Consider the following 140,661-nt stretch of genomic DNA (forward strand, 5'->3'; position numbering starts at 1 on the left):
GGTTATTAATTTCTCCCTGAGAGCTTGACTTTTTGGACTGAAATTTACAAGTAGCCTCACTCGACACACAATTCTCGAGACAACAGATAAAGAGCAGATCCCCCTCCCCACCCGCCCGCCCGCTCCGCCCACCCGCCCACCCCAACCAGGGATAAATACGTCTTGGCACCGTCGCTCTCCTCGTCGAGAATCTCTCGCGTGGGTCCGGGACCCCGCGTTCCGCCTCCCGCCGGCCGAGGGCGCCGCTCGGCCCTCGGACGAGAGAAGGGGAAATAGCAAAGTTCACGACGTCCGTCCCTCCCGCCGGCTCTCGGGCAGGGCTCGAAGACGGGGTGTCGAGATCTCCGGGTATCGCTCTAGCGAGGAGCCCCCTCGACCCTCGCCGCCGGTAGAGAAATAAAATCGTTCCCCGAAACCATTCGTAGGAATTAGAGAGAGCACAGTGGAATGGACACCGGGGCACAGAAGTTCAAGTTCTGAATGGAAACTGAGAGGGAGAGAAAAGGGTGTGGGGGCAGGGAGAGAAGAAGCGGGGGACAGAGTTAGAGACTGAGAGAAAAAGAGAGAGGGACAGATGCTTCCACTTAACTCTCTCTCAGTTCAGACTGTGTGCCCGGTATTCCCGCCGGGCCCTCCCGGTCAGTAATCCCACACACCCCGGGCACACCCCGCCGAGAACCACGTCAAACGTCCGTTTCCAACTCCGGTGACCCGGCTGTACACGACGTCCACGGCTAACCCGGTATCCGGGTACTAGAACCCGCTTCTCAGTGTGCCTGCTGCTGTGGTTGGTGAACTCTCAGGGAACGGGTCCCTGACATCTATCCCTCCTCGACAGTGTTGTGCTTGCAAACGCTGCCCTTCGGGGAAAGAACACACGTACACACACACACACGCACACAAAAAAGCCACGCTCCAGGTGAACGTACACATGTGTTTCTGGGGCACATACAAGGTACTTCTACAGTCACACACGTTCGCACTCACGCACCTGTCTTCGGGGTCTCGGAACGACTGGACTTCTATGTACAACTTATCTATACGCACGACACACACACACACACACACACACGCCCTCGCAACGCCCGGGGGGCGGCCCCGCGGAGGGTGGGGGCGGGGGGCCGCCACAGTGTGGGGTACAAGGCAGTTGACAGACGGGTCCAGCCACTCGGAAAGACCGCCGATCGGACTCTCTACGCAAACCACCCGGGGAGGGGAGGCCAGAGGACGTTAGAAATTGAGCTTCGTGACCGGCCTCTCCCGGCCGCCGTCCGTCATCGGGCTGGCGACCCTCTTGCGGTTCCGTTTCAGTTTCAAAAGGTCCTTGTCGAAGACTTCCCCCGAGCGCAGGGCCGAGACGAGGTCGTCGAACTCCCCTCCTTCGTCTCCGTTCTCCTTGGCCTTTCGGGCTTTGCGCTCCCGTTCCCGCTGCTCTTTCAGCTAGAAATGAAGAAAGAATCACTGCGGTCTTTACTAAGGAACGCCTCTGGGCCGAGCGCCGTGCTGAGCACGGTCCAGTCGCATCGGGTGCGGTCCCTGTCCCACACGGGGCTTACGGTCTGAGAGCCAGTACTTTCCCAAGCGCTTAATACAGTGCTCTGCACGTGGTGAGCGTTTAATAAATACGGCTGAATGAATGAATTTGACAGATGAGGAAACCGTGACGCGGAAAGAATTGGGAGAGCCGTCTGAGGTCGCACGCCAGGCAAGTGGAGGATCTAGGATTCGAACCCGGGTCTTCCAGCTCCCAGACCTCCCGCTCCCTCCACCGGGCCACACAGCTCCTCGTCCGTTCTGGATCTCGGCCGCCGTTCGGGCCTCTCCGGAGGAGAGAGCCCGCTCGACGTTTGCGCGCCGGAGAGGGATGGGGAGTGAAGGACGGGGAGGGCCGAGAGCCTCGAGGTCCAATGTGAGGAAGGCAAACCCTCGAGCGGGAGCTCAATGTGTGAGTTTTGAGGGGGTGTTGGCGGGGGACGGGGGAGCCGCCTGGGGCTCAGAGTCCGCTGGAAAAACACAGATTCGCCCCCGGCCCCACCCCCTAGGACCGCCGCCTGGCATCAGGACCGCCCCCTCCTCCCCTCCGCCGCTCCCCACTGACCTGCGCCTCCATGCGGGCCCGACGCTCCTCCTCCTCCTTCCTCTTCCTCATGTTCTCGTTCTCCTGCCGGGCCTCGGCCACCGCCTGCAGGAACTGGTCGAAGATGCCGAAGAACTCGTCCGGCTGCATCTTGCCCGCGTCCTCCCCGAAGTGCGACACGGCCTTCCTGAACTGTAAAGGGCACGGGGGCACCGACTCACCCCGCTGCCCGCCAACGATGGCCGGTCCCCGCCCGGCCGGCCGACTCCCCAGACCGGTCCAGGACGACCCCGCCCTCGGCTGGGAGCCAGGCGCCTCGTCTGGCGGGACGGGCGCGGGGCTGGGATGACGACGACGATGCTATCTGTTGAGCGCTTACTGTGCGTCGGGCACTGTTCTAAGCGCCGGGGTGATACCAGGTCACGAGGTTGGACACTGTCCACGTCTCACGGGAGGGTTAACGGCTTTAATCCCCATTTCGCAGATTGAGGCACAGAGAAGTAAAGTGTCTCGCCCGGGGTCACGCAGCTGACGAGTGGCTAAGGCAGGAGTAGAACCCGGGTCCTTTCTGACTCCCGGGCCTGTGCTCTATCCACGAGGTCATGCCGCCGGGAGCCCCGTGTTCTAGTCCAGTTCTACTGTTATAGCGTCCTCTCCCGAATGCTTAGTTCAGTGTTCTGCACACACTTAGGGCTCAATAAACACGACTGAACGAATGGTCCCTGCTCCGCCACTGGCCTGCTGGGTGACCCCTCTGGGAGGCCAACACCCACTCTGTAAGGCAGGGATGATAACCCCGGCCACTCCCTGCCTCCCGGGGCTGGCTGAAACACAGAGGTGACTGATCGGGAAGTGTTTCCGTGACTCAAGGAGCTCAACAAATCCCAGGACTGAAGTACAAACTCCTGTAAGGATGTGCTTCTCTCCCCTCTCCTTCCCACCCGGAATGGATTTCAGCCTCTGTTTCCCCTCCTTCGCCGCAAGTTCCCCGAGGACAAGATCCGAGTCTGCTAACTCTACTGGTCTCTCCCAGGCGCTTAGTAAAGTGCTCTGCAGCCAGTAGGCACTCGATCGATCCTAGCGATCGGCCGACTGTAATCCAAGGAGGCCCAATCTTTGATTCGGACCCCGAACTGGGTGCATTTACTGGCCGTCCCGACCCTCCCAAAGGTCTGTGTCCTAGAAGCGTCGCTTCACGCGAGGCTCCGTGTGCTGCCTGGGTGAATTTTGGGGTTGGAGGGCTGTTGGGGGGTGTCTGGGCAGGAACCAAGCAACAGGGAAACCAGAGAAGAAAAACACTGCGGGGCTGAACTCTCACAGATGGAAAAGCGCCTCCTGGGCCCGTGCCCGGCATCCCGGAGCCAGCGCCTTCAGGGCTCGTGCCCAGTGACCAGAACCTCCAGGGCCCTGGGCCCAGCACCCCAGGATCAGCATCTCCGGGGCCCGTGCCCCCCGACCAGCACCATCAGGGCCCGTGCCCAGCGCTCCGGGGAACACCTCGAGGGTCCCGGCGGAGAGAACGCTGGGCTGCTAAAGGCGCCCGCTGGCGCGGGACGGGTGGAAGGGTGGGAGGGTGAACGCCACAGCGGTGGGAGCTGCGGCTATTGCCTCCCAACCCCCCCCAGACCTCCGTCCGGCGATTCTCTGGGGGAGTGAGAAGGGAGATGAGGAGGGACGGGGGCAGGGGGTGTGCAGAGAGGGAGCCTTCGAGGGGGGTCTGGGCGGCAGGGCCAGGCAGGAGAGTTTACCAGTTCTTTAGCCTCGGCGAGCAGGTCCTCGATGTCGGAGAAGCTGAAGCTGGCCACCGTGATGAACTGACTGACCACGGACACGAACTTATCCCCGGGCTGGGCCAGCAGGGATTTCTGGTACTCCAGCTCCTAGCGGGGAGGGAAAACGGAGCTCATCAGCCGACAGCACGGGGACCACTCCCGTCGAGCACTCCTCCTGCAACTCCTTCCCCCTCTCTCCTCACGCCCACAAGATCTCACCCCTTCCACCACGTCCAGCCCCGAGCCTCACCACCTCTTCAGCCCCCTCCAGTCCAAAACCCTACGGCGCTCCCGTGCAAATGTCTGCCCGATCGGTCGATTCGGCCCCTCTAGCTGTACATATGTTTCTGTCTCCCCGCTTTCGACCGGAAGCTCCTCTGGGGCAGGGACAAATAACTTGGTTATTCCGTTCTGAGCATCTAGTACCGTGAAGCAGAACGAGTGGGCCTTCGATCAATCCTTCTCCTCCGTTAAAACGAACAACGCTCCGGGTCCCGAGAGCCCTCCGCAAGCGCCTCCCCAGAGGTCTCCCCGAGCACAGGCCCTCCCCGCGGCCCCGGAAACGGGCGTCGGCGGGTGGGGAACGCTACGGGGATGGGGATGGTTCTGACCCCCGGGCCTCCGGGACATAGGGTCTCTGACCCCCAGGAGGTCGTGCCTAGACGGGAAGCCCCCGGAGAACAGGGAGAGCGGTCGGTAAGCTCGTCGTGGGCCGGGAATACGTCTATTTACTGTTACACTGCACTCTCCCAGTGCTTAGTGAGGTGCTCTGCACACAGTAGGTGTTCAATAAATACTATAGAGTGAATGAAGGGCAGTAGGCACTCAGTCAATTTTGCTCCCGGATCGGGGGCGGGGCGGGGGTTGCCCAGGAAGGAGCCGGGCGCCAGAAGGTATCTGGCCTCGGCATCCCTCCCTACCACCTCTAACCAGTGCTCGAGAGCTGGCAGCTGCCCAGAACCTCCGCTCAGTGAGGGCAGGGAACGTAGCTGTTTAGCGTCACCCTCCCACGTGCTTAGTATAGTTAGTGCTCCATACCCAGTACGCGCTCAATAAACAAGACTGAATGAAAACACGGAAAGCCTCAGAGGCGAGGGCCTACGTTGTCTGTCCACCCGTCTGTCCCTCCCTCCGTCCCAGCTCTCAGGTCAGTCTTCAGAGAGCTCCGCGTAGTGTCTACGCTCCCAAACGCTCGGTACGAGTGCTTGGCACCCAGTGCTCTGCCCGCGATAAATACCGCTGGCTGACTGAGTGCAGTGGGGCCGAAACCCAGACCGGTGGAGAAGGCCGGCGGTGGGAAGGGAGGATACTCACAGCTTCCACCGCCTTCAAGCCGCTTCTCAAGGTGTTCATCTCTTTGTCCAACTCAGTCATGCTGGGGGGAAAAAAAGCACCACGTTAGTGAGAGATCCCGTCCCCCCGACTGCCCTGGTCTGAAACCCCGAACTTTAACCCGACGGTCAGATTTCCCGCCGAACCGCTGGCAACCGCCCATTTTCAAAACTCCGATGGAAAACCGTGATAACTCCATCACGTCTACTCGCTTTAAGAGGGTTGGACCCTAAGAGTTTAGAGTACAGTGCTATGCGCACAGTTGGCATCCAGTAAATAATAATAATAATGATGATAATGTTGGTATTTGTTAAGCGCTTCCTAGGTGCAGAACACTGTTCTAAGCGCTGGGGGAGATACAGGTTGTCCCACGTGGGGCTCACAGTCTTAATCCCCATTTTACAGATGAGGGAAATGAGGCCCAGAAAAGTGAAGTGACTTGCCCACAGTCACACAGCTGACAAGTGGCAGAACCGGGATTCGAACCCATGACCTCGGACTCCCAAGCCCGGGCTCTTTCTGGTTGATTAGCTAGAAAGTAATCTCCTTGAGGGCGGGGATCCTGCCTACTATCCCTAGAGTAGGCACCCAGAAATAAGCTTGGTTTATTAACTGGATCGAACCCTCCTTTAGGGCGGGAATCCCGTCTACCGACTCTGCAGTACTTTCCCAAGCGTTCAGTTCGGTGCCGTGTAACCAGTAGGTGCTCAGTGGATACTGGGCCTGTTTAATTTCCTTAGAAACATTTTTTTACCTCAATTTTACCAGATTAGCATTTGCACTTCTCGCGCAATTCCAATTTAAATTCGTGGCTGAACGAAATCTCTCTCACTGGATCAGTTTCCCCAGACCCAATCAACCGAGAAGCCGGGTGGCCTCGAGGATAGAGCACGGGCCTGGGAGTCGGAGGATCTGCATTCTAAGCCCAGCTCCGCCACCTGTCTGCTGTGTAACCTTGGGCAAGTCACTTCCCTTCTCTGGGCCTCGGTTACCTCATCTGCAAAATGGGGATTCGGGCCGTGAGTCCCACGGGGGACTTGGGATCGTGACCCACCTGATTGGCGTGAATCTACCCCGGAACTTAGTACGGTGCCTAGCACATAGTAAGCGATTAACAAATATTATAAAAACTGGTTCCTTCCTACCACTTCCTCACTCTTCTCCTCCCCTCATACCTGATCACTGAAACTTTTGTTAATCCATCAAACAATGGTATTTACTGAGCATTTACTGTGTCGAGAGAGCTCTATTAAGTGCTGGGAGAATACAAAATCGCAGAATTGGTAGAAACGTTCCCTGCCCGCAAGGAGCTTCCAGTTCAGAGGGCAAGACAGATACCAATATAAATAAATGATAATCTCGTCGACGATGTTGCAAGGACGCTCCCAACTCCTGCTAAGAACTGGTTTTCAAGCGGGGCAAGTTCTATCGCTTGGGACCGGCTGAACTTGTAAGCCCCCGCCCGGGGGTGACCGACCAGACGGAGAGCTGAGACAGGGGAGAAATCGGCCCTGGGAGGTCCCGCCCACCGCCTCGTTTCAGAACTCACTTGACTTTGGCAGCCTGAGCGATGTCCCGCAGTTCCTCATTGAGTTCGAGGACTCGGGGGTACTTCTTTTCCACGATGGTGATGAGATAGTGCAAGAGGGTGATGTTCCTGGGGTCACGGGGACAGAGAGGGCATGGAATCAACTGCCTTGACAGTACAATCTGGCCCCCCGCTGGAAACCCAGTTGTCCACTCATCGCCGCGGTCCAATTCGGTCTGCCGGCGTCCCCACGTTTGGCAGCTTCCTGCCTCCCGGGACTGGGACCGTGTGGCGGAGACCACGTGAGACCCTGGATCCAAGTGGGAACGGTGCCACCCGGCCCCTCCCCGCTCCCCGGGGGGGGTGGCACCCAGGGAGCCGCTGCCCGCCGGCTGACCCTGCTCCCCGCATGCAGCTCCCAGTCTCAGGGATACGGCCCCGCCCCCCTGAAATCCCGCTGCCCCGAGGGGGCCTTCCCAGATTGATTCCTCCCACTCAAAGTCCCCCTCCGAGTCCAGCTGCCTCTCTCAGCGCAAACCTCTAGCATCCCAGCACCTAAGCCCATTTGCCTATTCAACTGCACATCTGTTTGGTCTTCCCTGGATTTCTGTTGCTCTGGCCCTGGCCTCCCTCTGGTCCCCCCCTCTGTGCCGTGCCACTTGTCCTTCTGGTTCCGACCAACCGAACGAGGGGCGAAATCGGTACGGAAGTAGACCGGGGCGAGGCCAAGGGCACGCGACCCACTGACTGGCCCGGTGATCAGCTGCACGGTTTGACCGACGCAGAAAATGGCTCCTTCGGTTCCCAGGGCCGACCAGCCCCTCCCGCCACCTCCGCTTTCATGGAGAAAGTCAGCCCACGGGGTCGGGGGGGGGCGGCTGGGGTCCTGGCGATCAGCCGGCCGCCTCCACGGGAGGCCGGATAGAGGCCGGAGAGAGGCCCAGGGCTCACTTGTCGATACTGGACTTCGTGTCGGCGATCTTGTTCAGGCTGGAGATTTTGAAGCCGAACGCGTTACCCCTCTGGCCCTTGTTCATGTAGTTGCCGATGGCCAGCACCACCTCCAGCAGCTGCCGCAGGGCACGGCTCTTGAACACCTCGGCGGAGCCGGTGCGGATCGCTGCAGGGGGCACAAGGCGGGCGTGAGGGGTGGGCGGATGGGCAAACTGGCAGGCAGGGCAGGCAGGCCGGGCGCCGTCCCCCCAGGTCCTCAGACAGGGGAGGAGGGAGGTGAAGAGGCGGGTTCAAGTTGTGGCGCCGCCCCTGGGCCGCGGTGGGGTGATGGCGGGGCAGCCAACTCACTTCACCTCTCCGGGCCTCAGTTTGCTCATCCGTCAAATGGGGACAATAATTCTCGCCTCTCCAATCTCCCCACCTCATATTCCCCAGCAGCCACTTGGGCCCTCCCGGGCCACTCAGCACCTGGGTACTCACACCTGCCGGACCACTCATTTCCACTGCTTTTTACTCCGTTCCTTCCCTTCCATCTGAAGCCCATCGCAGAGTCTGCCTCCTCTACTCAACTACAAGCTCTTCGGGTAGGGGTCGGGTCCCGCACGCTCAGTACAGCGCTCAGCACACAGCAGACTGCAAGCTCCTCGAGGGCAGGGATCACGGCTGTCACCTCTGTCGCCCTCTCCTATGCGCTTAGCGCCGTGGTCCGCCGAGAGTAGACCGTAAGCTCTTTTAGGGCGAGGTCTGTGCTTGCTGACTCTATCCAGCCTTCTCCCAAGTGCTCAGTACAGTGCTCTGCGCACGGCAGGCTCTCAGTCCACGCTAGTGAATGGGGCCCCCAGGGCTGCCTCGGCACCAAACTGAGACAAGGAGTGTGAAAGCGATCGGGGACATCGAAACGCCCGACAAATTTCAGGTCTTTACCTTCCACTTTAGGTTTCACCTCGGCCACGCGCTCCGCAAACTTCTTTTTGAAGTACAGTGACTGCAGCCTCTGCTGATAGTGATTGATTCTGCAGGGCAACGGGCACAACGTGTGAGCATTCAGGAAACATCGGTGCTTGGTTGACTGCATCCCCGCTTACTTTACCACCCTTTCCAGGTCTAAAATGTCACCACATCCTTACCTCACACTCCCAGTGAGCGGACAGGGCTCAGGCGGGGGACACCGCGGGGGGGGGCAGCGGGGCGGCTGGAGGTGGGAGGGTGGGGTGGAGGCTGGGGAGGCAGTGGTTCTAGTACCAGCACCGTTCCCGGCCTGCTGTGTGCCCTCGGGCAAGTCACTTAACCTCTCCGGGCCTCCGTAAATAGGGCTCAGATCCCTGCTCTACTTCCCGTAGAGCGCGCGTGAGTCCCGGGTGGGACTGGGGACGATCGGCACGGGGCTCGGCACATAGTGAGTGCTCATTCGATATGGCAAAAATGATCATCACGATCACGAAATGTCCGAGTCCAGAAAGCTGGAAGGAGTCGGAGGGGCATTTTCCTCACAGTCGCCCACCAGATGATAGGCGGGTAGAGGAGTTAAAGGGCAAGGGAGCGGACCGTACAAGTGGGTAAGTGACACCGGTGGCCCTCTCAAGATCTTCCTTCCCCCGACCTGAACCGACCCATCTCGAAGAGGAACCGTTCAGCCCCGTCCCTTGCCCTTCCGATCTCGCACGGGAAGAGGGGCCCCTCCGGCCCCCAGGTCCCAGCCCACCTCGAACGGGAAGCGTCCGTCCCCAGTCCCCCGGACCGTACCGGCTCATCTCGAACAGGAAGCGGTCTGCCCTGGCCATCCGGTCGAGCTCGTGCTTGTGCTCCTCCAGCAGGTCGATGTCGCTCTTTTCCGGGACGAATTTCAGGAGCTGCCGGAAACACGAACATTCCCGTTGACGGTTTCCAACAAGCCAGAACCTGGGAGGCAGCGTGCTCTACGGTGAGAGCCTGGGGCCGGGAGTTCTGATCCCAGCTCTACCCCAGGCCCGCTGTGATACGACCTCAGGTAAGTCACGTCAACACTCTGGGCCTCCATCTCCTCCTCTGTCAAACGGGGATCAGATCCTGTTCTCCCTCTCTCTCAGACCGTGAGCCCCGTACGGGACGGGGCCTCTGTCCGACCTGACGATCTTGTATCCGCCCCATCGTTTAGTCCAGCGCTCGGTGTTTGGTAGGTGACTGACACGTGTCGCAATGTTTTACAGCTGTCATTCGGACACGGCAAAAGCCAGTACCCGCCGGAGCCCGGGCGATGGCCTTCCATCTCCGGGTCCCTAACGGTTGAGCTGATCGTGCTGGGAAGCCCCAACCCCACGGACTCGACCACCTAGGGTGGATCCTGCTTCCTTCCCGTCCACAAGTCCCCCCGGCACCTGGACCCCCATCATAGGGCCCGGACTGCCAATGTAGGTTTCCTAACTTCCTCCTTTCCCCTTCCCTGGCCGGTCTGAAACTCCGCCCCGCTGCTCACCTGTTCTGGGCCTCAGTTACCTCATCTGTAAAAATGGGGATCAAAAAATGTGAGCCGCACGTGGGACAATCTGATGACCCTGTATCTACCCCAGCGCTTACAAGAGTGCTCTGCACATAGTAAGCGCTTAACAAATACCAACATTATTATTATTATTATCATTACCTGCTCCAGCATATCTTTCGGAAGGTCTTCCTGCTCGTCCATTGTTAAGATGGCGCGCTTGATTTCGTCGTTGGAGAGCTTCAGCCTGGAAAGAGAGGACGGGGCCGATGAGGAAACCGATCTGAAACCTATCCGGAGGATGAATGCGGTCAGGCTCCTACCGGCTCTGCTGCTTCCCCTGCCTGACCCTCTTCCCCTAGAAACTCCTTCCCACAGCCCACATCCGCCCAGAATTCCTTCCCCCCCGCACTCCATCATAACCTCTCTGGGCTCCCTCTCCCAGTTCGATATACGTGCCGATAAAACTGCTTTGTCTACCGCCAGCAGAATGCTTTAATGCCCTTGCCACTCTCTGCTATTTTACCATATGAAATATTGAAAAGTTGCAAAATCCCCCAGAGACCCAAAATCCAGTATGGTCCAGTTGAGCTAGTTGGAGGCCAAGGTCTACGCGTCAGTCGCATTGTGCCAGAACGGACTCATGCTGCAGGAGGACCGCCCCTGACTTCTTCCACTGCATATCCTATCTTGGCCGTAGAACGGGAACGCACGCTTAAGCAGAACTAATGGAATGCACGGAGTTCCAAGCGGCCTGCAAGGTGGAGAGGGAGCTTCTTCCAGAGATAGATGTTTCCGCTCCAAGTTGTTCATCCAAGGCCCTCCCCCACGAGCCGGCCGGTAGTCGGGCCCTCCCCTCGGCCGGGCACAAATCCGGGTCGGTCGACTGCTTTCCCTCCGGCCTCTCTCATTCCATGCCTGGGCAGAACGCCAAGTCACCCACGGGAAATGGACAAAAGCCTTATCCCTCCCGGCCAACCCTAAAGGATATTTATTACCCCAGGGCAGCTGGTAACAGACCAGTGGGGCGCTAAGGGAAGCACCTCCCCCAGCTTGCCCCTCTTCCTTGACTTGACTGTCCAGAAAACACCGCCTTGTCAGCCCGAGCGCCACGACGCAGCCGAAACCCCTCCTCCCCTTATCTCCCAAAACCAAAGTACTGCCCTCTGGCCAAGTCAGCATGAGTGAAACATTACCGGAGGGGAAAAAAAAAGCACTTTGATCAAAACAGACTCAAGGCTTTGCCACTTCTCTCTGCCCAGGTACCGCAGCGATGCTATGAGCACTAAAGGCCCTGAGGCAAAGCCCAACCGTAAACAACACGACCGCGGCTAACAGCTCAGAATCCCGCCCCGGCAGACATGTGACCCGGAGAAATGCAACTGTACTCCGGAAGGAGGGAGAGACCACCTGGAAACTGGGTCATTTGGGGGCCAGGTCTAACCTACTCGTGAGAGGATCCACTGCATGAGGAAGCATCTAGAAGAGTAGAAAGCCTAGCCTTAGAAGACCAAATGGAATAGTTCTGTGCCCTTATTATATTGTGTTGGCTGCGAAACTGTGTAACTCTGGGGCTACAGAGAGTAATTCTGTTTGCCTTTAAAAGGTAAGAAGAAGAAGAAAAAATCAGGGAGGGAGAACATTTCCTCAAGTATCGTATTTGGATTTCATGAGTTCCCCACATGGGATACAAAACTTCTTCTGTTTGTTTAGAGAGACACACACAGTGTGAGGGTTTCAGAGAAGCACGCGTGGACCAAACCAGAGATTTGGTTCTTGGATGGCAAGTTCAGTTTCTACAGAGATACCTCGGGTTAAGTTTGAACCATGAACGGCTCTTTGAGAAAAATGACTTGTTCCCCGTCTCCCACTCTCCACGCCCTTCATCCCCCCCCCCGCACCTCTGCCCCCATCCCTCCCGTACCGCCCTCCACCAGCCAGTGGGTTGGTGAGCAGAGGCCAGGCCCACGGGAGAGGAAAATGAACCACATGACCGAGCACCGCCCGCCACAGCAGTCCTCTAGAACCGCCCGGGACCAAGAACCGCCTGCCCGACCAGTTCGCCAGAACCGACGAGGATCAAGTACAGCCTGCTGGACCCGTCTGCCCGAACCGCCCAGGACGGAGCACCGCCCGGGGTCTGCTCTCTCTGCAGAGAGGCGGAATCTGGAGAAGCGAGCAGCAGCATGCAACCACAGAGCCTTCCCATTTTTTCCCTATCAAAAACTCCTTGAGGTTACTTAGGACTCCGTAAAAAGTTCTCGCTTTCTGGCGGGGGCGAGGACGATGAACGGAGCAACTGCTCTCGGGCCGACCGTCCAACTCGGGAGGAAATGGCATCAACCCCAGGACCTCGTCTGCCTGACCACCGTGGCGACCAACAGGCAGGTTCCCTCTGGTGCTCGGAGTCACCGGCACTGCTGCTCGCACTCTCCTGTCGCTGAAGGCATTCATTCACTAAGCACTGGGGTAAGCACTTGGAAGAGTCCCATCTCTTAGAACATAGTGAGTGTTTAGTAAACACCCAGAAATGCTCAGTGGAATGTAGCTTCACATCCATCTGCAAACCGGGGCAGGAAACAAAATTAGCCTGAGGGGTCACTTGGCAACTATAAAACCTCTCTGCGTCTCCTAGACGGCTTTCCTCCTGGCTGCACCAAGCCTCCCCTCCGCCTGGGAAGAGTCCCAGGAGGGTTCTGCGTCCAACTCCCCCAACCTCAGGGAGACCGGACCCCCAGCACAATTCCAATTCCCCCTACGCCGGTGGCCGCACGAATGAACCACTAAAGATGGCTTCGGCCTCGGTATTCCAAAAGCCCAGCCGACAGAGAGAATGAGAAGACAAGAGAAGGCAGGGGGCACGCGAAGCCAGCAAGAGCAGCAGCATCCCAGTGACCTTCCCGAGGACGCCAGCCCTCTCATAACCCGCGCAGCTCGGCCTCCTGCGGCACCATCACCCGTCACGGGCGGTGGGTCAGAAGCCGCCCACACACACGAAACTCGGCCGCCGCCCCACCCGTCCCCGTCTGTGTTTCTGGCGCTGGAACATCGGTGCTATCGCCTAGGGCGTTGGTGACGGCAAGCAACACCCGGGCAGCACCGCTTTATCGCAAAGGGGAATTCGGCCCAAAACGCTCCCGAAGGAGACGGGTTTTCCGGCGACGGAACCACTGGGCGCTTCTCACTCTGACCCCACAGTTCCAGGCTCGGCCACACCCCCGGTACCTGCTGTCATCCTCATCTTTACCTGGACAGAAGAATATTGCAGTTCTGGGCTCTCCGGCCGTCGATCACGGATAGCTCTCTGACCTTGTGTCTGCCGCTCAGGGTGTCGTCAATGGCATCTGCTTCTTTCTGCAGGAGGGAAAGAAGGACGTCACCGGACACAGCCACACGCCTTTTGGTTGACGCGCGTGGGTCCTAAGGGGCTTCGGTAGGAGTCCCGAGAAGCTGACTGAAAAACCAAACGTTAGGGATGAGTTCACACCAGGATATCACCGCTCAGGAGTGTGCACGTCGGCCACTGCAGGTGGACGGGGGTGAGCTCGCGGTGGGCGGGGGCCGAGTTGCCCACCTCCCCCGGGCTCGGCGCAACGCTCGGTTCGGCGCGCCGCACACGGCGGGGCGCCCAGTCAGTAGCCCACTCAGTCTTAGCCCGAGGACGGGGAGAGCGGCTCACCTCCGTCGGGGCCCGTCGGGTTCGGACCTCGCCTCGTCTGGCCCGAGAGCCGCAAGCTGGGCCTAGTCACAGCCGGGCGGTCTTTACCTACCACGCTCACGAAGTCTAACAACGGGCCTTCCCGAGTCACCTCCCGTGCCAGCTGAGGCCACTTCTGGCCGGGACACGGTGGGACGGTCAGAGCACTGGGCGTACGTACTGACTGCTCACGTGACGCAGGGCGCTGTACTAAGCACTCGAAGCGCGAAACCGGCAATTGCCGAGTGCCCAAGGGATGCGGTGCGCTGTACTGAACACTTGAGAAATTCAACGGCCTTTCCAGAGAAGTCACCAAGCGCATGCTGCTTCCCACTAGGCTACGCTGATGGGCATCCAGCGGTGTTCAGCCAACACCACCGATTGATTTCCAGATGTCGTGGGGGCACCGGGAGATGGCCGGGGGGCAGAGACTTCCAGGCTTCCAGAGAATGGGAAGAATCTTGTTCCAGCTAAAAAGCCCAGTGCGGGAACTCTCCGGTCCCGGGCGCACCGAGGACTCGAAGTGCGAGCCCTCGGTCCCAAGTGGCACCGGGGACCTGAGGTGGGAAGTCTGCCCAGCCCAGGGTGGTGGCCAGGTCACGAGGAAAGAGCCGGACGGCACCGCTGGCTCGCTTACCTGCTTGGAGCCACTGTTCCCAAAGAACTCCTACAGCCAGAGCAGAAGCATGGAAAGGCAAGAAGAAACATGCAGCTCAGTCGCGGCGGCCGCCGAGGCGACCCAAGGTCCGAGCCGCCGGGGGGGATCGGGTTGCGGTCGGACCCGGAGGGCGGCCCGGGGCCACGGACAGGGCCGACGGGCGGGCCGGAGCCCTGAGGCAGATGTGCCACGTGCGAGAGTGCAGGGCACGGACGGACAGACAGACCGACAGGCAGGCAGGCAGGCAGGCAGGGCAGAAGGGAGCACGGGCAGTTCCCGGCAGTCCCTCCTGTGGACGCAGGCAAGGAGGGGGGTGGGCACGAGGAGGGGAGAAACATGCTCTTTGTCACCCTCACCCCTCTGATACCCCCTCTTGGGGAGGGACAGGACGTCACGGACGCCCCTGCCCGCCCCCGGCTGCTTCCTGTTCATCCGGTCGGAGCGAGAGCTCGGAATCCAATCGGCGGTGGAAAGCGCTCTACCCGACCTTTGCCTCCTCATCGGCCTCTAGTTCCCAAGGCCCCGGAGGATCGCCCCCCACACACATCATCCCGGTCCCAGAAAAAGCCACCACTCTCCTTGCCCCACGAGAAGGGAACCGGGCGGATGGAAGGAAAGGAGACAAGGGATCGGGTTTGGACTACAGAAATCACTGGCGAGGGGGAGGAGAGGGAGAGAGCGGAGGAGGAAGAGGGCGAGCGCAGGATTGGCAACTACTGAAAAGGCTACAGTTTTCGCTGCACTTATTGGGGACAATGGAAGGGATTATTATTAGTAGTAGTAGTAGTAATATCTGTTAGGCGCTTATGATGTGGCCAGCACAGTACTAAGCTCTAGGGTGGATACAAAACAATCAGGTCAGACACGGTCCCTGTCCCACACGAGGCTCAGAGTTTAAGGGGGAAAGAGAGAACAGATGAAGAAACTGAGGCCCAACGAAATTATGTGACTTGCCCCGGGTCACAGAGCAGGCAAGTTGCAGAGCCGCGATTAGGAATCAGGTCCTCTTCCTCCTATTCCTGTGCTCCTTCCTCCAGGCCAAAATGCCTTAGGGGATGGAGCTTCAGTGGTCAAAATGCCCCACTGCTCTCGGGCCCGTGACTTGCACGGCACAGTTGATGCCTTCAAGGTGTCACTGGATGGGGGGGGGGGGGTCCTGCCAGGAAAGGCGGTGTAGCCTAGTGGAAAGAGCATGGCCCCGGCAATCTCTTGCCGGGCCTCTGGCCCGCTACGTGCGACCTTGGGCAACACACTCTACCTCTCTGGGCCTCAGTGACCTCTTCCGTAAAGGGGAATCAGAGCCCGGCTCTCCCTCCCTCTCAGACCGCGAGCCCCACGCGTGGGTCGGGGCCGTGTCCGACACGACACATATTTGCCCGAGTGGCCGGCACAGCGTAAGTGCTCAACAAATCCCAGAAGAGCGATATGGAGTCCCAAATCCCAATGGGCAGCGCCTCGCACCTGTGGCCACCGCCCCCTCCACCTCCTCCGTGTGGAGAGGCAAAGCGAGAAGGCGTCGGGAATCTTCCAACTCCGGTCCACCCACGGCCCGCTGGCCGGGCCGCGACCGCTGCGTCCAACCGTGATGGCACCTCCAGGCTAGCCCCCAGTGGAGGCTCTCCCCCTGCCCTTCGTCGGCCCCCATACGAGGCCGTTGGCCCAGCAGCAGGCCGTCCTCCGCCGGTACCAGCCCACTCCCTGTTAGGCCGGGCCACTCCCCCTCACACCGGACCATCCTTCCCGGAACCAGGCCACACCGTGTTGGCCCCCACAACGGGCTGCCTCTTGGCTGGCTCTACAGCCCCGCGTCTCGGTCGCCCAGATTCTCGGCACCCAGGCTGGGCGCTCCCTTCCCGAGGCCGCTCTCCACCCCACCTCTCTCAAATCCCGTTTTCCGGCTGCCTCGAGAGGCTCGGCCGGCTCCACGCCACGGTCCAATCGTTGCTGAAAGCCCAGCCTGGTCTGGCCATTTACGGAAATGGTGGGAAGTGGCCAGGAGCCCCCAGTGGGGCAGCTGGGCCGTTTTACCGTGCGGGTGGCCGGCAAATTCTCCCCACTCCTGCACCATCAACTCCGGCGCGCATCCCACCGGCAGGGGACGGGGGAGTCTTTCCCCTCGTCTCCCCCCGAGCCCAGAAGCTCTTGCTGGGCGGGTGGCCCGCAACTCGGCAGCACCTCGGCGCCCCAGAAGTGCTCATCTGGGGTAAGGGGCCGGAAGGGACCCCTGATTGCATCTCCAGAGACCCCCCCAGTGCGAGAGCGTGCCAAGGATTCTCCCTCACCCAGCGGCACACCATTTCACTGCCCCGCCGGCCGGAGGCGTCTGCGAACTGAGACACAACTCTGCTCTGACATTCCAAGCGCTTAGTACGGCGCTCTGCACATAGTAAGCGCTCAATAAATACGACTGGATGGATGGATGGATGGTCTTCGTCGACTCTCGGCTAGGCGTACTGTTACCGAAAGCGGGGCAGCGCCCGCGCTCACCCTCGGCTGGGGTGGAATGAAAGCGTTCTCCTTGGAAATCACCGTTACGGCCGGCCCCGACCCCTGAGCGGGGGCCCCGCGGCCCGCCGCCCACCGGCCGAGGACGGTTACCTGCTGCTTTTGGTAGGCCGAGAAGGTCCTCTCCAGGTCCTCCAGATCTAGAATGGTAAAGACCCTGGCGTCGTCGATGTCGGCCCACACGGTCCCTTCCAGCTTGTTCTGCGAACGGTGAAGAGGCCCGACGGCCCGTGTGGAGTGTCGCCGGGGAGACCCAGCTGCCGGTGGCGTCTGTGGGGCGGCGCCCGCCGGTGCCACCTCCACGGGCGCCTTCCGGTCCCCCTCCCCCCAGCGCCGTCATAGCGGGACCCCAGGGGGCCGGGCCCGGGCAGGCGCTCACCTCAGCCAGCTTACACCAGTTGAAGGACTTGAGGGCGTTGGTGGGCTGCGGGATGTTTTTCTTCTTGAGGGCAGGGCCCAGGGGGGCACCCGGCGGCGGGGTGATCCCCAGAGGGGGCGGGCCCGGGGGTGGGGGTGGGCCTCCGGGGGGCAGGGGAGGTGGCGGCGGGGGAGGAAGGAAGTCCCCGGGGGCAGGCGGCGGCAGAGGCGGCGGCGGAGGCAGCAGGGATCCCGGGGCCTGGCAGGGAAGGGGGCTTCCCGGCGCTCCCGGTGGGGGCGGCGGGGGCCCTCCCGGCACGGGCGCACACACCGCCCTCTGAAACGACAGCGACGGGACCAACTGGTCAGGGGTGCTCGGGGAAGGTCCGTGGCGGGCAGAGTGAGGGGCCCGCTGCCCGGGGAGCGCTGAGCGACTCATACTAATGATTGGGGTACCTGTTAAGCGCTCACTATGTGCCAGGCACTCTACTAAGCGCTGGGGTGGGCACGGGTATAGCGGGCTGGACGCGGTCCCTGTCGCACCTGGGGCTGAAAGTGTCAATTCCCATTTTACGGATGAGGTAACTGAGGCCCAGAGAAGCGAAGCGACTTGCCCAAGGTCACACAGCAGACAAGCGACGGAGCCGGGATTAGAAGCCACCACCTTGCGACTCCCAGGCCTATACTCTATCCACTACGCCATGAAGCAGGGTGGCTCAGCGGCAAGAGCCCGGGCTTGGGAGTCAGAGGTCAAGGCTTCCAATCCCGGCTCCGCCGCTCGTCAGCTGTGTGACCTCGGGCAAGTCACTTCACTTCTCTGGGCCTCAGTTACTTCACCTGGAAAATGGGGATGAAGACCGTGAGCCCTACGTGGGGACAGCCTGATGACCCTGTACCCACCCCAGCGCTTAGAACAGTGCTCGGCACCTAGTAAGCGCTGGACGGACACCAACATTATTATTACCACACTGAGAAAGTGGAAAAGCCCCACCGAGAACAGATAAACGAAAAGCTCAGAACACTTACTTAACCCCTTTCCTGTCGAAATCTCAATTCTACATCCCATCCTGTTCTCTAACCACAGCCAAAAGTTGAGGGAGACAAAATGGATGCACGGTAGCTATATCTCGTATCTCCACAGGCCCGATCTCATGATAGCCACATCCCAGGGCCCGTGGCGCCGGCCTGGGGGGACCCGAACCTCGTGGCCCCAGGATGAGGTGGCCCGGACGGACCGAGCTGAAGACGTGCCAGCGTTTGACGCTTACGAGCCTGCCGGCGGCCCCCACCCGCTGACCCTCGGCTCCGTCGCCCGTCCAGGGAGCGCTCCTCCGGCCCCCGCGGCCCACCGGAGCCAGGTGTGGGGGCCCACCCGCCGCCCAGGCCGTGGAGATGGGGCAGTAACCGGGGTCGGGCCGGGCGACGGCGGCCCCGCTCCCGTCCTCACCTGGTTCAGCTGGTGGATCTGAGCGGTCAGGTCGGCCACCTGCTGCTTCACCTGCTTGTGCTCGCTCGACTCCTTCTCCAGCTTCTCCTTCATCTTGTTCAGCGTCTGCATCATCTCCTCCTTCTCCTGTGCCTTGGCGTCACACTCGCGCTCCTTCTTCTCCAGCTTCTGCTGTAGTTCGTTGTGCTCTGCGGGGACACAGCCCACCCTTGGTGCTCTACGGGCAACTCGGTTGGGAGCCGATCGCCTGCCCCAGACAGGCAGGACCGGCCCGCCGGCCAACTGCCGCGCTGGGACTCGGTCTCCCTCGGTCCCGCCTCCTGCCCCTGCCCTTACTATGGGCGGGGGAGGGAGTTAGTTTTTTAAAAAATGGTATTTGTTAAGCACTCGCTGTGTGCCAAACACTGTTCTAAGCACTCGGGTGGACACAGTCCATGTCCCACATGGGGCTCACAGTCTCAACTCTCCACTTCACAGACGAGGTAACTGAAGCCCAGGGAAGTCAAGTGACTTGCCCAAGGTCACGCAGCAGACAAGCGGCAGAACCGGGATTAGAATCCAGGTCCTTCTGACCACGCTCTATCCAACTGGCTACGCTGCTTATCCGGAGTCAGAGGAGCTTAGGGGCATTTCCCAAGAGAACTCAGAGAACCCACAGCCTGTGCCAAGCATCGTGCTCAGAACCGGCGTGGATTCTAGACCGTCGGGTCGGACGTGGGCCCCCTCTCACCCGGGGCTGAGGAGGAGGGAGAGCAGGGAACTGACCTCCATTTGACAGACGGAGAAACTGAGGCTCAGAGAGGTTACAGAGCGGGCCAAGGCCAGAGCCGGGACCAGAACCTGGGTGCCCTGACCCCCGGACCCACGCCCTCCCCACTGGGCTGGCCTCTCCTGCCCAAACGCACCCAAGGCCGAGTTTCTTCTACGGAAACTAGAGCTTGGCTTTTCGTGATTGCACTGCTGTAGTCATTTACCTTTTCTCATCTTCTCCGCCTGCTCCTTCCACTGCTTGACCTCATTTTCATTGACCAGCCTGCACAACAGAACGGGGGATACGGACACTAGCCGCCGGCAGTTATCACCGAGGCGGCCTGGGCCCGTGTCCCCCGCGGGGAGGAGAGCGAGGGGCTGCGACGGTTAGAATTCCCACAGAGAGATCTTTAAGCCATTCCCTGGGCGCGATTCAGCCGTGCTCCCGGCCCGGGCAACGGAGGGGGACTCGGCCATGCTCCTGGAGTGGGGGGACTGGGGAGGAGGAGGAAGAGGGCGATGAGGAGGAGGAGAGAAATCGGCTCCGCTGACCGGGCCGGCAGAAGGAAGGGGCCCTTACATTCGGACGACGTTTTTAATGTTAAAGTTCTCCAGGGGCGTGGAGTCGGGGTCCTGCCCTTTGTCGTTCTGGATCACGATCTGCTGGATGATTCGATCCAGCAGAAGCCAGTACTGGACTGTGTTCCCGCTCCGCTTGTCTGGAGAGGAAAAGGATGAAGAAAAGGAATGTTACCAGAATAAAAGGAATGATGAGTAACGAGAAAGAAAAGAACGACAAAAGTAAATGAACGAAAGGACGGTGACACTGTAGGCCTCCCGTCCTAGCCAGTTCCCCATTTATCTCCCTTCCTTGGGATACTCGGGACGTCGGAAGTCAGGGATTACCACCAACCAGTTGGGCAAGAGAAAGACAGAGAGAGAGATCCGGGAGCGGGAGAGGGATGGAGTGGCAGGGAGAAAGGGGCAGGGGGGAAGGGCGAGCTCTCTTCCCCACTGCCAGCCGTCCCGCTGGCGGCGTTTGGGGCGGGCAGCGGTGGGGCACTCACAAGGCATCTGGAGACAGTGGTGCAGGATGGACATGAAATGTGGGTACGCTTCGCTGTGCGTCAGCCGCTTCCTGGTCAGTTCAAACATCTGTGTTGCACTTTTGGTGTCTATGTGCACCTATTTGGTACAAAATGCCTCCAAATCACTCTCCCACCCCCAACACTCCCACCCTACCCAGCCTTGAATGTTTGTTAATGAGGTGTACATCCCCATGATTCTATTTATCGGGATTACGTTGTCTTGTTTTTGTCCTTCCGTCTCCCCCCCACTAGACTGTGAGCCCGTCACTGGGCAGGGACTGTCTCTATCTGTAGCCGAACTGTCCATTCCAAGCGCTTCGTACAGTGCTTGCTCTGCACATAGTAAGCGCTCAATAAATACTATTGAATGAATGAATGAGTGTGTCGGGCTCTTTCATTTCTGCCAAGCACTTTCCCATCAGGCAACTCAGAGCGCATCCTCCCTCCACCCCTGCACAGTTATTATTGTTCCCATTAGACAGACGAGGAAATTGAGGCCCAGGGCGGTTAAGTGGCTTGGCCAACTCACACAGCACGCCGGGTGCAGGATTGACACCAGACTTGGGGTCTCTGACTTCCCAGCCCCGTTCCTCATTGCAAACCCTCCCCGATGTCTTCACTGCCCTCGTCGAGCAAGGTGAATCTTTTCAGGCCGGACTGGGCCACGGCCACGTCCGCTCTCTCCCTCCCCGACCCGGGCCCGGCCCCACAAAACACCCCCGCGGTACCGCTGCCTACTAGGGACTAGAAAAGTGCCAGGCGGCACGTGTGACCCACCAGTTCAAATCGTTTGGCAAATTCCAGTTCATCTTCATTTCTGAGCATTTCAAAAAAGTCTAAGTGCCTGAAAAATAATGAACCATTTGGAACGGTTACTAATAACCATCATTTATTCTTGGGGCATCTATTAAGCGCTTACTGGAGGCCAAGCACCGTTCTAAGCGCTGAGATCATCAGTTTGGACACCACCCCTGTCCCACACGGGGCTCACGGTCTAAGGGGGAGGGAGAACAGTTATTGAATCTCCATTTTACGGAGGAGGAGACGCGTCATATCCCACCTCGGTTTCGGCATCGGCCTCCTGGCTGACTTCCCCGCCTCCAGCCGCCCCCCCGGCCATACTTCCCTCTGTTGCCCGGATCATTTTACAACAGAATTGTTTCGTGTACTTCTCCCCACTCCTCAAAAAACCTCTAACGGTTCCCCATCCATCTCCCCGTCAAGCGGACGTTCTTCACCGCTAGACTGCAGGTAGCCAAACGGCTCTCTCCCCACAACCTACCTTCGCTCCTCTCCCACAACAACGCGATCTGCACACTTGGCTCCTCTAACCAAACCCACTCGCTGTCCCCTAGTTCCCGTCAGACCCGCGTCGTCCCCTTGCGTTCACGTCCTCCCTCCTGCCTGGAACTCATCCCCCTTCATATCTGACAACCACCCTCGCTATCTGAAAGCCCTGCTGAAATTACACGTCCTCCGGGAAGTCTTCCATTCATTCAGTGGCATTTACTGAGTGCTTACTATGTGCAGAGCACTGTACTAAGCGCTTGGAATGGACAAATCGGCACTGCCCTCTGACGGGAACCTTGCACCGCCACCTCCCCGCCCCGTTTTCCCTTCCTCTGCCTCATCGATGTATTTACCCTCTATCACTCAACCCACAGTACTTGTGTACATATCCTTATATCAATCAATGGTATTTATTAATTAACGGTATTTATGCCCAGACCACTGTACAGAGCGCTTGGGAGAGTTCAATACAGCTAAATGCGCAGACGCGTTCCTTGCCCGTAATGAGCTTCTACTCGGTCGTCTGCCTTACCTGTAATTTACCTTAATGTCTGCCTCCCCCGGCTAGATCGTAAACTCCCCGGGAGCAGTGATTTGTGCCTACTTACTCTATCGTACTCTCCCAAGCACTCAGTACCGCGCTCCGCGCAGAGTGAGCGCTCAATAAATATCGCCCAATTGGGTGAATCTCACTGCATCCCCACAACACACCCCAGGGAGGTGGGAGAGGCTGGTCCTGTCCTCCCGACTTGACAGAGGAGGCCCAGAGAGGCTGAGTAACTTGCTAGAGGTCACCCAGCAGGCTAGCGGCAGAGCTGGGATTAGAACCCAAGTCTCCCGACTCCGAGACCAGGCCCCGAGCGCTGCGCTCCCCCAGGCCGAGCCAATCCCGGAGGCTGCGGGGGGCAGCCGTGACCCGACCCGGGCGGGGAGTGGGGGCGCGCGCGCAGTCGGTGGAGGGCAAGACGGACGGAGGGAGAACAGAAACTGTTCGGGCGGGCAGTTTCCCACCTACCGGTCCAACGTCGAATTCTCGTGCTCCCTCAGTTTGTCGATGACCGGCTGAATCCCAAGCATCAGAAATTCGTACCGGAGATGGAGTCTGAAGTCCAAGCTCTCCTGAAAAAGAAGCGTGTGTGGGTATAGGGTGTTTTGGGGAAAGCGAGTCACAAGTCACAGACCCTGCATCCTGGCCGTGGACTGACTGCCCTGGACCGGCCCTGGCCAGTCTGGGAAGTGCGGACAGGCAGAAAGGGCAGGAAGGAGGGGCAGAAGGGCATTGCTGGGGGGCTGGGGAGGCGGGAGGAGGAGGGATGGAAGGAAGGTGTCAGAGCCCACAACACACTCGGCTCCGTTTTCAGAGAAGGGGATCCTCAACCGCGTTTCCACAGATCTAGAGCTGTGCAGAGCACTGAACTGAGCGCCTCCCGGGCACAGGGCACTGGGCTGAGCGCCTACCGGGTACAACCTACTGGGTACACGGGGAACGTGACTGATGACTCCTGTCGGGAATGTCGGGTGAGCGTGGGCCCTCCGGGAACCAGAGCGGGGGGGAGCCGAAGATAGTTCTGGGGGTTTGTGTGGAGCCCCTCACCCCTGCCCATCACGTTCCCACCGAGGCACGGAGTAAAATGAGTAGATGGAGGGGCAGAGGTGAGCAGGTGCAATCCTCGCCCGCATATATAAAAGGAGTAAACGATAGAGTCTTTGCCCTAGAGTAGCTTACATGTTAAAACAAGAAGAGAAAGGACAGACGGGGGATGGAAGGTTCAAATAAGAGGCGGGAGACAGAAGCAAAGGGGGAACAGAGGCAGGGGAGGACAGAAAGAGAGAGAATGGGGACGGAGAAGCAGAAATGAGGGAAGGGGCTGGGTGGGAACAAGTGGAGTGGGAAGTGGGAAGCGCCCCGAGTCCAGGGGCAGAGGAGAGGGGACAATTAAATGGAGAGGGAGAAGGACAGAAAGCCCCCCAGAAGAGGCGAGGGCCATGGGAAAGAGAGGAGGAGGAGGTGGAGGAGCAGGTGCCCTTCCTCAAACATGGTAGGAGACTGGAGAGTCCACACGCAATAATAATAGTGGTATTCGTTAAGTGCTTACTATGTGCCAGGAACTGTACTGAGCGCTGGGGTGGATACAGAGAAATCGGCTGGACCCAGACCCTGTCCCATTTGGACTCACAATCTCAATCCCTCATCTTATAGACGAGGGAACTGAGGCACAGAGAAGTAAAGTGACTTCCCCACGGCCACACAGCCGGCAGGCCCGCGCTCTATCCACTAAGCCATGCTGCCTCTCAAAAAGGAAGGAAGGGAACATGATCATTTTTAAGCAGTGGATGTTCTTGGGCTCCTAGGGGACAGGGAAGTTGTCACTTCTTGGTTTTGTACTTTCCCAAGCACTGTCCTTTCCTTTTTTTTTTTTTTTTTTTTTAAGTGGCATTTATGAGTACTTACTATATGTCGGGCACCGTATTAAACACTTGGGTAGTCACAAGATAATCGGGTCGGTTCCCTATCCCACATGGAACTTAAAGAGTCTTAATCCCCATTTTACAGATGAGGGAACTGAGGCACAGAGAAGTGAAGCGACTCGCCTAAGGTCACAGCAGATAAATGGCAGAGCTGGGATTAGAACCCACGACCTTCTGACTCCCAGGTGAGGGCTTTATCCACTAGGTTAAGTGCTTACTATGCGCTAAGCGGTGTTCTAAGTGCCGGGATAGTTAATCGGGTGGGACGCAGTCTCCGTTCCACGTGGGGCTCACGGTCCAAGAAGGAGGGAGTAGAATTGAATCCCCGTTTCGCAGATGGGGTAACCGAGAAGCGAAGTGACTTGCCGGAGTCACACCGCAGACGTGGAAGAGTTGGGATTGGAATCCAGGTCCTCCGGCTCCCACGCTCGTGCTCTTCCCGCTAGGCCACGGCGCTTCCCGAACAAGGAGCCGCTGGGAGCCCCGGGTTCCCGGGATGGGAGGGGGTCCCGGCCCTCGGGGCGCACACGCCGAAACACTCACCACGCCCGCCCCCTGACTCAGCACAGCGTTGATGAAGGACATGATGGCGGTCTTCAAGTTCACCTCGTCGCGGTAGCGGCCAGTGCTCTTATCCAGGTCGTTGATCAGCGTCTGCCACGCACGACACAGAGGGCAACGTATGAGGCTGCGCCCGCGAGATCTTGCTGCGACTCCTCACCGCCACGACCCCTTGCTACGGCCGTGCGGGAAAGGCTCTCAGGCGGTGACTCCATCTGCCCTCCTATGGGAACGTTTCCCGCCTCCCCCAGTCGCACGGGCCGAGGCCCGCGCTTCAGCCGCGGTGAGAAGAGACGGCGGGCGCGCTGGGGCCCCGATTCCTTGGATCGCGGCGTCGCACACCCACCTGGGCTGGGAGCTCCCCTCACGGGCCCGGTGTGTGCTCTCCCGCACAGAGGGAGCCCCCGGCCTGTGCCCGGACTTGCCGTCTCCCCTCTGAGCCGCCGGCGGGCCAGCCTGGCACCTTCCCGGGTTTCGGAGGCTGGCGCCTGGCCCGCTCCCACCACCGCTCCTGCCCAAACTCATCTTTCGGGGCCCAGAGAGCCAAGGAAAACACGGCTGGGATAACAGCGCTGTATTTCTTTAAGGCTTACCATCGTCTATCGCACTGCCGTCCCCTCGCCCGTGTCCTCCCTCCGGCCCGGAACTCCCTCCCGCTTCGTGACCCGACAGTCCGCCACTCTCCCCACTTTCAATACCTTCCTAAAATCACATCTCTTCCAAGAGGCCTTCCCCGATTAAGCTCTCATTTCCTCTCCCCGCCCTGCCCTCTGCGTCATCTGTCGATACATGCGGTATTTATGTACACTACATAATACGATACGGTACAATGTTTATGCCCGTATTTTTATACTCTCCTATTTCCCCTCTCTGACACTTCTTTTAACGCCAGTCTCCCCCTGTAAACTATAAGCTCCTCGAGGGCAGGGATCAGGCCGACCTGCTCTATCGTACTGCGCTTTCAAATGCTCAGTACAGTTCGCTGCCCACACTGAGCTCGTCGGGGGTAGGGAATGTGTCTGTCTGTTGTTACCCTGCAATCTCCCAAGCACTCAGTACGGTGCTTCGTACACGGTTAGCGCTCAGTAAATACGACTGAACGAACTAAGCGTTTAATAAACACCGCTGCGCGACTGCCCAACCTCTGGGACTCGCGATCTCCGAGAGAGGGACGGCAGACGGGCAGAGACCTTGACCGAGGGGGAGACTGAGGCCCAGAGAGGTGAGGTGTCCTCCCCGCCCACCCACCTGGAAGCGGGTCCTCTCGCTGGCGAACTTTTGGTAGTGCTGCATGGCCTGCAGGACTTTCTTGTGGCCACCAGGCACGAGGCAGACGGCGCCCAGGATCTCCAGCACGGCCACCTTGGTTTTGATGTTCTCGGTGCCCAGGCTCTGGGCGATGACGTTGATGCTCTGGGAGTGGGCCAGCACGTGGGCCCGGCCCAGGGAGTTGTTCATCAGGGCCTTGATGCAGCCGATGAGCGAGGTGTGTATGCGCGACTCTGACGTCTCGTAGTCCATGGTCTTCAGGAAGTTCAGGATGCACGACAGACCGTCCAGGTCGATGAATCGTGTCACGAACCTGCCGGGCGCCGGAGGGGGAGCGGGGGTCAGGCCCCGTGCCCGTCCGCCGACTCGCGGCCCGTGCGGCGCTCAGTCGGCCGACACAGTCGACCCGTCTGTGCCGCTCCCACCCTCCCTCCTGCGTCGCGGGCTTCCTCCTGCTCCTGGGGGAACTCCCCCTTCCCTCCGTAACACTGAATCCACTTGGCGGGGGGGGGGGGGACGGGGACGGACGACGCCTAGGACCTAGCTTTGCTATCACTCTCCCAAGCGCTCAGCACATAGCTCTTCTCTCGGTACACACCGCTGAAGAACAGTCCCACTCCGCGTGCTCTCAACTCCCCTAGGGCCCGAGAGTGGACCCCGGAAGACCCCGGCATTCTCGAACTCATCGTGTCCGGGCTCGCCTGGCCGGAGAGAGGATCCCCTCCTGAACCGTGCTCCGGCCCCAAGGTGGAACGGAGACTCCCATCCCGGGAGGACCAGCAGAGTACTCCGGGGCTCAGGTCGAGCCACTGGCAGATGGTACCGGTGGCTCTCCGGCGCCTCAGGCTGCCCACGCTCCGAAGCCCATCAGTAACCCGAGGCCTCTCGATATCCGTCTCCCACCTCAGAGCAGAAGCTCCTTGCGGAAAGGGCACGTGTCATGGCTTCCCAAGCACCCAGTACAGCGCACTGTGCCCAGTGGTGTTCAAGAAATACCCCTGCTATTACAGAGCGACGTCAAGGTGAACAGCACTGAAGTACGGGAGGGCAGGTGGGGAAGCAACCGGTAGCGTTTTCAAACCGCGAGGTCAGGGCAAAGGGCCGGGGTTTGAGGACTCGGTCCCCAGTAACGGGTCTCTGTGGATGTCCGCTGGGCACTGCAGAGCGATCCTGCCCTGAAACGAGGATTCTACAGACTACAAGCAGGCAGCGGTCCCGGGGCTCGGCTGTTGGAAAGCTCTCCCCGGTGGGCGAGGCGGGCACGCCCCTCAGCGTTTGCCAACCACGGCACCCGCCGCCGTCTGCGCTTCTCCTCTGGGCTGCGAGTGCCCGGATGAGCCACGATCCACCCCTCGGCTCCCAGGTCAGGTACCCCTTTGGGGTCAGAAGGACGGTTCCGAACCCCTCCGGGGCACTTCTAAAGGCCCTGGGCCACCCACTCGCACCGGACTGGGGTCTGGTTCCCTAGCGTCAGTTGCCACAGGCTCCCGGATTTTTCTACGGGTAGGGGAAGGGAAGCGGTCGGAGGCGCCAACGGTTTGGGCCGAGCCACCCACTGCCCTCAGCCCAGAGATCCTAACGTGTAGGAAGTGCCCAATTTCCTGCGCCGAAGCTCTCGCCGAGGCCCTAGACAAGCAGAGACTGGGCAAATCCTGGCCACGATGCCTCGCCCAAGCTGATGATCAAGTGGCTGCTGATTCTCCAACCGGTCCAGATTCATCCAATCACAGCTGCATCCCCCGAGGGGCTGGGGTACCCAGAGTGCCCACCTCTTGAGCCGCCCTCCCCATACTCCCCGCTGAAGCAGTCCAAACTGGAGTCCGGCAGGACCGGCAGTGGAAGAGGGCCAGCGGCCGGCCCCCCGTGGCCGGCGGACCCGAACCGGGTCCCAGGAGTCGTCGGCCCAGGCTCCTCCCCCACTAGCTGGGATAAACGAACCCCGAGAGCTCCCTAGAAGAAAGACTCACCTCATCGGCTTGGTCCTCAGTGCCGTCTTCAAGCTTTCTATGGTTTTACTTCTCTCTTCTTCGTCTTCCTTCTCCAGAGCCAGCAGGGATTTTCTCTGTGGGCAGACCGGGAAAGATTTGGCCCGCGCCTGAGTCTCTCCCGTCCCTCCCGCGCCGCCCACCCGGGAGATCACGGCAAGGGTTCGGGTGGGCAGTGGACACCGCCCGCGACGCTCCCCGACGGGTCCCGGTAAACGCCTGGCCCAAGAGGGCCTGGTCTTCTGGGACTTCCCACCCGCCACGCAGAGTCCTCTGGGAGGGCTCAATCAAGCCCCCCGAGCATCGCTTGGAAGAGGGAAGAGCCAGTTCGGCCGGCCAAAAGCTTCCCAGGACCGACCCCTCTCTAAATCCTCCAGGATCCGACCCAACCCCAATCATGGGAGTAGGAGGAAGAAGAAGAGTAGCACGAGGTAACCCCCGAGAGCCATAAGGATGGTTTCATGGCCGCTCGTGCAACGAGAGAGAGGGAGGGTAGGAGCAGCTGAAATTCACAGGGATGGAAAACGTTTCCTTTCAGCGGCCCGTCTCCGCCGCTAGACTGAAAGCTCTCTGAGGTCTACTAATGCTGCTGTATCTTCCCGAGCGCTCGGTCCAGAGCTCTGCACAGAGCAGCCGCTCGGTCCATGCTACTGACTCGGCCGTTCGTTTCAACCCCTTACACCCAACCTGTCTCTCATCTGACCGGAAATCCCCTGGGGGCAGGGACTACATGTCTTCCTCCTCCTGTGCTCTCCTGGTCCGGTGATGGCCCCCCAGAAGGGCTCAACAAATACCACCGCTCCACTGGTCGGAAGGCTTAGCTGTTGATCAGCTCCATTCTCTCCGTGGGTTTTGACACTCAGGCCATCACTGTGAATTTGATGCCCAGCGCTGAAACTTGCCCGATACTCACGCTCGGTTTCTAAGACTGGGCACACTGGGGATGGGTACTCGGTCACTCCTGGTCAGGCAGAGCTCCCAGGAAAGGCTGGCACAGATGAATGAAGTTTGTGGGGGGCTGGGGGGTTGTTCCCACCCCCCCCAGGGAGGTCCCATTCCCTTCTCAGGGGAGGCCACGGCTCCGCTCCCTTCATGTCCCCCTAACGCTTCTTCCCTCCTGTTCTCCCCTTCGGGGGGCGAGGGGGGTCCACAGCCCCTTCGCTTGTTTCTCGAAAGGCAACTGGGAGGATCGGAAGGTCCTTACGGCTGCCATCGAATTGAGCTGGTCAATGTAGAACTCCGGCCAGCTGGTCGCTCCCTTGTTCTCTTCTTGGTCCTGAAAGAGAGGATAAAAGCCGTCACCTACAGTCCGGTGCCTCCCGAGTGGCAGAACCAGAACCACCCCCTGGAACCAGAGTGTCAGAACTGAAACACTGGAACGTCGGAACCGCTCTCCGGAAGAGAGGCGTCACTACAACCGGGGCCCTGGCCGCCACCACCAGACGAGCCACCGGCGGAGGGGGGAGTCTGCGGTAAGGCAAGGGGGGAACGTGACGCAGGTACACACGGGGAGGGGAACACGCAGACCCTCGCGTGAGGCCACACAGACAACACACGTGGGGCCAGAGAGGGGGCTCGAATCCAGACCCGGGGACAAAAAAACACAAGAATTCACTTTGGGAGCCTCAAGATCAAGTTCAAACTTGGGTGGAGATGCAGTATCCAAACCAATGCAACCCGCAGCGTGGGAGCCTCAAGATCAAGTTCAAACCTGGGTGGGGATAATAATAAAAATAATAACGTTGGTATTTGTTAAGCGCTTACTACGTGCAGAGCACTGTTCTAAGCGTTGGGGGTATACAGGGTAATCAGGTTGTCCCACATGAGGCTCACAATCTTCATCCCCACTTTACAGAGGAGGTAACTGAGGCACAGAGAAGTTAAGTGACTTGCCCACAGCCACACGGCTGACAGGTGGCGGAGCTGAGATTCGAACCCATGACCCCTGGCTCCCAAGCCCATGCTCTTTCCACTGAGCCACGCTGCTTCTCTATGCAGCATCCAAACCAAAGCAACCTGCGGTGTCAGCACTTCAGCGAAAACCGGGCTTCTCAACTGGCCAGGAAAACAGCCACCTTTCACCTCTGCCTCCCTTCCTCCCCTTCCCCCATTCCTCCACCCTTCTCTCCCCGCCTCCTTCTCTCGCTCCCTCTCTCTCGGGTGCTTACTATGTGTCAGGGATTGTACTAACCGCCGGGCTGGCGATAAGTTAACCAAGTTGGACAAGGTCCCCCCCGTCCTTCATAGGGCTCCCGGTCTTAATCCTCATTTTATAGATGAGGGAACTGAGGCACAGAGAAGTGAAGTGACTTGCCCAAGGTCACAGAACGGACAAGTGGCGGATCTGGGATTAGGACCCAGATCCTTCTGACCCCCAGGCCTGCGCTCTATTCACCGGACACGCTTGCCTGTGTCTCTGTCGATGTCAACGGATCCCTCCTAGCCAATTTAGAAACATCTCTGCTGCTCGCTTGCGAGGGGGCTTCTCATTGTTCGTCTCAGGGAGCCTCATTTCCCAAACCCCTGTGACATTCAAGTCCCTGGTCTGGGAGCGAGGAGGCAGACGGTGACTCCCCATTGGCGGCCGGCTGGCAGAGATCGACTTGGCTGGGCAAGTCGGGCCTGGCGGCGGCTCCAGCCTCCCCTTGCCTGCTTCCCTCCTCACAGAGTGGCTTCTGCGCCCAATCTCTCGCTCCCACCCGGGAATGCTCTTTTGCCTCGGAAGACTTCCGTTCACTCTAGCTACGCTTGTTTGCTCCGTATGAGAAACCTCCGCGTCCCTCCAATTTCTCTTGATTTCCTAACATTTTCAGATTTGGGAACGGCCCGGGAGCGCCGACAGGTCGCGAGATTCTTGCGCGGGCTTGAGCGGGGAGGGTCGGCGGGCGGTCCTCTCGGTCCTCCGGGCCGCCGGCCACGAGGGGTCTTTGGGGCCAAGGAAGTCCTGGCCCATCTTAGAACGTCAGATGCTCATTTACGCTCGGCATTTTCTCTTCCTCTCTGGCCACCTTGGATGCTTGAACGTCTTTTACAGGTAACTAAGCGTCCCAATTCCTCTATCAATCAACACAGCCATCGATCCCTCCCCTATAGACTGGAAGCTCGTCGTAGGCAGGGAATAAGTTATAGCGCTCGGGGGAGCCGGAGATTGGCGGCAGCGGGAGCGGCCGCTGTCCGAGGTCGGACCCGGCCCTGGAGAGTGCTCTGTCCACTCCGTCCAGAGCTGGCCGGAATTAACCAGTAGGAGATAAACCAGGGTGGATCTGCCGGTCACGGCGCCTGGGTTCTAATCCCACTAAACCACTAGCCTCCTGGGTAATCTCGGGCAAGTCACTGGGGTTCTCCCTCCTACTTAGACCGTAAGTCCCTGGTGGGAGGGGTATTGGGTCTGAGCCTACTGTCTTGTATCCGCTTCAGAAATTAGTACGGTGATCGGTAAATAATAATCTGTGGTATTCACTGAGACCTTATTGTGTGCAGAGCACTGTACTCAGCGCCTGGGAGGCTATAACAGTGCTGGGAGACCCAACTCCCGTCCTCAGTAGAAGCAGCATGGCCTAGTGGAAAGAGCAAGGGCCCGGGAGTCAGAGGACCTGGGTTCTAGTCCCAGCTCCGCCGTGGGTCCGCTCTGGCACTTTGGGCAAGTCACTTCATTTCTCTAAGTCTCCCTTACCTCATCTGCAAAACGGGGATTACGACTGAGATCCCCACGAGGAACACGGACTCGGTCTAACCTGATCATTCTGCACCTATCCCGGTGCTCAGTACAGTGCCTGGCACGGAGTTATAAGTGCTCAACAGGTACCATTAAAAAAAAAAGGGATCTTATAATCTAGTATATCATCGTTGTTATGGTTAATATTATTAAGCTTCTCACTCGTAGCCCTTACACCGCCTCACCAGTCCTTCTCCACCCCACCTCACCATACCACCCTGGCCTTCCTCTCTGCCACCGTGATATGCACGGCAGGGGAGGAGTAGGAACTGGTGATCCCTATCGTCCCCCCCTCCCCTTCTCCCCACTCCCTTCCCTGTCAGAGCCCCAGGAGCTTTCCCGCCTCGCTCTGTCCGGGCTGGTTCTGTCGGGGTAGTCGGACCTCTCTGCACTCGCTGTGTCTCCAGCCCCAGGACACTGGCCTGCCCTCCACGCCAAGCCTCCGGGGTCTGTCCGCTGAGGGCCCGGGTGGGCACCCGGGTGGGGTGGCGGGTGTGGGAGGCCATCCACTGAGGTGCCGCCCGCCCACTGTCAACCAGCCCCCAAGGCTCGGAGGGCGGGACAGGCGCGGTCCAGGACCAGCTGCTGTCCAGCTGGTTTCCATTCTGGAGAACTGGACGGTTCAGGTTCCCGACGAACCGACGACGACGATGATGGTATTCATTAAGACCTGGGCTCTGCTTCGAGCACTGAGGTGGACACTGGACGACCAGTTTGGACACACTCCCACAGGGGGTTCACAGTCTGAGGAGGAGGTAATATCTTATATCCATTCGACAGATGCGGAAACTGAGGCCTAGAGAGGTGAGGTGACGTGTCCAAGGTCACACAGCAGGCCAGCAGTGCGTAGCCAACGAACACAAACTCTCCCCCGCACCTCCACCGGGACGCGCCTAGAGAAAGTTTACCTTTTTCTTGCTACAATAGATCTGCCATTTCTTCTCCGCAGGGAGGGCAAACATGGCTTCTCGATGCTTGTCGGTGAGGTCCAGTTCATCCTGGCCAAGGAAAGGACATTTGAAAAAGTGAAAAACGGAATTCGCCTCTAGTTCTTAATCCTGCCCTCCAGCCCAATGGACCACGCTTCTACCTACTACAGAGAGGGACAGGGCCGGGGGGGGGGGGGGGGTCGGAGAGAAGGGGCGAGAGAGATGGAAAGAGAAACAAAGAAGTGGAAGGGGAAAGGGAAAGGAGGGGAGAGAGAAGGAGAGGCGAGAAAGAGAGAAGGAGAGGCGAGAGAAGGGAGAGTTGGAGAGAGAGAAACGTGACCCAAGAAGTTATCGCTGAAGCCGGAAAGCGTTTCTGTCCGAGCCTCAGCTCAGCCAAGTCAGAAAACGGACCTTTGCAGGAGGTGAAGGTCTCCACCAGAACAGAACTGTGGCTCCCGGCAGCCTGCCACCTGTGGGGCGTGGGCCTCGTCCCACCGCATCGCTTGCTAGAGGAGATGGTTGGAGATGGGCGGGAGCAGCAGCAGGGCTCCTAGCATTTACTGAGCGCCCACTGGCAGTGGTGCACTTTACCGAGCACACGGGAGAGCAGAGCGCTGAACAATGTCACGTTCCCCGCCCGCAAGGAGCTTCCGCTCTGCTGCGGGAGAAAGACATGGAAATACTGACCACATTTACAGTGCCGGCTGGGATTGAGGGTGCCTGGGGGTCAGGACTGAGTTCGCGGACCCTGGTTTCCTCAGCCCGGTGCACAGATGGGGGTCTGGTGGGGGGGTGGGGGGGGGGAGGGGGTCTGCGGCTCTGGAACAGAATCGGGCGAGGGCCGGTCTTCCTGCCCCAGAGGCTCAGGGGCCATTGGCGAGTCCAGAACATCTACGGCAGCGGGCAGGGCCGCTCGTCCAGTCCCGCCTGTGGAGCCCATCACAGCTGGGCCCGGGGACCGAGCCAGCCCAGGCCAGGCCTCGCCAGAGTTCCCACAGCGAGGGAGGGGCCGGGGAGAGGCCGGGAAGGAACGGGTCGGGCCCCGGGCCCATTCCATACGCAGCCCGAGAGAGTCCCGCTGGGCCAACTCCCTCGGAGAACCACAACAATCGCACGGCGACGGAGCGCGTGCCCTGCGCTCGGCGCCGGGGCGGACTCGGCATCAGCAGAACGGACACGGTCCCCAGCCCCCGTGGGGCCCGCGCTCCAAGAGAGAGGGACAGCGGGGATCTGACCCCTATTTTACAGAGGAGGAAACGTCCAGGGAGGCCAAGTGACTTGCCCGAGGGTCACGCAGCAGAACAGGGGAAGGGTCCCCTGACTCTCCGTCCTTTTCCCTGCAGAGCAAAGGTCTCTGGGAGCCAGAGCTGGAGGTCTCTGGGAATAGCAATGAGGCCACGGGTCACCTGGAGGCCCTGTGACATAGAAACAAGCAAAATCAGGGCCCCAGAAACAAGTAGGACGGCGAAGTAAGGGCCACTGCGCAGCACTGGGACCACGGAGGCAGTGTGGCCTACCGGAAAGAGATCGGGGCTGGCAGGTCGGGGGCCCAGTTTTAGCACTGGCTCTGCCCCCGGTCAAGTCCTTCCCCGTTACGGGTCCCGGTTTCCTCAGCTGCAAAAGGGGGCTAACAATACACGCCTCTCCCACTCCCACAGGGCCATCGGGAGGATGAAACATCACTGATGTGGAAGTGCTTTCTGGGGATAACAGAGGGTGCAGCCCAAACCCACTAGGTTATGTGGAAACTTAGGACACCGACCGCTGAATAGGCCCCGACGAGGGGCGGTGAGCGGGGAGCGTGGGGAAGGACAGACCCGACCGTAAGTTGACCGGAGCGAAACCCCAGGCCCCGGATGACGTCCCCCTCGGCCTCTTGGAACTGCCTGAACTGGTGGCTTGCACAACAGCGCATTCCTGGGTTTCCAGGCCGCCCAGTTTGCTCCGGCCTTATCTCTGCCGGCGGCCGATCCGCGCTGCAGCCAGGGGAGCGTTTCGGGGCCGGGGGGAGGGGAGGGAGAGGGAGGGAAGGGAGGGGGAGACAAGCCGCACCCCCGTCCTAGTTGGGGAAGGGGAAAGCTGAAGGCGAGGTCACTCCTCTGGTTCTGCAGCTAAGGCAGCACAGGGAATCGATCGATCAATCAGTGGTAATTACCAAGCACTCACTCTGCGCACAGCGCCGTACTAAACACTGGGCAGAGTAAAATACAACAGAATTAGCAGCCATGTTCTCCACCCAGAATGACAGCAGGTGGCCTCCCTCCACATTCTCGCCCGGACTCCAGAGGGGGGGGGACTCTGAACACTTTCTATACGATCACCCGGAGTCCAAAGGACAGCGATAAATCCCCCAGGTTAAAGTGGGCGGACGACACCTTCTCCGGGGCAGACCGGGCCCTTCGATCTTATCGTATTTCGTCAAGGGCGCCGTACGCAGCTCTGCCCACGGCGGGGGCCCGGGCCGGCGCTCGGCACACGGGGCTCGGGGATCGCCCAAGCAAGACGGAGTCGACGGTTTCGCTAAACCGGCAGGAGAGAGCGGAAGCCCCGGCCAGTCGTCTTGATGGAGGCCCCCACTGGACGCTGAGCGTCGGACCGGCCTCCGAGGGTGGAGGCTAGGCCGGGCCTTCCTTCCCAACACCCGTCCAGCAACGTCCAGATCGTCGTTCCTCCGCCACCTGGCCGGGGGCAACTCGAAGGGCAGTCGCATCTTGGGAAGATAGCAGTAGGAGAAGTCCTCAGGGTGGTGCACCGAACTAAACGCTCACGAACTGCAGCGGCAGCCCAAGGCCTGTTCCCTGCCCATGAGGAGCCTCCGCTCCGGAGGCGATAATTACATTCGTTAAGGGCTTAGTAGGTGTCGAGCTCTGTTCTAAGCGCTGGGGTAGATACAAGCTAATCAGGTTGGACACAGTACCCGCTCACAGTCTTAATCCACATTTTACAGACGAGGGAACCGAGGCTCAGAGAAGTTAAGTGACTCGCCCAAGATGGCACAGCGGACAAGTGGCGGAGCCAGGATCAGAACACGGGTCTTCCTGACTCCCGGGCCCGGGCTCTGTCCACTAGGCCATGCTGCTTTCCTAAAGATGAGAAGCCAGAGGCACATTTTGGGGAACCAAGCCCTGGAGCCTCTTGGGGACCACGCCTGTACCAGGGCCAGAAAGGATTCGACGCAGCCAGAGTGACCCCGGGACGCTCGGAGAGCCGACGCCGTCCCCGGGACAGTCATCCCATCGGGGTTCGCTCATCCCCCGCCAGCAGCCCCGCGCGGGTCACTGGGGCCACCATTCGTGTTTACTGACTGCTGGGGGGCAAAGGCTTGTTGAAGGGCAACAGGGAGGGCGATGATCCCCAGTGGGTCAGAGCCACCGCCATGGCCGGCTGGACAGCCAAGGACGCTTCTCGGGGCCCGGTCCGCGGACTCGGCGGCTTCCGCCCGCCTCTGCTTGCCGGGCTTCCCACTGGGGCTCGGCCCAGCCCAGGGATTCCCGGCCACTCCCCCAACCTCCCGACTGGCAGGCCGGCTTCTTCCCACAACACGTGGGGGACTTGGTCCTTCCCAAATGCTCTGGAAGCGGACGAAGCCAAGGTCGCCCAAGGGTTTGGGGGACGTCACCACGGCTGGGCTCGCCGGGGGGCCGTTCTGCCTTTGCCCCTCAACCCGTCTCCGCCCTGGAACCCGGCATGGCTTAGTGGAAAGAGCCACTAGGAGTGACAGGTCGTAGGTTCTAATCCCGACTTCGCCGCCTGCCAGCTGCGTGACCTTGGGCAAGTCACCTAACCTCTCTGTGCCTCAGTTACCTCATCTGGAAAATGGGGATGACGACCGTGAGCCCCACGTGAGACAATCCGATTACCTTGTATCTACCCCAGCGCTTACAACGGTGCTTGGCACATAGTAAGTGCTTAAATACCAACATTATTATTATTATTATTAACCCCGCTGGGCTGACCCTGCAGACCTATCAACCAGAGGTCTTCACTGGGCGCTTACTTGGTGCAGAGCACTCTCCTAAGGGGTTGGGAAGAGTCCAGTACAATATGAAGACACGAACCCAGTCACGATCCCTGCCCTTGAGGTTCTTACAGTCTAGCGACTCTCTGGGATTGCCCCGTGGATGGGAATTTTTTATTCAAGTTTCCGGAGAGGGATTATTCTGCTCACATCCACTGCCACCGAGGGCACGCGGGGTCTCCATCGGACGAGCAGAAACTCCCAGGAGCCTGACTGACTTTCTGCTTAACTGTCCCAGGTTTATTCACCGGCCAATTCAGGAACCGGTTCCCCAACCCCAGGCCTGATTGGTTGTTTCGGTGGCCAGAGCGGGACACCGGGCTACGTGTCTGAGGCGGAAGGAGCTCTCTGGGCTCCGAGACCGGTGGGCTACCTGACCGAGGAGCCCTCCTGAGCTGCGAAGAAATCCACCTCGGGGAGAAAGGAAGCGGAGCCTCCTCAGGCTCGGACAGAAACGGAAGTCGGACGCCAACTGAAGCTGCGGTATTTAACAAAGCCAACACGATCGCCACTTCTGGTCGGCCCGGTCGTCACCGGCTAGCGGAACTCACTCAGGAGTCGGCCTCCCCACGCTCAGAACAGCGCTCTGCTTGCAGCAGTCATTCGATGCTTCCTCCCGACTGCCTGGTTGACCTTCAGGGTGAGTTCGGCCCTGGGTTCTAATCCCAGCTCTGCCACTTGTCTGCTGTGTGACCCTGAGCAAGTCACTTCACTTCTCTGGCCTCGGTTGCCTCATCTGTAAAATGGGGGTGGAGACAGTGAGCCCCACGTGGGACAAGGACTATGTCTGACCCGATTAGTTTCTATCTACCCCAGCTCAGTACGGTGCCTGGCGCAGAGTAAGCATTTAACAGATTAAATTAAAACAACAACAACAAAACTGCTGGGACTCCTTCCTGGGGGTCCCTAAATCCAGAGAGGTTGAGAGATGGAAGCCCGTTTCAGATTCCCAGAAGAGAGATGAATTACTGAACCGGTAAAGTCTCGGGTACCCGGTTTCATGGGCCCCGCTGGCGTGCTACAGCTAACAAGTCTCAAATCCACCCGAAGACTAAGTGTCCCGGGAATGCGGGCTGCTCTGGGAAAGGCCGTGAAAGTCAATCCCGACACCCAGCTGGGGAACTCCGAGGCAGCGGGGCCGAACGGAAAAGGGACGGGGCTGGGAGTCAGAAGACTTGGGTTCTGAGCTCCGGCACTGGCTCCGACCTGCTGTGTGACCTTGAGCAAATCACTCGCCCTCTCTGGGCCCGTTTTCCTCACCCGTCCAAATGGGGCGAATCACAATCCCTGCTTTCCGGGGCCGGTTTGAAGACACGGTGAAAGAGAAAGCTAGAGTCGGGACCGGGCTTGGAGAGGAAGAGGAGGCGGTGGCGACAAGGGGCAGAGTCACGAAGCATAGGGGGGCCCCTGGGGGTTGAGTCCTCCGGGACGAGGCAGTACGATCCCCGAGAACGTCTAGGGTCCCCTGGGTCACCGCTCTCCCTCAGGGAGGTGGCTGCACCAGCCCGTCTCCGGTGACGCCGGATGGACGGGGCTAAGCATGGGAGCGAAGGCTCCTCCACTCAAGTGGAAGAGAAGCTTCCCCAGCGCAGAAAAAGTACCTCCTGTGTCTCCTGTTCATCCCAGGGCTCAGCACAGGGTACCACGCTTAGTGAAGACCACCGATATCGTTATTACAACTGCCGCTCGGGGCACCACATAAGAGCGGGCTGGTCTGCACTTGAATTTGCTCCCTCTATTCACCCTTCCCTCAGTTCCCCGGCACTCATGTCCATATCCATCATTTATTTACATTAAAGTCCGTCTCCCCCTCTAGTCTGTAAGCTTGCTGGGAGCAGGGAACGTGTCTACCACCTCTTACACCGTAGTCTCCCAAGTGCTCAGTACAGTGCTCAATAAATACCATTGATGGATTCATTCACTGAAAGACTGTCCGCAGCTGTAAGCTCAGATGTCTTTTGGAGTCAACTCCGGGACGGTTCCCGAAGCGTCAGAGTCTGTCCACGGACCCCGAAGTCCTGCCAGGCAACCGTGACCGCGGCCAAACAAGCGTTGCTAGGGTGGCGAGGGGTGGGCTCCCCACAGCTCGGGACCAGCCCCGATGGAGGACACCGTCCCGGAACGCGAGAGGAGCTGGGCTCTTCTCGATCATCCGACCGATCGGCGGGATCGACTGAGTGCCAACTGGGCAGAGCACTGCCCTGGGCACTTGGGGGAACGCTCGAAAGCCGATGGTCGGGTGTTCCTGTTCAATGGGGATATGGGCGGGCAGCTATTCCCAGGAAGGGGGGACGATGTTTTAGAACAACGATCCCGGCAGCCAAGCAGAGTGAGGGCTGGACATGGGCGGTGGCGGAGAGGCCAGGGAGGAGGTTGCCGCGGTAGCCTCTCGGCCAGAACTTTCCCCGATTCTACCCCCAGAAACGCGTGGCACCAACTGGGCAACGGCTCCATCCCGCCCCCTCCTCTCCCAGTGCCCCCCGACCCCGAAGCCCTCCCCCGCGTCCCTCAGCGGAAGTGAGGCGTCCCCGATGCTCCCCTGACCCCCGACCCCAGGCCACGGGGCCAAACGAGAGCCCCCATGCTGAAGGGGGGGGGGGGTCGGGGAACGGCCGAGGAGAGGCCTGGGGGGGGGGCCGGCACTCACCACGAGCTCGCCGAACATGCCGTCCAGCTCCTCGACGGCCGGCATCGGCAGGGACGGCTCCATGGGCTGCAGGGCCAGGTTGCTGTCATTCCGCAGCCGGTACGTGATCTCGGGGTGGTCGTTGTTGCGAAAACAGCAGAAGATGAATGAAATGCCCCGGCCCCCTCGCTTCCGCGGGGCCATGGCTGCGGCCCTCTCAGATCCTCCCGGCAGCTAAATCCTGGGGGAGGGGAGGGGAGGGGGGCGGGAAGGAAGGAAGGAAGGAGAGAACGGGACACAGTTTAGACACTCACGGCCGAGCAAAGCGGAAGGACAGAAAAGTCACTTCGATATCCCTTTCCCCAGAAGGTCTCAGCAAACTGGAGGAGAGAGGCCGCTTCCAAATTCTTGAGACTTCTGCTGCGGTCACTCATATTTATTGAGCGCTTACCGTGGGCAGAGCGCTGCTGTCTTCCTCTACACTGTAAGCTCCTTGACGACAGGGAATGTGTCTACCCAACCGATGGTATCGTACTCTCCCGAGTGCTTAGTCCAAAGCTTTTCACACGGTAAGGGGCTGCACCCACCCCAAAACCTAGTACAGTACCTGGCACATGAGTGCTTAACAAATACCATTAAAAAAACAAAAGCTGCTTCTGTCCCTACCCCATCTCCGCTGCCTCGCATTCTTCTCATCTGCTTCTCCCCAGGCGCACAAGACGCCAAGTGAGATTTGGAAACCCAAACCAGTGAACTCATTCTCAATCCCAACGCAAGCAACCCGTGGGGGAGATGGCTGGAACGGATTCCCTCTCTCGGATTCCAACGTCCTCCGCTTTGGGATACAGGGAAGAGGCAGTTCACAGGGAATCCATCGGATTGGAAGCGGAAGTGGGTGTTCCGCTCCTGTTTCGTGTTTCCGAGCTCACCGTGCACGGCAGGTGCTCAGGTGGATGGATTCCCCGTTAGAAGGAGAGCTCCCGAAGGGCAGAGAACACGACGCTTCCCTTGGGGGTACTCTCGCGAGCGCTTAGTACAGCCTCCTCAAGTCAGGACGCTCTCCATAAAGCTCACCGATGGACAGACGGATTCCCCGTTAGAAGGAAAGCTCCCGGAGGGCAGGGAACGCAACCCTACTCTGGGTTAGTACAGCGCGCCGGATGCACTCTCCATCTGGAGAATCTCCCAACGGCCCAGCATCCGAAACTGACTGGTGTGGAGTGGGTGGAGCGGAGCCCCAGGAGCCTCGCCCGCCCGCCCGCCCCTCCTGCCTGATGTAACAGGAAACTGCTCACCCTGGAAGGCGGGGGAGGAGGCGGCAACCCTACGAGAGGGGTTTCCAAAGCGACGAGGGGGAGGAAGACAACAGAGGGCACGTCACTGAGTCACCCTCTAGCACGACGGGCAGGTTGGACATCCCCGGCCACCCTGAGACAAAGAGCGGGTTGGGTTACGGGCCAGAAGCCCCATCCGGGCCTGAGCAGACATCCCTCTGGGCAAGGATTTCCTACTAACCCCGCTCGAGCCCCGCAGGCTGTCCGTGTCCAGAGGCTGGGTTTCGTCCAGCCGCAGCGGGGTTCCCAGATCCGGGTACTTGGGGGAAGGGGGGGGGGGGGGGCAGAGGAAGGCGGGCTTGGAATTGGGGCGCCGCGTTCATTCGATCAATTTTAGGCCCAGCCCCGCCTCCGGTCTGCTGTGTGACCTTGGACAAGCTCTGAACAAACAGCAGTTCAGCAGTTGCAGTGACGAATCACATCTCCAAATAACCGCTGAAGGACGGCGCCGGTTCAGACCGGGTTTAGCGTTGGTCACCTAATTCTCCGCCCTCCACACCCCCTGCGTGCTGTCTCTCTTCCAGGCCTGTGGCGCGGAGCCCCCGGGGCTCAGGCTGGTTTTCTTTTCTGCCTCAGTGAGTGACGAGAGAGAGAGGATGGGGATGACGGTTGACTTCCCGGTGGAGACTCCAGTCCTGGCGCGGGGAAAGGAGGGGCAGCCTACCCGAGAGGCCGGGGTATTCCGATGTTTCCCGAAGACAAATATTATCCAAATTTCCTGAAAGGGGTAATTCCCTAACCCCTTTTCCGGCGCTCCACCCTCTTTCCCACCAAGGTTATTTTTAATACGACCGTAAAGGAGAAAAACCGAACGCTCTCAAATACCCAGAAGCCGGGTTAGAATTAGCTTCGCCGTCGGCCTCGGCTTCCCTCGTCCTGACAGACGTCAGAACCGGTTCCTGGGGGAAACCGATGGAGGGGGAAGACGAGAATGCGTGTGTGGGAGAGATCAGGAGGGTGGGTGGGTGGCGGCTGGGTCAGGTTTTGGGTGGGGGGCCGGATCCATCTCCCATCGGCATTTAGTGGAGAGAGACTGAACTAGGTCTAGGGAGTTCAGGGGCCGGGGTGCGGGGAGAGATCCATCTCCACAGCTGTGGCCCCTGGACTCCCAGCCTCGCCCATGGGCAAACTGCCTGACCAGACTGGAGAGTCTCCGATAAAAGGCCCGAAATGGGGGCCGTACGGCTCTCGGAAGACTTCCGGAGAAGCAGTGTGGCCTAGCGGACAGAATACGGGCCCGGGAGTCAGAAGGGGCTCGGTTCTGATCCTAGCTCCGCCACCCGTCCGCTAGGTGACCTTGGGAAAGGCATTTTACTTCTCTGTGCCTCAGTTCCCTCATCCGCAAAATGGGGAATGAGACTGCGAACCCCATGTGGGTCCGTCTCCCCCCATTAGACCGTAAGCCCGTCAAACGGCAGGGACCGTCTCTATCTGTTGCCGACTTGTTCATCCCAAGCGCTTAGTACGGTGCTCTGCACATAGTAAGCGCTCAATAAATACTATTGAATGAATGAATGAATGGACAGGGACGGCAATGCAATTTGCTTGTAACCACCCCCGTGCTTAGTACAGTTCCTGGCACAGATTCAATGCTAAAGAAATACTACAATTATTGTTATTATCTTGGCAGCCTGTGCCCTTCCCAGACCCCACCCCATTCTCACTCCCACCCTCTGAAGCTCCCAAGGCATTAATCGTTTCCATCCAACCACTTCTCCCAATAACTGCCGACAAACACCAATGGACGCGTACACCCAGACCCTTTCTCTAAGCCAACACTCGGCCGAGTTTCACTCTCAGTTAGATTTTAATTCTCAGTGCCGTCCGTTATCCTTCTCTCTCTCCTGTGCCGGGTGCCCGCTGTGGGCAGAACAGGCCCACACATAATAATAACGGTATTTATTGAGCGCTTACCATGTGCCAGGCACTGTACTAGATACAGGCAAATTAAGTTGGTCACAGTCCCTGTCACGTGGGGCTCACAGTCTCAATCCCCGTTTTACAGACGAGGTAACTGAGGCCCAGAGAAGTGACGTGACTTGCCCAAGGTGACACAGAAGACACACGGTGGAGCCGGAATTAGAACCCAGGTCCTTCTGACTCCCCGGCCCGTGCTCTATCCGCCGGGCCATACATTCCCCTTCCCCACCTAGCCCGTGAGTCCCAAGCGGGGTTAAGGACTGCGTCCGCCCTGCTTTTATCTGGTATCGACCCCCGTGACCAGTACAGAGAAGCAGCGTGGCTCAGTGGAAAGAGCCCGGGCTTGGGAGTCAGAGGTCATGGGTTCGAATCCCGGCTCTGCCACCTGTCAGCTGGGTGCCTGTGGGCAAGCGACCTGCCTTCTCTGGGCCTCAGTTACCCCATCTTAAAATGGGGATTTAAGACTGTGAGCCTCACGTGGGCCAACCTGATGACCCTGTATCTACCCCAGCACTTGGAGCAGTGCTCTGCACGCAGTAAGCGCTTCACAAATACCAACATTACTATTATTATTATTAATGTGCTTGGCACATAGTGAGCGGTTAATACAATTATAATTACCGGGGTGTGTAGCTCTCTCGGTATTTTGTGCAGTGCTTAAGAAACCCTGATACTTCCACCGGCTAGGAAACCGTCACACGAGGCGACCCAACAGCTCTTCCGGACCTTCCCCACCCAACCCAGTCAGGGCCGACCCAGAGCCCTGTTTGGCTCAGTCGTCCCGGGAACCGGGGAGGCGGGGGCGGCGGTGGCAACCGGGTGGGGCGGGGAGGTTGCCCCCTTCACCGTCTCAAAGGGAGGGGATGCCACCAAGAGATGCCAGGGAAGCTGGCTCATCTTCTCAACGTCTCCGCTCCGGCCCCGCTCCAAGTTTCCCAGGCGTGCCGAAGAGCCACTCGGAGATCGCTGGGAATCAGGGAGCAGGGAGGGAGGGCGGGAAGCTCTCTGGCAACAATTAGGATACCTGAATGACAGCAATCCTGGTCTGAGAGTCAGCACGAGCCCCGTCCCCGCCAGGAACGCGAGAAGGAAGCTGAGGCGACGCTCACTCCGCCCCTGAGGCTCCCCCTGCAATTGGCTGTGCGCAGTGATTGCTTTTTTTTTTTTTTTTTTAATGGAATTTGCTAAGCGCTTACTATGTGCCAGGTACGGTACTAAGCGCTGGGGCAGATGCCAGGTCGGACACAGTCCAGGTCCCAGGTGGGGCTCACGGTCTTAATCCCCATTTTACAGATGAAGGAGCGGAGGCACAAAGAAGTGGGTGACTTGCCCGAGGTCCCACGGCCGACTACGGGGCGGGATCAGAACCCAGGTCCCTCTGACTCCCGGGTCCAGGTTCTAGCCACTAGGCCACGCTGCTTCTCTACTCCTCTGCTTAACTGGGGAATCGGGAAGGGATCGGACACCGACAGGACTCAAAACTCCACCCAGTAAGTACTCCTCAAGTATCTACCATATGCCGAGTCAGAGGACCTGGGCTCTGATCCCGGCTCCACCGCTTGCCTGCTGGGTGACCCCGGGCAAGTCACTTCACCTCTCTGTGCCTCAGTTTCCTCATCTGTAAAACGGGGACTAAAAGCGTGAACCCCACGTGGAACAGGAACTTTGACCGACCCGATTAACGTCCATCTACTACAGCGCTTGTCACACGGTAAGCGCTTGACAAGTACCATAATTACACGCGGGGCGCTGGGCTTCGCGCCGGGGCAGATGAGAGATAGTAATATTGATCATGATCCTCGTAAAGTCATTATCATGTGCCCGAAACTGTTCTAAACACTGGGGTAGATACAAGTTCACTCATTCATTCGAAGGTAGTGAGCGCTTACTATGTGCAGAGCACCGTACTAAGCGCTTGGAATGTACAATTCGGCAACGGATAGAGAAAATCCCTGCCCGATGAGGGGCTCACAGTCTAGTCGTTAATCGGGTTGGACACTGTCCCTGCCCCACATGAGGCTCACAGTCTAAAGAGGAAGGAGTAGGCCTGAATCCCCATTTTACAGATGGGGTGACTGAGGCACAGAGAAGTGAAGTAACTTGCCCAAGGTCACACAGCAGACACACGGCAGAGCCAGGATTAGAACCCAGGTCCTCTAACTCCCTGGCCCACGCTCTTTTCGCTGGGCCCTACGGCTTCTCTGACGGTCTCGGACGAGATGAGGGGCTCAGACAGGCCTCCATCCCAGAGGGGACTTCCAGAGGGGAGAGGGCAGGTGTTCCCTTTTCCAGATGAGGAAACTAAGGCCCAAAGAGGTGAAGTGGCTTGCCCAGGGTCACCCGTCCGCCTGCTGGTCCGGGGAACCCCGAAGTGGCGGCTGAGAGACGACTGCTAGTTACCGGCGAGGATCTCCCTCCCTCGGCCCCGGCCCCGCTTGGAAGCCTCGGCTCCCATTCCCCTCTCGTGGAATATTCATCCGCCGACCCGGACGGAGCGGACGCTGCTACCCATCTCGTCGCTCCCCCGTTATTATTCGTCCCCAGAGTGGAACAGTTCGTCCGGCTACAAAGACTAGGTGGAAGCGAAAGGGGATTTCCCTCTAAGCTTCCCCTTCATCAAGCGTTAAAGAGACGGCGAGCTTCTTCCAGAAACGGTGGAGGCGGCGCCGTCGGCCCCGGGGAAGTCGCCACGGCGACGGAACTGGGAGCCATTCGGTATCCTCCTCCTCCTCCCGCTCCGGAGACCACGTCGGAGCCCGGCTTCGACGGACCGGGCCCGGGGTGTCACCCACCCGACCCACGGCGGCGGGGCAGTGTCGGCCGCACGACGGAGGAAGCGCCCGTTTCACAGATCCTCTCGGCCCGGAACTCGACTGGGGAACGTGGCCTGGGCAGGGAGGGGCCGGCGGCTACTCCCGTCCTTGCTGGGCCACCGCTGCGAGGGCAGCCCGGACGGGGAGAATCCGCCCACGACCGGAACCAGGTGGCAGCGGCGGCTACTGAGCGTCCACCTGGTGCTAGTGCTCGGGAAGTACGGAGGAACGAGGGGACTGCAAGCTCCTTGTGGGCACGGAATGTGCCCGGCTTACTGTTACACCGTACTTACACCGTGTTAGACTCCTCGAGGGCGGGGGTTGTGTCCACAGAGTCTACCGTACTCTCCCAAGTACTTAGCACAATGCCCCGCATACAGTATGCGCTCAGTCATATTTATTGAGCACTTACTGTGTGCGGAGCACTGTACTAAATACTTGGGAGAGCCGGCAGACGCGCCTCCTGCCCACCACGAGCTTACAGTCCGGAGGATCGATAACGGATCGAATGCTCGATTGACCGGACACAGCAATGAGCGGCCGGGGCGCGGAGTGTCTGGACGGAATGATGATGCAGAAATCCGTACGAAAACACGCCAGTCTCGGAATTTCTTGGCCACCCCCGGTCCCTCCAACCCAAGGTCACTCCTGGTGAACTGGGCTCCTACCTGCTACTCGTGGGTTCCAATCCCCAGCTCCGCCACTTGTCTGCTGTGTGACCCCGGGCAAGTCACTCCACTTCTCCGGGCCTCGGTTACCTCATCGGTGAAATGGGGATTAAGAGTGTGTCCGTGCGGGACGGGGACTGCGTCCAACCTGATTACTTAGAACAGTGCCCGGCGCATAGTAAGCGCTTTACAGATACCATCGCCATTATTATTATTAGTCACGGCACGTTCGCAGGGCACACACGGGACCGGGCGCTGGCCGGGGCCGCGCAATTAACCGCAGAGTCCTCGTCAGGCGGGGAGAGAGAGACGGCGAGTTTCCACCACTGTCTCACGCCCACGCTCTCGACGACCTAATTCTGCCATTCAAACCCTCCCAACGGGAGTCCCGCCAGAGGGAGAGTCCCCGCGTCTCTTTATTAAAGCAGCGTGGCCCAGAGCTGGGTCTGGGGGCCGGAAGGATCTGGGTTCTAATTCCGGCTCCGCCCCTCGTCTGCCGGGTGACCTCGGGAGAGTCACTTCTCTGGGCCTCAGCTCCCTCAACTGTAAATGCGGGATAAGACTGAGAGGCCCGTGTGGGACGGGGACTGTGTCCAACCGGGTTACGGTCTCGTGGTCGGGCCAGAAGGGACAGGAAGGCCGACGTCTGATATTCGAACGAGCCCCTCCCGTGCAGGGCGTCGGGCAAAGTGCTTGGGAGAGTTACAGCAGAGTCAAGAGCACGGGATCCCTCTCTCGATCTTAGGGGCGGGAGGAGATCAACCCTAATTGGAATGACCGGCAGGCGTGGCCCAATGGAAAGTGGCATCTGTTCATAATTGATAATAATTACGGTATTTCTTCAGTGCTCGCTATGCGCCAGGCACTGTGTCAAGTGCTGGGGTAGACGCGAGGTAATTGAGTTGGACACAGTCCCCGTCCCGCACAGGGTTTACAGCCCTGATCCCCATCTTGCAGGTGAGGCACAGAGAAATTAAGCAACTGATCCAAGGTCCCACAGCAGACTAGTGATGGAGGCAGGATGAGAACCCAGCCCCTTCTGACTCCCAGGCCCGTGGTCTATCCCCTAGGCCACACTGCTACTGCCCGGGTCAGGGAGGCGGGGGACCCGGGTTTTGAGCCCGGCTCCGCCACTTGCCCGCTGGGTGCCCTTGGATGAGTCCCTTAACTTCTCTGTGCCTCAGCTTCCCCACCTGTAAAGTGGGAACGCCCCTCCCCCTTACGTCTGCGACCCCCTTGAGGGGCGGGGACGGTGTCTAACCTGGTTATCATCTTGTCTCTTCCCCAGGGCTTAGTACAGCAGCACCTGACACACAGTAAGCGCTTAACAAATACCACACAATTCTCATTATTATTAGGAGGGAGAAGGGGAGGGGAGTTGTACGGTAGCTGCCCGACCACTAGCTTCGCTAAATCCTGATCTCTGGAAAGCCCTGAAGCGGGAACACAGACGTTCATCTGCCAACACTCGTGAACTGGGTAATTTGATGCTTCTAATTAAAACAGCTTACCCTCCCAACGCCACACCCTATCCAGAGATTTGCAGACAGCCCTCAAAATGGCTGTTTAGTCTGTTAAAACCAATTTGCTGTGTTGAGCACATAAATCAGACGGTGAACGGCGAGGGTTTTTCGGTCTGTTTTTTTTTTTTTTTTTTTCCTTGAGAGAGGGGAATAAAGGGAATTCTTCGAGCAAAGTCAATGCGTAAGACTTTCTCCGGCTCCTCTGAGCTCGAGCTATTGACAAAAATTCAAACGGCAACAAAAAAAATTCACCTAAACCGCAGGAAACAGACCTAATCCCAGGCCAGGGATTATTCTTGGCGGCGGCCTGCGTTCTGCTAAAGCTTCCTCTTGCCAGGTTACATTTCAATTCCCCGAAGTTCCGTTTCCAAAGCTACAGCTGTGGGGGAAAGCCATCCCCGCCACAGATATCTCCGGCCGCCGCCGGCCGCCGATCGCTGGCGGAGGAGTTCCGGTTTAACCGGGGTTCCCCGGGGGTACCTCAAATGTGAATTTTCCCTTAAACGTGGGCAATGCCCGTTTCCCGGCGACCACTTTCGGCCTCAGGCCCCCTCTCCCCAGGCCAGGCCCGTGGGCTGGTTCTCCAACACCCCCACGCCGACGCAGCACTCGGCACCGTGTGCCGACGATAACCGTCTCTCCCCCGCTCCCTCTTCTCTGTAATTTGTTTTAGTGCCCGTCTCCCTGACTGTCGGTTCCTCCAGGGCAGGGATGGTGTTGACTAACCAGACTGTACTCTCCCTAGTGCGTAGTACAGTGCTCTGTCCACGTCAGACTGCAAGCTTTTTGAGGACAGGGATCGTATCTACCAACTCTACTGTACTCTTCCGAGCGTTCAGTAATCAATCAGTGGCATCTATTGAGTCCTTACCGTGTGCAGAGCACTGTACTGGCAGCGTGGCTCAGTGGAGAGAGCACGGGCTTTGGAGTCATGAATTCGAATCCCAGCTCTGCCACTTGTCAGGTGTGTGACTGTGGGCAAGTCAGTTAAATTCTCTGTGCCTCAGTTCCCTCAACTGTCAAATGGGGATGAAGACTGTGAGCCCCACGTGGGACAACCTGATTCCCCTGTGTCTACCCCAGCGCTTAGAACAGTGCTCTGCACATAGTAAACGCTTAACAAATACCAACATCATCATCATCATCATTATTAAGAGTCGACAGACAGGATCCCTTGCCCACAGGGAGCTAACCAGGCTAGAGGGGGGAGACAGATGGGGGAAGGAGTAAGGGAGGAGGAGGCCCGGGGAAGGAGAAGAGGAAGGAGGGGGAGAGCGTGTTCGTCGGCGCCGACCGAGTCGTCGGAACAAGCAACAGCCCAGCACAATTGGCGGGAAATGCCTGGCCTGGAATGCCCAGTCTGGAACGCCTGGCCCGGAACGCCCGCCCGCCACTTGCCGGCGGGAAAGGGATTCGATTTCGGCTGCCAAGCGCGCGTCCTCAGCGGTGGCCCACAGCACGACTGACCCAGAAGACCGTTCCGTCGTCTCCCTCCTCGGCCGGCCGTGGGGAACCCTGGCCGTCGGCCAGCTCCGGGGGACCCTGGCCGACCCAGGCCGGGCAGCCTCGACTCTCCGAATGGCCACGGCAATTCCGGGGGCCGTCGGGGTCCTTCCCCTACGGGATGAGATGAGGGAGCCACGGCCGGAAGGCCTGGGGGTGGGTGGGGAGGGCTGCGGCCTAACTTTGCTAGGGGTGACCAACCTAAAACTTCAGTGTCGGCCCGGGACCCGGCACTAGCTCCTCACACCCCTCGGATGTTAGCCGGGGCCTGTGAAGCGGCACGGCCCGGTGGACAGATCATGGGCCCGGGAGTCAGGCGGACCTGAGTTCTAGTCCTGGCTCCACCGCTCGTCTGCCCTGTGACTTCGGACAAGTCACTTCACTTCTCTGTGCTTCCGTTCCCTCATCTGTAAAACGGGGATTAAGACTGGGAGCCCCGTGTGGGACGGGGACCGTGTCCAACTCGATGAGTCTGTATCTCCTCCAGCGCTCAGAACAGTGCTCGACGCGTAATAAGCACTTCACCACCACCACCACCACCCTCATCGTCCCACCGCTTCGGCCCGGCATCGTGGACCCAGCCTGCCCGGGGGGGGACCGCCAGAGTTTATCTGACCTCTGTCCGGTGGCTCGTCCGCCCCCGAGCACTTCCACCGCTGCCGCTGGTTCGCCAGCTTTCGTTCCCGGGGTCCCGGCTCTGCGGTGGGCAGGATGAGGTCCGGTGCTGGAGGGGGTGAACGCAGGGGTCACCGGCTAAATGACCCCTCGACGGCACCCGGGTCAGAAGCCTGGCCACAATCCTAGGAACTCCTTACCATCGGCTTGGAAATACTCAGTCAGTTCGCCCCTCTTCTCTTACCTCGCTGATTTCCTACTATGACCCAGCAGGCTCACTCCAGTCCTCTAACGCCAACCTCCTCGCCGTACCCCCATCTCGAGGCCGACCCCTCGCCCGAGTCCCGCCACCTCCCCGGAACGCCCTCCTCCTCCATCGCCATCACTCCCCCTTCCCCACCCAAAGCCTTATTAACATCCCACCTCCTCCAAGAGGCCTTGTCCCACTAAGCCCTCATTTCCTCTGCTCCCTCTCCCTTCTGCATTGCCCTTTTCTTCTTCTTTTTAATATCTGCAAGCACTTACAATGTGCCAGGCACTGTACTAAACGCTGGAGTAGACACACGACCGTTAAGTTGGTCCCAGTCTCAGTCCCCTGTCCCACATGGGGCTCACAGTCTTCATCCCCATTGTGCAGATGAGGTGACAGAGGCCCAGAGAAGTGAAGTGACTCAGCCGAGGTCACACATCGGACAAGCGGCAGAGCCGGAATTAGAACCCGGGTCCTCTGACTCCCAGGCCTGTGTTCTTTCCACTAGGCCACGCTGCTTCTCCCTCGTACTTGGATTTGAACCCTGTATTCGTCCCCCCCTCGGTTCCACAGGACTTAGGTACACGTCTGTAATTTATTTCAATGTCTGTCTCCCTTGTGGGCCAGGGAATGTGTTTACCACCTCTGAGGTACTGTACTCTCCCAAGCACTTAGTACAGTGCTCTTCACACAGTAAGCACTCAACAAATACCATTGACGATGACGACGATGGCCTCCAACCCGATCTGCCACGTGTGGGAAGAGGAGGAGGAAACGGGGGCAGCACCATCTGGTCCCGAACCAATCAGACTCCCTTCCTCCCTCCCACCGACACGTCCGATCAGACGCCTTCCTTGCCGGCGAACGGCCTTTCCGCTTAGATGGTAGTGACTGAAAGGATCCGGGGAGGATTTCGAACCCCGCCAGACACGCTGGCGCCCGGGGAGGATGACGAGCAAAATGCCTCTCAGAAAAGCCTGTCCCAGGAGCTTGGACTCCTAAATCAATCAGGAAGAGATCCATCGATCCACCGATCGATGGCATTTACTGAGCACCGACCCACGCTAGGCCCTGTACTAGTGCGCGGCAGTTGCCGGACGCAACTTCCTTGCCCTCGAGGAGGGAACAATTTGGGAAACAAGACTCTCCTCCTCCTCCTCCTCCTCCTGGAGACATCGGGAACCTTAATCAAAGACAACTGAGAAGAAACAGAGGGAAATCGCGAGGAGGCAGCTGTCGCAAGCAGTAGCCCCCGCGGCGAGTTGGGTTGATCGGCAGCCATCTGCCGCTCCGTGCGCTATTTCCTGCTCTCCGAAAATTTCCCGATGGACTCGCCAGCCTCCCGAGGGTGGATCCGGGTGAGGAGCTGGAGACGGCGGGGTGGGCGAGCGGGAGCCCCGGTTACCGGCCCTGCCGGCGCCCACCGCCCAACCGCCCCCACCCACTGACCCTCGACACCCATTAAGGACCCAACGTTTCCCTCCGAACAGCAGGCAGCCCCCAAATAAAGACCACTGTCCATCAAGTTGTGATGACAGATGGAAGACACTCATTTCTGAGTTCTAGTCCTGGCTCCACCGCTCATCTGCTGTGTGACTTTGGGCAAATCACTTCACAGTCCCTGGTGAGATTTTTTTTTCCCAATATAAAGCAAACCCAGCCTCTGCGCTGCTGAGTTCCAACAGGGATGCAGCAAGCAGAGTGAGGAATTAGGTCAGTCTGTCTCTTTCTTTCACACACCAGTTAAGGCACAATCCTAGCGGCGGTCTGGGGGCTCAAAAGGTCAGAGTAGCGCTCTGCTGAAAACATCGCCCGGGAGAACAGCAGGCGAGCTAAGCCCATCTTTGCTTCAAACTGCGGCACGGCCGTCATTCGTTCGATAGTATTTACTGAGCGCTTACTATGTGCAGAGCACCGTACTAAGCGCTTGGAATGGACAATTGGGCAACAGATAGAGGCAATCCCCGTCCACTGCTGGGCTTACAGTCTAAATCGACGGGAAAATGGCCTATTGGAAAGACCACAGGCCTAGGAGACAGAGGACCTGGGTTCTGCCACTTTCCCGCCGTGAGACCTCGGGCAGATCACTTCATCGTGTCTCAGTTTCCTCATCTGGAGCATAGGGACTCAATACCTGTTCTCCCTTCCCCGCTTAGACTGTAAGCCCCGCTCAGGGCAGGGACTCTCCCCCGACTTCCTTGTATCTACCCCAGGGCTAAGAACACAGAGTAAGCGCTTAACAAATGCTAATATCATCATCATTATTGCCCGGTGAACTTCCGTAGGGAATCGGGAACGGATAAGATGACTTGGAAAGAGGAGGTTCTGGTCAGCCAGAGCGTCTCTCACCCTAAGGAAACGAAGGCTATGTCGAGGGGGCCGGTGCGCAGCCTGGTGAGGGGTGGGGGCCTCTGGGGACTGGTAGCCGAGGCCGCACGTGTGGAAAAACGGGTGGAGCGGGAGCCTGACTTCACTGTCCCCTCCGAAAGGGCTGGGGTCCGGACCAGCAAGCCAAACGTTGGCATTTGCTTCGACTCTAGACTGGAAGCTCGTCGTCGGTTTACTTTTATATTGGGCCCTTCCAAGTGCTTAGTACAGTGTTTTGCACGCCGTCAGTGCTCAATAAATACGACTGACTGAATGAATAACTGGCCCGCTTCCACTCCAGGAGACTCTTTTTAGCAGCCAGGCCCTTCTCACCTCCCGCCGTGTCACCCCCGGGGGTGGGCGAGCTCGGGTTGGGGCCCGGGGCCTGGAGGTCAGTGGCCCCACACCGCCCACTGCGGGACCGGCTCTTCCGGGGGTAGGTCCTTTCCTAATAATAATGGCATCTGTTAAGCACTTACTACGTGCCAGGCACTGTACTAAGTGCTGGGGTGGATACAAGCAAATCGAGTTGACGCAGTCCCCCGTCCCACGAGGGGCGCACGGCCTCGATCCCCATTTTACCCACGAGGCGACGGAGGCACAGAGAAGCAAAGTGACTTGCCCGAGGTCACGCAGTAGACAAGAGGAAGAGCTGGGATGAGAACTCCTTTCCTTCCGACTCCCAGGCCCGTGCTCTATCCACGGTTCTCCAGTGCCCAGGAGAGAGACCGGCACGGGGTAATCCGGAATAAAACTCCGTTCACGGTAACAGGACACGGGAAGGCTGAAAATCCACTGGGCCTTGAGCGGAACGTGGGTGAGGGGCGCCGGGGCGCCGCTCGCTTCCTAAATCTCAGTGACCACGACGACGACCACGGTACCTGTTAAGCAATTAACCTGTATCTACCCCAGGGCTCAGAATGGTTTTTGACCTATAGGGAGTGCTTAACAAGTATCAATTATTACGTGCCAAGCACTGTTCTAAACACCGGAGCGGATACAAGTTCATCGGGTCGGACATAGTCCCGCATGGGCTCGTAATCTAATCTCCGTTTTTTACAGATGAAGTCACTGAGGCACAGAGGAACGAAGCGACTCGCCCGAGGTCACGCAGGAGATACGAGGCGGAGCTGGGATCAGAACACGGGTCCTCCTGACTCCCAGGCCTGTGCTCTATCCACTAAGCCCCACGGCTCCTCAAGATTGGGGAGGAAACCTTGAGGGCCACGGGCGGCCCTGACCGGTTTGAAACTGGGCCTCCCCGGGGCCCCGCGGGGAGAGAGGGCGTTTCTGGCTCGGCCCTCAGATGAGACCAAGGGCTGAAGCAGCATTTCCCCGCCCCGCCGAAAGCCATCGGCAAATATCCTCCTCCAAAGCCCGTCCGCGGTTCTGACCGAAGGTCTTTGCAAATTTGGAGGAGACCCCGAGAGGCGCGGAGGCGGAGGCCCTCCCCGCCACGAGCCAGCGCCCCCGGGACTCCAGGACGAGACCGGCGCGGCCTCGCCGTCCCGGGACCGCTCGCCAGGGGCCCTCTGAAAGCCCCCCTCCGGGGGTGGTGGAGGTGGGGGGGGGCGTGCGCCGCCCTCTTCAAGCCGATGCCCGGACTCTTCTCCTCGGCAAATGGCACCCGCACACACGGCCCACTGTCAGAGAGCGCAGGGCGGCCCGGGGGGGGTCTGCCCGACAGACCGACGGCTAAAAACAGATCAGAACAAAAGCGCCCAGAAAACACCTCGGGCCCTCCCACACAGCCTGCGTGCTCCAGCTCAGAGCGGCTCTTCGGTATCAGGGTACGCGCGTCGGACCCCGGGCCACGCGACCGACGACCGGGGTGAGGCCGGTGATTCGGGGGGGCTTCGCTCGTCCCGCTGCCCAAGGGGTCCGCGGACGGTCCGTTGCCCACTTGCTGCCCCATGACCAGCTTTGCCCCGGAAGGCGGAAATCCCTTCCACCTAGGCCTTCCGACCGTCCCGCCGCCGTGGAGTCGGGAACGCGGCGCACGGGTTCGCGCATTTTAACAGCCGCTCCAAATCTCCCGACCGCCCCCTCCCTCGCCGCCCCGGCTCGCCCAAACCTCCCGATTTAATGAGGTCTCGTTCCGCGGCCAAACCGGGCGTGCCAAACTCCGAACCGCTTCGAGCCCAGCTCCCCGCCCCCTCTGAAACCCGCCTAACGCGCACACAGATGCATTCGCCCCCAGAGAGTTTCCTTCGTTCGACTAGTTACACGATTATCTGTGCTTTCAATTAGTTACTGAGCTACTTCGCCCCGACACGTCAGTGCCACGCACTCTCCCAAGCGCTCAGTACGGTGCCCCGAAGGCAGGAAGCGCTCAATAGATGCTGTCGGTCCATTTACCTTTGGCCCGTCTCCCGCTCCCACTGTCGGTATCTCATTTCCGCACGCCGTCCGTCTCCCCGATCACCCGGCCCGCTCCTCGGGGAGGTGGGAACGTGGACCTTAGTTCCGGTGACCTCTCCGAAGCGGTCCCGCAGCGTCGGTGTGGGCGGAGGTGGGAGGGGACGGTCTTTGCGGGCTCCGGAGGAGGTGTTCAGTCCGGAGCCGTTCCTCGCCACAGGCACCCGAAATGGAACCCGTGCCGTGCGGGGTGAACGGGCTCCAGTAATGATATTTGTTAAGCACTGTGCGCCAGGCCCTGTACTAAGCGCCGGAGCGGACACAGTCCCCGCCCCACATGGGGCTCCTAGTCTCAATCCCCATTTTCCAGAGAAGTGAAGCGACTCGCCTAAGGTCACCCGGCAGACGAGTGGCGGAGCCGGGATTAGGACTCGGGTTCCTCTGACTCCCGGGCCCGGGCTCCATCCGCTAGGCCACGCTTACTTCTCACTTCCGTCCTCCCCTCCGGCCTCGCCTCACTGCGAACCTTGGAACGTGCGCCGGGCTGCTCGAGTGGCCTCCTGCGGTCAGGGCTGGCCTTGAGCCCTCCCGGGAGAGGGCCGGGAACAAGGACCCCGTTGGGCCCCGGCCCCCTCCCGCCGCTTCTCCAGAGCCCCCGGCCCGCCCGGCCTCCCCCGCCACTGAACTGGGGCTTCTACGGCCACGGAGGAGACCGACGTCTCCCGCCTCCGGTCTCGACCGCCGCGGAGACGGCCCAACTGGAACAAATTCCCGACGGGCGAGGTCCGGATTAATGAGGTTTTCTTGCTCATTTGAAAAGCTCTCTCTGGCGGGGCCGGGGGCCAGGCACGTCCTAATGGAGAGGCAGGAGGGCCAGGTAACACCGAAGACGCATAGTTTCCACCCTCCCTGCCCCGCAGCTGACGACGGCGCATTTATCGGTCTTCCCTTTACCTCTCAGGAGCGACGGCCCGCGTGAACACACTCGAGTGCACGGACACACACGGACACCCCCGGGGCGGACACGCGCCCCGCGCAGACGTCACGCCTGACCGGACCGTCTCTGGCACTCTCTGGGAAGGACGAAAGTCACCGGGAACGAGTTCCCCGGGCTCCCCCGCTCCAGGGAGCGTCTCGGTCCGGCCCCCGGCTCTGCCTCACCCCCGCCCCCGCCCCCGCTCCCCAAGGACCCAGCCCCAGGATCCCAGCAGGGCCCGGCGAGTGGCAGGGAGGGGAGGAAGAAGGCTGCGAGGTTTTGTTCCAGACAGCCAGGAGTGACTCAGTAGGTGTGAGTTACCGGCCCGGTTGTCCTGAAGAGACTGGGGAGGGGAGAAGACGGGAAGGGGGTGCCCACACCCTTGTCAGATGGGGCTTCCTGTTGACCGGGAGGCTACTCAGAGTGGGACGAGTTTCTCCCGGGACGTCGTCTAGGCCAAGGAGAAAACCCGGTCAGAAAGCGGTCGTCGTGGTATCTCCACAAGGATCATACCGGGAGGGGGGACGTTTAAATAGGAACCGGATTGAGAGGCAGCGCGGCCCAGCGGAAAGACCCTGGGTCTGGGGGGGGGGGGTCGGAGGAGGAACCTGGGTTCTAATCCCGGCTGTGCCACCTGTCCGCTGCGCGACTCTGGGTAAGGGACTTCGCTTCTCTGCGCCTCGGTTCCCTCTTGTGCAGAATGGAGATTCGGTACCCGTTCTCCCTCTCACTGAGGCTGTGAGCCCCCCGTGGGACCTGATTATCTTGTATCTACCCCAGTGCCCGGTACACTGCTTGGCTCATCGTAAGCACTTAACAGATACCACCACTGATATTATTACGACTGTTTAGGTAATCGGTGGCATTTTCCGAGCACCTGGCAGAGACCTCTCGCCTCTGCCTCTGGCCCGGCACGCCTCCCCTCCTCATATCTGACAATTACTCTCCCCCTATTTCAAAGCCTTATTGAAGGCACAACTCCTCCGAGAGGTCTTCCCTGACCAAGCCCTCTTTTCCCGTTCTTCGACCCCCTTCCGCGTCACCCTGGCCTGCTGCCTTTACTCATCCTCCATCCCGGCCAACACAGCGGCCGCGTACGCAACTGTAATTTATTTCTACTAGCGCCCGTCTCCCCCTCTAGTCTGTAAGCTCGCTGTGGGCAGGGAATGTACCTGTCAGACTGTACTGTATTCTCCCAAGCACTCAGCACAGCGCTCTGCACACAGTAAGCGCTCAGTAAACAACTCTAAGGAGGGCACCGCAGCAAGACGCACCCAGTCCTTACCTTCGAAGGGTTTACCGTCTAACAGGGGAGTCGGGCAGCCGGTAGTGAGAAGAGGAGGGAGAAGGGAGCGGGACAAATCCATCGGGATGGGACAGCTGCACAGATGACCGAACCGACGGACGGACATCTGAGACGGGCAGAGTTACCCGAGCGCCCACGGTGGCGAGAGAACGGCGGAATGGGGATCCCACTCGTGGAACCTCAGAATGCCGGCCGGAATGCCGCACCCAGACGTGACGCAGAATCCGGGCAAACGTCTGAGCCGTCCCTTCTCCTTTCCCCGCGATCTACCTGCACATTTATTTCGGCGTCTTGTCTCCCCGGCTCGACCGTCAGCTCCCGGGGGGGCAGGGGCTGTGTCTACTCACCGTTGGACCCTCCCGATGATAACTACGGTATCCGTTAAGCGCTTACTACGGGCCAAGCGCTGTAACACTTAGAACGGTGCTTGGCGCGTAGTAAGTGTTTAACGAATCCCAAGGTTATTATTATTACTAATATCAATTGTTATTCTAAGCACTGGAGCAGATCCAAGTTAATCAGGTTGGACGCAGTCCCTGTCCCACGTGGGGTTCACATTCTTAATCCCCATTTTCCAGATGATGTCATTTGGATCCAGAGAAGTGACCTTCCCAAGGTAACACAGCAGACACAGGGCAGAACTAGGATCAGAACCCAGGGCCAAGCCCTCAAGTAAGGTACTCTGCACCCAACGGGTGCTCAGCCGAGAGATCGAACTTCCCGTTCTCCCAGCTCCCATCGTGGTTCTTCCCTCAACCGGACTGTGAGTTGTCCGATGTATCCACCGAACGCCTACCGTGTGCAGAGCACTATACTACGCGCTTGGGGGAAGTACGATATTACGGACACGTTCCCTGCTTACGGTTGACCGGGGCGGCCCGGCTGGGCCCGGTTCCTCGGAAGGAGAAGTCGAGCCCCTGACCGAGCAGCGGGCGACCGGTCTAGATGCCCAGCCCCTCAAGGTGTGACCTCCGGCGCCATCTCCTCGACGCATTCTGCCCTCTCGGCTCCAGTGCCCCGGGGCGGGGCAGCGACCGCCGCACCCGGCCCGACTTCCCGGGGGCACGCCGGCTCTGGAAGGACGGTGGCGGTCGGGACGGAGGGAGCCTGCCCCCGAACGCTGAGCCCTCTGGCCGGGCAGGCCGACTGGCCCCATCCGACGACAGACGAACGGGGGACCCGCTCTGCTCAAGGCCGTTTTCAAGATAATACAGTGGGAGGGAGGGAGGGAGGGAGGGAAAAGGGAAGAAAAGTCCCGTTCCGGACGCGTCGGCCCCCGAGGTCCCAGCCACGGCCTCCAGACAGCCCTCCCCGCCGTCACCCACCTTAACGGGGGGCGCCCGTGCCCTCCTCTCTTAGCCACCGTCAGCCTCTCGGGGGCCTGCGCGCCCTCCTGACCGAAAGCCCGGGGACTTAAGGAGGGGCAGTGAGGTGATGCCCAAAACAGCGAAGGGAACCAAGGTGGGAAGCCCACGTCTCCCTGTTGCCGAGAATCCCCCCGCTGGGAGAGACGGGGGAAGAGGGGGCGTCCCCCCAGCTCACCCCTTCTCCCCTTCCCCCCGGGACTCAGAAGGTCATGGGTTCTAATCCCGGCCCCGCCACCTGTCTGCCGTGTGACCCTGGGCAAGTCACTGCACTCCTCCGGGCCTCAGTTACCTCATCTGTAAAACGGCGACGGAGACCGCGAGCCCCGCGTGGGACAGGGACCGTGCCCAACCTGATTTGCTTGTACCCACCCCGGTGCTCAGTACAGTGCCCGGCACAGAGTAAGCACTTAACACCACAGTTATTATTTTGGAACAGCCCCTCAGAGGGGGTTCACGCTGGGACACCTCGGCTGTGGGGCGGGAGCTGCAGGGGGGGCAGCGGGGACCGGAGGACCCCGGGACCGTGGCTTCCGACGTCGAGCCTGCACCCGGGGAGTACGGCTTTTTATCAGTCCCCGACGGGGTAATGGAAACCGAGCTCCCAATAAAGCGGCTTCCCGATGCCCAGGGAAACACGGAGGGCGGGAGGGACGGAGAGGAAGCCGGGGAAGAAAGGGAAAAGAGGTACGGGTCAACACCGGGCAACGCGAAGAGAAAAGGGAACGGTCGATCCAAGTGCCGAATACCGTAAGCTCAGGAACAGCTCGCTGGAAACGGGGAGCGACGCACAAAGGCAACGAATCCGCCACCCTCCCTCTGCCTGGGGTCTAAAGTCGGGGGTCGGGACTTTGGACTCAAACCGGTTTTCCAACACGGTGGGAGAGACCCGACCGCCCCCCCGCCCGCCCCGGAGCCTCCCTGACTAGCGTCGTCCGTAACGGCCGGCCATACCGGGGGAGGACGCGGCGGGGTCTGGTGCCGCCGGCAACCTGGATTCGAATCCTGAATCTGCCACTCGCCTGCCGCGTGGGACCTCGGGGCAAGTCACTTCACTTCCCTGAGCCTCGGTCTCCTCACCGGTAAAGCAGGGATGCGGTGCCCGATCTCCCTTCTACTTAGACCGGGAGCCCCACGCGGGACGGGGACCGCGTCCAACCCGATGACCTGGAATCCGCTCCGGGGCTCAGTACGGCGCCGGGCACGCAGTAAGCGCTTAACAAATACCATCACCGTTACGTTTCGGAGGGACTCGATCCCGGGACCACAGGCTACAGACATTCTCCCCGTCAAGCGTCTCGTGACCCGTGTCCTTGGGCACGGGGAGACCGGGCGAGGGGGTGAGGATGGCTCAGTGCCAACCATCAGCACTACTGCCCACGCGACTTCAACGTTGGCTCCGCTGACCGGGAAAACACGGTAACCGGCTACAGCCCCCATAGGTGGAATTCCCCTCCTTCAGGTGCTTCTCGGGACCCCGGCTCCGCCGAGCGGATGTCGGAACGCCGGGCAACCGGCTCCGTGGCATTCAAGTCCCACCGTATGGAAAACGGGCACCGGGTCCATGCAGGCCGGATCCCGGGAGCGGGTCGGCGGGGGACCCGGGACGAGGAAACTCCGGGGTGGATCACGGTAATAACAACGTTGGTATTTGTTAAGCGCTTACTAGGTGCAGAGCACTGTTCTAAGCGCTGGGGGGGATTCAAGGGGATGAGGACGTCCCTCGTGGGGCTCACAGTCTTCGTCCCCATTTTACAGATGAGGTAAGTGAGCACTTACCAGCACTTAGTACAGTGCCCGGCACACAGTAAGCGCTTAACAAACACCATTATCATCATCATTATTATTAACCACAACAATCCATCAGGGCTATATACCGGGCGCCTCCTGAATGCCGGGGGCTGAACTGAGCGTGAGGGAGGGCACGGCTGCAGACTGACACACGTCCCCTGCCCTCGAGGAGCCTGCGATCCGACCACGGGGCTGTGTTTTATACCAGGGGCCAAATAAGAGACCGCCCACGCTAAGATGTGCTGGGATCGACCTGATCGTTCATTCCCAAGCTTTGAATTCCAGAGACGGCCCGGAAGAGGTACGGACTGGGTCTCCGCCACTCCTCCTCCGATGAAACGGGCCGTGTCGGATTCACGCCCGTCGTAGGCTACCGTCCAGTTACACGACGTCCCGGGCTGAGCCGAGATTCGCAGATCCACCGTCGACGGGCAAATTCAACCGGCTACGGGGGAAATGGGAGCTACGCTTCCTAAATATCGAACGCTCCGCGGACAATGGCGATCATGTTTGGCGAATGACGGTCGGGAGGCACGAGGTGCGGGAGACCTTCACGGGGGAAGGGCGCGGCTCGTCACGGAGGGCCGGACCGTCGTCGGACCGAGTCCGATTTCGGGTCCCCGGCGCTCGGGAGGGGCAGCTCCAGCCGCCGGGCAGCGCGGTGGTCCGGTGGGAGGAGACGCGACTTCGAGTCCCAAGGGCCCGCCGCGTGACCGGGGGCGAGTCACTTAACCTCTCTGGGCCTCAGTTTCCTCCTCCGGGAAAGGGAGGACAGATGCCTGCTCTCTCTCCCTCCCTTGGACTTGGAGGGGATCACGGGCCACCTGAGGATCGCCGATCTACCCCGGCGAGGGGCACGGTGCCTGGTGGCCCGTGGCGAGCGTTCGGGAGGCGCCTCCGCCAATTAACTAACTCCGGTGAAGAAACCCGGGAGGAGGCAGCTCAAGGAAGAGGCGGCACTTCGGGCCCCGGAGCCTCGATCGGTTTCGAGATCGGGTCGCGAGCCGCCCCGTCCCAGGTCAGCGGGACAGCCCGGCCAGCCGTCGCCGAAGGAGACGTTCCACCGTGGCGTTCCTCACGCGGGTCAATGACGTTCTTCCAGAGCTGCCTCTGATGGGAAGAGGACGAGCCAACAGAGTTGGCAGACACGATCCCGACCCTCAGGGAGTTTACGGTCTAGCGGGGAAGACGGACGCCAAACCATAGGAGAGGGAAGAGGGGAAGAGAGAAACGGCTAAGCGGACGTAGGCACGGAATCACCAAGGTGGCCTGCGGAACTGGCACAGGAGCGCCGAGGGGGGCGGTTTGGGCCGGGGTAGCGGGGAAGGGGGGAAAGAATTTGTCAGGGGGGAGGGAGAGGCTGCTAACGGGGGCGTGGCGCTGGCCAGAGCTCGAGGAACAGACAGTCCCGGGGGAAGGGGAAGACGCAGCTCACAGAGTAGCCTGCCATGCGAATCGTCCAAGGGAAGGGCCGAGTTGCTCTGCCACCTGACTCCACTTAAGGTCCAGCGTGCCGAGCAGGACTCTCTGCCCACCACTTCCGGTCCCAGTGAAACAGCTTTCCGGCCTCGAACCTTGCAGTCTCTGATCCCAAGCCCCAGAAGCTGCCGTCCTCGCTCTCCCGCCGCCTCGCCGCTCCGGCCCCAGAGGTCCGCGGGGCTCGGCCCGCGTCCCCCCCCCGGGGTCCCCCCCGGCCCCCGCTATCCGCCCTCCCCGCCGGCGACCGCCCTCGCCTGTCGGCCGAGCCCGCCCCCGGCCCGGCCCGAGCCTCGGCTGAGGCTTGGGAACCATTAATGGGTCCGGCGAGGTTCCCGGCGACCCCTGCCCCCATCCCGGTTCGGGTTCCCACCCCCTCTCCGAGGGACGTAGAGGGAAGAGAAATCCGGGCGGGGATCGATGAGCTGCGGAAGAAATGGGCCAAGGGCACTTCGGCACGAAACTGTCCAAGAGACAGTAAAGCCTTTAGGACACATGGTCCCAGGGTGCACATTCCCATATATATATATATATATATATATATATATACACATATATATATATGGAACTGGTTCAGACTGACCTGACTGTGGGAGAGAAAAGATCCGGGGCCCTTAACGTACACCAGAACCCGCCATCCCATACCCACGGCCGTGGCCGCCCGTAGGAGAACGTTCACGGATGCAGAGGGCGAAGAGGAGGAGGAAACCCCTCTTCATCTCGTTCCCCCGCGCATCCGAGAACGCCACCACACCTCGCCAGCCCACAAACCGCAGCGATCCCGCTTTCCGCCGAGCACAGTTCCGCGTCACGTCTCTCCCGGGGAGAACGAACCGCGACCGAAATCAGCGGGGAGGCGACGCGGGAAGGGACCCAGGTCGGCCACGGCAAAATCCGAAAGAGACTTCCTACCGGCAAAATTTTCAGAGACCGGATTCCGGTCGGGCGGGGGAAGGGGGAGGGAGGAGGAGTGGAAATTTGGGGAACGTTAAAATACTCCACGCGCACAAACCCACACAGGCTCGCACACATACACACACGCACCCAGAGTTTAAGCTCTAGGTGCGGTGGAACCAGGCATCTCCATTTTCTGGGGCCGGGTTTTTTTTCTTCTGGTTTTGCGTTCAGTACCGCAAACCCTACGGTTGCCAAAAAGAACAATGGGAAGGAGATCACTCGGGGAATGAATTCAGACCGCCCGCTGCGAATATCGGAGCGGGAGCCAGTGCCACCCTCCAACCCCGCGCGGGCGCTTCCAGGCTCGGCTCCTTTCCTGCAGACATTCAGCCGGGCGCGAAGGACACCGCAGCTATTGTTTTCCAACGGTGCGATGTCAGACCCTCGGAACCAGGTGGAAGAAGTATTCACTGACTTGGGAAAACGGCTATCTAGCGGGTATCCATTCCCGGGCACCCACCGGCGTGAAGAACCTCTCCAGCTCGTTAGGGGCGATTAGCCGAACACGGCACAACGGCCCATTCCGTTTGATCGATCAGGGGAAGCCACAAATCCACTTGCTAATGAATCGTCCCCCTTCCACCGGGAACAAATGGGATTTCGGACTTGGAAATCCTCGCGTTCCCCCCCCCCCAACCCTCCAGGAGGAGAGCGCTTAGTCTTAGCCAGACCCCAAGAGCAGGCCAGCGCCCACGTCCCCGGCGACGCCTCGTTCTCGGAAGGGGCGCTCCATAAATATCACCGGCGCCACCGCTTTAGCAACAGGGCGCAGGGCTCCCAGGGTCACCTTCTGAAAAATCACGGAGCGGGGAGGACGAAGGGGAAAAGAAAAGGAGATACTACGTCTCCGTTCCGCTCAAACACGAGGCGAGAAAGCCAGCCGTGATGACGGCGCTATCTGTCAAGCGCCTACTCCGTGCCAAACCCCGGGCCCAGGCCGGGGGGAGACGCACACATTTCACGGAGGAGGGAAGAGAGGCGCCGGCAAATCGAGGGCAAGGTCGCACGGAAGGCGAGCGGGAGAGGCGGCGGTAGAATTTACCGAGCGCCGACTGTGCGCGGAGCACTGTGCCGAGCGACTGGGAGGGCACCCAACAGAACTGGCCGACTCATCCCCCGCCCACGACGAGCCTGCGGTCCGCGAGAAGCGGCCCGGCGGAGCGGACGGAGCGCGGGCCGGGCGGTCGGGTCACTCGTTCGTGCGATAGTAGTCACTGAGCGCTTACCACGTGCCGAGCACCGTACTAAGCGCTGGGGATGGACAAATCGGCAACAGATAGGGACGGTGGTCCCGGCCCTCCGACGGGCCGACGGTCTAATCGGGATTTCTAATCCCAGCTCCGCCGCCCGCCCGCTCCGGGACCTCGGGCGGGTCGCTCCGTTTCTCTGGGCCTCATCCGTAAAATGGGGACGGAGAGCGGGAGCTCCCGGGTGGGACGCGGCCCGTGTCCGACCCGCTCAGCTCGTCTCCGCCCCAGCGCCCCGTACGGTGCCGGCACACGGTAAGCGCTTCACAGATACCCCTATCATTAGTATCACGGCTTCTACGGAGAAGCGGCGCGGCGCGGCGGAAGGAGCCCGGGCTGGGGAGTCGGAGGTCGCGGGTTCTAATCCCGGCTCAGCCGCTTGCCAGCCGGGCGACTCTGGGCAAGTCACTTCACTTCTCCGGGCCTCGGGGACCTCCTCCGGAAAACGGGGATGAAGACCGGGGGCCCCACGCGGGACAACCTGATGACCTCGTATCCTCTCCGGCGCTTAGAAGTGCTCGGCACAGAGTAAGCGCTTAACGGACGCCGAGGTCATCACTGGGGAAGCGGCGGGGCCCGGTGGAGAGAGCCCGGGCTGGGGAGTCGGAGGTCGCGGGTTCTAATCCCGTCTCTGCCGCGTGTCAGCCGTGTGACTCGGGGCAAGCCATTTCACTCCTCGGGGCCTCAGTGACCCCATCTGGAAAATGGGGATGAAGACTGGGAGCCCCACGGGGGACCGCCCGAGGACCCCGCATCCTCTCCAGCGCTTGGCACGGAGTAAGCGCTTAACAAATGCCATTATGATTATGGGGGGGGGGAGGGGGAGGGCGGGCAAGCGCTTAGTTCGGTGCTCTGCACACAGTAGGCGCTCAGTAAATACTACTGAATGAATGAAACAAACCGGTGGAAGTAAATCCCGGATCCGTCCTCGGGCCGGCTTCCCATCGGACGGGGCCGTAAGCCCGGGGAGGTCAGCGGAGGGGGGCTGGAGGAGGGACCCCACCCACCCCGCCCACCCGGCCCCCGCAGTGGGCCATCTCCCCCTCCCGTCACCATGGCGACGGGATCCAGCCCGCCCCCGCCGCTGCAGGCGGACCCCCTCGGAGAAGCGGCGCGGCTCAGAGGCGAGAGCCCGGGCTGGGGGGGGGGGGGGGGGGTCGGAAGTCAAGGGTTCGAATCCCCGCTCTGCCCCTTTCATTCACTCAGTAGCATTCACCGAGCGCTTCCTGCGTGCCGAGCGCCGTCCTGAGCGCTCGGAATGGCCGCCTCGTTCACTCGATAGCACTCACCGAGCGCTCGCTACGTGCAATGCACCGCACTGAGCGCTCGGAATGGCCGAATCGTTCACGCGATAGCATTCACCGAGCGCTCGCTACGTGCCGAGCACCGCACCGGGCGCTCGGAATGGCCGAATCCCATCCGTCCGCCGGTATCCACCGAGCCCCCACTAGGCGCGGGGCACTATCGAAGCGAAGCGAAGCGCTCGGGGCGGCCAAACGGGCAGCAGACAGGCTCCCCGCCCGCTCTCCCGCCGGGTGACCCGCGGACCGGTGCCTCGGCCGCTCCGGGCCTCGACGATCCCGTCTGCCAAACGGGGAGGGGAGGCCGGGGAGCCTCGACTGGGGACCGCGCCCCAGCGCTTAGCGCAGGGCGAGGGCTTAACCGCCGGGGAGGGGGGAGGGGGGTCCAGGGCGGCCGTTCCCACGCCGGCCCCTCCGCCCCCCGGCAGGGCAGCTCACCTGCGAAGCCCCCGCATCCCGGGCCGCGGCTGGGGGTAGGACTGGCCCCGCCGGCGTCCGCCCGGCCGCTCCCGCCTGGCAGGTGACATCACCCTCTCCCGGCCGCCGACCCTACAATGTAGCCCCGACTGCGCATGGGCGACGGGGAGGGGCGGGGGCCGCCGCGGGGGCCGCCGGGACGTGTAGTCCCGCTCCCCCCCCCGCCCCCCTCCCGGCGCCGCGCAGCCGCGGGGCGCCGCGGACTACATTTCCCAGCCGCCCCCGCGCCCTCCGGCCGATCGGCGGAGCGCCGCGGCCCCCTCTGCCTGCGGCCCCCTCTCCCTCCGGCCCCGCGGCCGCTGCCCGCCCGTGGCCCGTGTCGGTCGTAATACTTCGCTCGTAATCGTTCGATCGGATCGAGCGAGCGCTTACCGGGTGCACCGCGTTCGTTGGATCGTATTTCCCGAGCTCCATGTGCAGAACATGCATTCATGCGATCGTAGTGCTCGGGCGCTGGCTACGCGCACCGCGTTCGTTCGTTCATTCATTCGATCGTATTTCTCCGGCGCCCACCGCATTCATGCATTCGATCGTTTTTCTCGAGCGCTGACCGTGGGCACCGCGTTCATTCGTTCATTCGATCGTTTTTCTCCAGCGCTGACCGTGGGCGCCGCGTTCATTCGTTCATTCGATCGTTTTTCCCGAGCGCTGACTATGGGCACCGCATTCATTCGTTCATTCGATCGTTTTTCCCGAGCGCTGACTATGGGCACCGCATTCATTCATTCATTCATTCATTCATTCGTTCGTTCGTTCATTCATTCATTCATTCATTCGATCGTTTTTCCCGAGCGCTGACTATGGGCACCGCATTCATTCATTCATTCAATCGTTTTTCCCGAGCGCTGACTATGTGCACCGCATTCATTCATTCATTCGATCGTTTTTCTCGAGCGCTGACTATGGGCACCGCATTCATTCATTCATTCGATCGTTTTTCTCGAGCGCTTACTATATGTGCAGCATTCATTCATTCATTCGATCGTTTTTCTCGAGCACTTACTATGTGCAGAGCATGCATTCATTCAATCGTATTTCCCGAGCTCTACGTGCAGAACATTCATTCATTCGATCGTATTTCTTGAGCGCTTACTATGGGCACCGCATTCATTCATTCATTCGATCGTATTTCTCGAGCGCTTACTATGTGCACCGCATTCATTCATTCATTCGATCGTATTTCTCGAGCGCTGACTATGTGCACCGCATTCATTCATTCATTCGATCGTATTTCTCGAGCGCTGACTATGTGCACCGCATTCATTCGTTCATTCGATCGTTTTTCCCGAGCGCTTACTATATGTGCAGCATTCATTCATTCATTCGATCGTTTTTCTCGAGCACTTACTATGTGCAGAGCATGCATTCATTCAATCGTATTTCCCGAGCTCTACCTGCAGAACATTCATTCATTCGATCGTATTTCTCGAGCGCTTACTATGTGCACCGCATTCATTCATTCATTCGATCGTTTTTCTCGAGCGCTGACTATGTGCACCGCATTCATTCATTCATTCGATCGTTTTTCTCGAGCGCTTACTATATGTGCAGCATTCATTCATTCTTTATTATTTCTCCAGCGCTTACTATGTGCACCGCATTCGTTCATTCAATATTATTTCTCCAGCGCTTACTATGTGCACCGCATTCGTTCATTCAGTATTATTTCTCCAGCGCTTACTATGTGCAGAACATTCATTCATTCAGCCAGTCGTATTTAGCGAGCGCTCACAATGCGCAGAGCATTCATTCATTCATTCGATAGTATTTATTGAGGACTGTCCTAAGCGCTTGGAAAGGACAATGCGGCAACAGGTAGAGCACTGTACTAAGCGCTCGGAATGATGTAAGCGACGTGGCTCAATGGAAAGGGCACGGGTTCGGGAGGCGGAGGGCAGGGGTTCGTCTCTGCTGCCGAATTGTACATTCCAAGCGCTTAGGACAGCGCTCTGCACGCAGTGAGCGCTCCACAACTACGACCCAACGAACGAATGGGTTCTAACAATAACGATGACGGCACTTCTTAAGCGCTTACTTTGTGCCGAGCACCGTTCTGAGCCCCGGGCCCAGCTCCGGCACTTGTCAGCCGTGTGGCTTTGGGCAAGTCGCTTCACTTCTCTGGGCCTCAGTTCCCTCACCTGGAAAACGGGGATGAAGACTGGGAGCCCCACGTGCGACAACCAGCTGACTCTGTATCTACTCCAGCGCTTAGAACAGTGCTTGGTACATAGTAAGCGCTTAACAAATTCCACCACCACCATCATCATCATCAATTGCCAAGTACTGCTCTAAACGCTGGGGTAGATGCAAGACAATCCGGTTGCTCCACGGGGGGCTCACAGTCTTCATCCCCATTTTCCAGGTGAGAGAAGAAGAAGAAGAATAAGGCCGGTATTTTTTAAGCACTTACGATATGCCAAGCACCGTTCTAAGCTTTGGGGTAGATACGATCAGGTTGTCCCACGAGGGGCTCTCACAGTCTCCATCCCCATTTTCCAGATGAGGGAACCGAGGCACCTACCAGTCAAGCGACTTGCCCAGAGTCACCCAGCTGACGAGTGGCAGAGCCGGAATTAGAACCCACGACCTCCGACCCCCAAGCCCGGGCTCCTTCCACTGAGCCATGCTGCTTCTCTAAATAATGATTACGGTCTTTGTTAAGCGCTTACTATGTGCCAGGCACTCTTCTAAGCGCTGGGTAAATACGATCGAATGAATGAGAGCACACCGGCAGGCGGTGGGCGAGTGGTACGTAGCGATCATTCGCGTAATTGAGGGATTAAGCGCTCGCCGTCGCGAAATCCCGCCGGTTCTTCCGACGTTGACATTTCCGAGGTTCCTCCGCCCAGCCCTGTCCACCCAAGCGGCCAGCACCCTGGCCCAAGCCCTTGTCGTCTTGTCACTACCCCATTGCATCATTCATTCAGTCGTATTTATTGAGCCCTTACTGTTGGCAGAGCACTGTACTGAGCACCAGTTTCCGGGCGGGGATTGCCTCTCTCCGTTGCCGACTTGCAGATTCCAACAGCGCTCAGTAAATACTATCGAATGAATGAATGAATGAATGGTCTCCCTGCCTCTAGCCCCGTCGACGATAAGAATAACAGCGCTGTTCGTTGAGCGCTTACTCCGTGCCAAGCACCGTTCAGGTAATCAAGTTGTCCCACGTGGGGCTCACAGTCTTAAACCCCCTTTTACAGACGAGGGAACCGAGGCACAGAGAATAACAGTGGTGGTATTTGTTAAGCGCTTACTATGTGCAGAGCACTGCTCTGAGCGCTGGGGGAGATACAGGGTAACGAGGTTGTCCCACGTGAGGCTCACAGCTTGACAGATGAGGTAACTGAGGCACAGAGAAGTGAAGTGACCTGCCCACAGTCACACAGCTGCCAAGTGGCGGATCCGGGATTCGAACCCATGACCCCCGGCTCCCAAGCCCGGCCTCTTTCCACCGAGCCACGCTGCCGCTCTTTCCACTTAACCGCGCACCCCGCTGCTCGGCTCGTCTTCCCAAAGAGCCGCCCTGAACAAATTCTCCACCTCCTTCCTCCGCCCGCAAAGATTCCTCCCGCTCGGCTCCGGGATTCTCTTAGAGATCGACCCCCCCTTCACCCGCTGTTCCCCAGATGGTATTTATCGAGCGCTTAGTGCGCGCACGGCACCGTACCAGATAGGAGGAGGGGCACGCCGCATACGGCAGTGCTGAGCGGCTGGGGAGACCTCAAGCGCATCGGCGTCGCAGAAGGACAGGGTGAACGGGGCGGGGAAAATGGGAGGTTAGTCGGGGAAGGCTTCCCGGAGGAGGTACGATTTAAGTCGCGCGAAGAAGGGGAAGGTCATTTCAGGCAGGAGGGTGGACCCAGAGCCAGAAGGATAGAAGTAGGTCGGTGTCGGAGGAGCGAAGCGGGTCAAATTCATTCATTCGTTCAATAGTATCTACTGAGCGCTTACTATGTGCCGAGCACCGTACTAAGCGCTCGGAACGGACAGATCGGTAACGGCAGAGACAGTCCCTGCCCTCCGAGGGGCTTACGGTCTCATCGGGGGAGACGGACAGACGAGAACGATGACAGTGAACGGGGGCAAGGGGAAGAACAGCTCATTAAAACAATAGCAAATAGATAGAATCGGGGTGATCCCATCAAACAAAATAAATAGGGCGATGAAGATGTGTGCGGTCGAGCGGACGAGCACAGTGCCGAGGGGGTGGGACGGGAGAGGGGGAGGAGCAGGGGGATCTGGGGCTCTGCCCCAACTCAACCTCTTCCAGTACTTGACCGCCGCCTCTCCTCCGCGCCCGAGCCCTCTCCCCACAAGCCCATCAAGGCCCAGCTCTCTCCGTCTTCGGAGCCCTCCCCCAGCCCCTCCTCCAGGAAGCCTTCCCCGCTTCACTCCCGCCCCCCGACGAGTCCCAGCGACCCGTACGTCGGGTCTGTCCCGTTAATGACTTCTCCCTTTCTCTACGGTATTTACTAAGCGCTTGCTACGTGCCGGGCGTTGAACTAAGCGCTGGGGTAGATAGACGCCAATTAGGTGGCACGCAGTTCACGTTCCACATGGGGCTCGTGGTCCTAATCCCCATTTTACAGGTGAGGTCACCGAGGCTCAGAGAAGCGAAGCGACTTGCCCAAGGTCACGCAGCGGACGGGCGGCGGAGCTGGGATTAGAACCCGTGACCTTCTGCCTCCCGGGCCCATCCGCTACGCCGTGCTGCTTTCCGAGCGCTTGTACTCTCCCGGGTGCATAGTAGAGAAGCGGCGTGGCTCAGTGGAAAGAGGCCGGGCTTGGGAGTCAGAGGTGATGGGTCCGAATCCCGGCTCTGCCACTCGTCAGCTGTGTGACCGCGGGCAGGTCACTTCGCTTCTCGGTGCCTCGGTTACCTCACCTGTAAAATGGGGATTAAAAGCGTGAGCCCCATGTGGGACAACCTGATCACCCTGTATCTGCCCCGGGGCTTAGAACAGTGGTCTGCGCGTAGTAAGCGCTTAATGAATACCAACACTATTATTACAGTGCTCTGCATCCAGTAAGTGCTCAATAAATACGACTGACTGGCGGACAGGAGAGGGAGAGAGGAGGAGGAGGAAGAAGAAGAAAAGGGAGGAGACGGAGGAGGAGGAGAGGGAGGTGGAAGGGAGGAATAGCCGGGATAGGAAGAGGAGTAGGTGGAAGAGGAGGGGGAGAAGATGGAAGAACGGGGAGGGGGGCTCCTATTCAAGTTTCTGGTGGTTACTGATCCTACATAGCAAATCACCCTGGCAGATTTATTCCCGTTCACGGCTGGGCCGGGAAGGCCCGTGGACATTACGTAAGGGCCAGGCTCCGACGCACGACGCGGCCGAACTGACCCGCTGGATTTACAGATTAGGGATCCCGTCAGCCTGCGGACCCTGGGCGGTGGAATTTCCCCCGGGCCGCTCCGGTCTGGGTCTGGGTGGCCCGGTCCGTCTGGCTCCCACCGCCCTCCCTGGGCCCCCCCCCCCCCCCCCCCCCCCGAGGACGACGTCGTGAGGCGATCGGCCACCCGGGGGGACTTCCGCCACGATCCTCGCTCGGGACCCATTTTCCCTCTGGAATTCCATCTCCTTGACTTGGAAAATTCCCCTCCTTGAAATCGCGGCGTCGGGTGGGTGGGACGCTGGTGCCCGCCGCCATGCTGGGTGTGCACCCCCCGCCCCGTCCCCCTCCGGCCCCTACGCCCAGGCGGTGGGACGACGGGGCGGCCAAGGCGGCAGCAGCCCTCCGGACGAAAAGCCCGCGGGGCACCGAGGGAACCCTCTTCTCACAGGAAGGGACGCCGGGAGTTAGAAGACGTATCCCGGAGCCCAGGTCAGTAAGAGTGATGGCAGAGCCTCCCGCGGGAACGGCGCGGGAACGAGCCTCGGGCCCGACACCTCGGGACATAGCGCCGACACGGAGGAGTTTTTACTAGTGGCTTGCGCGGTGCTACCCGTGCTCTCGGGTCCCAGCCGAGCGGGCTTTTTTGCCTGTTGGCTTGTTTCTTGGTTTTCTGCGGTATCTGTTAAGTGCTTACTCCGTGCCAGGCGCTGTATTAAGCACTGGGCTAGATACAAGCTAATCGGGTTGGACACAATCCACTTCCCACGTGGGGCTCACGGTCTTCGTCCCCGTTTTCCAGAGGAGGCAACTGAGGTCCGGAGAAGTGAAGTGATTTGCCCGCGGTCCCGCAGCAGAGAAGTGGCCGGGGCAGGATTAGAACCCAGATCCTCCCGAATCCCAGGCCTGCGCTCTATCCACTAGGCCATGCTGCTTCACAGGTTCCCCCCAGGGCTCGGACTGCAGGGGGTGAGTAGGCGAGCAGCAGGGTGCCAAGGGCCCAACCCAGCCCCAGGGCTCAGAACGGCGCTTGGCACACGGTATGCCTTTAATAAATACTCCCAAATCCCCAGGGGATTATTAGCCCCCCCCCCCCGCGCCCACCCTCTGGTTGCCCCCACCCCCAATCCCACCCCCTCCGAGGTCTCGTCCCGAGCGGCAGAGAAGGGAGAAGCCCCGATGGAAGCAAGACAGTGGCGGAGCCCGCTTCGACCGCGCTGCCCCACCGGTCGGCCAGCCAGCGCTCTTTCCCCAGTGCTCACTTGGCGCAGAGCGTCGCCGCCCAGAGCAGCCCCGTCCTAAATCCATCTCACTAAAGGGGGCCTCCGCCGGGTGAGCCGCCGGCTGGCCGGCACGGGCTCTGGGCGGGACCGCGGGAAGAATGACTTACACCAGTCGAGGAGAGGAAGGAAAGGAAATGGAAAGAGTACCCTACTACGGCCCAAACTGGGGAGCTGGATTAAAGAAAACACCAAGCAACTCTACCAGGTGCGCGCGGGAAGCTCCTCGGCTTCCACGGACACCGGCGATTATCCCGGGGGGAGGGCCGGGAGACCGCGCGTGGGTCGCTCCCGACGGCCCGACGGGAAGTGGCACTTTAATCATTTCTCTGTTGACAGAGCCAGTGCTAGAATCACTTCCCTGCTGCCCTAAACAATAACCGCCGGGAACGGAAACGAGTCCGGAAAGCGCCGCAGACCCCTGAGACCCCTGAGAGCGAGCGCCCCCGCTTTTCCTTCCGGTCGCTGGGGCAATAATGGACGTGGGCAGGGCCCAAACGCTAATGGCCCCCGGAGGGTCCCGTCTCCCCCAGCGCTCTCCGACGGCCCCGGGAGGCCGGCGGGGGTGGGGACTCCCGGCCCCGTTTGTCAGATGAGGGCGCTGAGGCCCAGAGAGGTCAAGGGAGTTGCCCTCAGTCACGCAGCAGGGCACTGGACCCACCAGACCACGCCGCTCCTCACGGTCAACGCTCCTCCTCGGGTACAAATCTGAGCGCGAGGGCGACGCAGAAGGGAGAGGGAGTAGGGGAAACGAGGGGTCTAGTAGCGTCCCGCTACTGTCGCGGGCTTTTAATCGGTGCCGCCATTCGGTAGCTCTCAGTAAGTACCACCGATCGGTCGACGACTGACTTTTCACGGACGGGCATTAGCCACCCACAGCGGCCGACGAGTCTTCCCCGTACGGGTTCAGAAGTGCCGCAGCAGCCTTGCCCACCACGGCCCCCCGACGGCTTTGTTTTTGGGACGGGCCTGGACCGGTAGGGGTTTGTAAGCTCCAAGAGGGCAGGGACCCTGCCTTCGACTTGGACTGTAAGCTTGCTGTGGGCAGGGACCGTGTCTTCCAACTCCGTCATATTGTACTCTCCCAAGTGCTTAGTCGAGCTGTGGGCAAGTCACTTCACTTCTCTGCGCCTCAGTTCCCTCATCTGTGAAATGGGGATTAAGACTGTGAGCCTCACGTGGGACGACCCGATGACCCTGTATCTGCCCCAGCGCTTAGAACGGTGCTCTGCACATAGTAAGCGCTTAACAAATACCAACACTATTAGTACTGAGTGCCCTGCACACAGTAAAACACTCCATAAATCCAATTGAATTCTGGATTGATTCGCGGTTCTCTCCCGAGCGCCCGGCACAGCGTCCGGCAAACCCCCGTACAGTGCTCTGCACGCTGTAGGTGCACACGAGGAATAGGCTCTTTGAGAGGATGGATTGTGTCTTTTGATTCCACTGACTCTCCCAAGCACTTAGTACAGAGCTCTGCACAGTGTCCTCAAGAAGCGAGCCGTGTCTTGATTCCACTGTGCTCTCTCAAGCGCTTACTACAGTGCTCTGCTCACCGTAGACTCTTGGAAGATACCATCGGTCGATTGGTTGTGAGCCCCATGGGAGACCTGATGATCTTGTATCTACTTCAGTGCTTCGTATAGAGAAGCAGCGTGGCTCAGTGGGAAGAGCCCGGCTGGGGAGTCAGAAGTCACGGGTTCTAATCCCGGCGCCGTGACTTTGGGCAAGTCACTTCACTTCTCTGTCCCTCAGTGACCTCATGTATAAAATGGGGATGAAGACTGGGAGCCTCACGTGGGCCCACCCCATCACCTTGTATCCTCCCCAGTGCTTAGAACAGTGCTTGGCACATAATAAGCGCTTTAAAAATGCCATAATTATTATTATTTTAGTGTTTGGCACCGAGTAAGCGCTAAACAGACACCACAGTCGTTATTGATCGATCAATAAATACGAATGGATGGATGAATGGATGGATCTCCGGTGACCGCTGTTGCCCCATTTCCTTAATTCCTCCCCCGCAAGCACCGGCAGGCCGTGTCTGACCCAGTTTCCCACCCGAGCTGACCCTGCCATTGAGTGATGTGGGATCTGGGGGGAAGGGAGACACGAAGAAGCGGAGCTGCGGGATAAAAGTCGCAGGACAGAGGAGCACAGAAGAACAGCGCCGTCGGCTTTTGGGAGAACTGTGCGGCATGGGTTGCTTTTCAAGTGCCACAGTGGCACGTGGGACCAGCCAGGGACACTGAATCCAATTAATCAGTGACCTAATTTGTATCGCGATGCTTTCCGCTTGGACAAATTATCTAGCAGTGGCAAGAGGGATCGTTCTACCTCTCTGAAATCCTGCACAAACGCAGCCCCCTCAGGGCTCAAGGGGGGGGCGGTCCCTTATTGTGAACCACAAAATGACCCAAGCGCTTTGTACGGTGCTGCGCACACAGTTAGCTTTCAATAAATACGACCGAATGAATGGATGAACAGATGACTAGATCTTGACCCAGAGAGGCTTCTTTAAAGGGAAAAGCCAAAAGCAAGCTTTTCTCTCTCTCCTCTAGTCTCGCAATTGGCCTCCCTCTTCCTGCTGCTCAGCCCGCCGGCCCTCTCGATTTCGGGGCGAGAGTCCCGAGGCTCACTGTCCGCGGAGAGGAGGTCTCAGGTGACCCACTGACCAGGCCGGGTCTCCCGGACGCTGGGGGCCGAGCCCCGAAGTACCTTATGCCGTCCCGGGATCCCCGAGTCGACGAGTGAACGGTTCGGGGGGGTTCGGAAATGCCACCGGAGTGGGCATTTTTCGATGCAGATTCCCACGTGATCGTTCCTTCCACCGCCGGCGGAGAGCCCTTTTCCTCCCCACCCCTCGTGGCTATTGTGCGGCATTAAATACCGTAAACATAAAGAAACCCACAGTCCTGCCTGGGGTGCCAAAGTGAGGCGGAGGTGGAGGCTGAGAAGCCCAGGGGCAGCACGCCACGCTCGATGCCACACACTTGCGCGTGACCTTATCTTCACCCCGGACCTACCCACGCCAACATGCGGGGGCAAAGAGAGCTAAGAGATGAAGTCTCTAAAGAGGAGACTTCTGGCAGTGAGATCAATCCATCAGGAGTATGTATTGAGCGCTTACTACGTGCAGAGCACTGTACTATCTGCTGGGGAGACCACAGTACGACAGAATTAGCGGAAACGTTCCCTGAGCTATCACCCATGGGCGCAGGTGTGGCCGAAGGGCAGCAGATAATCCAGTTGACCCTGGGGGTCGCGGGTGCTAGGTTGTGGAGGTGTTGGGGGAGGTGCTAGATCGAGAATCCAGGGAGGTGTTATAAGCGTGTCCGCAAGGGTGCCGGATTGGGTGGGTGCCAGACTGTAGGTACCCTATAGATACGTCTATAGGGTACATGGTATTTGTTAAGCGATTTCCACGTGCCAGACACCTAAGCTCTGGGTTAGATACAAGGTCATCAGCCTGGACACGGTCCCTGTCCCTCATAATAATAATAATGTTGGTATTCGTTAAGCGCTTACTACGTGCAGAGCACCGTTCTAAGCGCTGGGGGAGATACGGGGTCATCGGGTCGTCCCACGTGAGGCTCACGGTTAATCCCCATTTTACAGATGAGGTAACCGAGACACAGAGAAGTCAAGTGACTTGCCCGCGGTCACACAGCGTGGGGGGCTCATCCATCTTAATCCCCATTTTACAGATGGGGGAACTGAGGGCCCGAGAAGTGAAGTGATTTGCCCGAGGTCACACAGCAGACGAGTGCCGGAGCTGGGACTAGAAAGCGGGTCCTTCTGACTCCCGGGCCGGTCTTCTATCCACCGGGCTGCTGCGCGGTCAGCGGGTAGTATTTACTGAGCGCTCACTGTGTGCAGAGCACTCTACTAAGCGCTCGGTAACAACAGAACAGAGTTGGCAGGCACATTCTCTGTCCACAGTGAGCTTAGAGTCTAGAGGGAAGGGGGACCGCCAGGTCGTTAGGGGTTGCGGGACCCATCGTCAGCCACAGAATCACTTCCGGAGAGAAGTGAGCCGGCGACTGCCGGTGGGATTTGGGGCCGGGGCCAGACCCCTGGCCGGCGGAAGAACCGAATGCTTCTCCCGGGGCACTGCGCAGCGACTTCCCACTTTTCTCACCCGGCCAAGCGAGCCTTTCACACCGTACCCTTCCCAAAGCTTCGCTCCAGATGCTCCTGTTTTATCCCCCTTTATCACTTCAGAATGGCCGAGGACACTGTATTTGTTCCCCGAATAAAGAAGCTTTTGTGCGTCCGGTGCAGGGGGACCGGGCTATTATGTGAGGGACCGGCCTCCCTCTTGGTAGGAAACATTGTGAACAGAACTCGAAGCTGGAAAAAGAAAAGAACAGAAGTTCCTTCTCGGAGCTAATTTAGCCTCGAACAGATGGTCGCGTTAGTCAGGCTACAGGCCCAGATCTGACGGAGCCGTGTGATCCAGTGGAAAGGGCCTAGAAGCAGCATGATCTAGCGGATGGACCACGGGTCTGGGAGCCCGACAACCTGGGTTCTAATCCTGGCTCCGCCATCGGTCCGCTGTGGGACCTTGGACAAGTCACCTCACTCCTCCGTGTCTCAGCTACCTCATCTGTAAAATGGGGATTAAGACTGCGAGCCCCATGTGGGACACGGACCGCGTCCAACCCGGTTACTTTGTATCATCTAGTACTTAGAATAGCATCTGGCACATCATAAGCGCTTAACAGATACCATAAAAAAAAAAAAAGAATCAAGAGAGCCGGGTGATAATGATGCCCGTTTAGTTGAATTGATATTTGTCTCCTCCCCTCTAGACTGTGAGCTCACTGTGGGCAGGGATTGTCTCTCTTCATTGCCCTATTGTACTCTCCCAAGCGCTTAGTACGTGCCCTGCACACAGTAAGCGCTCAGTAAATACGACTGAACGAATGAATAATCCCAGCTGGGCCACCAGCCTGCAAGTTCCCTCAGTTCTCTGAGCCTCAGCTTCCTCCTCTGTCAAATGGAAGACGATACCCGCTCTTGACCAGTGCTATTTACTGAGCCCTCACCGTGTGCAGACCGCCGTACCGAGCGCTTCATTTATACCCTCACTACAATTATTACCGAAATAATTACCCTTAGATCCTTCTGCTGGAGCAGGGTCCGAGTCCTTCGGTGACCCAGACTCACCTTTTAAGAAAAACCCAAGCCAAGTAGTTGCTTTGGAGGAGAAAGAAGGGAGCTGAAGCTCGTGGTGAGCGGGGAACGTGTCTTCTATAGCGCACTCTCCCAAGCGCTTAGTACAGTGCTCGGCACACAGTGAGTGCTCAATAAGTACCATCGACTGACCGATTGTCGGACCGTCTAAGGAGTGTGCAAACCCTGCCTCTTGGTTTCTTCCTTCGGCCTCCTGATAGAGGGCCTTGCGAACAGACCCCCCCCCCCCCCCCCCCCGCCTCCCCGTCGGCGGCCGTTTGGATGGAATTCCGCAAGGAACGGCGTTTTGACAACCGGGGCTCTGCTTATCGTCAGAGTGGGGGCAGGAAGTAGTTCAAGACGGGTCCGTTCGTGACCGAGAGAACGGTGATGAGCCTCGAATGGATGTTGGCCGGTTTTCAGGGTTTCCAAACGCGATGGAGATTCTGAAATCAGAGGTCACTTGCTCGACGGATCGGGAATTCTCTCACAGACAGAACTAGGAGGGATAGGAGGAACGGGATGTTGGAATGCTTGCCGGGTGCAGTGATCGACATTAAGCGCCGGGGAAAGCACACAAGCAAGAGATGTGTTCCCTTGCCTAGGGAGCAGCTTTTGTCCGGAACAGACATAAAACTATTGCAAGTCCAGGAGTCCGAAGAAATTCTTGATGGCACAGTTGATTAGACCCAAGCAGTTGTATTTATTGAGCACTTACTGTGTGCAGAGTATTTACTGTGTGCAGAGCACTCTACTAAGCTCTTGGGCATGGTGTAGAGGATAATAATAATAATGTTGGCATTTGTTAAGCGCTTACTATGTGCCGAGCACTGTTCTAAGCGCTGGGGTAGGCACAGGGGAATCAAGCTGTCCCACGTGGGGCTCACAGTCTTCATCCCCATTTTACGGATGAGGAAACTGAGGCGCAGAGAAGTGAAGTGACTCGCCCACAGTCCCACAGCTGACAAGTGGCGGAGCGGGGATTCGAACCCATGACCTCTGACTCCAAGGCCCGTGCTCTTTCCACTGAGCCACGCTGCTTCTCTAGTTTAATAATGACGATAATAATAATGTTGGTATCTGTTCAGCGCTTACTACGTGCCGAGCACTGTTCTAAGCGCTGGGGTAGGCACAGGGGAATCGGGTTGTCCCACTTAGGGCTCACAGTCTTAATCCCCATTTTACAGATGAGGTCGCTGAGGCACCGAGAAGTGAAGTGACTCGCCCGAAGTCACCCAGCTGACAAGTGGCCGAGCCGGGATTCGAACCCATGACCTCTGACTCCAAAGCCCGGGCTCTTTCCACTAGGATAGAGAAGAGACCCGCGAGTCAGAAGGTCATGGGTCCTGATCCCGGCTCCGCCGCCTGGCAGCTGTGTGACTTTGGACAAATCGCCTCACTTCTCTGGGCCTCAGTTCCCTCATCTGAGAAATGGGGATTAAGACGGTGAACCCCACGTGGGACAACCCGATTACCTTGTATCAGCGCTTAAAAGAACGCTTGGCACATAATGAATGCTCAACATCACTACCAGCACTTAGAACGGTGCCTGGCACATAGTAAGCGCTTAACAAATACCATCGTTATCATTATTCTGTGCCTCAGTTTCCTCATCTGTAAAACAGGGATTAGGAGCTTGAACCCCATGAGGGACAGGGACTGTGCCCAACCTGATTTGTTTGTATCCACCCCAGCACTTAATACAGTGCTTGGCACACAGTAAGTGTTTAAATACGAGAATTATTACTAGTCACTTGGCATTGTACTAAGCTCTCCAAGTGCAGAGGTGGTTGCTGAGCTGATATGACTTGGGGAAGACTTGTATTTAAGGAGCAACGTGGCCTAGTAGATAGAGCACGGGCCTGGAGTCAGGAAGCCCCGAGTTCTAATCCCGGCTCCACCGCTTACCTGCTGCGTGACCTTGAGCGAGTCACTTCGCTTCTCTGTTCCTCAGGTATCTCAGCTGTCAAACGGGGATCGAGATTGTAAGCCCCGTGAGGGACATAGACCGTGTTCATACGAATTACATCTTTTCCAACATTTAATACAGTGTACGGCACATAGTAGGCCGGACAAATACCATTAAAAAAAAATCGGCAGCACCAGGATTAGAACCAGGGGTCTCCGACTCCCAAAACGATGTTCTTTGCTCAAGGCCACGTTGCTTCTCCTGCCGTTCCTCCATTTGCCGCCTCTTTTCCTCCCGAGCCCGGCTTCTAGCTGTACCTCGCTCTCAGTGACCCTGCCTCCGTCCCCTCGTTCACACCCTTCTTCCAGCGTGGAGCTCCTCTTCCTCCCCGCGTCGGACGGTCGCCAGCTCTCCCCACGTTCAGATGCCCCCTAAAATCCCACCGCTTCCAACAAACGTTTCCCGGCCCCCTGAGCCACATCATCCCTTCAGCCACCTCTTTACGCCCTCCTTAGCGCTCACGTACTGTTCGATTCACGTATTGGACCACTCTAGTCATAAATACTTTTACGCTAGGGTGTAAGTTCCCTGAGGGTGGGGAACGTGGCATTCCCTGGAGTCCCTGGTTTACGGTGCCAACGGCCAGACTCCAGGCTCTTCGCCTCTCCCACTTGGCATGGCTCTCCTTGGCCCAAAGGCAATCCCGGGGTCCCTGGAGTCTAGACGGTCTGGCAAACATACGTTGGTCTGAGAGAGAGGCATTTATGCTTGGAACCATCCATCATTAGGAGCTGAAGACCCGGCAGACTTTTTCAGACTGGTTTATTTGTGGGATTTTTTTTTTTACGGCACTGTTAAGCGCTTACTATGTACCAGTTACTCTACTAAGCGCCGGGGTTGATACAAGATCATCAGGTTGGGCACAGCCCCCGTCCCACATGAGGCTCGCAGTCTTGATTGTCGTTTTACAGATGAGGTAACTGAGGCCCAGAGAAGTGACGTGACTTGCCCAAGGTCACGGGGGATTAGAACTCGGGTTCTTCCGACTCCCAGGCCCGGCCTCCATCCACTTTCGGTTCCTGGGCCCGAAAGATATTCCCCCTGAAGCCGTGGCCTCCAGCGGGCTCTCGCCATGGCCTCCAGTTGGCTGTGGCCACGGCCTCCGGGGAGCTCTGGCCAGGCATCCCAGACGGACCAGTTTCGTAACACTCTCAGAACAGCCATCGGCAGATTTCCAAACTTGTGGAATGCGCAGGGGAAAGAATTTGAACAGAAAAGGGGAGGAGGAGGAGGCGGAAGAGCGGGAAGAGGAGTGAGGGGCTCTGCTCGGCTTTTCCCCGGCGTGCGGTTTCCCGACGTGTCAATGGCCAGAATCCTGGGTGAGGGGCTGAGGCACGTCCTTCCCACCCGACCCCCCGATCCTGGATACCGTGACGCGCGGGGGAGACGCCTAGCGCGAGCTTTGTCAGAGCCACGTTCTCCGCTTTGAAAGAGTCCGGCCTTAACTCCCAATCCCAGCCAGCTCCCTGAAGCTGGGGGGAGGGGGACGGTCCAACCGGGTCACAGCCTGGCCGCGACATAAATCTTTGGACGGGCACACCGCCTTGCCGAGAGGCCCTGGGGGGCTAGGGACGGGAAGCGACGCAGCGAGTAAGTTCCCAACCAATCAGCCAGCACCGATCATCGTTGAGCGTGGAGGTTGCTGACTCCCTACCGGGATAAAATACGGTACCTCCGACTGTCCTCAGAGGCTCAGAGCCTAACCAACTCGACCCGAAAGATACCCAGAGGAGTAGGTTTTGTCGAGGGGGGGGGCACATCAGCGGCCCCCGCGCCCTCCACAAGCCTTCGTTCCCGCCGCATTCATTTCATTCAACCGTATTTACTGAGCACTTACCGTGTGCAGAGCACTGTACTAAGTGATCCATCCCTGACGCCCCTCCAAAACGAAAGAAGTCTGACCGGAGGCCTATGACCTCTCTCTCTCTACGACCGGAAACCAACCGAGAAGTCGCGAAGGCGTGTAAGGAACGGGAGCCTCCCGGGAACTCCGCTGCGTGAAGCTGGGGGCCTGGGGGCCACGGGAGTTGGGCGCGACCTGGGTGCGGGGAGACCCGCTGAGCTCCTGACCCCTTCCCGACCCGTGCCAAGGTTAGGCCAGCAGATGCCCGGTGCATCGAGCCCCAAACAGGTGTTTTTGTTTTGTTTTTACGGTATTTGTTAAGCACTTACTACGAGTCAAACGCTGTTCTATGCGCTGGGGTAGGTACAAGTTAATTAGGTAGGACACAGCTCCCGTCCCGCATGAGGCTCGGGGTTTAAGAAGTGGGGAAAACAGGTATTTAATCCTTATTTTACAGTTGAGGGAACTGAGGCCTGGAGAATAATAATAATAATGATTATGGTATTTGCTAAGTGCTTACTATGTGCCAAGCGCCGTTCTAAGTGCCGGGATGGATATGAGGTAATTAGGTGGTCCCATGTGGGGCTCACATTCTTAATCCAAATTTTACAGCTGAGGTAACTGAGGCACAGAGAAGGGAAGCGATCTGTCCGAGGTCACACACCAAGCGGTTGGCAGAGGTGGGATTCGATCCAGGTCCTCTGACTCCGAGGCCTTTCCACTAGGCCGCATTGCTTCTCCTCGCTGGTTGTCTGGGACCGGTCTAGAAGGGGGAGGAGCCGATTCTTGCCCAGACGGACAGGACCTCTGAGACCGCGTCACGGCCGGGACGGACCACCCCCCTAACACCTCGCTGACTCTTTTCCCCAGTTCTTCTCGGGAGGAACCTGTCTTCTGGAATTGGGTCAGAGCGACAGCCTTGATGGCTAAAGTCCTTGCTTTACTCTCAAAAGTCAGCACACCCTCCCTCCCAGCAGAACATCCTGTGCCTTCTCTCTCCCCCGTCCTCCCCTGCCACCCTTAAAACTGGCTTCAGACTTGGCCCCGAAGCCAACTTCAAATAGCAAAAGTGGAAATGTTCTCTGCACCATCCTGGGCACCTACTGAGCACTGTACTAGTTGCTCACTGACTGTGGAGCACTGTACTGGGCACTCACTGACCGCAGAGCCCTGTATCTGAAGCCTACTTGGTGCAGGGCTCCGTACTGGGAGCCTACTGTGTGCAGAGCACTGTACTGGGAACCTACTATGTGTGGAGCACTCTGCGGGGAAGCAGCGTGGCTCAGTGGGAAGAGCCCGGGCTTGGGAGTCAGAGGTCATGGGTTCGAATGCCGGCTCTGCCACTTACCAGCGGTGTGACTGTGGGCGAGTCACTTCGCTTCTCTGTGCCTCAGTTCCCTCATCTGTAAAACGGGGACGAAGACTGTGAGCCTCACGTGGGACAACCCGATTACCCTGTACCTACCCCAGCGCTTAGAACGGTGCTTTGCACATAGTAAGCGCTTAACAAATACCAACATTATCATTATTATTATTAGAGCGCTGTATTGGGAGCCTACCGTGCGCAGAGCACAGTACTATTTGGGAGTGTCCAAAAGAGCTAAGAGATGACTCAGATAATTCTATACAGGCTAAATGTCCAGATCAAGCCTTCCATTTCCCTCTTTCCCGGGAACAGTGTGAAAACAAAGCTTCAAGTCCCGGCAAATTGTTTCGTCAAGCTTCGGCTGTCTCAGATTGCTCTCGCCAGCCGAACGTCCAAGCTTTCACACCACCCTCTCCAACTGCAGTTCGGGAATAACCCCAATCAGAAACCAACAGGATATCTTCCCAACTTGAGCTCAATCCCCAGATCCCCTGAAATAACATGACACACTGACATAACTCACTTTTCTGGCACGGAGGTTGCAGAAACAGACGCGTCTCGGGTCTTATTTTTAGAAAGCGTCTCATACGTTTTTGCCGGAATTTATCTCCGGTCTGTTTCTCGGGCCGTCTGGGAGCCACCCCCGGTCCCGGCTCGGGGTAGGGAATGGTTCGTTTCTGCCGGGGAGAGGCCGGTACCTCCAAGCCCCGCTGCCCAGCCCCACTGGAGGTATTCGTCCACCTGCCCATCAGAGGCACGACTCCCTGAGATACCCAGCCGGGAGGGCACGGGACTCCAGCTCTGGTCGGAGGGGAAGATGGCCACTCCAGGGTGGGCGAGGAAGGGGAAGGTGCTGAGCGACAGCGAAGCAACGTGATTTAATGGAAAGAGCCCGGGCCTGGGAGTCAGAGGACCTGGATTCTGATTCCGGCTCTCCCGTCTGCTTGCTGTATGACCCTGGACGAGTCACTTCACCTCCCCGGGCCTCCTAGGTAAAATGGAGATTCAATTCCTATTCTCCCTCCGACTTGGATGTGAGCCCCCCCCGTGGGACAGGGACTGTGTCCGACCTGATTAACCCCTCTCCACCCCAGCGCTTGGAACAGTGCCTATCACACAATGAATGCTTAACAAATCCCACCCTCACGATTATTACTGAAGAATGAGAATTGCGTCTCGTTAGGAAGCGAGCCGTCCTTCGCGGCTCCTGATGACCGCAAGCGGTTAGCGAAGATCGTTTACGCTGCCGATTAAAAATGAAAAGCCCCAGCAGTGTCACATACTGTTCGGGGTTTTTTCCAGAAAAGCTGATGATCTAACGGATGAAGAGTACTGACTGAGCGTCCGCTGCGTGCAGAGCGCCGTACGGAGCGCGCCTTAGCATGAGCAGACACAGGCTGCTTCCGGTGTTGTGGTTCGAATCCCGGCTCTGCCACTTGTCAGCTGTGTGACTGTGGGCAAGTCACTTACTTCTCTGTGCCTCAGTTTCCTCTTCTATAAAATGGGGCTTAAGACTGTGACCCTCACGTGAGACAACCTGATTACCCTGTATCTACCCCAGCGTTTAGAACAGTGCTCTACACATAGTAAGCACTTAACAAACACCCACATTATTATTATTATTGTGCGTTTCCCACCCGGATCGGGACGCTCTGGGGGCCCAGCAGGCTGTTCTAGCCAGTCAGCCCTAACCCCTCCCGGCTCCAGGGCGGGGGTCTTGATTCGAACCTCTGGCGGCTCAGACCAGACCGCCTGTCTGTCCTTTCTGCCTCCCTTTCTGTCTTTGCTCCCACTCTGCCTTTCAGACTCCTGCTCCCTACGGGTAAAGGGGCAAATCCTCACCGCCGGGCACAGAACATCCTTCCCCCAGTGCCCGGGGAAAGTTTCCAAAGGGTTTTCCCATCACCATCCCGTCTCGTCCTCACGACATCCCCGCGAGGCCGGAAGAGGCGGGGAGCTCATCCCGGTTGTCCAGATGAGGAAACTGAGGCCAGAGAGGTGAAGAGACAGACTCGGGATCAACTGGCAGGCTGGTGGCCGGGCCAGGATTGGACCCGGGCCCTTCCCACAAGGCTGCACGAGCTGGCATCATCCCCGCCCGATGCCCTGGTGCCAGGCGGCTTGTTCTGCCACGAAAGAACACAGACGGGGCAGGAAGAAGATCCTCACCAAGGCCCAGAGAAGTCCAATCAATGAACCAATCAATCCATTTTATCTATTGAGCCCTTACCGTGTGCAGAGCACTGTACCGAGTGCTTGGGAGAGTACACTATAAGAGTTGGTAGAGAGGTTCCCTGCCCAAGACGAGTTTCCACCCCTCCCCTGCCCTGATTTTGGAGGGAGTCCACTGCCAAGATATCCTAATTTCGACCTTGAAGTCCCCCTCTGACACGAGGAGAGAGTCTGAGTGGAAAGAAGTAGCCGGGAAGATGGGGAAGCCCTCTGGGGCTTCATGATCTGTCCGCTTCTCTCTTTCGAAGGAAGAGTTGGAAAGGTTCATGACTCAGTCGTGCAGGCAGCTGGCCGTTTGGCCGTCCAGCCTGAGAACCGTCCCGCCCCTCCCCGCCGGGAGCGGGGTGATGAGCTCCGGGGGCTTGGGGCGGCCCCCGCCTCCCATCCCCACCCACCCACACCGCCGACGGGGAAACCGGCAGAGGGTCTCTGCTCACGTGGTAGATGAGGTGACTCCGGTGGTCTCCGGAGGTGGACCGAAGCCCCCTCCCCGGCCCTTTTGGGTGGCAGAGCCTCTGGGGCCTGGGCTTCTCCTCTATGGGCGGGGGAGACCGGCCAGCGGGTCCACGATGGGTCTCTGCTCCCAGTGGGGATGGGCTGGGTTTTCCAAGGTCCCCGGGGCCTCGCCCCGCGGCTCCCTGCCGGACGGAAAGGGGAGGTGGGACGGTCTGGTCTGCACCCGGGTCACTTGGGCGAGAACGGGCACTTCCACCCGTGGTGGAGGTCAGGAGTTGGCCAGTGGTTCTCCGGATGGGGCGTCCCCATCTGGGGAGCCCGAGGGGCGGAGCGGGGCGTGTGCCCTGACATAAGGCATCCACCCCAGCAAGGAGCTGAGAGTGACTTCAGGCCCAGTCAGTCCGTCAACCTTATTTAAAAAAAAAAAAATTAAAAATAAATGGTGGTATTTGTTAAGCGCTCACTATGTGCCAAGCACTGTTCTAAGCGCTGGGGGATACAAGGTGATCGGGTTGTCGCCCGTGGGGCTCACGGTTTTAATCCCCATTTTACAGATGAGATAACTGAGGCACAGAGAAGTTAAGCGACTTGCTCAAAGTCACCCAGCTGGCCGAGAGGCGGAGCCGGGATTAGAACCCACGACCTCTGACTCCCAAGGCCGGGCTCTTTCCACTGAGCCGCGCTGCCTCTCTAACTTCTCTAACTAATTTACTGAGCGCTTACTGTCAGCCGTGTGACTGTGGGCAAGTCGCTTCACTTCTCTGTGCCTCAGCTACCTCATCTGTAAAATGGGGATTAAGACTGTGAGCTTTATGTGGGAGAGTATTTGGGAGGGTACAAAGCATTTGGGAGGAAACATTTGGGAGAGTACAGTATAGCAGACGCATTCCCTGCTCACGGTGAGCTTTCAGCCTAATGGGGGAGGCGGACATTAATAGGAATAAATAATACTATAGATCTGTACAAACATGCTGTGGGGTCGGGAGGGGAATGAACAAAAGAATCACGTCAAGGCGGCGCAGAAGGGAGCGGGAATGTCGGCTGGTCACTTTAACCTCTCTGGCCATCAGCCTGCTCATCTGTAAAAGGGGGATAATCCATCGATCATTCGGTGGCATTTATTGAGCGCTTACTGCGCGCAGAGCCCTCCGCTAAACGCTTGGGGTAGAACAGTATAACAGAGTCGGTAGACTCGTTAGACTGAGAGTCCCGCGTAGAGCAGGGACTGCTTCCATTCTGTTTATCTTGAATCTATACCAGTGCTCAGCACAGTGCTTGGCACTGGCGTAATTATCGTATTTCTGCACAAAGGAAATAGCACAGTCAGGGCGGTCATCTGGGCAGGGTTTGCCTCTATTTGTTGCCGGATTGTACTTCCCAAATGCTTGGTACAGTGCTCTGCACACAGTAAGCGCTCGATAAATGCGAGCGAATGGAGCACAGCCCCTCCACCGCGTTCCCTGAATCTGAAATGTGTCCGTGTAAATGTGTATCCTCCACCTACTGTGTCGTCGTGTGTTGCCCCCCTTTAGACTGTAAGCCTGTCGTGGGCAGAGAACGTGTGCCTACCAGTTCTGGGAGTCAGATGTCGTGGGTTCTAATCCTGGCTCCGCCACTTAATGATAATAATGGTGGTATTGGTTAAGCGCTTACTACGTGCAAAGCACTGTTCTAAGCGCTGGAGGGGATACAAGGTGATCAGGTTGTCCCACGTGGGGCTCACAGTTTTTAATCCCCATTTTACAGATGAGGTAACTGAGGGACAGAGGAGTCAAGCGACTTGCCCAACGGTCACACAGCTGGCAAGTGGCGGGGCCGGGATTAGAACCCCTGACCCCTGACTCCCAAGCCCGGGCTCTTTCCGCTGCTTCTCTAGTCTGCTGTGTGATCCTGGACAAGTCACGTCGCTTCTCTGTGCCTCAGTTCCCTCGTCTGTAAAATGGGGGTCGAGACTGGGAGGCCCACGGGGGACAGGGACTGTGTTTAACCCAATTCGCTTGAATCCACCCCGGCGCCGAGTATGGCGGCCGGCGCACAGTAAGCGCTTAACAAATACCATAATTCTTCTTCTTATTACATCGTACTCTACCGAGCGTTCGGTACAGTGTGCTGCACACGGTAAGCGCTCAGTAAATACGATCGACTAACTGAGCGACCAACTGATTCTACCCCTCGGCCCTGACCAGTAGGCCAGTCCACCAGTGCCGTGTGGCCACTGGGACTTGGTTTGGAGGACGAAGGCTGCCACCTTGTGTTGGCCGTACGGTTCCATCCCACACTCAATCTCCGGTATTGATCCGGCCACCTATCAGGCGCTGAGCACTGTACTAAGCGTTTGGGAGGGTGAAAACGGAAGGAGCCGTGATCCTCGCTCCCAGAGCAGGAGCGGCAGACTCTAAAATAAAGAGAAGCACCGTGGCCTAGTGAGGAACGTGGGCCTCCAAGTCCGATGACCTGGCTTCTGATTCATTCAATCGTATTTATTGAGCGCTTACTGTGTGCAGAGCGCTGTACTAAGCGCTTGGAATGGACAATTCGGCAACAGATAGAGACAATCCCCGCCCAGTGATGGAAGCAGCGTGGTTCACTTGAAAGAGCCTGGGCTTCGGAGTCAGAGGTCATGGGTTCGACTCCTGGCTCTGCCACTTGTCAGCTGTGGGACTTCTCTGTGCCTCAGTTACCTCATCTGTAAAATGGGGATTAACTGTGAGCCTCACGTGAGACGGCCCGATTACCCCGTATCTACCCCAGCGCTTAAAACAGTGCTCGGCGCATAGTAAGAGCTTAACAAATACCAACATTATTATTACTATTATTCACAGTCCAATCCCGGCTCCGTCGCTTTCCCGCTGGGTGATCTTGGACAAGTCGTTTGCGGGGGTGGCTGGAGGTCAGTTACGGGGGCGGGAGGGAACTGGAAAACATAAAAATTTTCTGAATCTCTGTAATTTGCGTTTCTGCCAGCTAATACAACTTTTTTTCCTGAACTTTCTGCTATGGGGTCCGGAGACCCATTCAGTCATGAAACTAATTTGGGGATTTATTACGGTAACAATAATCATAATAATTAGAGTGCGTGTGTAGCCTAGCGGATAGAGCCCGGGCTTGGGAGTCAGAAGGACCTGGTTTCTAATCCCAGCTCCTTCACTCATCTGCTCTGTGACCTTGGGCAAGTCACCTAAATTTTCTGGGCTCGAGTTACCTCAACTTTAAAATGGAGATTAATACTCTGACCCCATGTGGGACGTGGACCGTGGATGACCTGATTATCTTGTATCTACCTCAGCGCTTAGGACAGTGTTCGGCATTTTAAGCGTTTAACGGTACACTTACAAGAGTGAATTAAACAACACTACGTGCCAAAGTACTGTCCTAAGCCCTGAGGTAGACACTGGGTAACTGGACCAGACGCAGTCCCTTGACCCACCTGGGACCCACAGTCTTGGAAGGAAGGAGAGCAGGTATCACATCCCCATTCTGCAGAAGAGGAAACTGAGGCCCAGAGAGGGTAAGCGACTTGATCAGAGTCACACAGCAGGGCAACGACAAGGCTAGGACTAGAACCCGGGTCTCCCGACCGCCCCCAAACCCACTCCATTTCCCACAAAGCACACCGCCTCTTGATTTGGTAACAACGCATCCTGCTTCCATTTGAGCCCCCACGCTCCCCACTGGCTATTTCTCAGTCAGACTTTAAGAAAAATAATAATAACAAAGTGCGGTTTCCGTTAAGCGCTTACCCGTGCCGATCACCGAACGGAGCCCTAGGATAGATGCAAAAAAATCAGTTCGGAAGCAGTTCCTATTCCACAGTGTAGGTGGGAGGGAGAACGGGCATTTAATCCCCAATTGACAGACGAGGACACTGAGGCATCATAAGGTTAAGCCACCTGCCCGGGGTCACCGAGCAGCAAATGGCGGAGTTGGAATCGGAAGCCACGTCCCCCGACTCCCAGGCCCAAACTCTTCCGCTAGGCCCCCCCGCTTCTTGGGAAAGGGCTCGATACATATCGTTACTTTGACGATGACTTCAACTACCCCTTCGGCACTCTCCCAAGCGCTCGGCGGAGTGCTCTGCACACGGTTGCCCTCAAACAATAGGCCTGACGGATTCAGACTGGTGGTACCGTTTGGCCGGAGCGTGATTTGTGAGACCCGTGGCCACCGAATCCAGAAGAGGGCACTAGAGGAGGTCGTTTATTCGAGCCCTCCGCTCGAAACGGGCAGGAAAGGAGGAACCCCTCCACATCTTGCCCTAAACCTACCTCTACGGGCCTTTTTCTCTTTCTTCACCCCCCACTCGTTCATTCCGTCGTATTTATTGAGCACTTACTGTGTGCAGACCACTCTACTAAGCACTTGGGAGAGTATAACGCGACAATCAACGGACACGTTCCCCGCCCACATCGACCTTACAGTGTAGAGGGCCGAGTTTACAGTCTAGAGGGAGGCGATCGTTCATTCGGTCCTATTTATTGGGTGCTCGCTGTGTGCTGAGCACTGCACTAAGCGCTTGGGAAGTAACAACAAACAGACGATCCCTGCCCACAAAGGGCTCACCATCTTAGAACCTCAAACCCCCTCCTTCGCCCCCCAACCTCATCGGCTTCACCTCATCTGTCAGCCCAGTTTCAGACCGCGCACGACCCTGCCAGCCCTCCACCAGAGGAAATGGTGGAGCAGTGACTGACCATCGTTGGGAAAAATGCCAGCCCGGGTGGCTGTAAGTTCTTCTAATGGCATCTGTTAAGCTCTTACTATGTGCTGGGCACTGTACTAGGCACTGGGGTAGGTATAAGCTAATCAGGTTGGACACAGTACATGCCCCAAATGGGGCTCACGGTCTTAATCCCCATTTTGCAGATGAGGGGACTGAGGCCCGGAGAAGTGAAGCGACTCGCCCAAGGTCCCACAGCAGAGAAGCAGCGGAGCCGACATTAGAACTCAGGTCCTTACGGCTCCCGGGCCCGGGTTCTATCCACCGGGCTCTAATCCCAGCTCTACCGCATGTCCGCTGTGTGACCTCGGGCAAGTCACTTAACCTTTCCCCCCCCCGCCCGTTACCTCGACCGTAAAATGGGGATTAAGGATGCGAGCTCCGTGTGGGACAGGGACTGCGACCCACCTGATTAACTTGTATCTACCCCAGTGCTTAGAACAGTGCTTGGCACGCAGTAAGTGCTTAACTAGTACCATTATCATTAGTAGACTACACGGTTTCCCAAACATGCCTACTCCACACAGAGCACTGTATGGGGAGCTTGGGAGCACACGATGAAAGCAGAGGACACCTGGTCCCTGAAGGAGCTCTGGAAGAAGACTGTTGTTGAGACCGGGGAAGGGCGGGAAGCCCCCACCCGCAGCTAACGGGAGCCCGGCCCGACTCCCCACCCTTCCCGCCACAGAAAACAAGGAGCTTCCCGGCTACGCAGCCAGAGCAGGAGAACCTGCCTTTCCCGACATGTGCCCCTCAGGGAACAGATCCTTCCCGAAGCCGGTGGGAAATTCCCTCTCTGCTTGCCGGTCACCACCCCGGCTCGGCCTCGCTCCACCCCGACTGCTTAGCTGTTTCCCTCTGTGGTGTCGACGGGGTGGAGATGGAGCAGGTTTCTGTGTCATAGGACGGCTAGATCCGCTCGAGTGACCAACAGCCCCCACTGCCCATTGACCTTCTCATTCGTCCGTATTTACCGAGTAGGTACGGAGGGCAGGGCACTTTATTAAGCAACTGGGAGACTACAATAGAACAATAAACAGATATATTCCCTTCCCACGACGACCGAGCTTGCGGCCTAGAGGGGGAGACAGACATTAATATAAGTAAATCGGTAACAGATATGGACATAAGTGCTGAGGGGTTGGGGGGGGGGGATGAAAGAAGGAAGGAAGTCAGGGTGACGTAGAAGGGAGTGGAAGAAGAGGGAAGGGGGGTCAGTCAGGGAAGGCCTCTTGGAGGAGGTATGCCTTCAATGAGGCTTTGAAGGCTGGGGGGGGGGGGGCGGAGTAACTGTTGGATTTGAGGATTTGTCACGCTCCAAACACCTCCCTGCGGGTTGGGAGCTGGGTGACAGCTGACCGACCCACCAGATACATCCCCGGATGGGAGCGCGCAGTATTTCTGCGGGGAAAGCTGTGGCACTGGAGAAAGGAAGACCTCAGGCTTCGGTGCAGAATCTTTCCCTGGGCGTTAATGGCTGCGATCCGAACGCTCCTCTCTCGGTGCAGGTCTCACTTTAGGCATTAGGTTGGACTCCCTCCCGCTTCATAGCCGACAGTGCAACACTCTCCCCATCTTTGAAACCCTATTAAAATCCATTTGTCTCCAAGAGGCCTTCCCTGACTAACCAGCAAAGCCTAGTGCGTAGGGCACGAGCCTGGGGGTCAGAAAAACCTGAGGTTCTGATCCCGGCTGCGCCACTGTCTGCTGTGTGACCTTGGGCCGGTCGCCTTACTTCTCTGTGCTTCAGTTACCTCATCTGGTAAATGGCGATTGAGGCTGTGAGCCCCACCGTGGGACCGGGGTTGCGTCCAAACCCGTTTGCTTGTATCCGCCCCAGCACTTAGTACAATGTCTAGCGCATAGCAAGCGCTTAACAGATACCACAGTTATTATTACTGATCATCTTGCATCTTCCCCAGCACTTAGAACACTGCTTGACACATAGTAAATACTTCATAAATACCACAGTTATTATTATTAGCCAGGACCTCTTGGGGCGGCTACGGACCGGATCACATGCCAGATCCTCCACCGGCCTGGTGCCAGGGGGAGAAAGGGAAGGAGACAGGAGAGAGGGCAGAGGGGAAGAGAGCGTCAGGGCACCGTCTGCCGCGAGGCTGGGTTGCCGTCTCGGCGCCCTGGCATTCGGAGATGGAGCTCCTTTTATCCTGGCTCCCGTGAGCCCTCCTTTTTGCCCCACGTCGATTGGGGGCAGGGCTCTGGGGGCAACAGGTGGTGGGGAAGATGGTGTTCTCACCTACCAAAGCAGGCTGAATCCTCCTGTCCCCACCAGTCTGGCACTCTGCCAAGGCCCACGCCCAGCCGCCCCAAAGGGCGGGCCTTTGATCTCTGACGCGGCGTCCCCCTGCCACACATCCTGCGGCGGGAGGCGCTGGAACAGGAAGTGGGGCGCCGGGCCAAGCTCCCCTCCTCCCCTCACCCTTCCCCGTCTCCGACCACTGCTGACCGGGGACAGGGACGCTCAGAGTTTGCCGTCCAGCATGGGGCCGGAGCCGGTCGGATCCGCCTCTCCCACAGGTGTCCCGGACCCTCGGCGCAGGGACGTCTGCTGAGAGAAGGAACCTGGCATCCTGGACCGGGGAGGAGCCGGGGGTGGGCGCCGTCTGGAAAGTTGTTCTACGCTCGGGGGATTGGGGGGTCCCCGTGAGCCTCGGTCTCCCCCGACCCCATGGGCGGCATCAACTTCCAGACCGGACTTCTGGTCGTCAGCTACTTCGGTTACTTACTGCTGGGCTCGGTCATATTCCAAGCCCTGGAGAGAAACTCGGAGAAAGAGCTGAAAGCGTCCGTGTACGAGATGAAAGCCGCCTTCCTGGAGAACCTGGCCTCCCTGACGCCTCAGGACGTGGAGGAGTTTGTGAAGGTAGTGGCTGGGGCTGGGGGACATGGGGAGGGGGGCATGGGGGTAAGGAGGGGAGGGGGGCACCCAGACGCAGCTCATCTGTGGGCCTGGAGCCTCTCCCTTGGGCTGCCGACGATGCCCGCCGCCTTGCCACGCGGAGCAGCGTGGCCTAGTGGATGGAGCGTGGGCCTGGGAGTCGGAAGGTCGCGGGTACTAATCCCAGTTCCGCCACTTGTCCCCTCTGTGACCTTGGACGAGTCACTTCACTTCTCTGTGCCTCAGTTACCTCCTCTGTAAAATGTGGATTGAGATTGCGAGCCCCACGTGGGACAGGAACCGTGTCCAACCTGATTACCTTGTATCTACCCCAGGGCTCAGAACAGTGCTTGGCACATAGTAAGCATTTACCAAATACCACAGTTATAATTATTATCATCATCGTCATCGTCATCAATGGTATTTAGTGTTTACTTCGTGCAGAGCACAGAGGCGTTTGGGATAGTAGAATCCAACAGAGCTGGCTCACACGTTCCCTGCCCGCAACAAGCATACGGTCTCGCAGTGCGTCCGTGGAAAATCGGCTTTCTGGAGGAAGAGATGGTGTGGGCCCAGGGCAGTTAGGAAGGTGGGCTGGTGGAGGGAGGTGGAGAGAGGAGGACAGACCAGGAAAGACTTTAGCCCATGGTGTTGCTCTATATAAAGCGTCCCAAGAGAAGCAGCATGGCACAGTGGCTAGATCCCGGGCCTGGGAGTCAGAAGATCACGGGTCCTAACCCCGGCTCCGCCACTTGTCTGCTGCATGATCCTGGGGAAGTCACTTCGCTTCTCTGTGCCTCAGGTCCCTCATCTGTAAAATGGGGATTGAGACTGTGAGTCCCGCTTGGGACAGGGTCCGAGTCCAACCGGATTTGCTCGCATCCACCCCCGTGCTTAATACAGTCCTCGGTATATAGTAAGCGCTTAATAAATACCATCATTGTTATAGACAGGAGAGCGTGGGTTCTCCCTCGGGATGGGTCTCTCCTCCTCATCTCGAGGGGCAGAGGGATGCCTTCGGGGACAGTGGGGAAGGCCGGTACGAGGGCCAGGGCCCCGGGCCGGTCACTCCCCGCGTTTCGGCAGCGGGACCAGCCTGGCTGGACTAGGCCGTCGTCTGCATCCCCTCCCAGATCCTCTGGCCCGCTGTCACGTCCCTCCCGGTCCGGCCCCGGGCCCGCTTCTGGGGCGGCTCTCGGGGGCGAGTGGGGGACCGGTCCCAGGGCCCCGGCTCAACCCCCTCCATTCCCTCCTGCAGAACCTGACGCAGGCCATCCAGAGGGGGGTGTACCCCCTGGGCAATGCCACCGACACGGACCACAGCAACTGGGATTTCAGTAATTCCTTCTTCTTCGTAGGTTCCATTGTGTCCACCATAGGTAAGTGCCATCCGGAGCCGGGGAGAGGGGTGGAGGAGATGGGGGAGAGGACGTCGCTCCAGTGGTCTGGCTCCCACCGCCCCGGGGGACCACTCACTCCACTCTCGGGGAACCTGGATTTCTGACAGGCTACTCCCCAACCCTGCTCTGTGACATCCCCTTCTTGCCCTTCTTTCTGTTGCCCACACCTTAAAATGAGAATAATAATGATGGTATTTGTTAAGCGCTTACCGTGTCTCAAGCACTGTTCTAAACTGCTGGGGTAGAGACAGGCTAATCAGGTTGGAAACGGTCCCTGTCCTACATGGGGCTCACAGTCTCAATCCCCATTTTACAGAGGAGATCAGTGAGAGCCAGAGAAGCGAAGTGACTTGCCCGGGGTCACACAGCCAACAAGTGAAGGAGCTGGGGATTAGAACCCATGGCCTCCTGACTCCCAGGCCCGGGTTCTAGCCACGAGGCCGTGCCGCGTCTCGGCACGCACCTTGAGCCCACTCCCCTTGTGCCCCTGATGGCCACGGAGGTGGCTGCGAGCTTTGACTGTGGGCACTTCTGCAGCTGGCGACAAAACCATTCGGAGAGAGCAGATCCGATCAGGCCTTCCTGGGGCCCGGAAAACACGCCCAGTGTCCACCAGGTCTCGCCAATCAGGACCTGGCTGAGCTCTGTCGAACATCAGATCAGTAGGACTCCTGACCACCACCACCGTCATCATCATCGTTGCCATCACCAGCACTTCCTGGGCACCTACCGCAAGCTAGGCGCTGTGCTGGACACCTGCTGTGTGGGCACGGGCACCCCTGGGAGCAGAGCGCCATGCTGGGCGACTCCCAGGTGCTCCGAGACCACGTGGTCTAGGGAAGAGACAACGGAAGTGGAAGTCAGGAGCCCCAGGTTCTAGTCCTGGCTGTGGCCGCTGGCCTGCTGGATGACTCTGATCAAGTCACTTCACCTCTCTGGGCCTCAGTTTCCTCCTCTGCAAAATGGGGATAAGACCCCTCTTAGACTGTGAGCCCCGGATGGAAAAGGCACGGGGTCCAATCTGATGTATCTTGTATCTGTTAGAGTGCCTGGTACGTAGTAAGCGCTTACCAAATACCATTACTGTTATTACTGTTGTCAGTCCAGCGCTTAGTGCAGTGCTTGGCACAGAGAAAAGGCCTAATAAATGCTACCATTATAAGTATGGAAAAGGAGCTACACAAACACAGATCTCTATTATTATTATTATATCGCTCCCCAGAGTCGAAGATAAGAAGTCGCCTTGGGGGTCACTGACCATCGACGAGTAGTTCTTGGAAGGACGGAAACTGTGGGACTTTCCGTCCTAAAGTCAATAAGTGAGCGGAAAGTCTAGGACGGGACCCGCTTTTCCCACAGGCGGTGCCAAGATTGCGTCGGGCGGCAGGAGGAAGGTCCCCGATTGCCGCGGCCCGTGTGACCCGGTGGGTCCCGGGGCGAGGGAAGCGCCGGATACAGAGCTGGGAATCCAGAAGGTCACCCCAGGTGGGGCGGCTGCCCTCTCCTCTCCCCAGTGCCTGCTGGGGTCCCCAACGTCCTGGTGGGGCGAGAGCCGCGGGCCCAGTTCCCCGCTGCTGTGGTGTCCGTCGCTGCCTTCGGCTACGGCCCCCCGAGACGGGCTGAGCGGGCCAGGGGCCCCGGATGTCCCATTTGCCCCCCGGGACCCCGAAGGCACCCGGACTACGTGCCTCGCGGGAGTCCGAGCCCAACGGACGGAGGCCGGGAGCTCCCGGCCTCGGCCGGAGATGGGCCCGGGCCACTGCCGGGTTCCACGGGTCCTCGGCCGGGGAGCGGAGGGCGGCGGGCCCCCGCCCGAGGCCCTGACGGGTGCCCGTCTCGTGTGTCTCTCCCCAGGCTGCGGGACTCTGTCTCCCAAGACGGCAGGCGGCCAGATCTTCTGCGTCTTCTTCGCCCTGTTTGGGATCCCCTTGAACATCATCGTCCTCCACCGGGTGGGGAAGGCCCTGTCGTCGCTGTGCGAGAGGCTGGGGAAATGCCTGTACAGGAAGGGGATGAGAGAGGTAGCGCTTCCCTGCCGACGCCTGGACCGACCCGGGCCCTCTGGGATCCTGATTCGCCATTCTTCCTCTGGACCCAATCCCCCCCGGGGAAATCCCTCCAGGTCCACCCCCAGCGGGCTGTGCGGGCACCCGCCCCCCTCCAGATGGTCGAGAGAGGGACCGGAAGCTTGTGCGCGCGCCGGCGACCGATCACACAGATCAGTAAGGCCAGGCTGGGAGCGGTCGGGAACCAGAGTCGGGCCTCCTGATAGAAAGTGGGCATCGGCGGGCGCCCTGTCCGGCACGGGGCCGGCGGAGGGGCCGATAACTAGCCGGTGTCCACGGCGCGCTGACCCATCGGTCCAGACGCAATCCGGCTCCGAGCCACGGCTTCGAATTGCTCCATCGGGGCGGACAGACTTAGAAGAGGAAGGTGAGACCAAAGACAGCTCATCTGCCCCCTGACTTCCACCCTGACCCCGAACCCCAAAGACCTCCTTTTCCCTGTCAGACAAGCTAAAAGCGACCGCAAACACAATTGGCCGGTACAGAATGGAAAACTCACAGTCCACAGTCGCTCATCAGGACCTTGCGATCCAGGGATAAACTCTGACCCCTAACGAGCCGGCCCGTCACCGCCTCCGAACGACAGCCGAGCTTAGGGAAGCAGCTAATGGATAGAGCACGGGCCTGGGAGTCAGAAGGACCTGGGTTCCAGTTCCGACTCTGCCATTAGTCTGTTGTGTGACTTTGTAAAATGGGGATTTCCACATTCAAGGAAATTCAGTATCCGATCGAATACGTAGACAGACTCACAGGATGAGAGCGGGCGAGGACAGGTGGTAAGATTTGGGGTGCCGATCGTGAGTCAGGGAAGGCCTGCTGGAGGAGGAGGGCTCTGAAGGTGGGTTGGGGGGGGGAGGTGGGCTCTGCGGAGGCCGTGAGAAAGGGGTGGGAGGCGCCCCTCCTAATCTGTGCCTCTTTCCGTTCTGCTCAGAAAAGGATTAAGTTTCTGACGCTCCAGTTCTTCCTGGTGACCGGCGTCCTCGTGTTCCTGGGGCTTCCGGCCCTCGTCTTCCACTCGGTCGAGGGCTGGACGTACAACGAAGGGATCTACTACGCCTTCATCACTTTGAGCACCATCGGCTTTGGGGATTACGTCGTAGGTAAGCGGCCGATCCCCACCTCAGGAAGCGAGCCTGCTCTGAGAGGAAATCGGCCACGCGGCGGGAGGGCCGGAGCCGGGACGGCGGCAGGGGCCAGCGCCTGACTGTTAGCCGGGTTTGCCCCCCGGCAGCTGCGGGGGCTGTGTATAGGAAATTCTAGGCTGGAAACAGCCAGTGTCCGTGTGCCCACGCTCCAACCAGGTCATCCGGCATCCCGGGAGAGGTGGCAAATGCCGGAGAGGACTTGCTGCATATCCGGCGGGGAGGGCTCCGGAAGAAGCCACGCGAAGGGCTTCCATGCTTGCCTAGTTCTCCAGTGGCCACCTAGGCCCACCTCTCCACTCCCTCTGGCCACGGCACCTCCAGTCGTGGCGAAGAGCCACCGATGGCACTCACTGGGTGCCCACTGAGAGCGAGGCGCTGGTCTGAGCCCTTGACTGGGAGCAGCAGCGGCAGCAGCCAGACGCATGCTCCCTACCCCCAAGGAACTTCCCTACCCTCAGGGAATTTACACTCTAATGGTCAGCCCGTCACTGGCAAAGGCGGGAAAAGCCAAAGCCCCTTGGACGTTGGGTAGCTGGGGACCAGTTCTCGGAGCTCGGGGTGGCCACCGAGAACTCCAGGGCGAGACTCCGCCACGGTCTCACCTCCTCCAATGGGCAGCGGGGTGGCCTGGAGCGATAGGGTGTGTGAACTGGTACTCCCAGAAGTGTGATGGTGATGCCAGGGCACAAGCAAGAGGGAAAGCGTGAGCGCCCAAGAGTGGCAGCGATGGGTCCGCCCAAGAGGGTGTAGACCGGGGACGAGGTCTGAGGGGAGGGACCCCACCGAGGCAGGGTGGAGCCTCCGCTTATTTGGCTGGTGGGCTCTCACTGCTTTCAGGCGTGCAGCCCGGGCGGACGTACCGCTCCTATTACCGGGCGCTGGTGGCCATCTGGATCCTGTTCGGGCTGGCCTGGATCGCCCTCCTCTTCAACCTGCTCACCACGTTTCTGGAGGACACGGAGAGGAAGATCGCGGAGGACCTCCACAAAATCGCGTCCGAGCGGGAGCATGGGAGGAGTGTGATCCGCTGCCAGCTCTCCAAGGCAGGTCTCAAAGAGGAGGAGGAAGAGGAGCTCACCCTGGGCCCCTGAGGGGTTGCCCGAGCTGGATTTTGTGCATCGCGGGCCAAACGGAGAAGGGGGAGGGGGCAACTCTGTCCTCAGAGGGCCGGGACCTACCGTCTGGGGAGGGGCCACTGTCACACACCTCCAGGGTTGCGGGTTTTCAAATTTCCAACCACGTTGTAGGCCCCGGCCCCCTCGGTGGGGCACCTTGAGGCGGCTACCTCCCTCGCTTCCTGGCCGGCACCGAGTCTGCTGTGGCCGGGGCCCGGGGGCGGCCGTCAAACTTGCGAATTATAGTTGGTGGTGTTCGAAGAGCGATAACTATGAAAAGGAGTTCCCAAAAACCCAAGATCCGCAGCTCGATCCCTCTCCTCAAACTTTCCTCTTTGGAGCTGACCCCCTGGGACTCCAAACCCAGAGCCAAGCAGGCTCTTCCTCTACCGCTTCCTCCCGAAAGAGGCCGGGGAAACGAAATAACCTCCCGATGACTGGGCCAGCTGTTGTTCCCTCTCGGCCGTCAGCCATCCGGGAAAGGACTCTCCCTGTGGCGAATGGCAGCTTCCCTCCGTTGGCGCCAGAGAATTGGACAGGTCTCCTTTCTGAGGGTCGACACGATTGCAAGTTAGCTAGCCGTTCGTTCATCCTGACCACGGGAGGGGCCGGGGCCGGACTCCCTCCGAAGTCACTGCCAGGAAATTCCAATGTCGGCGTGGCGGGGGTGGGAAGGGAGGGTGGAAGCGGAGGGGGGCGCTTCCCGGCACTTAGTACAGTGCTCTGCGTAATGTAAACTCCTAATAAATCCCATTTTTACTACTCTTACCACTACGGATCGATCGCTGGCATTTTCTGAGTGCTTACTGAGGGCAGAGCACCGCACTAAACGCTCGGGAGAGTAATGGTAGTAATAATGATAATAATAACAACAATACTTGTGGCGTTTGTTAAGCGCTATGTACCGAGCTATGTACTAAGCACTGGGCCAAGTACCACATCGGGGGGTGCACTCTGAGTAGGAGGGAGAACGGGGACTGAATCCCCATTTTGCAGATGAGGAACTGAGGCACGGAGAAGTTAGGTGATTCACCCCAGGTCACCCAGCAGGTAAGTGGCAGAGCCAAGATTAGAACCCAGATCCTCTGACTCCCAGACCGGTGGTCTTTCCACTAGGCCATGCTGCTTCTCAATACAGAACAGTGCGATACAATGTAATGGAATTGGTAGAAATATTCCCCGCCCACAAGGACCTTACAGTCTCTGGGAGTCAGAGGACCTGGGTTCTACTCCCAGCTCTGCCACTTGTCTGCTGTGAGACCGTGGGTTAATCACTTCACTTCTCTCTGCCTCAGTTCCCTCATCTTTAAAAGGGGATTAAAACTGTGAGCCCCACGTGGGCCGTGGACCGTGACTAACCCAGTTAGATTTCATTCATTCATTCAGTCGTATTTATTAAGCGCTTACTGTGTGCACAGCACTGTACTAAGTGCTTGGGAAAGTACAGTGCGACGATAAACGGTGGCATTTCCCGCCCACAGTGAGCTTGAATCTACCCCAGTGCTTAGTACAGTGCCTGGTATCTAGTAAGTGCTTTACAGATACCATGAAACAAAAAAAATGACCATTTAGGCCTGGCTGAGGCTGTTACTGTCCAGTGGAAAAGCTGCCCGCTGGAGTGGGCCCAGGACCCAGAGCCTAACCCAGTCCCACGGCCTCCGCCAACTCCACCGGTCAGCGAGGCCGGTGGGGCGGGGAGGACCCTGTCTGTACCTCCCAAGTGGGGCCAGAGACTCCCCGGGCCTGGCCCCGCCCTGATCCTCAGACCCGCGACATCTGGCTCTTCTCTCACATTTTCCAAGATCCAAAGGGAAGGTCACCTCTGACCTCTCCCGCTCCCACTCCAGGCCGACCCCTCGACCGCGCCGGTCAACCCCGCGCCCCGGCCTCCCTCTCCCGTCATCGAGTGGGCCGTGAGAAGGTGAGAAAGCCAGCAGGCCCGGGGACTGGACAGATATCCCCTGGGTGTCTGACTGCACGATTGTCTGGATCGGAGAACCCCTGCCTCTCCGTGGGGTGGGTGGGCCCGGCAGGATCGATCGATCGATCAATCCGTTGTATTTACCGAGTGCTTACTACGTGCACAGCCCCGTTCTAAGCGCTTGGGAGAGGACCGTACAACAGAATGAGCGACACGTTCCCCGCCCGAAACGAGCTTACAGTCCAGAGGGCTTCAAGAACGGGGGACTATCGGGGAGGGTCCCCGGGCCACCGCCTGCCAGGCCGTGGTTCTGAGGTCCAGCGTCAGCCTGGGCAGTCAGAAGGTCCGGCTCCGACGAAACCTTCGCAGCCCCTTCGCCTCCGCCCGCCACCTTGCTCGCTGCCCGTCAGGTAGGGATGATAAAGCACGGGTGGCGCCACGCGAGCCCCAGCGCTGGTGGAAGGAATCCCTCTGCCTCCATTCTGAGACTCACCCGTCACCCTTTTTGGAGGCGACTTCCCCGGCTCAGCTCCCCAGCGGAAATCATCTCTGAGCACATGGTGCAATGTGAACCCTGGGCCTTCGGGTGTCAATATAAATCTCATCAGCCGAGGCGGCATGCGGCTGTTAGTGGCCTTTCCTGGAGCGTAGTTCGGGATAGATTTGGGATCGAGAATGGAGTGTCTCGGCCACTCACTGGCCTAGGCGACGTGACCCAGCGGATAGAGCATGAGTCTGAGAGTGAGAAGGACCTGGGTTCTAATTCTGGCTCCGCCCCTTGTGTGTGTGTGTGATCTTGGGCGAGTCACTTAACTTCTCCAGGCCTCCGTGACCTCACCTGGAAAATGGGGATTAAAACTGTGAGTCCCATGTTGGACAGGGACCGTGTCCGACTTGATTAGCTTCTAATAATGTTGGTATTTGTTAAGCGCTTACTATGTGCAGAGCACTCTTCTAAGCGCTGGGGTAGATACAGGGTAATAAGGTTGTCCCACGTGAGGCTCACAGTTAATGCCCATTTCACAGATGAGGGAACTGAGGCACAGAGAAGTGAAGTGACTTGCCCACAGTCACACAGCTGACAAGTGGCAGAGCCGGGAGTCGAACTCGTGACCTCTGACTCCGAAGCCCAGGCTCTTTCCACTGAGCTTCTATCTACCCCAGCTCTTAGAACAGTGCTTTGCACATAGTAAGTGCCTAACAAATACCATCGTTATTATTATTACGACCCTCAGCCTGTTCCTCTGGCGGCGTGGTAGGCCACCTCCCTACTAGACTATCTTTTCTGGCTCCTCCAGGGCAGGGATTGTGACTTCTAATCCACTGTACTCACCTGAGCGCTCAGTACAGTGCTCTGCACACAAGAGGTGCTGCGTCAATTACCAATCAATCAATCTTCTGTACTGCGTGCTTACTGTGAGCAGAATACTGTATCAGGTGCCGGGGAGAGTACACTGTAACAGAGTTGGGTGACAAGTTCTCTACCCATAATGAGCTTAGAGTCTAGAGGGGGAGACGGACACTAATGTAAATAAATCAATTATGGATATGTATATGGAAGCTGTGGTAGATCAGTGAGGTAAGGTAGGAGGGGGCAAGCTGATTCGAGTGTTTTAAAGCCAATGGAAAGGAATTTCGGTTGGATGCAGAGGTGGAGGGGCAACCACTGGAGGTTCTCGAGGAGTGAAAAATATCAGACCGAACGATTTTGTTGAAAAATGATCCGGGCAGCAGAGTGAAATGTGTACTGGAGTAGGGAGAGAGGAGGGCAGGAAGGTCAGCAAATAGGCAGAGGCAGTAGTCGAGGTTGGCTAGGTTAAGTGCTTGGATCAGCGTGGTACCAGTTTGGATGGAGAGGAGAGGATGGATTTTAGTGATTTTGTGAAGGTAAAACTGACAGGATTTGGCGATAAATTGAGGAAACTGAAGCAAAGAGAAGGTAAGTGACTAGACTGTAAAGCTCATGGTGAGCGGGGAATGTCTATTATATTGCTATATTGTACTATCCCAAGCACTTAATACAGTGCTTTGAACACAGTAAGCACTCAGTAAATATCAGTGACTGAGCAGGAGCCAGGCAGATACAGACCACATTTGAAAAATGGGACAAGAGGAGAAACATGCCTACAACTGCTAATAGTAAAAAGAGGCCAAACAATGAATGAACGAGTGGATGGAATGAATGAATACCGGAACCAATACCCAGAGGAGAGCTAAGGGCGGCTGGGGGGCTCCCATGACCAGGGAGGTGGGATCACTGAGGGAAGGCCTCCTGGAGGAAGAGGGGGTTTCTGATGGCTGAGAGGATGGGGAGCGCTGGACTGGGGGGTTCGGAGGTAGGTGTTGGGAGTGAATCAGAGAAGGCCTCCTGGAAGAATGGGGTTTCAGAAGGCTGGGTGAAAGGAGGAAGCAAATTGCAGGGGAGGGATTTGGGGGAGAGGTGTTCCAGGCCCGGGGAACAATGTGACTTAAGAGTGGTCTGCTCCCCAGAATAATAACAATTGATCACGGTATTTTGTTAAGCACTTACTATGTGCCAGGCACCGTACTAAGCACTGCGGTGGATACAAGCAAATCGGGTTGGATACAGTCTGGGCCGCCATGAGGCTCACGGTCTCAGTCAGGTATCTGAGGCACAGAGAAGTGAAGTGACTTCCCCAAGGTCACCCAGCAGACAAGTGGAGGAGCTGGAATTAGAACCCTCGACCCTCCGACTCCCATGTCTGTGATCTATCCAAGGAACCCAGGTCCCTGCCACGTCCGGCCCGGCTGTGCGATCGGGCAACAGGTAGCGACCTGGTCAGCTGCCCGGGCCGAATCCTGTCTGCCTCAGGGCCGGGCAAAGAGAGGGAGCAAGCGGGTCCCACCGTCTCGGGGTCAGCTCCACTCCTTCCCCTCACCCCACCCTGCCAAGGGTGCTGAGGGCTGGGGTCCACTGAGGTAAGGGGCAGCCCCCCCCCCATCCAGCCCCCTGCCCCAGACAGAGAGAGAAAAAAAGACAGAAATGTGTCTCTCGTTGCATCTCTTTCTCTTTCTCCTGTTCCATTAGCTGTTTCCCCAGCTGGCACTTTTGGGGGCCTCCCAGCCCCCGGATCCAGGCGGCTGGATAAACACCGGCGGGGCTGCGTGGGTGACCTCCACGGCGCCCAGCTGCAACGGCGGGGATGCCGAGCGGAGAGGAAGTGGAGAGAGAGCACGCCCGATCCCTTGCGGCAGGCGACGGGAGAGTGTTTGGCTGGAGGAGTTGGGAGGGGAGGGAGGAGAAAGGGAAAGAAAGACAAAGGGAGAGAGCGAGAGGTGGCCGGCGCCTGCCAGATTTTCATCTGCGGTTCCAAGCAGCACCCCGTGTTCTAAAAGGGGTGAATGAGTTTCCAAGGCTCGGAGCACTTGGGAGAGAACAAAAGAATGAGTATAGTGCCTGGCGCATAGTAAGCACTTAACAAATACCATAATTATCATTATTACTAAGAATGAAAAGAAGGCACGGCGTTGGATGGGCGGGAAGATATTATGTATGGACAGTGAGCTCCTGAAGGGCACCTCTACTCTACGCTAGCACAGTGCTCTTCCTTCAACAGTAAGACCGCAGATTAAGTGATTTGTGTGGAGGGATGAAGTCACTGAAAAAACCCCCCAAAAAACAATGATCCACTAGCAACAGATAAATGCAGTCACCTATTCAACAGAGGCAATCCTTAACAACCAAAGGCAAACTCCAATCCACAGATGGGGGTGGGGGGGGTGCTTCGTTTCACACCAGCTACCTACACTTAAGGAAACGGAGGCCCAGAGAGGTCAAGGGGCTTTAATAATAATAATAATAATTGTGGTGTTTGTTAAGTGCTTACTATGTGCCAGGCACTGTTCTAAGACCTGGGGTTGATACAAGGTAATTGGGTTGGACACAGTCCCTGTCCCACATAGGGCTCACGTCTTAATCCCCATTTTACAGATGAGGGAACTGAAGCACAGAGAACTTTAGTGACTTGCCTAAGGTCACACAACAGTGGCGGAACCGGAATTAGAACCCATGACCCGTGCTCTATCCACTAGGCCAGGCTGCTAAGTGCTTGGGAGAGTACAATACAACAGTTATAACAGGCACATTCCCTGCCCACAACGAACTTACAGTCCAGATGGGGAGACAGACATTAATAGAAATAAATAAATCGCGGATATGGACATGAACGCTGTGGGGCTGGGAGCGGGGGATGAATAAAAGGAGCGAGTCAGGGCGACGCAGAAGGGAGTGGGAGAAGAGGAAAGGAGGTCTTAGCCTCTTAGAGAAGATGTGTCTTCAATAAAGCTTTGAACGGGGTGGGGGGAGGCGGCATCTGCCCCCCAAGGAGCACACGGGGCTCCTGACCCCTGGAGCCGACCCCTCAACCGCCGCCGGCCCCTCACGGTAGGATCGATCGGCCTCCAGCGTGCCGCCCGCCCGGGCCCGGGGTCATCCGCCCGCCCGCCCGCCCGCCCTTTCCCGCCAGGCCCTGCTGCACGCGTCGCCCCGTGTGAATGCGGCCCTTGTTTCGGGCCGGCCGCGGCGGCGGGGCCGCTTTACAGGGACGCGACGTCGAAGGGGATTTGCTGGGAAAGCCTGCCTTGTGGCTCGGGCTTGGCGGGGACAAAAGGGGCTCACATTCCCCAGCTCGCCGCCCCCTCCCCCCCGAGTGCCAAGGTCCCAGGTGGAATAAAATGTCCTGCAGCAGAAGGGGGAGAAGGAGGAGAAGGAGAAGGAAGAGGAGGAAGAGGAGGACGAGGAGGAGGCCGCTTTGAAATTCTAGTTTTTAAAGCTCGCTTCTCAGAGCACACAAAATGGGCTTTGTGTCTGTGGGCCGGGCTTTATGGAAGGGAGGCATAAGCGCCACATTGAGCGTTTACGAGGGGCCGTTCGGCCCCCGGAAACCTGCCGAATGTAATGGAAAGTCTGTCGGGGGGCTTTCCCTCGGCCTCGGGGACCCAGGTGGTTACCTCTCCCTGACCGGGGAGGGGAGAGGGAGGGGGAGGAGGGAAGAAGAGCTGCCAAGACGTAAGGGGCAGACTATAGCCAGCCAACCGCTCTTAATCTAAGAAAATCAATTGAAGACACACCGCCGTCTGCGTGTGCGTGCATGAGTGCTCGTGCATATGTATCGGGCATATGTAGGTGTGCACATATGTGAGTGCAGTATACATGTGGGGGCACATGTGCATACGTTTATGGGTGATGTGAGACTCCCCCTCGCCACCCCTCTCTGACTCCAGTGACCCCTCTTTCCCTCTCCCCTCTCTTCTTCCAGTCCCCCTTCTCTCTCTCTCTCCCCCTCTCTCCCTTTCTCTCTTCCCGTCCAATGGTCAGAGGCCCGGCCACCAGTGCCCACACTGTCTGGAGGCCACTGGGAGACCTCCCCTGAACACCACCACGCTACCACCCCCTCAGTCCTGCCGGTTACAGACCCACCGAGCCAACCGGAGCCTTTCCCGATAAGGATAACTTCCTGGGCTTCACCAAAAGTTCTGTGGCTTTAAGCCGCTCGGGACCTGACAGAGCCCAGAAGGCTACTTGCCAAAGGACTAGCGGCAGCGACGGATAGTACTTCCAGCCGAGACACAGACAAGGAGTTTCTTTCACCAACCCCATCGTCGTCATGGACCGCACCACGAGCCGTTATCGCATTCCCATTGGGGACTGGCACCGCGAAGCGCTACAGAGCCGACTGGAGACCCGGCCCCTGCCCTCCAGCAGCCGATCGTCAATCTGACACAGATAGACCTGCCCCAGACACACCCAACATGAAATTCTGTAAAGGAACCACAGAGTCCGTGAATTGGGGCGTGGGGAACTGTGGCCTCTGAGAGATCCCCAAAAGTCCCCCGCTGCCTCCCAGGGAGAGAAAGCTATGTGGAGAAGGCAGGATTTGGGTGTCACGTGGAGGGGTCTGGTGCCCTGAGGGCCGGGACCTGGAAGTTGGGATCAGGCCTGGCAGGGAGCAGGGGCTTCCGGAGCGAGCGGGCCAGTCAGCCGCCATTTGAGGTGGAAACTCTCAGATCTGGCCGCAGACCCGCAGTGAGTGGGGCTGGGGGCTATGGAGGCGAGGAGCGGGAGGGAGAGGTGCTCCGGGCAGTCAGGGAGAAGGCAAGACTGGAAGAAGGCCCAGTGGCCCGTCAGGGAGGAGTCGCGGTCTGGCTGGGGAGGAGACCAGTTAAATGAAGGGCCGAGAAGAAAGGTTTTGAAGGAGAGGGGTGAGAGTCTGGGCTTTAATGGTTTAAAACGTGCTACCTTACCTTGCCGGCAGAAAGCACATTTCCCCATCATGTTTTTCTGGGCCTGCTGGGAGTTGCCGCCGGGAGAAATCCACCGTGAGACGTCCCCCGGATCACCCTTATGCCATTACCGCTTCAGTCCTGCAGGCCACAGTCCTACGGCGCCAACCGGAGCCTTTCCTAATAATATAACAACAGCGGTTTTTGTTAAGCGCTCCCTAAGTGCCAGACACTGTATTAAGCACAGGAGTGGATACAAGCAGATCAGGTTGGACACAGTCCCTACCCCACATGGGGCTCACAGTCTTCATCCCCATTCTGTAGCTGAAGTCACTGAGGCCCAAAGAAATTAAGTAACTTGCCCAAGGTCTCACGGCAGACAAGTGGTGGACCTGGGATTAGAACCCAGGTCCTTCTGACTCTCAGGACCGTGGCTCTATCCGCCAGGCAGTGCTGCTTTCCTGCATTTCCCTTATGGCCGGGGCCGCCGCCGGGCTCGGCCGGAGCTAGGAAGGGGATCGATGAGGGACCCTCGGCCCCCACCGCCCGTGCCTGAGCGTGCTCGCACACACACACGTGCATCCTTATGCACACATTCACACACAGAGTGTGCTGGCGGGTTACTCTTTGCAGCACCTGGAGCAGTCTTGGCCCTTGCCTCCTTATCTCTGAGAGGCTCGGGGGCAAAAGTGTCCACTTCTCGCTGTGAGTGTCCCCTGCGAGAAACGGGCAGGGATTTTAGGGAGGAGGAGGAACGGGCTGCCATCTGGAGTCCTTTCTTTGGGTAGTCTTGGATCTGGCCAGAAACCAGCGGTGAGTGAGACCAGCGGTCTATTGCCCCCTCACCCCGGGGCTGGGCGCTGATGCCCCAGAGGTGGTGAGACTGCTCCTCGAGGAGTTTCTTAGCACGCTCCTTCCCCCATCTCGGGGGATGACGGTCTCCAGGGACCTCTAGATTGCAAGCTAGGTAACTGTGGGCGGGGAATGGGTCCACCAACTCTCTCCAAGTACTCTCCAAGTGCTTAGTACAGCGCTCCGCACCCAGTAAGCACTCGATAAATACGATCGATTGATTGCCCCGCCTCGGCTAGCTCGCGGCGAGGCAGCCGGAAGGGCTCCCCTAAGTAGCGGGGACCGAGAGCTGATTCGCCTTCCGCTGTGGGCTGGAGACCAGCTCATGGAGAGAGCTGACTGGGCCCATGTGAACCTGGGGGTCGACCGCTGTGGGTAGGAGGGAACGGGAGAAAATACTCTTCTTCTTACTTAAGCGAGAGCAGAATATAATAATAATAATAACTACAGTAATAATCACTGTGGCATTTGTTAAGCACTTACTATGTATTAAGCACTACACTAAGTGCTGGGGTAGATTCAACTGGGGAACTGAGTTCTCTGTTGATATTTCTACCCACCCCGAGGGCTACTGAATCTGATCTCTTCTGTGCAGGCTTTCCAAACCCTCCCTAATGGGTGCTGCTCTCTCACTCTTTCTCTCTCTCTGTTTCTGTGGCTCTCTCTCTCATGCTCTCCCCTCGTGAACATTTCTAAGACTGCAGCAGCCTCTGGCTGCCTCTTCCCCCTGTTCCGTAATGAATGGGTTTCTTTTCTTGTTGGGATTGGGCGTGGGCCAGAAGCCAAGGCGAGTCCCTGGGGAGGAGTTCCGCCCATCAGCTAGGAGCTACTCCGGCTGACTCTGCTACGGCTGTGCCGGGGGAGTGAACGGAAAGGATCCGGTTTCCCAAATTATCCAGTCGAGAACGCCAACCCCCAGATCTTCCCTCTCTCAGGTCCTCGGTGCGTTCCCGGATCCAACAACCGGCACCCGCACCTTCACCTCGGAACCCGCCGCCGACACCGGGGCAGCGCTGCCCGTGGGAGAACCCTGGCTTCCAGTCCCGGCTTGGCCACGGCCCGGCTGTGTGATCTTGGACAGGTCACTCACCTTCTCTGGGCCTCAGGTTCCTCATCCGTGAACAGGGGATCAGGGGAAGGAGGGAGAGGAGAAGCAAGAAGAGAGGGGGAAAATGAGGAGGGGAGAGGAATTAGGCAGTTGTCACCTGGAGGCCTTGCCCCCTCACAAGGCAAATTTGCCTGTTTCCGTGTTTTGGTGCCTTTATGACCCCCTTCCAGACTGTAAGCCCGGTGTGGGCAGGGATTGTCTCTATTGCTGAACTGTACTTTCCAGACGCTTAGTACAGTACTCTGCACACAGTATGCACTCAATAAATACGATTGAACGAATGAATGAACAAGAAACAGCCCCTGAGACTCAGTTCTTCCCTGGGAAAACAGAAACAGACAGACAGACACTCAGACCCACACAAAACAGAGGCATGCTCACCCACAGGCAAACCGCTCCCCTTCTCCCAGGGATACCCACGTGAGCACACACACCGGGACTCACATCCCTGCAAATCCAGAAACCCCTAGTGGGACCACCTGCGGCCCTGCGGCCCCTCAGGGCCCCCACATGACCCTGACTGAGGGGTCGAGGGGAAGACTGAACCCTGTTCCCTGGTCCTTCTTAGCCAAGTGCCTGTGGATGGGGGGGAGGGCCGGGCCGTCACGACCAGGCCACCACGTTCGCACCCCGCCCCGGCCCGGCCCGTCTTCTCTCCCGCCCTGGGCCTGACCTGACTCCCACGCTCGCTCTGTGGACGGGGTCTGTGCATGGGGATGGTCTGTGTTGGGTGGGGCCGGGCAAGCCCAGCTGGGCAAGGGGCGCGCGCGCACACACACACACACACACACATACAAGCACGCACCCCAGCTCTTGAGCCGACCCCGATCCCCCAGATGGCGCCCCTGATGTGTATCCGGCATGGAAACCAGATCGGAAACCCTCCCTGCCTCTCTCCCAACGTGCTAATTGAAGCCAGATTTTCCCCGCAGGCTTTCATCCCCGGGAAAGCCCCTGGTCCTTGGGAAGCAGGGAATGTGGACAAAGGGAGGAGCCTCCCTTGCTGTCCCCCCACCCCCCACCTTGCATCCCCTCAGCGGTCGGTCAGTCGGATGGCCGGGGATCGGAGGGAAGGGAGCGGAGCTTGGCATTCCCGCAGTGACTTTGGCCTTCTGATTCCTGCACGGCTTGGACCGGCCCGGCAGCCTGACGTCACACACTCCATCGGTGATATTACTGAGGGCTTACTGCGAGCTGTGCGGAGCACTGTGCTGAGCGGTCAACCGCTGCCGCTGCGCTGGGAGTCCGAGGGATAGGAACTGAGCTCATCACCGACAGACAATTACTCTCCCCCTTTTCAAAGCCTTATCGAAGATGCATCTCCTCCAATAGGTCTTTCCTGACTAAGCCATCCTTTCCTCTTCTCCCACGCCCTTCTGCATCGTCCTGATTTGCTCCCTTTATTCATCCCCCCTCCCAGCCCCGTATCTGTAATTTATTTATTTTTATTAATATCTGTCTCCCCCTCGAGACTGCAAATTCATCGTGGGCAGAGAATGTGTCCGTATATTATTACATCGTACTATCCCTTTGTACTAAGCGCTTAGTACAGCGGTCTGCAGACGGTAAGCGCACAATAAATACGACTGATTGATTGATTCTCCAGTACCTGAATAAGCTCACCGATCTGGCCCCCGGGGGAAGAAGAGACTACGGGGTTTCCGTGAGTTGTAGCCCCAGACCCTCTTCCCGCAGCCCATGAGGAATCGAGGAGCCGGGGAGTCTCCTGGGGGGAGCCTGGGATGGACCTCAGTCTGAGGCTTCTGGAGTGAGAATCCATGTGGGGGAAATCAATCAGAGCTGTCGGGCACCGTCTGGTGACAAACCCGCTAAAGTGAGTGGGGGCTGCCATGCCAGGACCCGACGGGCGGTATGGCCTTAGTAGCCGCTGCAGTCATCCCCGCCCGCTTTGGCTGGGGGCTTGTTGGGGACTCCTGCCGGCCCACCCCACCTCGCAGAGCAAAGTTCGAAAAGCCTCCCGTGATCGGCCCGAGCTCTCTCCCCAACTTTCACTTCTTCGTCCCCGCTGGCTGGGGTCCTCTTGGCTTTCTGGGAACAATGGTGTCCCATCCTCCGGGGCAAGGCCCCAGTCACGGTTATCACAGAAGCCCGATCTGGAGTATTTCCACAGAAAATCACCTGGGAAAAACAGCCAACACATGTGATTTGGGTGACAACTTGTTTTCACTGACATCTATCTTGCCTACCACCACGGAATCGCCCTAGCCAGAGGCCAAATGGTCAATTCGTCAAACAATCAATAGTACTTCCGGGGCATAACCGAGGGACAGGGTGCTGGACAAACGAGGGACGGTACTGTCCTGCCCTCAGAAACCTTGAGTTTGGACACAGGTCCTGTCCCGCATGGGGCCTCACTATCTTAGGAACTTAATAAACTGATTCGTACCCGTCTTTGGCCCTCATTCATATGTATTCGTGTGTTCATAGTCAATTGCATATTCCATTATTTATTTTGACCGCTCCTGCACATATTTTGATGTGTGCCTCCCTGATTAGAGTGTAAGCTCCTCATGGGCAGGCGACATGTCATTTCTTTATGCTGTACTTCCCAAAGGCTTGTTCCAGCCCCTCGTGGGGGCTCAATATATACTAATATGATTGCTGGTACTACAGGAGATCACTTTAGGAAGAAGCCACGGCAAAATAAATGAGGAATAGCAGGAAATAAATGGTCCATTTGACAGATGAGGTAACTGAGGTTCAGAGAAGTGAAGAGGCTTACTCAAGGTCACACCGTTGACAAGCCAGAATTAGAAGCCGGGTCCTCCTGACTACCGGGCCCCCGGCCCCTCTGCTTCTTCCTCCACAGTCATCTCTTTTGAAACTCTTCTTTTTAGACCAGAAGATGATGTCTTTGAAGAATCAGGAAGAGCTCAGAAAAATAAGCTCCTGAAGACAAATATTAGCGAGAACACCGTGGAAATATGTCAACGCCCGAGTGGGGCCTTTCAGGCCTCAGCTACCCTCCGATGGAAAAATCTTTTGTTTCTGAAAGATATTTGGGAAGACTGTGGGTGGCCCGGGACATTGGGCCGGTCTTTGAGAAAGGAGGAGGGATGGAATGTGGAATTCCCAAGGCTTTCCTCACTATGCAGCCAATGATGGAATGTCAGGGTGGGGGGAGAGGTGTGTGTGCGTGTGTGTGCACGTGTGTTTGTGTGTGTGCGGAAGTTACTTCTCCCGGTCTGCCTGTCCTGGCCTGAGCAGGGAACACCTCCATCGGGATGACCGCTCGTGGAGACCGGGCCATGGAGGGTTGGAGGGGGGTGCTCAGATCACCCCCACATAGGGCCGGAAGAACTTCATTATCGATACCCTCTGGGCGCTCTTAGTTTCCCACTTCCGCTGCCCCATCTTTCTCGGCAAGAAGCTCGGGTCTCTCTCAAGCCGGGAAGGAAACCCTCCAGGGAATAAGCTTTCATCACTCTCCCCTGCTGATCCCCCACCACCTGCCTGCCTGCCTCCAGTCACCCCTCACTCCGGCCCCCAGCAACTTCCTGAGTTTTTCCGCAAACCCCATTTGGCGGAGCGGACAGCGAAAACTCGGCAGGCATAGTAAGGGTTGAGGATCTGTCAGTAATTTTTTAAATTTTTAATGGCATTTGTAAAATGCTTATTATGTGTCAAATACTGTACTAAGAACAGAGGTAGATACAAGCTAATCAGGTTAGCCGCAGACCGGGTCCCATATGGGGCTCACATTCTTAATCCTCGTTTTACAGATAAGATAAGTGAGGCTCAAAGAAGCGAAGTGACTTGCTCAAGGTCACAGAGAAGACACGTGGCGGAGCCGGGATTGAAACCCGGGTCCTGGGCCCTTGCTCTTTCCACTAAGCTACACTGCTTCAGGAGGCTCGGCTCTGTCCTTCAGCGAGTCGGGCAGCGGTGGCGACTCAGAGCCGTGACCACCTGCCTCCACCGGACCTTTAATCCTGAACAGAATTAGCAAAAACGATGCCCGCCTGCCCACAACAAGCTCACAGTCTAGAGGGGGAGAAAGACCTTAATAGAAGTAAATAAACGATGGATGTGGACATAAATGCCGTGGGCTTGAGGGAGGGGTGAATAAAGGGAGCAAATCAGGGCCATGCAGGAGGGAATGTGAGAAAAGGGAATGAGGGCTTAGTCAGGGAAGGCCTCTAGGAGGACATGTGCTTCAGTAAGACTTTAGGGGGTAGCCACAATCCCTCAGGGTGCAAACCACCTCTGTCCAATCGCCAGGCTGAGGGGATGCCTCGTGCGGGCCGGCCTGCCCGCGGGAGCTGGAATAGACGCCTCCCACAGGCAGTTCTACGGGTGCTGGGACAGACGCCCCCATGGGCCAGACCAGGTGCTTGGAAACATACAACAGAAGTTGGACTCGGGCCCTGCCTGCAAGGAGCTAACGATCTGATGGGTGGCCTTCAATCCCACCCCCAACAAGGCAGAGCACATAGTAATATCTGTTAAACCGTTACCCTTTGCCAAGTAGTGCACTGAGCCCTGGGGGTAGATCGGAGATCATCAGGTCAGGCAGAGTCCCTGTCCCCCACGGGGCCCCCAGTCCAGGGAGTGGTGTGAAGATCCTCGGCCCAACCTCGTAGGGCAGGAGACTGAGGGCTTCCCTCAGCAGCAAATGCTGTGTCCAACGCCACCTCATCAGCCCCAACCTTTCTGGGGCCGCCCCGCACCCCGCAAGCCCCAGCAGAGCACCCCACAGCCCAGGGGTGACCCGAAACACAACAGTGATAATGATGCCCCTAAATTACACCTGGCAGTGGGAAACACAAGTAAATATGTGTTACCTTTTTAGACCTGTGATTCTTAAGTGTTCTGCAAAGTGGGCAAAGTGGGCATCAGCTCTTAAACTGCCCCCCGACCGACCCTCCCAGCCCCACCCAATGCACAGAGACCCCGCCCGTCCTCACCCACCCCAACGTACGGAGATCCTGCACACCAACCCGCCCAACGGCAGAGAGACCCAAGGCACGTGTGGAGCAACTCAAGAGGGCTCTCCTGTCTCTGCTGAACCCCAAACCTTTTCCTGCTGCCCTCCCCCCTCTTCCCCCAAGGCCCCGGGTCCCCACCGGGACCCCGGCTCCGGAAGGCTTTCCGGTGCCAGAGGCCGACCCAGCTAGCCCGGAGCAGCTGTTCCAAGGTCGCCGACACAGAAATCCCAGCAGATTCCCCCACGGCGACGGGCCAGCTGCCTTGCCTCCAGGTGGCCGGGGGGGGGGGGGGGGGGAAGAGGAAGGTATCACCCCACAGAAGAGCTCTCGGGGTCTGAAGGTGACACTGCGTCGGCGGCAGGACCATCTGAGGCCCGGGAAGGCGACACCGGCATCTCCTTGACCCCTGACCCCGTGCAGCTGGAGAGCTTCCCATCTGCTCCTTTCATCTGTTCCCCGCCAGCTCACCTTTTCTCACTGGGCCTTGCTCACGCTGTTTCCCCCAGCCTGGAATCCTCCCTCCTCCGCTCAGACCCACCGGATCATGACTCTCCCCACTTCGATGCCTCCTAAAAATACCCCCTCCTCCAGGAAGCCTCCGCTCCAGATTTCAAGCTTGCTGCGGGCAGAGAATACGTCCGTTCTACTGTTGTACTGTACTCTCTCAAGCGCTCAGAACAGCGCTCTGCACACAGTGAGTGCTTAATAAATGCAACTGACTGACTGATCTATTTACAATGCCAGAGCCGCATCAATAAGAAAAGTGGGCTAGGGGAAAGAGCACAGGACTGGGAATCAGGAGACCTGGGTTCTAATCCCAGATCCACCACTTGCCTGCTCGGTGATGGGGCAAGTCGCTTAACTTCTCTGTTCCTCAGTTTCCTCACTGGTGAAATAGGGATTAAACAGCTCCCTCCCCATTAGTCGTGTGTAGGGAAGGGACTGTGTCTGATCTGACTACTATATCTATCCCAGCCCTCAGCACAGTGCTTGGAACATAGTACACACTTAATTTAATCCTCTTGCCCCCTCCTCACATTCAGTTGGCTGATTAAACCCGTGAGGGAAACACAGGTGCCTTTATTGATTGGCTAATTCATCCTGCGGAGGGAAGACCCAAGATTCGAGGGACTGATCTGACCCGATCTGAGCAAAGGGCCATGTTGATGGACTGATTCGAACAGGGGTCTCCTGACTCTGTGCCTCGAGCCCTCGAGCTGACCCCACCCAAATGGCTTATTATTTAACACCCACCCCCGCCGGTGAGCAGATGAGCATCTTCCAAAGTGACATAATTTGAAGGACAAAAATATATATATATATATATATATATAGGCAGGAAGCAGGGCTGAGGTAATAAGAATAATAGTAACGTTGGTATTTGTTAAGCGCTTACTATGTGCCGAGCACTGTTCTAAGCGCTGCGGGAGATACAAGATAATCAGGTTGTCCCATGTGAGACCCACAGTCTTCTTCCCCAATTTACAGATGAGGTAACTGAGGCACCGAGAAGCGAAGCGACTTGCCCAGGGTCACACAGCTGGTAAGTGGCGGAGCCGGGATTAGAGCCCACGATCTCTGATTCCCAAGCCACTAAGCCACACTGCTTCTTCATTGGGGTGCCAGGACTTCTTCAATCAATTAATCAATCAATCATATTTATTGAGCACCCACTGTGTGCAGAGTACTGTACTAAGCACTCGGGAGAGTAGAATAAAACAGCTGGTAGACACATTCCCTGCCCTCAAGGAGCTTACAGTGGAAAGAACACGGGCTAGGGAGTCAGAAGACGTGCCTTCTAATCCCTCCTCCGCCGCTTGTCTGCTGTGTGACCCCGGGCAAGCCACTTGACTTCTCTGGGCCTCAGTTCCCTCATCTGTATAATGGGGATGAAGGCTGTGAGCCCCACGTGGGACAACCTCATTACTTTGTTTCTATCCTAGCGCATAGAACGGTGCTTGGCTCATAGCGTTTACCAAATACCATTATTATTATGGAGGGGGAGATATATTAAAATAAAAATTACGTAAATTATGGATATTTACACAAAGGGCTGAGGGTGGGGTGAATAAAGGTTGCAGATCCTAGTGTAAGAGCACTTCACCTCTCTGGTTGAAATGCAGTCGTTCATTCGATCGTATTTATTGAGTGAAATGCCTCACAACACCACCAATGCTCTTCCCTGGCTCTCTCCGATCAAAATCAATCAGTCTCTCCAATCTGAGCTAAGAACACTTAGTATGACACTGGGCGAGCAGTAGCTGTTCAGTAAATATTCCTGATGAAAGCCATAGGTGTTCAATAAATTGGGTTTATCGAGCGATCACTCTGTGCAGGGCACTGTACTAAGCACTTGGGAGAATGCAGACACGTTCCCTGCCCTCCGTGAGCTCACCGTCTAGAGGGGGAGACAGGCATGAATAGGAATAAATGAATGACGGATATGGACATAAGGGCTGTGGGGTTGAGGGAGGGGGCAATAAAGGGGGGGAATCAGAGCAAGACAGAAGAGAGGGGGAGAAAAGAACAGGAGGAAGGGCCAGATGGGACCATCCCTCAGCCTCAGTATTCTCATTTGATGGGGTCAGAGCAGGTGTGACTGACAGACACGCACACTCACTCCCAGTCCACAGCACTTATTTATTCATTCGGTAGTATTTACTGAGCGCTTACTATGTGCAGAGCACTGTACTAAGCTCTCGGAATGTACAATTCGGTAACAGATAGAGACAATCCCTGCCCACTGACGGGCTTACGTTCTAATGGATTTATATTACTGTCTCCCCCTCTAGACTGTAAGGTCCTTGTGGGCAGGGAATGTGTCTGTTTATTGTTTTATCTTACTCTCCCTCATGCGTAGCCCACAGTAAGCGCTCAGTACGTACGATACACACACTCCCCTCCCCCCCACCTACACCCAGGCACCATTTCCCACTCACTGGGCACCCAGGTGGGTACGGGGCAGGGCTGGGACAACGGCTAGGCCCGGCCGCCCACTGCTCTCGATGGCAAAGTGGAACTTTTGACCTCTGTACCTCATCCATCAGCCCGGTCGGCGGCTGGGGGAGGCGGACAACGGGGTCACCTTTCATGTGCTAAGTGCCCTCTTTCTGGAGGCTCAAAGCAGAACAATGCGGGGGGCAGGGTCCTCATTAGGAGCTCGTGATGAGGGGGCCCAGATGAAAGAAGGCCGGGGGTTCCCTGGAATTTCCAAGCACCTTAAGCTTTGATTTCCTCGGGGAGGGGTGAGGCCCCCTCCCCTTTCTTTTCCCACAGAAAGGTCATCGGTCCACCCTGTCGTGACCAAAGTCATTATCAGCTGGGCCCAGAGACATTTACATCAATAGGGCTTTGCACAACAAACCCCTGCAGGGGGCTGGGCCGCCCGACTGGAAGAGTCTCAGCAGAGGGCTGGAGACGGGATCTGGCCGCCTTGAGAATCTTAAACTCATCCCATTTGGGCTTGTTTATTCATTAGGTAGCGTTTATTGAAAACTCATCCCATTTCATTCATTAGGCAGCGTTCTGTGGAGTATCTCCGGGGGTAGAGCACTGTGCTGGGCACCTACTGGGGGACCAACTGGGCACAGAACACTGTACTGAACCCCTAACTGGGGCAGAGAACTGCACTGAGCTCCTAAGGGAGGCAGAGCACTGCATTGACCCCCGCTGGGGGCAGAGAACTGTACTGTACCCCTGCTGAGGGCAGAACACTGTCTGTTTATTGTAGTATTGTACTCCCCTAAGCGATTAATACAGTGCTCTTCAAACAGTAAGCCCTTAATAAATATGATTGAATGAATGAACCGAACCTCCAGTGGAGTCAGATCCCCTATTCTGTACAGAGCACTACCCCGGGCACTGGGGACAGTCCAGTAAAAATAAAAGACCCTGTTCCTGCCTTCAAAGAGTTTCCAATCTATTGCGGGCCCCAGGCAGAGATAAAAGGAACAGTGTAGATGTTGGGCTCCAGAGGGGGAGAGACAAGCAGGCCACTGAAGAGACTCGGCCATCTTGACTGGCCAGGGGATCCCACCAGGTCAGCCGGCCCGCCGGCCCAAACCTCTCCCTGGACAGACCCTTCAGCTCCTCGGCCCCGGCTACTCTGCGTCCAACCCACCCACGGGGCTCCCGATGGCTGTACTGAACACCTACTGGCCACTTATGGATATGGGAAAGGTCCAGGGCCTTCCAGTCTCACAAGGGAGACACATAGATAGACCAGATTACTGACAGTCAAAGGCATTTTTTGAGTGCTTGCTGTGCGCAGGACACTGTACTAAGCACTTGGGAGAGTCCAATATAACAATATCATAGACATTCCCTGCCCACAATGAGCTTACAGTCAAGAGGATTGTCCAAGAGCGGGACCAAGAGGATGGACAAGGATACAGCAGGAAGTGGCACAAGGATTTAATAATACTTATGATAACGATAACCGTGGTATTTAGTAAGCGCTTACTATGTGCCGGGCACTGTACTAAGTGTGGGGCGGATACAAGCAAAATCGGGTTGGACACATTTCCTGTCCCTCTCGGGGCTCGCAGTCTTAATCCCCATGTTACGGATGAGGTTACTGGGGCACAGAGAAGTTACGTGACTTGCCCGAGACAAGTGGCGGAGCGGAGTCCGGATTAGAATCTAGGTCCTTCCGACTTCCAGGCCTGTGCGCTGTCCATTGGGCCACTCTGCTTCTCAGACCAGTGAACCTGCCTCCCCTCCTCTCTTCCCGTCAGCTTTGTTGGCTGGAGAAGGACATGGCGTTCCCTAGCCTGGGACGCCCGGCCTGCGATGTCCAGCCTGCCACCCTGGATGGTGATGCCCGGACCATGACGCTCAAGCTTCGTCGCCCAGTCTGGGAGCCCGGACCGAAATGCCCAGATAATGCAAACGGTAAACGCTCAGTAAATACGATCGACTGACTGATCGATTGCATCTGGCCCGTGGCGTCGGGCCTCCGACACCCAGCCTGCTGGGTGACCTCGGACAAGTGACTTAACTTCTCTGGGCCTCCGTTACCTCATCTGTAAAATGGGGTTTAAGAGTGCGAGCCCCACGTGGGACGGGAACTGTGTCCAACCTGATTAGCTTGTATCTCTCGCAGCGCTTAGAGGAGTGCTGGGCACATAGTAAGTGCTTAACAAGTACCATAATTATTACTATGTTTGGATCATGGTGTCCCACCTCCAAAACATGGACCGCGGTACCTGGGCCTTGCTCGGCTGGCCTGAGAAGTCCAGCCTGTGATATCCGACCTGCAGTGCCCGGATGGTGACGTCCAGCCCGTAACCCCCTGGCTTCCTCCCCTCCCCCCTGCACCGGCAGCCGCCGGGACACATGTGTTCTGTCACGATCGGGAAGGAGAGTGAGAACGAGAAGGGCTGAATGGCTGACTGTTTGGAGGCTGGGGTTAAGCTGGGCTCGTGCTGATTCCGCAGTGTGTCTGGAGAGCTGAGGGTTTTCTGGATGAATCAGCGGCTCTGTGTGCCTCAGAAGCGGGAGAGGGGCAGGAGTTGTTAACCGAAAAAACCACAGCTCACACACACTCACATATTTGCACAGCCCAAACCCCCGAAATGTGTGGACCCACTGCTGATTTTTCTCCCCGGCACAGGGAAGACAAACCCGCCAGAGAACAGAGAGAGGAGACTCCTTTTTCGGGGGGTGGGGGAGGCGTAAGGGGGAGGAAGGGAGCGAGGGAGGCTTGAGAGAGAGATTGATTTGAGGGAACTTCAAGAGTCTGAAGAATGCTTGAAGACTAAACCCTTTCTGTGCTGAAAAAAAAAGCCCACCTCTAAAGCCAGTCCAGTCCGACATGGGATATGGTTGGTCAAATCAAAGTAATCATGATGATAAAAATGCTCACTCTGGGCCGGGCACTGTGCCGAGCCCTGGAGCTGAAACGAGGTAGTCACACTGGGCACCAACCCTACCCCAAACGCTCCCAATCTGAGAGGGAGGGAGAGCCTGTACCTTACCCTCACTTTGCAGAGGAGGAAACTGAGACCCAGAGAAACGAAGCGACTGCCCAAGGTCACACCGCAGACCAGTAGCAGAGCTGGGACTGGAAGCCAAGTGTCCTGACTTCCCATCCCATGTTCTCTGTCATTAGGCCCCATGGACAAGCAGAAAATGGTAGACTTGGTCATCCAATCCAGTCAAAACCAGCTCTGGAGCCCCCGAGACCAGAAGCTCGTTGTGGGCAGAGAATGTGTCTACCAACTCTGTTATACCGGACTCTCCCAAGAGCTTAGTACAGTGCTCTGCACACTCTAAGTGCTCAATAAATATGATTTATTGACTGATTCTTGGACCCTCCCGTGAAAGAGAGAGGAAACAGACAGTTCTAGGGGTCCCCAGAGCACCCGCGATCCCCCACGCGCCTGGGCCCATTTGCCAGCGGAAGCCGATCCGGGACCTTTCGACCAATACAGCTGAAGCAGCTCCCTCCCTTTCGTCCAGTCGCATTTATTGAGGGCTTACTGTGTGCAGATCACTCTATGAAGCACTTGGGAGAGTAAAATGTAATAAACAGACCCAACCGAAACGAGCTTAATGATAATAATAATAATGGTATTTGTTAAGCTCTTAACTATGTGCCAGGCGCTCTGCCAGCTTACGGTCTGGAGAGGGAGACAGGCAATAATAGAAATAAATAAATGGCGGTTACGGACATAAGTACTAAGGGGCCGGGAGGGGGATGAATAAAGGGACCAAGTGAGGGTAAAGCAGAAGGGAATGGGAGAAGAGGAAAAGAGGGCTTAGTCAGGGAAGGCCTCTTGGAGGAGAAGGCGGGGAGAGTCATTTTCCATCGGTTTGGAGGAGGAAGGGCGTACCAGGCCAGAGGCAGGACACGGGTGAGAGGTCGGCAGCAAGATAGACGAGATCGAGGTACGTTGAGAAGGTTAACACTAGCGGAGCAAAGCGTGCCGGCTGGGTTGTAGTAGGAGAAAGCGAGGCGAGGTAGGAGGGGGCGAGGGGATTGAGTGCTCTGAAGCCAGTGGTGAGGAGTTTTTGTTTGATGTGAGCAGAGGGCTGGACTTGTACCCACCTCCGCTGTCCCGTTCTGGAAGTGGAGGAAGGTCAGGGGCTCTGGGATCCCTCCCAGTGGATGCAGAAGGGGATCTGCCGCAGCGTGGCTTAGTGGAAAGAGCACGGACTTGGGAGTCAGAGGACTTGGGTTCTAATCCCGGCTCATTCATTCGTTCATTCAATAGTATTTATTGAGCGCTTACTATGTGCTGAGCACTCTCTACTAAGCGCTTGGAATGGACAATTCGGCAACAGATAGAGACAATCCCTGCCCAACGATGGGCTCCTTCCCTCGTCTGCTCTGTGATCTTGGGCAAGTCACTTCACTTCTCTGTGCCTCAGTTACCTCATCTATAAAATGGGGATTAAAAGTATGTGTCCCGCGTGGGACAACCTGATTACCCTGTATCTACCCCAGTGCTTAGAACAGTGCTCGGCACATAGTAAGCGCTTAACAAATGCCATAATTATTATCTGGGCCTTCCACTAGGTCTTCTTGTAGTCCCTCACACTTTTCTGTTGATTCCTTGGCTCTGACCTGCTCCCGTGGCCTGTTCTCCTGCCCTTTCACTCCTCAACCCTTCCATCCCTCAGTCAGTCCACCAATAGTATTTACTGGGCCCCCGTCTGTGCCCTGTAGCGGGTGTCCTCTGTGGGCGGGGTGCTGTACTAGGTGCCCGCTGAGGGTATCACCCTGTATGGGTGACCTGCCCTGTGAGAATGCCTAACTGGACACTTAGACGAAAAATAATAGTAGGGAGCAGGGCCCCTGCTTCCAAGGAGGATCTGCTCTAAAGGACACATTTTTTTTTTAATGGTAAACGTTAAGCACTTACTATGTGCCAGGTACTGTACTAAGCACCAGTATAGATGTAAGATAATCAGGTTGGACACAATCCCTGTCCCACGTGAGGCTCACATTCTTCATCCCCATTTTTCACAGATGAAGTAACTGAGTCCCAGAGGAGTGAAGTGACTTGTCCAAGGACACCCAGCAGACAGGAGGCGGAGGTGAGAGATTAGAACCCAGGTCTTTCTGACTCCCAGGTCCACAGCTCTATCTATTAGGCCGCACTGTTTCTCACTAGGCTGGCCCACAGCAATTCCAAGCTCGGTGTTGGTCTGTGGGGCTCAGAGGTCGACCAGCTTCGCGCTACCCTCTTCCCTCCTCACGCACCCACACACCGAACCGAGGCTGGGACCACGAGCTCTCTGTGGGCGGGGGACGTGTCTGTTTATTGTTAAACTGCGCTCTCTCAGGGCTCAGTACAGTGCTCAGCAAACAGTAAGCGCTCAATAAATACAACTGAATGAATGGATGAAGGAATGCCCAGGTCTCTGGCCTCGCCCCGGGGCTCTCAGGACGGGGCTGTCCGGCCACTGGATCCAGTGGGCTGAGGAGGCGCCGGGGGTTGGGGCTGGGCCAGCTCACTTCACGGGGGGCAGAAATTCGAAGCAGATGGTACCTGGGGTCTTCGCACCGTCTCGGCGGGTGGGCCTGGGAGTCCAGTGCCTTGCCCGCCACCGCGGTCCTTCCTGGAGAGAGAGGCCGAGAATTTGGAACAAAGTGGTCCTGTTTGTGCTCAGCCCGGCTGCCCCCGGCCGGGGGGTGCTGGAATGCAGGCGAGGCGGGAGACCGTGGAAGGGGTCACTTGGTGAGTCCAACAGGCCTAGACTGTGGGGGTTGGGAGGGGGAAAGAGATGGACCCGACTCTTCTAGTGGCCTCAGGCCAACCCACGCGGTCACCGTGGCCATCTCAAAACAAGCCCGTTCTTTCCTTTCCTCTTTTTTTTATGTTATTTGTTAAGGGCTTACTGTGTGCCGGCACCATACTCAGCGCTGGGGTGGACACCAGTTAATCAGGTTGGACACGGTCCTTGTCCCACATAGGGCTCAGAGTCCTGATCCCCATTTTACAGATGAGGGAACTGAGGCCCAGAGAAGTGAAGTGACTTGCCCGAGGTCATACAGCAGACAAGTGGAGGAGCCGGGATTAGAACCCACGTCCTCTGACTCCCAAGCCCGTGCTCCATCCACTAGGCCATGCTGCTTCTCTTTCGTTTCAAGAAGAAAATTTAATCAGCCAGCGGGCAGGGTGCAGATCACCCTGGTCCCCACTGCCCTTTGCCACATCAACATCAGGAGGTTGGTTGTCTCATAATAATAATAATAATTTTGGTATTTGTTAAGCACTCACTATGTGCCAGGTACTTTACTAAGCGCTGGGATGGATACAAGCAAATTGGGTCGGACACAGTCCCTGTCCCATATGGAGCTCACAGTCTCCATCTTGATTTTACAGATGAGGGAACTGAGGCCCAGAAAATTGAAGTGACTCGCTCAAGGTCTCACAGCAGACAAGTTGCGGAGCCGTGATTAGAACCCAGGACCTTCTGCCTCCCGGGCCTGGGCTCTAACCAGTGGGCCACGCTGCTCCTAGCCGGGGAGCACCGCCTGTGACCTGGGGCGGGGGGGAGTTGCCAGCACCAATGAAAACACCCCAGAATTCAGAAAACACCAAACTTAGCAATGGTCCGGTGAAGTTCAGAGTTCACATCCCTACAGTTGGACATACGGGTGGCTGCCCCAGCCCAAGAGACTTTAAACCAGTGACTCCCACTCTCCCGACGTGCCAAAATCTGGGATCGTCTCTCAAGAATTCAAGATTGTCCCGCCAAGAGGCTGTTGGCCTCTCGTCAACACTTGGCTGCACCTCGGTTAATCAGTGATACTTATTGAGCACTTACTGGGTTCAGAGCATTGTATTGAGTGCTTGGGAGAGGACAGTATAAGAGTCGGTAGCCACGTCTCCTATTCCAGAGGGTCAGTTCTAGTGCAGGGGGTCAGGCTGGGTCAATCCACCCACTAGTTGGTGGTGGACGCTCAGGGCTTAATAAATGCCATTGATCGACTGATTGATTGATTGATTCATTCATTCATTGCTAAGCGCCGTACTAAAGCCTGTAGGAGGGTACAGCAGGAGCAAGGCCCAACCCACCCGCCCCGTGGGAGCTTACAATGGGGGAAGCCGGGCTGGGAGAGAGGTGCTCTGTAAACAGTAAGCCTTCAATAAATATGATTGAATGAATGAATTAATGACTGACAGAGAGTGGGAACAGTAAGAGGGAGGGGGGAAGTAGGACACCCCATGGGGAGACGGGTGTGAGAGGACCAAGGGGAGTCAGCTCCAGAATAAGGACTCGTATGTCTGTGGGGGCCAGACCTGCGCATATTGTTCTTTCCCAAGCACTCAGCACAGTGTTCTGCACACAGTAAGCGCTCAATAAATACGACTGACTGACTGACAGGTTCTGGAGAGCTGGTGAATGGGTCTAGAGGTGTGTTGGCTCTGGACGCCGCCCAGTACCGCGGAATGGATGTGAGAAGCTGGCCGATCCTCGCCACCATCCCGGGAGCGGCAGAGTCCAGGGGGCAAAGCCAGATTCTCCGCTTCCTGGCTGGGCCAGTGAGACCAATGGGGCCTAGAGGATAGGGCCTGGGCTTGGGAGTCAGAAGGACCTGGATTCTAATCCCATTTCTGCCACCTGTCTGCTGTGGGACCTTGGACAAGTTGCTTCACTTCTCTGGGGCTCAGTTACCTCATCTGTAAAATGAGGATGAAGAGTGGGGGCCCTATGCAGGGCAGGGACTGTGTCCAACCAGTTTAGCTCGTCTCTACCCCAGCACTTAAAACACTCTGACACATGGTAAGCGCTTAACAAATATGAGCAAAAAAAATACAAAGCAAAAAAAAGAAGGAAGACAAGAGTGGGGGTGGACCGGCAACTCTTCTCCCCCTTGCCCATGGGGGTCCCGAGGGCAACCCTGTGCCCCGAGGCCAACTCCAAGCCCCTCTCATTGCCCCCCTCCCTCTCCTTACCCCCTGCTAGCTCTGTGGATGGCCAGACAGCTGGCCCCCTCCCCAGTTCAGGCCCGTGGAGGAATTTGAGCTTGGGAGACAGCTCCGGGGGAAATTCCATTCACACAATGTGGCCCACATCCCTTAGCCATTCTCCACAGCACCCGGGGAAGAAGGGGAAGGAGAGCAGGGTCCAGTCTCTGTGCCCCTCACACACACTGCGCCTGCGCTGTGACACCGGGGGGGGTCACGGGACCCCAACCCAATCGAGAGCTTTCGTTCCCGTGGGGCGTGGACCCCCTGGGAGGAGACCCAGACACGCAAAAGACCACGGGTACCAGGCCGCGGGCCACACGTTGCTTCTTCGTTCTGAAGACGAAGGAGACCCACGGGCCGCTTGACAAAAGAAGAGACAGCGAAGCCTGGAGTCCGGGGTCCCAGCTTTATTCATCCCCCTTCCTAGCCCCACAGCACTTATGTCCATATCTGTAATTTATGCATTTCTATTAATGCCTGTCTCCCCCTCTGTACTGTAAGCTGACTGTGGGCAGGGAAAGTGGCTGTTGACTCTGTTACATTGTACTCTCCCAAGCGCTTAGTACAGTCCTTTGCATACAGTAAGCACTCAGTAAACACGACTGACTGATGCTCTCATGCTGTGGGCTCTTTGGGCAAGTTCCTTATCTCCTCCGGGCCTCAGTTTCCTCCTCTGTAAAATGGGGATGAGATCCCTGTCTTTCCCTCCCTCTTAAACCGAGAGCCTGCTGGACAGGGATTAGGTCTGAGCCGATGGCCTTGTGTCCAGTTCAGTGCCCAGCACAGTGCCGGGCACACGGCGAGCACTGGGCCGACACCCTCGCTCATTCTCCGGACCCAACCAGATCACCGGGCAACACAGTTCCCGAGGGCCGAAGACGGTCAACGTTTTAAGGAGGTTGCAGAATCCTCCTCTCTCTCGGAAAGAAGGCCGAACCAAGCCGGAAAATGGCAAGTCCTTCTGACGAGAGACGGAAAGCATTCTTTCCGACCGCAAGGGCAGAGGAATTCCAAGCTGTTGAAGACGGGAAGAAATCTTTTCCTCGGTTATTGTTTTCTCTGGTTAAAAATGAGTCGGCGTGTCCCTGTCTTGGCAGCCCTTTCCCCGAGCTTGGTTTCAATTACTCCTCCCCTGGAGGGAGGCAGAGGCTAGCTGGGGCAAGGAGAAATGCCAGGAGAGAGACAGAGAGAAAGTGAAATGCCAGTGCCGAGAGAGATGTCAGTGCCGAGAGAGACACCAACATCAGGAGAAAGAGACACAAAGCCAAGAGAGAAACACCGACGCCATGAAAGAGATGCCAATGCCAAGAGATAGATGCCAATCCCTAGAGAGATGCCAGCATCAGGAGAGAGAGATGCCAACACTCCCACTTCCTGGGCCCTGTTGAGACTCTCTAGGTCAGTGAGGGGGCGGGTAGGGCTGGGCCCGGGCACAGCCAGAGGAGCCAACCTGCTCTCTTTCCCTGTCTCTGTCTCTGTCTCTCTCTCACCCCATGGCAGAGAGGATCCTGGGGCCGGGACCGAGGGGGAGGTTTCAGGGCTGCCCTCCTCTCCTCAGAGCAGTTACTGTTCTCCAATTCTCAGCTTTCCTGACTTTCTGGTTCTCAGCTTTCCTGGCTTTCCGGTTCTCAGCTGGGCCCCTCCCCAACCAAAGGAGACTCACAGGCAATTAGTGGAACTGTCCAGGACAGAGAGCTAATTCCCATCCTACGAGAGAGTGGGTGGATACTTTTCAAGGGGCCGAGGAAGTTTATAACCCCTAGGGGGGAGGCTCCATGAGGGAGGTTTCTTCTCTGAACCATCGCAAGTGCTTAATACAGTACCCCCAAACCTGCCAGGGGCCCAGTAAAGCTGAAGCCCAGTAAACATCGCTATTTTAGTTCGGTCTTGCAAGCAAAGGAACGGTCAGGCTGCTTCCTTCTCGTAACCCCCCTTCCATCCGGAAATGCCTTATCCCAAAGCCACGCAGCCTTCCCTTCTCCAGAATAGGTGGCCTCCATCCCTCTAGCCTTCAATCGGCCCGGATGATCGTCCGTGGCTCCTCTGAGTTCTCTCCTGACCCTTTCTTCAGGGAGTCACGTCTCTCTGAAACAGAAAACTCAGGGTTGCCCATGGGGGCGGTTGGATCACCATAGAAAACAACAGCGCGAGTAAATTTTTCGGGAAGCTTCTGTAACGACACCTTAAACTTGTTGGGCTTTGATTTTCCCCAAGCCCCTGCACAGGAACGATCTCATGGAGACCTCAAAAAAATCCCCGAGAGGCAGAGAAGGGCAGGACTCTCATGCTCACTTGACAGAGGAGGAAACTGAGGCCCAGAGAAGAGATTTGACTGGCCCAAGGTGACACAGTGGGCTGGGGCAGAACCAGGACTAGGCCCGGGGCTCACTCCCTTTAATCATCCCCTGTCCTAGCCCCACAGGACTTATGTTCATATTTGTAATTTATTTATATATATTAATATCTGTCCCCCACCTCTAGTCTGTGAGCTCGTTGTGGGCAGGGAATATGTCTGATTATTGTTGCATTGTACTCTCCCAAACAGTACAGTGCTCTAATAACAATAATAATGATGTTGGTATTTTAGCGCTTACTATGTGCCGAGCACTGTTCTAAGCGCTGGGGGTACATACGAAGGAATCAGGTTGTCCCAAGTGAGGCTTACAGTCTTAACCCCCATTTTACAGATGAGGTAACTGAGGCACTGAAAAGTTAAGTGATTTGCCCAAAGTCACCCAGGTGACAGGTGGCAGAGCCGGGATTAGAACCATAGTAAGTGCTCAAAAAAAATTATTGTATGAATGAATCCCAAGCGCTTAGTACACAGTAATAATAATAACGGTGGTATTTGTTAAGCGCTTACTATGTGCCGAGCACTGTTCTAAGCGCTGGGGTAGACACGGGGGAATCGGGTTGGCCCCCGTGGGGCTCACAGTCTTAATCCCCCTTTTACAGATGAGGTCACTGAGGCACTGAGAAGTTAAGTGACTCGCCCCGAGTCACACAGCTGACAAGTGGCCGAGCCGGGATTTGAACCCATGACCTCTGACTCCAAAGCCCGTGCTCTTTCCACTGAGCCACGCTGCTTCTCAGTAGGCACTCACTAAATATGAATGACTGACTGCCCTGCTCCCCGCCAAGATCTGCCTCCATGGGGTCCTTCAGAGTCCACGTCCAGGGCGGGATGAAGGCTTAGTAAGTGCTTAAGCGCTTAGTACAGTGCTCTGCACATAGAAAGCGCTCAATAAATATGATTGAATGGATTGAATTGAAAGAAGGGATAAGCAGATGTAGGAGGAAACCCCGGAACACACCCACCACCGGATCACCATCCTCGGGTCGAAGCCAGCTCGGTCGGGATCTCTCGGACGGCACTACCATCGCCCCCCCCCCCCCCCCGCCCCCCGGGCCCTCGGTCCTAATAACCGAGCGATCGGCAGATCCCAACGATTCACGTGACCCAGGCTTGGCGCAGAGGCCGAGTTTTGTACAATGGCAATCCAGGAACCGATCCAGGTTCCCTCTCCAAGGCCCTACGAAAACTAATTGCAGCAAAATCCACCCAAACATGCCCGGCCTGACGGGCCTGTGGGGAGTTTTTGTTTCTCAGCCAGGGGGGAGGCTGAGGGGTGGGGGGATACTGGGGAAACTGCCCAAACCCGTGACCCACGTCCCTGCCAAGTCCGGGCCCGGACAAAGCCTCGCTCCAAACCAGCCCTCGGTCCGGCACCAGGCCCCCTTCCCTGGCCCCTCTGACACGATCTCTCCTTTCAGTCAGCACAGTGCTATTCTCTCCCACAGTCGATCATCAGTCAATCATATTTATTGAGCTCTTATTGTGCGCACAGCACTGTACTGTGAGACGGGAAGGATGGCGGTGCTGTCTATGGTGAAAAATTAGGGGAAGAACAATATTTGAGTGGGAATGGACATGTTAAGTTTGAAGTGTTGGTGGGACACCCAAGTAGAGATGTCTCGAAGGCAGGGGAAAGAGGAAGACTGCAGAGAGGGAGAGAGACCAGGGCTGGAGATACAGATTTGGGAGTCTTCCGCATAGAGGTGGTTGTTGAAGTCATGAGTGTGAATGAGTTCTCCAAGGGAGCGGACATCGGTGGAGAATAGATGGGACCCAGAACTAAGCTTTGAGGGACACCCACATTCAGAGGATATCTTTTTATGGTACCTGTTAAGCAGTTATTATGCGCCGGGCACTGTACTAAGCACTGGGGTAGATACAAGCTAATCGGGTTGGACCCAGTCCCCATCCCAAACGTGGCTCACAATCTTAATTCATTTTCCAGATAAGGTAACTGAGGCCCAGAGGATGAAGCGACTTGCCTGAGGTCACTCAGCAGACAGGCAGCAGAGCCGGGATTAGAACCCTGGTCCTTCTGACTCTAAGGCTGGGGATCTGTCCACTTGGCCACGCTGCTTCTCACCCAGGACCGTGCACTGAGCTGGGAGAATCAGCTGTTCTCAGGACCGACGAAACAGTACCAGGCACGTAGTCCCGGGGCCGAGCGATACCGGATGATCAGATCGGATCCGGTCCCCGTCCCGCAAGGGTCTCACAGACTGAGAGGGAGAGACAATAGGGATCTTGGTCCCACTCTACGGAAGAGGAGGAAACCGAGGCCCACGGCGGCCATGCAGCCGGCCAGGACTGGAACGGGAGCTGCCCGGTGGGTGAAAACGTCGTGGGGATCAAGCCGTGCGGCAGAGGGCCGTGGGTTCTTCGTTCCGGGGCTCCCCACGTCTTTGGGGCCCGGAGGAAAAATGAGGAGTACTGTGTCCTTGGCCAGCAGTCTTAAGGGGTTCCAGCAAAACCGGGAGCTCGGTCCAACTGTGCAAAATGCAGTTGGGCTTCACCTAGGAAATACTGTAGGGTGCACTGATGCATCGCCAAGGTACAAAAATGGACCAAAATAATATCAAAAATCTGTGATTAAAAACCCAATTGTTACATGATTCATTACACAGCAATTAAGACTGTGAGCCCCATGTGGGGCAGGGACTGTGTCCAACCCAATTACCTTGTATCTACCCCAGCGTTTAGTATAGTGCCTGGCACACAGTAACCGTTTAGCACAAATCACTGTTATTAATTATTATTACTATTATTACGATCAAATAGCGATGCAAATAAGGACCAGAAATAAAATATTTTTTAAATTCAATTTTCTGGACCCATACGTGACTAGTTTTCAAAGTGTTATCCTTCACCTCCCAATCAGCAATAAGGCACCTTGTGCTAACAATAATAATCATAATTGTGATACTCGTTAAGCACTTACTATAATTGTGATACTCGTTAAGCACTTAGTATATGTCAGGCACTGTACTGAGCACTAGGGTGGATACAAGCAAATCAGGTCGGACACAGTCTTTGTCCCACGTAGGGCTCATAGTGTTAACCCCCATTTTACAGATGAGGTAACCGAGGCTCTGATTAGTTAAGTGACGCGGCCGAGGTCACCCAGCAGGCAAGCGGCGGAGTCAGGATTAGAACCCAGGGGCTTCCGACCTCCAGGCCTGCGCTCTATCCACTAGGCCACGCTGCAGACTAAGGACAGACTAAGGATCTAAAGGGAGAACGAACAGCTGTTTTCCATTCAATTCCGTTTAGGTACTTCAAAGGGTACCCGAGGAGTGGGGGGAGGCAGAGTGTGAAAGGAAGGTTTTGAGGCAAGGTGGACTTCGTCTGAGAGGCTGAGCTTAGTAAGGTGAGAAAGCACTTTAAGGTAAAGCAGCATGAGAATGTGATGGCGATAGTGTTGTCTCTAAGGAGTACTGGTCATTCATTCATTCATCCAATCGAATTTATTGGGCGGTTTCTGTATTCGTATTTTGGACGCATCAACAGGAAGACTAATTCTCTGGAGTAGGACACTAATGCTAGGAAAGGTCCAAGGAAGACACGAGAGACGCAGACCGGCGGCTAGATGGTTAGAAACCCTAACAAAGATAAGGGAAGAACCGCTGGCAAGGTTACGGGAAATGGCAGAAGATAGGACTTCCGGGAGAAAACATGTCCATAAAGTCGCTATGAATCGGAAACGACTCGACCGCGTTTGGTATGTATGTACATCTACTGTGTGCAGAGCACCGTACAAAGCGTTTGGATAGTACAATATAACCTCAGGCACATCCCCTGCCCACACTGAGGCTGCTGTCTAGATGGGGAGACAGACATTCATTCATTCATTCAATAGTATTTATTGAGCGCTTACTATGTGCAGAGCATCGTACTAAGCGCTTGGAATGTACAAGTCGGCAACAGATAGAGACGGTCCCTGCCCTTTGACGGGCTTACGGTCTAATCATGAATAGGCAGAGGGTGGGGGGGGGGGGGTGGAGGAGTCCCTTTGTGGGACAGAACGCTGAGGGGGAGGCTAAGGTCACCCAGATCACAGACCCGGGTGGGCCGGGCCAGGCCGATAGCCCGACCGGGAATGGTACGGCAGCAGCAGCAGAATCAATCCTCCTATCAATCGGTCAATCAGTCGACCAATCAACGGCAGGGACTGAGCACCTAAAGTGTGCAGAGCACTGTACTAAGCATTTGGGAGAGTACAATAAAGTTAGTAGACAGGATCCCTGCCCTCGTGAAGACCAACACTGAAACAAACTACAGGCGGGAGGAAGTTATGAGGGCCTGGACGGGTTGTTTTGGAGGGCCGGGAACGGGGTGTGTAAAATCTGTCCCCCAAGAACTCCGGGACCGGCTGAGATCACGGGCAGAAATGCACAAGTGGCAGTTGGGGGGGACAGACGGCGGGGAGACGAACGATTACTCGGAGAAGAATCCCCGGAGAAGATGATATTTCAGAAGGGCTTTGAAGACCGGGAGAGCAGGGGGCTGCCGGATGTGAGGGGGGGAGGGCGGGAGCAAGGGGTCGTTGAAGAGAGAGCCCAGAGCGAGGCACGGGGAGGACGTCGGCTTCAGAGGGGCGACGTGTGCGGGCTGGAGAGGAGTGGGAGGGTGATGGGGATGAGTACGGGGGAGAGAGCTGAGCGGCTGCCCCGAAAGCCGGTGGGCAGGAGACTCTGCACGATGCAGAGGGGGGCGGATGACCGTGGAGGATTCTGGGGAGTGGGGAGAGGGAGGGTGGAGGAGGGTGTTGTCGAAAAATGACCCGGGGAAGCCGAGTGAGAGGAGAGCGGCTGGAGGCAGGGAGGTCAGGGAGGAGGCTGCCGCAGATAGTCGGAGCGGGGGTGGTGGTGATGGCCATGGAGATGGGCACTGGTCGTTGCCTGCCGGGCTCTGTGAGCACACACCTGTACGGCTTCGTGAGCATGTGCACGTTGGGCTCTGTGAGCACGTGCCCGCCACACCGGGGCCCGAACAGGAGGAAACGGGAGCGGGACTGACCTCGGCCACTTTTCCCTCCCGGTTGGGGGAAGTGGGGCAGTTGAAGGTGTCCTTCTAGGGACAGTGCCCTTTTGGGAGACGGGGGTGCCAGTCTGGGCCCACCCATCTCTGAGCCCCCTGGGAGATTGGAATCCCATTTCCAATCTGCAGACTCAGCCCGGGTGGAAGGTCTGCACCCAGTGGGCTGGAATACAGCTTGGGGAGCGGAACAAGACCCATCCCTCCTCTCTCCTTCCCCTTCAATCCACAGGCCTGGAGGGCTGGACTGTCCCTCCCAGTCTGGACCAATTGGCCCCAAGCCCATGGGAGAGGGGCAGACCCCCACCAGGCTCCCTGACTCCTCCTCCTGGAGATAACCCTCATCTAAGTATCAATTAATTACGGTCTTGATTAAGGACTTACTCTGGGCTAAGTAATTATGATGTTTGTTAATCGCTTACTACGTGTCAAGCACTGCTTTAAGCGCTGGGGTAGATACAAGGTTGGATACAGTCCCTGTCCCACATGCAAGTAAGTAAGTAAGTAGGAGGGAGTGGGATTTAGTCCCCATTTTACAGACGGGGTAACTGAGGCGCAGAGAAATGAAGTGACTTGCCCAAAGGTCACACGGCAGACATGTGCTAGAGCCAGGATTAAAACCCAGGTTCTCTGACTCCTAGGCCTGGGCTCTTTCCACGGGGTCATACTGCTTCTCTGTACGGAAGTAAGACACATGGTATTGAGGTCAGATCCAGTCCCATTCCCCCACAGGGATCAGGGGCTAAGAGGGAAGGAGAGCTGGTACCTAATTGCATTTTACAGAGGAAGAAACTGAGGCCCAGAGAGGTTCAGTGACCTTCCTGACATGACACAGCAAACGAGGGGCAGAGCCGGGATTAGAATCTTAGAACCCGGGGTCTCCCGACTCCCAGACCCTTGCTCTTGCCCCTCCGCTGGGCTGCCAACCCACTCCACAGCCAGGGTTCACATCCTTTCTCCCAGAGAAGCAAGTGCAGAGAATAACTAGGAGGAAAAACCACGCGTCCCCGAATCTGGCCGGTGCCCCTTCTCCTCCGCCTTCCTCGCCCCCTCGGTCTCACACCTGGAAGTCCGGGTCGGCGTTACTGGAAGTCCGGGTCGGCGTTATGGCCGAGGGTGCCCACCCGCCTTCGAACCAAAGGATGCTACCTGTTGTGGTAGAGATTGGGATCGGGGGAGGAGGAGGGATTGGAAAGAGAGAGACAGAGAGAGACAGAGAGTGCATGAGTGTGAAGGTCTGTGTGCACGCGGGGATGGATGTGTGCACGTGTGTGCGAGTTCTACTTAGGTGCATGTCTGAATGTCGGCTTGGGTGGATTTCGTTCATTCATTCATTCATTCAATCGTATTTATTGAGCACTCACTGTGTGCAGAGCACTGGACTAAGCCCTTGGAAAGTACAATTCGGCAACAGGTAGAGACAATCGCTACCCGACAACGGGCTCACAGTCTAGAAGGGGGAGACAGACAACAACCCGAAACAAGTAGACAGGCATCGATGCCACCAAAATAGATCAAAAGAATTGTAGATATATACACATCATTAATAAAAGAGTAATAAATATGTGCAGATATACACAAGTGCTGTGAGGAGGGGCAGGGGGGAGAGCAGAGGGAGGGAATAGGGGCGACGGGGAGGGGAGGAGGAGCAGAGGCAAAAGGGGGGCTGAGTCTGGGAAGGCCTCCTGGAGGAGGTGAGCTCGCAGTAGGGCTTTGAAGAGGGGAAGAGAATCTGTGTGGGTGCATGTGTGGGTGGATGAGTGTCTGTGTGTGTGTCTGCACGGGTGTCGCCCCTTGTAGTCTCTTCTAGAGAGGAATACAGGTAGTTCAACTGATGTGCAGCTAGAAGGGCAGAGCTTAACCTCCTTTCCGGCCAGCACCGCCGTCCCCCCCAGCTCAGGTCACCTCCTATCCCTGTCAGGTCACTGTCGCTCAGCTATCTGCCTGTCTTTTCTTGTACATTTGGAAGCCGTTGAGCTGAGCCTTTTTTTTTTATGGTATTTGTTAAGGGCTTACTACGTGTCAGGCACTGTACTAGACACCGGGATAGATAGAAGCTAATCAGGTCGGACACGGTCCCTGTCCCACATGGGGCTCACAGTCTTCATCCCCATTTTACAGACGAGGGAACCGAGGCCCGGAGAAGTGAAGTGACTCTCTCAAGGTCCCACCGCTGACGAGTGGCGTAGCCGGGATTAGAAACCGGGTCCTTCTGACTGCCAGGCCCTTGTTCTGTCCATGAGGCCAGACTGCCTCTCTGATCTGTTCCATAAATACCACTGATCGATCGATTGATTGATGTGATGGGTCGGTCAGAATCCCATCAGGCCCAGGGCCTCCGAAAGCTAAAGCCAAACGCAGAAGGTCTCCTTAAACAGCAGCAGATGCCCAACAGCAGCGACTCCTCCTGCGGCTCTGAACCCTCTGCCCAGTCCCATGGCTGGAGCCGGACCCCGAGCCCGAGCCCAGCTCTCTTGGGAATCGAGACCAGCTGCTTCCGTCCTGCGGAGGACATTCTTCAGCGTCGCCTTTCAGCTGTCACGCTGCTAAATGATCCCCCTTCCCTTGATCTTTCCTCCCGGGGCCCCTCTCCCACCCCTTTCATCTTCTCTGGCTCCTCTTTGCACCTTCCCCGAGTTCTCCCGGCCCCCGCCGGACACGGAGTCCCAGACTACGCCGTCGCCCGTACGTACCGAGCACTGCCGACTGCCTACCAAGCACCGTGCTATTAAACCCTTGGGAGGATCAGTCATCGTCCTGGGAACGCATCACATTCTTCCCAGAGATGCTGGATTTCGGGATCCTTCAGCTGGTGGTCCGCCGTGACCTCCGGCTCTTTCTCTGTCTTACTGGGGTCTCAACCGCCACAATCCATCGCGTCCCCGCCAGACAGTCGATGCCACCTCACCGGGTGGATTCTAGCGCCGGGTCTGACAGGAGACGCGATTTCAATCCACGTCGTGGACGGCGCGCTCAGACTCCCGCCCGGCCGGCAACACTTTTCTGTCCGAATCATCGCGAACACGGGGGTCTTCAGGTCTACCGTTCCACGTTTGGGTACACACTCCAACCACAAAGGCTCCCTGGGTATCCCCCCGTATCCTCTCCCGGGCGCCACGCTGGGCTAGTCAAGTCGGTCAGTCATTCTTATTTATTAAGCGTTCACTGTGTGCAGAGCACTGCACTCAGCACTCAGGAGAGTTCAAAACAACACTAAACACATACATTCCCAACCCACAACAAGCTTACAGTCTAGAGGGGGAGGCAGACACGAATAGAAATAAATAAAAGACAGATATGGACATAAGTGCTGTGGTGTCGGGAAGAGGGATGGATCCAGGGAGCAAGTCAGGGTGACGCCGAAGGGAGAGGGAGAAGAGGATAGGAGAGCTTAGTCAGAGAAGGCCTCCTGGAGGAGACGTGCCTTCAGTAAATCTTTGAAGAGGGGTAGAGTGATTGTCCATCAGATATGAAGAGGGAGGGCATTCCAGGCCGTAGGCAAGGTGTGGCTAGCAGGCTAGCACTTCTGGACATATTAAACCCAGTCTCCCCTCTGTCGGGGAGGTCCCGTCGCCCCTTCTGGGGCCAGGTAACAACCGGCGAGATTCCGAGGGCAGAAACCGACCCCCCGAAGGCCGCTCCGTCCCCGTCGGGGATCGTTACCCGTTGCCAGTCCTCCCACCCCGACCCCTGGCCGCAGCTCCAACACTGCAGCTGGCCCATTAGGCACGAGATGGAAATGTAATAACGCTAAGTGGTTCCATGTGCTGCTGCCCCTATACAACTCCTACAAAACGAACAACACTCACAGGCCAATGAACCCTGAGTCCATTTACCCCTCGAAAGGCTGAGTTCATCCTTGGTCGATGGAAACCACCGGGCCAGAGAGCCACCATTTAGGGCCTCTTCGGAAAATTCTCGGTTCCCCTCAGAGAGCTGGGAGAGCAAGACTAGGCGTTCAGCTCACACGTTTGGGTGCGAGGGGAATGGGAACTCCTCGCCCCCTTAGCTCCTGAGAGATTGGGCACCGATAGGGTCTAGGCTTCCTCGTGGGTAGAGCCTGCAGGCAAAAGGTGGATTAAAAAGTCATATTTGAACCAAGGACTGTGTTCCATCACTTTAGGGTCGGATTCCCGGTGTGGTTTTCAGAGAAATACACTCTCCCCCCATCACTTCCTTGAAAGGTTATTGAGCGGAGTCATTAAAATACTTTTATGTTTTATAAAGCACTTTGATGAGAAGCAGCACGCCATAGTGGACAGAGTGTAGGCTTCCAAGCGTGTGCTCTTCCCACCATGCCTCACTGCCTCCTTTCTTACGATGTGATCATAGTCCAAGAATTCTAGGCCCATTTAAGGTTGCCTCCATCGTGGAAGGTGTTGACGCTCCATTTCAAGAGGCATCAGGGGAAGATGATAGTACAGCGGCCACAAAGCCAAAATCAGAAGGACCTGAGTTCTAATCCTGGCTCCGCCGCTGGTCTGCTGTGTCACTCTGGGCAAGTCACTTCACTGCCGTGGGCCGCAGTTCCCTCATCTGCAAAATGAGGATTAAGACTGTGAGGCCCCTGTGGGGCATGGACCGTGTCCAACTTGAGTGTATCTACCCCAGCTCTTAATACAGGGCCCAACACAGTAGTAAGCGCTTAACAAATACCACCAAACCACACCATGACCTGTCCCCGAGGACAAGACGCAAAATGACGTCTGCCCCAACCCACACCGTGACCTGTTCCCAGAGGTCCCATCCGCAGGGCTCCCGGTGGTCAGCTGGAATGCGGATTGGCTACAACAGCTTCCACTGCTTCCTCCCCGGCCCCTCGGACGGATCCTGCCAGCCTTCTCCGCTGCCGTTTCTGGCTCCGGCCCGGACAACCTGGACGCCTTCCGCCAAGGCACCTTCCTCATCCTCCTCTGCAGCATTTACTGAGTGACAAAACTTCACCGGAGACTCGGGGACAGGGCGCCTGTTCTGTGGAGAGCATTGCACTCGGGGCTTGGGAGCAAACAAGAGAGGTAGAAAACTCAGTCTCTGCCCTCAAGGAGCTTAAAAAGTCTAGCCTGTGGTGAACCAGAGCTGGAGTCTGCCAAACTATGAAAACTGAGCAAGGATCCAGCAGTGAAGCAGCGTGGCTTAGTGGAAAGAGGAGTCAGAGGTGTGGGAGATCTAATCCCTGCTCTGCCACTTGTCAGCTGTGTGACCTTGGGCAAGCTGCTTCGTTTCTCTGTGCCCTCATCTGGAAAATGAGGATGAAGACTCGGAGCCCCACGTGGGACAACCTGATCATCTTGTTTCTACTCCAAAGCTTAGAATAGTGTTGGGAACATAGTAAGCACTTAGAAAATACCATTATTATTATTATCATCATCCAGGGTCTCAACTCTTTGATCAATTTGCCAGACACAAGGGTCATAGTTTGTGGAAAAAGCGACTGTTTTCTCTTTCGAGATTGAGTCTCGTCGCCAGGCTGATTTTGTAGCTCCGTGCAAGGGCTCTTTCTGTCCCTCCCTTTAGATCGCAAACTCCCTGAGAGCAAGGATCGTCATATTCTCCTAAGAACTTAGTTTGGTGCCCTGCGCTTGGAGGCTACCCAATAAATACCAGCGATCGATCAACCAAAACCACCAGACGCACCAATTCCTGCCCCTGAAATCCTTCACCTCAATACGCAGTAACGATGCTTGTGATTCGGCGGAACCCCCCCTTTCAAGGCTCACCCCAATTTATCTTAAGAAAGCCAAGTGGGAGACTGCCGGGATTTACTCCCACACTTAAGGGACTTCCGTTAACGGTATCTGTTAAGCGCTCACTACGTGTCCGGCCCTGTTCTAAGTGCTGGGGTAGATTCAAGCTAATCAGGTTGGACATAGTCCCTCTCCCACATGGAACTCACAGTCTGGATCCCCATTTTACAGATGAGGTAACTGGGGCACAGAGAAGTGAAGTGACTTGCCCAGGGTCACACAGCAGACAAGTGGCAGAGTTGGGATTAGAACCCAGGTCCTTCTGACTCCCAGGCCCGGGCTCTATCCACTACGCCATGCTGCTTCAAGGCAGGGCCCGTTTACCCACAGAACAGTCCCGGGAAGCTGATGTGACAAAACATCTACCTCCCCTCGCCGGTGGAAGGTTCCCAGAGGGTCGGGGGGGCTGCCACCCGATCCTCCTCCCCTCTACCGGGGGGAGCGGGTGAAGGCCCCCGGCCCTGCCTCGCGGGCCTCAGCTCTGCCCAGCAAGGAATCTGGCCACTCACTCTCAGGGCACAGGCAAGAGTTCTCACGCCGGGCTCAGGAAATACAACCGGCAGCGACTGTTTCATTGCGATCATCTGCACCTCTGGTCGTTGTGATCCACCCGAGCCCCAGCCTGCCTGAGATTCATATTTATTGAGCGCTTTCCGTGTGCAGAGCACCGTACTAAGCACTTGGGAGAGTACAATACAACAATAAACAGAGCAGTACCATAGGGAGCGGCGTGGTCATAGGGAATGGCGGTGGACAGGGCCAAAAGGGAGAACCCAAGAAGAGAAGGATGAGACCACTCTGCTCCCTAACCTGAGTGGCTCCAAACCCCGGTCGCTGAGAACCCACCTACACACGCCCCGGACACACTTCCTGGCAAAAGCCGGGAGCGGAGGAGTAGACTCCTTTCGTTATTCACTCCATCCCTGGGGGAGAACTAAGCAACGCATCAGACCAGACCCTACCCTAAATTCAGAGGACGGCCACACTTAAGGCGATTTCTCTGCGGCTACCTGTGACGACGAGGACAGGAGGAAGACGAGTCAGACAGGCTCTCCCGCGCGGTTCTCCTCACTGCCGGCAAACCCCGCTGAGTCGGGCCTTTGTGGCTTCCCACATCTGGTTTTATACAGCGGTAACAAACTTAACGGCACTGAAACGGACTGTTTATTACAGTGTATAACGTGTTCTATTAATTTACACAATGATATATAAAAACGCACACGGCTTACGTCGACAGGAACGGCAGACAGACGCCACTCACGCACTGACATGCATATGTTGGTAGAAAGCGATTTTACACGATACAGTTTGCAGAGTAGTAAATAAAGCCCTCCTCCCCGCGGACCCCGCCCCGCCATCCGGGAGCATTGCACAGACACGATCCGGGCCTCGAGGAGAGAGGTGTCGCTGGCCAGGCCGGTTGACCGGAGGGATCCAAAAGCTAGAGGATCTCTGAGGGCCAATTATCCCTTGGGGGTGGCGACCAGTCGTTTGGACGGAAATACTAGCCAGTGCCCACGCTCCAGGCGGAGGGGACTGGGAGAGTCCAAACTATGGCCTAAAGTCATCCGTGGGCAGATGGGTTCTGGATGGCACCCCCTTTCTGCTTCCCTCCCCCCAGCCCGCCCCCGGCTCCCCTCCCTGGATCCAACCCCAACCCCCACGTGCCTGGGCTGTGCAGCTCGGTGGAGAGGATCCAGATCAGTACGGGGACTGGGCGAGAAAGGACAGAGAAGCGAAAAGGCCGGAGACGACACCGTCCCAGGCCGCTGCCAGGCGCCTCTGACTCAGGGAGGGCCCAGAGGAGACAACGGCAGGTGGCTCCGGGCCGGACGGCGCCCCACGGCGGCCCTTCCCTGGGTGAGAGGCAGGAAGGCGTGGAGCCCGCGTCCCCTCCGATGAACCCACGAGGCTGGACTTCCCCCGAACGGGACTGGAAGCATCACGTCAGCCCGCACGGGCCGCACCCTCTCCCGCCCGGACAAGGTTCGGGATGGTCCCGATCTCTCCCCTCAAGGGCTCCGGACGGAGGGGGCCCGGGGAGATGAGGCCCGACCCTCCTTCCTCTTAAATTCGGTCAGAAAAGGCAGGGCCCGGGGCGAGGGCGTATCCCCCCCTCCCCTCCAGCCCGGGCCCCCCCCCCCCCCCGAGCCCCTCAGACGGTCGTCATCAACTTGAGAGAGCCAGACCGGAAGCGAAGGATCTTCTTCTTGAGATTGTGCGACGCCTTGATCTTGACGAAGGTCTCGGGGGGGCGGTCGGGCAGCTCGGGGAGGGTCTGGACCAACTGTGACCAGAGGAGCCCCCCGCTCTCCTCCGAGTCACTGGTGGTCGTGCTGTCGCCCCCGAACTCCGCCTCGCTCACGCTCGACTCGCTGTCCCCGAAGCAGTTGGTGGTGTAGTTGCTCCGCTCGTCCTCGCTCGTGTCCACCACGGTCGAGTGGAAGAGCGACTCGCACTCGGCCGAATACTCGGAGTCGCTGGCCACGAAGGCGTAGGGGCTGGCGAGGGGAGGCGGCGGGCCGCGGCCCGGCAGGGCCACGGCCACGGCCTCGCGGCGGTTCCTCCGGGCCCTGCGCAGGGCGTCTTCGAAGGAGGCCTCGGCCGCCGGCCGCCACCGCTGGTAGTCGGCCCGTTTGTGCTTGGGCTTGGCCACCAACGCGTCTCGGCCGGGGCCGTGAGCCCTGGTCCCCGGCCGCTGGGCGCCCGGGGATCTGCCAGGTCGGCCGGCCTCTGGCGGGACGCCCCCGGCCCTCCGGCCCCTGGCCGAGGGCTTCTTGGATCTCCTG

At 57.7% G+C, this 140,661-nt stretch overlaps 3 protein-coding genes across 5 annotated transcripts in view; 1 reads left to right on the top strand and 2 right to left on the bottom strand.

Moving 5' to 3' along the window:
- Window positions 1-920: 920 nt before the first annotated feature.
- Window positions 921-65,802, bottom strand: DAAM1 (dishevelled associated activator of morphogenesis 1). 2 transcript variants are annotated; one of them, XM_029078950.2, is made up of 26 exons: window positions 65,690-65,802; window positions 39,504-39,723; window positions 32,818-32,907; window positions 29,399-29,470; window positions 28,177-28,271; window positions 26,189-26,522; window positions 24,923-25,033; window positions 22,926-23,029; window positions 21,398-21,464; window positions 20,600-20,717; window positions 20,113-20,251; window positions 19,757-19,815; window positions 18,783-18,970; window positions 17,358-17,672; window positions 17,072-17,179; window positions 14,453-14,482; window positions 13,366-13,472; window positions 10,281-10,365; window positions 9,407-9,513; window positions 8,588-8,676; window positions 7,661-7,829; window positions 6,731-6,838; window positions 5,164-5,224; window positions 3,826-3,957; window positions 2,099-2,269; window positions 921-1,440 (listed from the first exon to the last, which is right to left on the bottom strand). In XM_029078950.2, exons 2-26 carry the CDS (start codon window positions 39,684-39,686, stop codon window positions 1,231-1,233), a joined length of 3,252 nt encoding a protein of 1,083 aa, XP_028934783.1. In that variant the 5' UTR covers window positions 39,687-39,723; window positions 65,690-65,802; the 3' UTR covers window positions 921-1,230. The 2 variants fall into 2 exon arrangements, with proteins under 2 accessions (XP_028934783.1, XP_028934784.1); XM_029078951.2 differs by lacking the exon at window positions 14,453-14,482 and having other exon boundaries at window positions 65,690-65,801.
- Window positions 65,803-92,528: 26,726 nt separating this feature from the next.
- Window positions 92,529-99,412, top strand: LOC100086831 (potassium channel subfamily K member 16-like). 2 transcript variants are annotated; one of them, XM_029078548.2, is made up of 6 exons: window positions 92,529-92,996; window positions 94,270-94,390; window positions 95,771-95,896; window positions 96,266-96,432; window positions 97,409-97,577; window positions 98,460-99,412. In XM_029078548.2, exons 1-6 carry the CDS (start codon window positions 92,802-92,804, stop codon window positions 98,711-98,713), a joined length of 1,032 nt encoding a protein of 343 aa, XP_028934381.1. In that variant the 5' UTR covers window positions 92,529-92,801; the 3' UTR covers window positions 98,714-99,412. The 2 variants fall into 2 exon arrangements, with proteins under 2 accessions (XP_028934381.1, XP_028934382.1); XM_029078549.2 differs by lacking the exon at window positions 95,771-95,896.
- A 39,601-nt stretch (window positions 99,413-139,013) lies between these two features.
- Window positions 139,014-140,661, bottom strand: part of DACT1 (dishevelled binding antagonist of beta catenin 1) — an 11,091-nt gene continuing 9,443 nt past the window's right edge. Inside the window, exon 4 of the mRNA XM_029079274.1 lies at window positions 139,014-140,661. This exon is cut by the window's right edge and continues 1,246 nt beyond it. Coding sequence (XP_028935107.1) covers window positions 140,028-140,661 — 634 coding nt within the window. The 3' untranslated portion in view covers window positions 139,014-140,027.

This window comes from Ornithorhynchus anatinus, chromosome 14 (genome assembly GCF_004115215.2).
Source record: "Ornithorhynchus anatinus isolate Pmale09 chromosome 14, mOrnAna1.pri.v4, whole genome shotgun sequence".
Lineage (NCBI taxonomy): Eukaryota > Metazoa > Chordata > Mammalia > Monotremata > Ornithorhynchidae > Ornithorhynchus > Ornithorhynchus anatinus.

Excerpts from the sequence above, each read along its gene's own strand:
- DAAM1 (XM_029078950.2), bottom strand. The coding sequence starts at position 39,686 with ATGGCCCCGCGGAAGCGAGGGGGCCGGGGCATTTCATTCATCTTCTGC. Across the intron at positions 6,839-7,660 it reads ACGAAGTCCAGTATCGACAA|GAACATCACCCTCTTGCACT; the intron begins GTGAGCCCTGGG and ends CCGTGACCCCAG. Across the intron at positions 1,441-2,098 it reads GGGCCCGCATGGAGGCGCAG|CTGAAAGAGCAGCGGGAACG; the intron begins GTCAGTGGGGAG and ends CTTCATTTCTAG.
- LOC100086831 (XM_029078548.2), top strand. The coding sequence starts at position 92,802 with ATGGGCGGCATCAACTTCCAGACCGGACTTCTGGTCGTCAGCTACTTC. Across the intron at positions 92,997-94,269 it reads ACGTGGAGGAGTTTGTGAAG|AACCTGACGCAGGCCATCCA; the intron begins GTAGTGGCTGGG and ends TCCCTCCTGCAG. Across the intron at positions 96,433-97,408 it reads ACAGGAAGGGGATGAGAGAG|AAAAGGATTAAGTTTCTGAC; the intron begins GTAGCGCTTCCC and ends CGTTCTGCTCAG.